Below are 108,043 nucleotides of genomic sequence, written 5' to 3' on the forward strand. Positions count from 1 at the left end.
GTGTGTGTGTGTGTGTGTGTGTGTGCATATGTGTGTACATACATATGTTGTGTGTGTGTGTGTGTGTGTGTGTGTGTGCAACCTGGTGTGTGTCCAAGTGTCTGCTGCAGTGACTCTTTGATGTGTTCCATGAACTTTGACCTCGCTCTTTATTTGAAAAATACACAAATCACACATAACACTTTTATGTCTACATATTCATATATCTATTGTGTACCAATAGGATCTCAAACAATAAGTCCCGTTATAGAATGTGGGACACATACTCATCTATTCTACATAATCATTCTTGAAATGCTGTAAGCCGTGATAATCTAGCATTGTATGTTTGGTGGCAAATGTTTATATTTACTACTAGGTCAAAAAGCAATTGCTCAAGTTGTTAAATAAACGACTTGTTGATAAAAAATATATCAGACAGTGTGTTTAGTACCTCTTTGCTCAGAGTGCTCAACCAACCTCAGCCATTAAGTAAGCAGAAAATCCTTCTAGCACCTGCTGATGATAAAAAATTAAACAGTTTGCTTTAACCTATACTCTTTTTACTGCATCGGGCCTATAAAGAGTCAAGAGAATTAAATAGAATTGAGAGTCTTAAAGAAGACGTTTCTCACACCTTTCAGGAAAAACGATTGGGGAAATGTGCGTCAAGCTGACATATTTGGACCTCCATCATGTTGGTGTAAGCCAACTGTCCATGTGTCCAACTAACACCTTCCACAGGCCATCGACGACCGGCAAAATGAGGGACTAAACAGTACTACTCTCAATATCGCTCTATTGATTAGGAGTAGCTGCAGTTCAATATTATAACTACATATATTCAAATTAGCATAACAAAGTATAATAATCGATTGTGATGCAAACAGTTCAGTTCAGATCAAATCAAGCCCAAAGGTAAATAGAAAAAAAATCAAAAGACTCTGAGGATAAGTAGAAGGTAGCAGTAAGGAAAAGTGAAACCCTTTATGACCACTAACATCATAGTTTCATCCAAGCAACAATATGGGTAAACGGAAAATACATTATCTGTCTGTCTCCGGTCGCCCAGGTCTTTCTAGAGAGCCTCTAAAGAGTCTAGCAGAGTCCAGCCACAGTCGATAAGTCCTGCAGGGCCCATTACCTTTCATCGTGTACATCAGGTCCCAGAGACTCACCCCACCACACAGACGCAAGGGGAAGAGGTAAGACAAACCGCTTTGGGAGGGATGAGTTCCCGGGAGCAGCTGAAGGGGAATTCCAACGCAACTGAAGCATTGAACTTCTTTATAGGCAAGGCTGTACCCTGAATTCCCCTTATGGGATGGAGGAATATCTTATTGATGTTTGGTTAATCATTCATATCTATTTATGATGAAGTTATTAAGATGCTTTAAATCCAAAGCAACTTCAACGTGAGTTCCTCGATGCCCACAGGAAAGGCTATTGACATCAGCGGATGGAACCCAGAACGTTCAGTTACAGTTCTCGCTTGTTACACAAAGAAATAACGGACATGAGAAAAGGTTGCTTCGGGGAAGGTGTACACTAGGACAGACTTCCAAACAGATGGATGAGTCAGTGACATCTGTAATTAATGTCTCGTGGAAATTTTGCAACGTTGGGTTAATTGCAGACATGTTCTTTTAAACACACTTTTTCTGGTGTCCTGTTGGAATATGGGAAGACATTTGTGAGATCTACGACCGGCATTGTATCTGACAGGCTTCCTAAATAGCATGAAGCCACCATCATCGCTGTTGCATACATTGTTATTCTGTTTACTTTTTTCCTAAATACACTCACCTGAGGAGAAGGTAGGTGTGTTTGTGCGTTACTATGTTGTAAAATAAGGAATTTATCAAATAAGACTGAACAGTGCATTCAGTCCATTGTCTACATGGTGATTGAGGTCACAAAAATAGACTGAACAAACTCTCACAATGTCTAAACGTCGGCCACTGTAAATGTTTTCTTTCCTTCTGTCTTCCTTTCCTTCCGTTTCCCACCCTATGTGATTCTGGACCCACCGCTCACCAGAATAGTCGCTCCTGGAGTAGCTCACAGCCACGTCGTCAGCCTGTGATTGTTGCAGCGGTTTGGAGTTGACCCTTAAAACAAGCCAGACTATGGAGACCTGAAGACATGTGTGTGTTATTTAACAGCAGGGGACACTGGCAGAATGGCTCCCTCTCTCCCACCCACCCCCAACCTCCCCCCCTCTTCCTTTCTATGACTAGGGTATACATGCATTTTCCCTGATCAATAGTTGAACACGCTAACAACCAATAATAGATAAGATACAAAACATCTGTCTTTTTTAATTTTATTTAAACCGTTCCCTCGACACATTTCTTATGCGAAACATTCATGTTTCAACCACATGAAGTATAAACAATTTGAAGAAACAAAATAAAAAAAAACAATTAGGCTCTCGCACTGAAAGGATGCTTTTGTCCTCATTCAACATATGGATTTGCAAAACAAACAATGTTAATACTTGGTTATTACATATGTAATCTGTTACATTACGGCGATTAATCAATGAATAATTAATCAGTTAACACCTATCTATGACTGTGAACTCGAAGCAAACGATATTTGGGGTGAAATGCTTTGTATATCAAAAGTCTTAACAGTTATACACATGTCAAGAGCTGGATAGGGATAGCAGTTATATTAAACTATTGTATACGTGTGTATCATAAATTTCCGGTTAAAAGGTTTCATAACCGTTTTTTCAAAACCAATTCCACGTAACACTATGAAGAGGTATGACAGTAGTATATTGTAGTTCTTTTCACCTGTCTTTCAAGAAAGTCTTGCATTTGACATGAGATTACCGTAACACAGGACTTAACTTTGCTATCCTCTATGCTGTTTGGAACAAATTAATCGGGACATAACTTCACATAGACTTTAGCTGAATTAGATATACTGGCCAGTCTGAAAGATATTACGCCCTATATAGTCATAACTGCTTTAAGACATGGAATAAATAAGTGTGTTGTGATGGTCTTTCTTAAAAATTCCACACCACTATAAACCACTGTTTATTCTTAAGACTTTTAGCAGATGCGTTTTTATCCGAAGCTACTTGGTGCCTTGAGATGCAGGTCATTTAGGAGCAGGTGGGGGGTTAGGGTAGACCAAAGGGTCTCAAGGATGTCAGTTAGGCTCCACACAGTGGGGATCAAACCCATTAACTTTAGACTGGGAGTCCAAACACCCTTATCATCACTACTCCCGACTATTCCTATGTTAGACCAGTGAGAAGGTTCTTACTCATCCTCGTGACTATGAATCTAGAACCACCATTTTGATCCTTCTCTTCCATCTATCGATTGTGTGTTCTTCCATATCGCTAGTAGGCCTACGTCTCATTTCTTCAGTTTCTTAGTCAGGAGAGGCCACTGATGACAATGTCCAACCAGTAAAACATCCAGTCTGACATGCCAGTGATACCGTGCCAATCGCCATGTCAACAAACTGTTTTAGGTTTCGATTATTTTTCCCTCTGCATATAGTTGGCGCTACAGGAGCGAGGATGGCTGGGGAAGAGGGTGGCCAGGCCAACAGGGGCTGGAGCAGAGCCTCTCTCTCTCTCTCTCTCTCTCTCTCTCTCTCTCTCTCTCTCTCTCTCTCTCTCTCTCTCTCTCTCTCTCTCTCTCTCTCTCTCTCTCTCTCTCTCTCTCTCTCTCTCTCTCTCTCTCTCTCTCTCTCTCTCTCTCTCTCTCTCTCTCTCTCTCTCTCTCTCTCTCTCCCCCCCCCTCCCTCTCTCTCCCAGGGAGAGGAACGTTGATTATCCTGCCAAGCTGCCTGAGAATCTTTAACAGAGCGCACCAAGACAAAGTCACGGAGGCCAGAGGGATAGGGAGGAAGAGGGGGAATTCAGGATGGGGATGAGCTGAAGACAAAGAAAAGGCAATGATAGAGACGGGCTAAAAAGACAACGTAAGGCGTAAGTGGTAAATAATATCAACTCAATCATTGAGAGGAGCAAACGAGAAAAATAAAGAAGTAGCCTATAGGCTACAATAATTTTTTTGTTAATTCAGAACAAAATGCTTCAGTGCTATAGTGGATAGTTGGATGACATGGGCCATAGGTTGGGGTAGCTCGCCATCGAGCTGTTAGGCCAGATCCCAGCAGCAACACAATCTCATTGAAACTACAGACCACTTGTTCATGTCCCGCTACTTTGACAGCTTCTACAGGAACACAGGACACATTGTGAACTTCACGTAAAACACAATGACTTCTGTAGCCGATACCATGAACCACACACAATTGTCGTAATCTCATCTCTTGCTTCTCACAACCTTTTGAATAGCTCAAAATAAGGTACCTTCAATCCAGAAAAGTGTTTGTACAAACAATATGTCAACCACACAACCATACAGCGAACCCCTTCGATACTAAGAACCAATGTCCATGACAAGCTCAAAACAAGCTCATCTTCCATGTTATGAATCATTCCCTCTGGGAATGCTGTTGGAGCGTCAGAGCTCAACTTAGTGTCGTGCCACTCCTGGCGCCGAGACGTTCCTAGATGCTACGTTCACTAGAGTTCAAATTTGCTCAACTTTCACGCTGACCCTTCATCAATAATCAATCACATTCGAATCCGACATTGTGTCCACCGGAAAAAATAATAGTTACATTTATGAACAATTCATAGATCTCCAATGCCCAGCCCAGACTAACGCCTACACAGCACGTCTCCAACGCCCAGCCTAGCGCCTACACTATTGAATAACAAATTAAATCCATCCTCAAATTCATGGGACAGACACCAGTACATGCAAAAAGTAAATGCAGACTAGTAAACACAATGGTACTTTTCCCAATACATTGAACTACGATGGTTTAAAGTAAACGAGAAAAGCCAAACTCACAATTTCTAATAATTTCTGTTTTATTTCCAAACATTTAAAAAGATTTGTTGCAAAAAAATCGTTGCCTCCCGTAGCTAATACCAAGAACTACACACACACACACACACACACACACTTTTTGGGGGGGTTGGAATAAGAAAACAATGCAGAGACAGGTCCTATTAACTGGCCTATTACCGCACCAGGTTTCCTTCCTGGGATTAGAGGTGAGCTCCGCGGAGAGATTACAGCGGAGGCTGGTTCTGTAGCTGGGTCTTTCCAGAAGGACTGCTCACTCAGCAGGACCTGGTCCCTGCTACAAACCCAACAGAGAGATGAGATGAGCTGGAGACGTCCAAACAGTTGGAAATGAGTCAGTAACATCTGTAATTAACTAAGTAATTTCGTAACTTTGGGATAATGTGGAGTTGCTGTTTTAAAGTACACTTTTTCTCATGTGTCTCATTGGAATATGGGGAGAAACCGAATAGCACTGAAGAAGAAAAGTGTTTTGCTTTTTGCTGGCAGTTGGAATCCCTTGCTCAACGACACTACAGCAGTGGTCGGTGAGAGCAAACTTTTCCCCTGATCCTATGCATCACAGGCATTGCCTAAAGCTCCACAGATGTTGGGCACATCATAACTACTTGAACTGTATGATATATTAAAACATTTTTAAAATCCTCAAAATCCTAGACTGCCATCCAAAACCCAAAAAATTAAATCATCCTCATTGCCAAGAACAGTTTGGTCGCAGGCAAGGGCTTGGACAGGCATTTCAAAACAACATACGATACCCCTTGGATCATAGATTTGTGACTCAAAAACAAATGATGATCTTAGTTTATACTTAAACATACGCACCCCCTCACGCACACACACGCACACGCACACACACACACACACACACACACACACACACACACACACACACACACACTGAATTGGCCTCCATTAAATTAACATGTTGATGTATTGACTTGCCAATATTTGGGTATGAAGGTATCGGACTGCCTGTTCTGTTCTCTGCAAATTGTTTACGCAGTAAATATCTATATATTCATATTTATACATATACATATATATATACCAAAGAAGATAACGTTCCTTTTGACTCAATTTACTTATTGTGTCTGCTGAGATGTTGTTTTAACTCATGGACCGCAGGACAACCCAATGGTAAGGAGGGAGATTCCAAAGATCCTTTTAGAGAAGGGGGTGGAGGGATGTACCAAATGGGGTTCAGTAAGGAAGGGTGAAGGTGTGCCAAAATTGCATTTATAAAAGGTTCAATTTAATATAAGTTCAATAAGTCATTTGCCAGCATTGTTCAGTCCACCCATCTGGGTGTGTAAATACCAACCCTAAATGGTAAAACCTGTTTCAGGTTCAAGTAATGAAGTGAAATTCACTTTGTGAACCTGGAAATGCTCAGCAGATTAGCGGAGGGAATATAGATCACTGTACCTACAGTTCGTAGGCCTGCTACTCAATGGAAACACTTTGTAACAGCTCAGGCTAATAGGAAACACCATTAGGTGACCAAATTGGATTCCTGTTTCACATCTCAAGAAAAAACACAGGCCGCTTCTGTTATTATTTGACATACATCAAAATATCAGTTTAAACACAGTTACACACTTAAGTCAAGGCAAGTCCATTCAATCTTTTTAGCTTAGCCCTTAATCACAATTAAAATCTCAATGGGCTGAGTAGGCCCTATATTACCGACATTCAAATGAAGATGTTATGAACAACGGCAAAATCTTTGTTAGAAAATATTATGTCTTCATCCATTCCTGGATGAAGACATAATATTTCCTGGACATTAAGGAGTCATGGGTCGCATATCCACTTTTCTTCACACACAACATTTGATCTCATAATCTGTCTTGCTTCCCCTCTGTGCCTTTTTGTTTTGCCAGCCTCTCTCCCACATCATTGATACCAAGTCATCTCCTCCAAGCTCTAAACGTTCTGTCCTTGTTACCTCTCTCTCTCTCTCTCTCTCTCTCTCTCTCTCTCTCTCTCTCTCTCTCTCTCTCTCTCTCTCTCTCCCCCTCTCCCCCTCTCTCTCTCTCTCTCTCTCTCTCCCCCCCTCTCTCTCTCTCTCTCTCTCTCCCCCTCTCTCTCTCTCTCTCTCTCCCCCTCCCCCTCTCTCTCTCTCTCTCTCTCTCTCTCTCTCTCTCTCTCTCTCTCTACCTGTCAGGGAAACAGAATCTCTTCTCATGATCTTGATCCTATTCGCTGTGTGGCTCCTTCCCCCCCCACCCACCCTGTCCCAACCAGAAGGAGCGCACGAGGGAGTGAGCGGAGAACTCTTTTCCATCTCACATCTCCAACCCATCAAGGCTCTGACCATGAAATGTGATTTTTCTTCCTCTCCTGGGGAAATGTGGTCTGTGTAGGATATATATTTCTCTCTCGCTCAATATGCTGAGATTGAGATGACAGGGGCCTGGACAACGAATTCGGGGGTGTATTGAATTAAAACCTTGTTTTTTGGACCGCTAGGGCGACGCCGCTGACGATAGCCTGGTGCTGGGACGATGGGAAACGCGTTTGTTAACCGTGTGTACCATTGTCATGTTTGAATCAAATTGAGGAAGTCGACAGCTGCCTTTGTGATTTCAAGGCCGTCCGAACGAGTAACGTTTCAGCACAGCGCTGATCAGGTTCAGACTCTAAACCACAATGTAACTACAATAATGTATTGACACGATTACATCTTCAATTGCCTTTCTTCTACACACTTTTGTTTCTTATTATTCATTCTTATTATCCATGATTTCGTCAAAAATCCCTGCCTATCCTCGTTAGAAGACTAATTAGGTTCAACTGTCCCAACAAGTTGGGTTCCCTTTGGGTTTCTCTGGTATTTCTACATCTCAGCCCCCAAACAACGATTTGTTTACTGTAAACGCACGTTGCCGTGGGGAGTCTCCATCTGCATCAATAATATATTTTGTGAGAAAGAATCCAGTCTTGGTTGTTGCAAAATATTCTGGCCTCCATGCCAACCCCAAACACACTGCATTCAGAGTATGAGTTTTAGTGTCTGCATTGTTTGCGTGTGTGCGTGTGTATTGTGTGTTAGCGTTTCTGTTGCTAAATCAGCCTTGGCTTTAGCTAAGGTTTTTGGGGTCATTAATAAAATGTAATTGCAGTCTTGCGTAGCTGTTTATCAGATTCTCGCCCTCCAAACAATAGCTGTGGTTTGAAACTTGAGATCCACTCTGGCCTGCAGGTTTGGCCAAATCACTAACCCCACTATGCCTTCTCTCTATTTTTAATCCTCCTCTAATGTCAGCACAACACACACCGTAAAACACAGACACAAAAAACACACACACACACACTCACACACACACACACACACACACACACACACACACACACACACACACACACACACACACACACACACACACACACACACACACAATACAGGCACTACAGTGATGAACATTTATTTGAGTTATTTGTTCTAATGCAAAAAGTTTTTCATTTGTTTTGATAATTTATAATTAGATATCATGTTTGACTGCAGAAGACACAATGTTAAAATCTAAATATCTGGTAAATAGTTGCCTGTATTGGTTTTCATGGTAATCGGGTTCAAAACATACAATTACAAAAATACACTAGTACACATTATTACCAGGCCAGTACTGTGTGTACTAGTGCAACACGAATATACAGTACACAATGATAAAGTATTCAAATGCATCCATAGTGGTTTGAAAAGCCACAAAGGGGAAAAGGGTTTTGGAGAGAACACACACAGTTGACCCAGTGGTAGGCTATAATAGACATCGCTCTGCCTCTGAGCTGGAGACATGATGACTGCGTGATGTCCAGGCCAGGGCGGAGGACTCCCATACACTTCCATCCTCACCTACTCACGACCGCAGTCTGGGCTGACTGTAAGACTCCCAAAGACCCAAAAGCTTCCCAGCACCGTATCACCCTCAGCCAATGGAAAAGAGAGAGAGAGAGAAAGAGAGGGGGAGACTATGATGGCTAGATAATCAATGATTCATAATGGGAATACGTTACAAGTGCGCAAACAAGGTAGAAATACGACAGAGTTAAGCCCCAAGAGTAAAAGTTAGGTGGTGTTAAAGGTTAACAGCGATGCTTTATATATACTATCAGTGAGCTACACTAGAGATATTTGGCTCTTCCGCAAGTGTTTTTATTACAGATTGTTTTTTTTCAAACAACTATTGTAACTTTTCCACATGAGAAAATACCAACCTATCGCACGGACACTGAAAACTATACAAGCTGTGCAAAGAAATCGGTTCAATTATCCACACAATGTATCAAAATCTTATATCACGTCATTCATTCATTAGGACTGTGATAGGCTGCTGTCCAACGTTTACGCGCACCATTTGCAGTCATCATTCGTCAAACTTGTGACCGGTTTATGCAAACATCCACTTAAAAAGCGCGCAGAAAAGAACAAGAGATATGCATTTGGGACTCAAGTGGACCTTAGAAATAATGGCTTGGTAGCGCAAGAGGTTTGCCAAATCAAATAGTAGGGAGCCCTTAGACTGGCAACCTCACTGAGCACATATGCAGACACAATCACAGAGCCAAAACCAACTAACACACATATATATAGACTCATACACAAACACATATAGGTAGAAACTAAGTCCCTCACACCCATACACAAACGTACACACACAGATACGTAGGTATAAACTTGCATACACATACCGGTGCACCCACACCCACACACACCCGCATGTACACAAACCAAACACATACAAACAAATTTGGAAGTTCACCTTTGAAAGGAAAACTATCATCTAATAGTCTATGGTTACCTTTTAAAGGGAAACATAGACTAATAATCTATTTCTTTTAATAATTTGGTTTACTGATATTTTCTAAATTTTTTTCAATGGTTGCAGTGGTTTCTTTTGATTTATAATGCCTTCTGCGTCCACATTGTTTCATGTGTCCGGTATGGAATGTTCTTTATTGATACATTTTGCCAGACTGACAGTGAACCAAATACGTAGCGCCATGAGCTATGATCACAGCTTCTGTCGCTTTCACTTCTATTTTTTTGTTTTGGTTTTTCTGTTCCCCTAAATCTTACGTCACATAAAAATGTCAGATCATAGTTACTGTATTATACTCGGGTCATATTCTAACATTAAGGAGGCTGAAAATTAGAGGATTGAGATACCGAGAGACAGAGAGAAAGAGAGAGAGAGAGAGTGAGAGCGAGAGAGCGAGAGAGAGAGAGAGAGAGAGAGTGAGAGCGAGAGCGAGAGAGAGAGAGCGAGAGAGAGATGGGAAAGGGACATTGACATTGAGCTATAGATTGAGGGAGTGAAGTAGAGAAAGCGACCTCGGCGGGAAGCGTAAACGTTTGTCAACAAAATATAAAAATGGGTGAGGGCTTCATCATTAAGGACCAATCAGCTGAACAGACAGCCAGCGATGGACCAATCAGACACGGCCGTCTTACAGACAGGCGCTGGGGCCGGGCATTAGATGAATGCTCGGTGGAGCCATTGGAGGCTGCTGGAGGAGAGCTCCGTCAGCTCCAATAGAGATGATCACACCCCGACGGGGTCCAACAGAGGAGCCCGGTCCAGGGGGCTTACCGGGCTGACTCCCACCTGAGCCCCCGAAATTAGATGCCGGTGAGGTGGACCCGGGCCAAGAAATGGAAATGAGAGCTGGTGTGTGTGAGTGTCTGTGTGTGTGCGAGTGTGTGTCCGGTGTGTGTTTCTGTGTGTGTGTCCAGTGTGTGTGTGTGTGTCCAGTGTGTGTGTGTGTGTCCAGTGTGTGTGTGTGTGTCCAGTGTGTGTGTGTGTGTGTGTGTGTGTGTGTGTGTGTGTGTGTGTGTGGGTGTGTGTGTGTGTCCGATGTGTGTTTCTGTGTGTGTGTCTAGTGTGTGTGTGTGTGTGTGTGTGTGTGTGTGTGTGTATGTGTGTGCGTGTGTGTGTGTGGTTTGAGTATGCTTGAGTCACTGAAGAAAAACGTTCAAGTAGCAAGCCACGACAATAAAACATGTCGAAGTCAAATTGATTGGAACTAAATTTAAGGGCTAGGTGGTTAACAGAGGAAGGAAGGGAGGAGAGAGGGGAAACAGTGATGTAGTCAGAAAGAGAAGGATTGAGAGAAAGTCAGAGGAAGGGGTGCAGTACTCACTGCAACACTTGGTATTGGTCAGGCAGAAAGAGAGTGTGTGAGAGAGAGAAAGAGTGAGAGAGATGAAGGGAGAAGAGAAGGGGAAGATGGAGAGAGGGAAAGAGATTGCGGGATGATGGACAAAGTGGATGCAGAAGAGGACAAGAGAGAGCGAGGAAAAAAAGCGACAAAATGAACGCACATCGGCTGTGAAAACACAGCTCGACTCCAGCATCCAAAGCAGTCGACGGACGGTAACCCAGAGTTATGGTCCATATACCTCCCCACTCACTCCTCCACGAACCTCCCAGGTGACACCACGTTCTCTTCTTTAACCTCTAACTCCAGCCTAACTCAGAGCGGGCGAAGGCCCTCATAACCGCCCCGTGCCTGCTCCCCCATTGGCCCAGAGCAGCGACCTCACCTTCAGACGCTACTTCATCTGGTAAATTGTTGCGGTTGAGATTAAACCCCTGATCCAGGCGAGGCCCACATTCCTTATTTTCCTTCCGTGTTCGGGCCTACTCGTAGAGAATGAACCTGCCCGGTCTCCCTTTACGCCTGGCTGTTTCTAATTAGGGACTTTTTGGTGTTTTTTTTTACTGTGAATATAGCAAAGCAAGGGAGATTTTAGCATGCGTTCCTGATTGAGGTCTGTGTGTGTGTGTGTGTGTGTGTGTGTGTGTGTGTGTGTGTGTGTGTGTGTGTGTGTGTGTGTGTGTGTGTGTGTGTGTGTGTGTGTGTGTGTGTGTCTGCGTGTGTGTGTGTTTGAGAGTGTGTCTGCATGTGTGTGTGTGTGTGTGTGTGAGAGAGAGTGTGTCTGCATGTGTGTGTGTTTGTGTTTGTGAGTATGTGTGTGTGTGTCACCCTTTCAGTGTGCACAGCCATAACAGCATGCTACCGACTCCCTCAGGAGTATAGGGCTGGATGAGTGAAGCATGCTGGTGAATGGATGAATAATAAAGTATGCGTTGGTATTGCATTGTTAATCGGTTAAAAAGAGAAACAGGTATAAATCGCGTATAACACTTAACACAGAAGGGTCTGTGTTTATGCTCTGTGTTTATGCTCTCTCTCTCTCTCTCTCTCTCTCTCTCTCTCTCTCTCTCTCTCTCTCTCTCTCTCTCTCTCTCTCTCTCTCTCTCTCTCTCTCTCTCTCTCTCTCTCTCTCTCTCTCTCTCTCTCTCTCTCTCTCTCTCTCTCTCTCTCTCTCTTTCAATCCTGTCCTTTATAGCAAACTTGATTTGACTATAGGTAACCATAAGTAGGATCCAGAAGACTGAGCAAAGATTACAAACCAGCATCTCTCATGGTGATATGGGGAAGAGATATCGGTTAGTTAAATGAGTTAGTCTGATGGGGAGGGACATGGGTTAATGCTATGGGTTAGTCATATGGGTTTGTAAAATTAGTTAGGGGTTAGTGGTATTGGTTAGTGATATGGGTTAGTGAAATGGGTAAGTGATACAGGTTAGCTATATAGTTTAGTGATATTGGTAAGTGTTATGGGTTAACAATATGGGTTAGTGATATGGGTTAGTGATATGGGTTACACATATGGGTTAGTGATATGGGTTACACATATGGGTTAGTGATATGGGTTACACATATGGGTTAGTGATATGGTTTAGTGATATGGGTAAGTGTTATGGGTTAACAATATGGGTTAGTGATATGGGTTACACATATGGGTTAGTGATATGGGTTAGTGATATGGGTTAACAATATGGGTTAGTGATATGGGTAAGTGTTATGGGTTAACAATATGGGTTAGTGATATGGGTTACACATATGGGTTAGTGATATGGGTTAGTGATATGGGTTAGTGATATGGGTTAGTGATATGCTTTACACATATGGGTTAGTGATATGGGTAAGTGTTATGGGTTAGTGATATGGGTTAGTGATATGGGTTAGTGATATGGGTTAGTGATATGGGTTAGTGATATGGGTTAGGTATGGTGTAGTGGCTAGTCTGCCAGCCATAAGGTACTTGGTTTGATCCACATCGTCCGATGCATATCCACAGGTCTCCTAGAGCTACGATGGCTCTGACACGTAGCTTCATCTACAACGTAACCTGATGAAGGTGTCAGCTAGATGAATATAACGGATAAACCGACTGCCATCGTCATTGAATGAACACCAGAAGAAATACACAGCAGCTGATGTGTACCCACAACGGCAGGTCTGGGAACAGCGCTCATGGAGACCCTCCATCGGACCAGACCACTCCCAGGCAAGGCCACACCGGGACATTTCAAACATGTCTCTCACAGACCTGGAGATGTCCATGACGTCTTTTGAGATGTTAAGAAAAAAGTTTGTCGACAAACACATTTTTTTCCCCAGAGTCTGTGTTTGGATACTGAACCACAAGGCCAGCAGATCTTCACAGTAGGTTGAGTTGAAACCATAACAACCCCCCCACCAACTTTTAATATGCTTACATATTAACAGATTGACATGCAAATTAAGGAAGACTCCCAACCAATACGGCCTCCCAGGCCGTATAGCTTTTCCTCAGGAATCTGATATACTACTCTATCGTCCCCATGCTTCCATCGGAATCCATTGGAATAATGAGTATTATCAATAGTCGTTAAAGGTTAATATTAGTAATAATGCAGGCCCATTGGTGTTATTAATATAAGTAATGTATTAGCAATAGCATTGGCAGAAATGTATTAATTTTAGTGTAATATAATTTTGTAGTTAATATTACTACGACTAAAGATTTAGGAGTTGCTGTGGACAAACCCACACAGGCGTGCACGCACGCACACACACACACACACACACACACACACACACACACACACACACACACACACACACACACACACACACACACACACACACACACACACACACACACACACACACACGCGCTCAATCCGGGCTGACTTCTAGACCTAGGCGGTATGGTTCCACTTTGACCAGTGATTGTATTCTTCTTCATTATTCAAACCGAGGGGGCAACTAATGCCAGTGCTTGTGGCAAATGCCTTCCAGGTGTGTTTGATTGGCGCAGTAAGAAGTATTTAACACAAGGTGAAGTCATTAACACATGCTAGATTGGCAGATGTGGAGACAGCTGCCTTTTAGTGTAGAAGTAGCCAGAGCTGCGGGTCAAATGTGTGATTAAATTGCACATTGTGCTGCTGCACATGTTCGTTACGAGGAGGATTTATGTTTTGTTTTTTTGTGAAACCCCTTCATTTCTATTTTCAATAAATGGTGTTGATTATCAAACTGTTAAGAATGTCGCTTGAACACATTTAAAGAAGAATCGTTGCGTTTTTAAAGATCAAACTGAGACTGCAGACCTAGTAGCTTAACTAATGGGATAAGACGCTTTTACATTTCTTGGTCAGTGTCGCCACCTGCTGGTAGAATCAGGATCGTGCTTCATCTACCGAACATCATGTTCTATATCATGTTCTACACACCACGTATTTGATTCTACTGCGATTTACACCAGAGGTAGGTTAGCTATAAGAGTTCATAAAACATAAGAGATATGAATGTAGGTGCGGTTCGGTGTGGTAAAATAAAAGTAGACCTCTTCTGATTATAGACCCAATCATCAACAGTAGGCTATAGGCCTATGTGAGGCAAAGCACAGGTTTACAATGGGAAATTATACTGCAAACATCGAAGTATTTTATCGTTATACATATTAAGAATCATTAAGTGCCTGCAATTTACTGTGAATCAAAACGGTCGATGCAGAAGAAGAACAACGGAGTGAGCGATTGCTCCTCAATGAGGGGATCATAATTTCCATTGTAATGGGCCCGCATTCTCCCCCATAACGAATATACTTAACAAATCAGGATTAGCCATTTCGTATTGATCAGCAGGGAAAGACCTTACGAATTTGATCCCTTTTGTCCTCGCTGATTGACCGGGAGATAATCCCTTGTCAGTTTTGACCCATGTGACTAAACGCATCATCCGTTTACCCCTCAACCCAACTCTGAGTCACTGTGCAAACGGCGGGTCCCCCTCGGGTGCCATGGATACCGAGGGCCCCTGACCTCCCCGACGACGTTTTTAGAGGGAGGGAGACACGCCGGACAAATACACGCTCGCGTGTGCAGCGCCCTTATGTGCGTCATAGGGCGGCTGTTGGTTTGCTTTCGTGGCTGCACAAGGGCCAACTGGCCCCACACTGATAAGGCGCTCATCTGATCTTTTTTTGACGGGGGTTAAATGGTCCAAAAAACCAACAACGTATGGGGGTGGGCGTTCATAATTCGCATGCGTCATCCGAGTGTTTTACGCGTTTATTTTGTGCACAACAAATGTTTTTTTTCAAATAGCCTTCGCCAAAGGGACATTGAAATTGTGGCAATTACCTAACAATGGATTTAAAAGGGGGGAAAATGTGTATTTACTTATTTATTTATTTTCGTTTCTCTGAGTTTTGGGTTATTAACACACCTTTGTCATGTAAACAAGCATACACGTTTGCAGCTCTTAACGCAGGCACTAATCCACCATCAATCACTGGCCCCCAGATCACCCTCATCCATTTGGTGTTAGCAGAATACAGGAACATCCTGTCATCAAAGCGGGGCTGCGCCTCTATTATATCAACCACCACCTTCCCAGGTAGGGAGCTCAGTTCGACCGCTCACCCCACACCACACAACACAAAACATGACAAAACGAGGTGTGCGCGTCTGGTTGCTCGTGGCTCTCCATCTCCATCTCAGGTGCGCGGTGGACGCGCTCGCATTTCCGCACGAAGGCCTGCAGAGACACTCTAAAGAGGGGAAACCCACCACCACGACGACCATATCGGCTCAGGAGAAATTCGACCGGATTTTCCACCTGAAGGAGACGCTCCAGAAGCCCCCCTCGCCGCCCCACAAGCAGGCGCCCCAGTTCATGGTGGATCTTTTCAACGCCGTGTCCAAGTCCGCGGGCACCCCGCTGTGCCAAAAGGATATCCTAAAAGGCAACATCGTGAGGAGCTTTGAGGATAAAGGTACGTTGTGAACGGGTTAGGAACGTGCGTGTGTTGAATATCAGGGTCATTACGCAGTTTTCTTTTATAATGAAACTGTTTTGGGAAGATTTGGGCAGCGCGCAAAGTGACCCAAAAATCAATCCCCAAACACCATCAACGACTTTACACACAAGAAAGCATTGAATTGTAAAGAAAACTAACATAGAACCCTACGAGTGGATTTTTATTTTTTTGATGAAAACTAAATCTGCCCCCCACCCCGCCCCACCACACCCACCCCTTCCCATGAAAACAGGTCATACGGGAGAGAGGTTTCACTTCTTCAACCTCTCGTCGTTCAGCAGAGACGAGCGGATGATCAAAGCGGAATTCCGATGGTTCAGGCAGAAACAGAAGCATTACTTCAAGTCCTTAGGGCCGCACGTATATAAGGTAAGGCTCGCACGACCACCCCCCCCCCCCCCCTAGACACACATATTTGTTTAATATTAATCTGATATATTAGTCAGTTCAGGATGTTTGGAAATAAGTTAATAATCTACTACTCCTGCTCAAGGTGGACGTGTACGAGGTTTTGGAGAGCCGGGTGAGGCCGTGGAGAGGGAACCTCATCACGACCCGGTTGGTGCCCCTCTACACCCAAGGGTGGGAGGTCTTCAACGTCACTCAAACGGTGAGTTTCAACAGCGTTGGCGTAGGCTAAAACATGGGAACGCAGTTGCGTTTCTGTATGGGTGTGTCTGTGCGCGAGCCCGTTTGTGTGTGCGCGCACGCGCATATCTGTGCGTATTTTGCCAGTGAATGCGCGTGCGTGTATTTGTGGGAGTGTATGTGTGCGCGCATGTTTATGTCAGTGCATGTGCGTGGACGAGTGCACGCGTGTGCGTGCGTGTTTTGTGAGCGTAGGTGTGCGTATGTTTTCTCTGTGTGTGTATGTGTTCGCGCACACGCATTTACGTGCAAGTCTGTGAGTGTTTTTTCAGTGCATGCGCGCGTGTGTATGTGTGGGTGGTCAATTGATCAGCTCAATCAATGTCAATACGAGTGTGTTGTGTCCTCGCAGGTGTCCAAGTGGATCGGGGACCGCCAGGAGAACAACGGTATCCTGGTGGTGACCACCCTTCCGTCAGGCGCCTGGCTGGAGGCCGCGGCCGAGCACCAACGCACCGACCGCAACGCCTACCTGGTGGTGTTCTCCGACGACGCGAGGACGGAGCTCACCGGCAACACATCCATCCATCACGGTAGAGGAATACGGCTTACTAGAAAACAAAAAAAATCTTTGTCAGGCCCTCCTAGTCTACTTTTCTCATGGACCACAAAATCAATAGTGTAGCCGCCTACAACATGTATTTTTTTAGCCTAGAAGTTATTACGACGATAATAATAATTTTCATTCATAACTTTATATCGATAGGTCATGGGAACGCCCCTCCGAGCAACGACCACCACGACAGGAAACGGAGAGCGATCCCCGCCTTCCTCCGCGGGCGCCCGCAGCCCTGCCAGAGGGTTCCCCTCTTCGTTGACTTCGAGGAAATTGGTTGGGCGGGCTGGATCATATCCCCGAGGGGCTACAACGCCAACCACTGCAAGGGCTCCTGCCCCTTCCCGCTTGGGGAGAGCCTGCGCGCCACCAACCACGCCACCGTGCAGTCCATCATGCACGCACTCAAGCTGTCCGACGACGTGGGCTCCCCCTGCTGCGTGCCGGACAAACTGCAGTCCATCAGCCTGCTGTACTTCGACGACGAGGAGAACGTGGTTCTGAAGCAGTATGATGATATGGTGGCGGTGAGCTGCGGGTGTCACTGAACCCCTGGCCCGCTGGGCTCTTTCTGGACTGTATGGTTGGTTGGCTGGATGGTGGATTCACATCTTTAAGCTAAATTATTGTTGGAAATAAAAAGAAAGCAATGTATTTTCGTCAAAACATGTCTAATATTGTCAAATTGTATTATTTTTAGAAATAAAAGATAGAAAAACGCATTTTATTTTTTAATGTGGGTCCATGGCTAAGCCTTGTCTTTATAGTGAATGACTGGTATAACCTTAATACAAAAGGGTGAAGCTTTAAAGGTTAGCAGTAAAGGCCAGAATGACCTGCAAATCAAGCCTAAAGATTGACGCATTAAATCCAACAAGACAGGATATTATTGATATAAACAAATGGTTGGTATCAATATTGTCAATCATTCAAATGGTTAAAAGTTTGATACACAGTGTGTATCAAACTTGTATCAATGTTCAATACATTAATAAACTTCACAGAATATTTGTGGAATATTAAAAATTATTTCGAAAAATATATGTTAGGAGGAGTACGGTCAGTAATATCTGTTGTTTTTATTGGAATGGATCACATAAACAGTAGTCTATCGATGAAATTCAAAATGAAACACCAAGGCAAAACGAAGTATCCCTTCAAAGTACTCTGCATGTATGATTTTTGGCAAAAGGCAACGGTATTTTACAGTTTATTCTATAAATGATTGCAAAATAACTTCTTCCTTTAAAATCGTTTTTAAAACTTCTGCATGCATAAACAGCCCTTTTTGTGCGATCCTTCACAGGATATAACCAGGATTAACTCAAAGAACTTATATTCAAGGAACTTTAATAGTGCTCTTTGTGACTGCAAACCTACGTGGAAAAATATGAAATTGAGGACCACCATTATAGTGCTCAACCAGAAATACATCCAAAACTCTTAAATTGCAATTGACTCGTCAACATTAGATTACAATTTCAAGATTTACATCCGTCACTCATCTTTCTTATCACATACAACGAACAATATATATATATTATACATCAATTTAAAGCACTATAAAAAAAATATGAAATTGCACATTGTAACACACAAGAAGTTCCTAACAGTCACATACACACACACACACACACACACACACACCCACACCCACACCCACACACACACAACAATCACCATCTTCCCTGCATTATTTGAACAATAGATTCACACGGTTGACTTCATTCCTGTTCAAAAAGCCATCTCCTTACAACAATGAATGGTGGGGACTTTTAGAACAAATGTGTCATTTATCAGAGTGAGCAATGTTTTTTAAGCATAAAAACATCACCAGAAATCCAAATGAAATAAAACCTGAAAGTTCCTAAGTCTATTTAAAAGCCCTTGCTCTATATCAGCTAGCACAATCCAGCTCCTCTACACCCAGAAAGTCTCCCAGCATGTGGTCGTGTTGACCATAAACTGGTTCTAAATAGGGACGGCCTTCGTTACTGTACACCTGCCGTGACCTCTCATTCTGCCTCCGTTCAAACTCGTCCTGCTCCATTTGGGAGGCCTGCACGACAGATTTATGGGATATGGATGTCATGGGCACCGGGACAAATCCGTGGTAGAGCACCATCGGGGTGTTTAACACCTCCATGGTGGGCGCCTGAGGTATGGCGCCCTCTGGTGGCTGGACAGGCAACTGCAAATAGTTCCCTGTTTCTGGATCATAGAAGGTTTTGGTCTTCACCTGGATGGGCATGTCTACGAAAAAGTACTGCCCTGAGTCGGGATCTTGGAGGAGTTTGCGCTGGGTCATGGGGATGGACTGAGTCACGATGGTGTGCTCCACGCTGGACTGACGCGACAGCTGTTGACCACTGTAGCTGGACTGGCGGGAGAGGTTGGCTGGGCGGGGCGCCTCGGTGGCATACGCGTCGATGCTGTGACTTCTCTTCACCGTGACGTCTCCTCCTCTGCCGGCTTTCTCCTTGGCCCGACCCCTCTGCTGTAGCTCCTCCATGATGGACTTCTCAATACGCTGGTTCCTCGTTTCAGTCATTTCCGACGTGTTGACCGACATATCCGCACTGGCTCGGCGCTCCGCGTGATCCCTCACATGCCTGTCCACACTCTGGGATCGTTTGGACTGCCTGTCTACTGCTGGCCGACTCTCGCTGACTTGGGCTTTGTATACGGGTACATTGCTGATCACCCTGTCACTGCTGTAGTTCCTACGTTCGGGTTTGTCGCGAGGATGATGATGCCGGTCACTGCTGCGGCCTTCCCGTTCTGTTAAAATGACGTCAGGAAGTCGATCAACGCTGCGGCCACTGCTCTCCTTCCTGTCCTGCGTTCCTGCCTTGTAGTCGGATCGGACCACTTGGCTGCGATCCAGTCGATCGCTGCCTTGGGCTCTCTGTGGATATTGGGCTTCCTCAGTCTTAGTCTTGGTGTGCCTGTGATGACGACTGCTCTCGTTGGGATGGTATCTTTCTTCAATATTTTGCGCGTGCTCCTTGTTGATGCTCTGGCTCCGCTTTTCAGTGTGTCTTCTGGAGGTGGTAGAGGGTTTGTCCTCGGTCTGTACATTTCCTGGGTTATCAGCGCTGTGTTTAACCGCCCTGGGCTTTCTGCTGCTGCTTGACGACTTCTGAGATGGCTTTTTCTGGCCCTCTTCTTTCTTAATCCTTCTGGTGGTCAACTTCATTGCTTTCATAAGGGCCTTCTCCGATTTAGGTAAAACCGGGGGAGGTTTGGAAGGCCCTGATTGGCTGCCGCTGGCACTGGACGGAGAGCCCGACCTCTCGCTGGGCATCTTGGAGACCTTTTCCCCATCTTCCGTCTCAGCAGTGAGGTCGTCCCTGGAGTCCGCTGCCCAGCTTTCGACCCCGTCTGACAACGGACTCACTCCAGAGTTTCTGTCCTCTTCTTGTGGAACCGTCAGAGTGGGGCCGAATTGGCTTCTCCTGAGATTAATATCGTTTGAAACACTTGAAGGAGACAAACTATTAAGTGGGGAGTTTTGCGGTGAGACTTCGCCAGGGGCGAAGCTTGTAATAATATTTTGAGAATGGTTGCTACTGGCCGATGGCAGTGTTGCTACCCGGTGGGAGATTCTTCTTTACGTGATTTATTGCACACAATTCCGAACCGTTGAGATGTTCTTTCGGCAACCAGAGATGCACTGGCTTTACTGGTTTGTTAGAGAATGTGTTATCTTTGACGATGAATAAGGCAGGGATGTCCAAAGATGGCGAAGAGAGAGTGCTTGCAGGAGACATGGGTGTTGAATTGATTGTCTTTTCCTTTGTCTGTTGGCTTATAAGACTCTCGATTCCTCCCTCTCCACCTTCCCCAGCTCTGTGCCTGCCAACCTCCCGGTCCGCTTCTTCTTTCTCTGTACCAGGAGTTTTTAATAACGGCTTGCAAACTTCTGTCTCCCGTTCCCATACAGAGACAAGCTCTGTTCCTGTCGATACTGAATCGTTATTGAGGTTTCCCAAGACATTAATAGGCTCTCCGTCATTTTCCTCCAACCCTGCAGTCAAATTCTCCAAAGAGTGATAAACGTCATTGTTTCTGTGTCCAGCACTCTCCACAGAGAAATAAGACGACTTTGATGAAAGACTAGCTTGATCAGGAGGGCTTTGGTTAATATTATAGCCATTTACTAACAGTAGAGGAGACACAATGTTTATAGGTATGTCAATGGCAGCCACCTGATCCGGTATCACTTCGGCTTTGGTTGTTTGATCAGCCTCGGCTGTTATCAGATTTGTAGTTCCTGTTTTTTCTGTTAGGACAATACTTTCTTGGTTCAAGGGCTCTACTGGGCATACATCATCCGGCCTTAGTGGGGCCTTGCGCTTAACCTTCCGCGGTGATCCAAGACTGCAAAGACTCTCTTGGCTGTATGTTATTTCTTTCCTTCTTTCCTCTCTTGGTGAGACAGAGACATTTTTGGTCCGCAGCTCAGAAGACGTAACACATTCAGGTAGGATTGGATGTCCCTCAACTGTTGAGTTTGTCTTCTCATTCTTTTTCCCAAGCTTATGATTGAAGGTTTCTCTATTTTGTTCTTCCCTTTCTGAGTCTGTATTAACATCCGTAATAGAGGGTCTTTTATCTTTAGGACCGTCTTTAATGGAGAAGTCCTCCTCAGTTCCATCCATAGCGCTTCCAGACTCTTTTATATTATCCTCCTCATCCTTTCTAGTAACTCCTTTTTTGCTCCTCGGTGGAACAGGTGGCACAGGAGGTACATCCTTCGTCTTCAGATTTTCTTTATTCTCTTTCAACAATTGTTTCCCGTTTTCCTCAGATGTTTTGGGTCTTACTAAATTGTTTTTCAGCTCTAAATCAGGGATGTGCCTTGCATCGTTGAGTTGTTCTATTCCATTGTTTAAATCGTTAGAGTTGCTCGCTAGCCGTTTTTTCAAGTCACCACTGACTGCATTTATACCTGGCAGAGGGACCATTCCGCACAACTGATGACCTGCACCGGGCCTAGTTTCAGTCTGTGACAGAATATGTTTGATTTGATTATGATCCCTCAGATCACCTAACCTCTCTTTGAGCTCCATATCTCTAAGTGCAAGCATACGGCCATTTTGATTTTCCTTTGCATCTGCCGTGAAATTTTGCAAAACCGTCTCACGTTGCTCTTGACTCTGTGCATAATCATGCTCAGCAGCAGTGTTTTCTGCTAACAACGGGTCTGTGTCCTTTTCCTTCAACGATTTATACTTTTGTCTTTCCGATATGACTTCCTCAAGTGCCATTTTTGCTCGGTCATAATTGTCATTTATAATTGCTTTGTTGAGAACAACATGGTTATCTAGCTTTGGGAAACCCTCCTGCTTGTTACGTTCTTGTTCTTTCTTTGTAAACATGTCCCTTTTGGCTTGTGTGTTACCCCTCATGGATAACATCCCCTTTTTGATATTTCTCAGCTCCCTGGAGATCAGGTCGTTCTTTGCCTTCGTCTCTTCATCTATGTTAATAGACCCTCGTCTTTCCCTTGCTTTATCGAGAACATCGCCTCGTCTCGCCCTTTCCAGCTCTTTTAAAGCATTCAAATCATTAATGATGTGCCCACTGTCTCTCATCATCTCTTCCTTCTTTCCCAAACCTATTCTCACTTTATTTTTACATTCGTTATGAACTTCTTCCTGCTCGTCCTCCCTCTCTGCGTGTCTTTGAGTTTTGATATAATTGTTCTGCCTCGCAGAAAATACATGTTTCTTTCTGGCATCCTTCCTTACAGAATCACTTACATATTTCGGTATATAATCATTTTTAGCATTGCACGGATCTCTCTCGATCAGGTATTCATCAGTTGGGCTTGGTAAGTCTGATAGTTTCTCAAGAGTAGGTATAATATCCGATTTAGTGAAATTTCGCTTTGGCACTGGTGGGGGATTTCTTTTGACAGTAGTATTTTCAGAAACGATGTCATTTAATCCACCCGTTTTATTTTGATGGAAGTGATGATCCATAGCGGACCTGTCTTCAATTATATCTTCTTTTGAGTTATCTGTGTTTCTCTTGGTCAGTTTTCTTTTGGGCTCTGAAATCATGTTTTTGATGTGACTCGAGTGACTCGCCTTGTTTTTTTCTGCATTTATTGCGTCCCTGGCTGCATTAATGACATCCATCGTACTTAGAGGATGGGAACTGGCATCTTTATCATTAACAGCTATGAACTGTGCAAAGTCTTTTGATTGGGTTTCCGAGCTACTGGTGTTTTCTGGTAGGTATTGTTTATAAGCCAAGCTCTCTTTCTCCTGTTTATAGGGAGATGGTACTTTAACATCTGCTGCTATTTTGGGTGACAGTCGTTGAACAATATTTGGTGAAAGCGCTGCGTTGACAGCTTCCCCCTTTGGTGCATCTGGCAAAGGTTCCTTTGTTTGCTTTAAAAGACGGCGTCTGTTATCGGGAGAGACACTTAATGCCTTCTGTGGGGCTTGCGGCGGACCAGGCCCAATATCAGCAGTGAAGGCCTTCTTGTACAAATTCAGGGACGGATAGTTTTTCTTGATTACCATTGGGCTCCTGTGGTTTTTCATCTGCATTACAGGTGCAAGATAATTCTCTTCACCTAGATTTCTGCTTCCCAAGGCCTCTCTTTTTGTCTGCAATAAATTTGTTATTAAATAGTCATCGGACAAGGGCGAACAGAAATCGTGTTTCCCAGCATCAACACATGGGGTGTTGGCTTGTTTTGAAACCGGACTGCAAGAAACCCACCCTTCTTTAAAGATGGCCGGTGTGTTTAAGCCTGAAGCAAGTCCCTCAGATCCCATGTTTGTATGGCCGCCGTTATCCACTCGTGGTGGCTGGGTGTCGCGATCAGGCATCTCTGATGATCTGAATTTAGGTGGGCTGTACCGACTCTTAACTCTTTTCCTGTTGTCTTTGAGGTTAAAGAGGATGCTCGAGGCTAGGGACTTGTAACCCTCTCGCCTGATGGGCGTTTCAGAGCCCAACCTGGCCTCTGAGTCCGGTCTGAGGGGCAGGTCGAGGGCTAATTGGAGAATCTCTGATGTTTCCGTCGGCTGTCTTGATGGAATAAGAGGAGTCATCAGCTGACAGATGCTAAACGGAGTGGAGGCCGCAGAGCAGCACTCCTCGATAGCTTGGACTTTAACACTTATAGCTTCCTGTTTCACCTGTACGACACTCTCAGCTCTCAAACTCTCCACTATTGTTTTGGAGATGCGACCTTGAGGAGGGGGGATCACGTTAGGCAGATTAACAGGAAGAGCGCTTCTTGACCTTGATTTGTTTTGCCTCCAGGGGGCAGCATTTGCTTCACTTGTGTTAGAGGAGCACCGCATTTCAGCCAGAAGGACTTTGGGCTTTGGTGGGACCTTTGGTGGAGGAGGTGGGGGGTGAGGTTTTGTAGCAGGGGTTGGAGGAGGTCCAGCCTCAACTCTCTGACACGGTTCCACCCCCTCTGCAGACATAGAGGGTTCTTTGGCAAGGGCTTTCAGACATGTTTGGGAATCCTCTGCATGGAAGATATCTATTCTATGGGCCTCTGCCAGCTCCCTGTAGAGTGGGGAATCATACCATTTGGGGATCTTGTCCGAGGGGATAGAAGTAACTATCTCCTCCCGCCCGAATGGGAACCGGTTGATGTCCCTCCACATCTGAAAAGGGCTAAATTCACTATGAAGGAAAAAGTTTTTAATATTCAGTTTTCTCAGTTGGATAGTGGACTTCCCATTCCTTACTTTTGAGGCGTCTTTTCCAGACTTCTTCGACGAGCCATCACCAGAGGGATTTCGGTGACGGCCGTTTTGCCCAAAATGTCCATCCGCAAGCGTGTCGTGATAATCCGAAGAAAAATCGGAGAGCTCCATCCGGATGCTACGAAGTGCCGATTTATCCCATGATTCTCCATTAGAGTCCTGCTCGACGCTATTGTCCAATATTCCCTTGCAGCCTTTCTCCGTGGCGCTCAATGCCTTCAGGAAAGACGACACCTGGGTCATACTCTGCTGCAAGTCTTTCCCGCCATTGCTGCCGTGATGCTGCGACTGCGCTTGCTTTTTAGACTCCTTCGACTTTGTTTTGCGAGGCGTCCCCACTAAAGGCTTGTGGCAGTTGAACGGTGAAAATCCGTAGGTGAACTCGTCGTTGTAAACGGCGTCGTCCCCCACGCAGAGACTCCGGAAGGCCCGGTCCGTCAGGGTGCTGACCTCCCGGTCGGCCTCATCCATGAGCAGCTCGGTGAAGCCGTTGGGGAAGCGATGGTGCAGCATGCTCCCCGCCCGCTGGCCCAGGTGACGCTTCTCCACACAGGTCATGGCGCGCTGTTTGTCTGACTGTCCCGACAGCGGCCTGGGTTTCCTGGGTGTGTGTCTGTCACGTCTCCCCTTTGATCTGACTGTGTGCAGTCCAACGGACCATCGGCTGACAGTCCATTCAGGTCCCCATGAGGACGAGTAGGTTGGGTATCACTGCTTCCTAAAAATAGAATCCGGTTTTAGACAAAGCATTGACGGCTTATCAAGGCACATATCGTTATAGGTGATAATTTATCAAGTGTGCGAGTGTGTGTCCAAGTTTCTGCATATGCTATAAATGGTTTGAACTTAGAGGGTGTGCAGTTGACCTTTGTGTACAAAGCATGTGCAGAAGTTGACTATGCGTTGCTATGTGCATGGTAGACAAGCACTCCAGAGCGCCAGCGCTATTTAAGTCAAGCAAGGTGCTTAAAGCTAAGGGTAAAGACTGGAGACTGGCATGATAAAGGGGCCCTGAATCCATATTTGAAAGTTTTTGTTCCAATTCCATTTTACCAGGATCCATGTCACAAACGTCTATGCACAATCCTTGTGCATATGTGTTAATGTTGGTCGTTCAATTGTTTACAAGTAAATCGCTAAGCAAATTGTTTTGACAATCATTTGTGCAAGTTAGTGTCAAGCACAGAGCCCTGGAAATCAACTCATCTCTTATAGTGTGCTTTAACAGCTGCTGCCCTAGCTTACTTTAGCTATCTGGCTGAGGGCCTGGAATAGCACATTAACCCATTTATATATCCTGACCGAGGATCCTACATTGACACTGAACTCTTTAAGTATTCCCACGCAAACAGGACACTCCAGGAAAGAAGATAGGTAACTAATTGGAACAAAGATGAACACAAACATTCTGAAATTGCTAACACTTGCAGTCCTAGGTCATTGGCTTAGTTTAAAATAAAATGTAACTGGTGAACTGGTTGAACTGGTTCATAGGGAAAGAAAAAAAAGTGAGGATTCATCCCCCCCCTGACTGCTTTATAACATTATTTTCAAATATATCCAGCTACATTTTACGAATGATATTAATACTTAATACATTTTTGTTCAACAAACACATTTTCTGTTGTTAGCTAGAATGAATGTTAAATCGATTAGGACCCCGAACCATAACAAAGCTACTTGTTGCTAGCTACAATATATTTTCCACATATTAGGATGTTTTTACTGTAACCAGCCCCCTTTTGTTAGCTCGATATCACAACATTACATTAGTGACATTACTGTATGCACCCCGAGGAATATAATGTTTTCCAGTATGACTTTGGCTGTATTTAGTTATTTTCCAGTGCTCAGAACCTGATACCAGTTCTGCACCAAGGTGCTTTCCCACCAGTCGCTGCTGGTGTATTTATACTCAATGACCTGGATCTGCACCCACCCACTGGTAACAGTGCTGTATTATATGTAATTACACGAACGCGGATATATCTATGGCTGCCTGATACATTAGCAATGATGAATTACTTCTGTAGAGTACCGTCACTCCTTTTATGGTCGTTGAAAGTGTGTCATTGATTGTTTGAGAAACTTCCTAAATGTATTGTTTGTTCACCTCAGAATAATAATAAAAAAGAAGCAATGTAATAAATAAAATAAAAAGCGTAAATAGCGCACAATACGCACACATGCTAATTCCATTCTACATGCCGCCTTGTTTTGGTTATGTCCATAGTAGGACAGCTATCCCATGGTAGCGCCAGTGAGCACGTACAGGCCGTTCTCTCAACCGTTCAACGGATATCTCACCTTCCAAATGTGTCTTCCATGTAAAGGTTGAGTGAATCCAAAAGGAAAAAACTGAAAGTCCGGTAATATCGATCCAAACAACCTGTTGAGCAAAAAAGTGCTGTCAATGATTCATTCTTTGGGATAAAAAAAACAACAACCTGCACACTTACAATCATTTTATTTTCAAAGTTCAAACAAAACAAACCAACCCGACAAAGACCCTTTACTCACTTAACTGACTGAAGCCCTCAGCTCCATGTTCTAAAGCACTGCAGGCAACCGTCTCACTGTCCGATACGGAGATACTGAAATAGACACACCCGTTGGTGTGGCCCAACTTGAGTATAGGAACTCTGGAGCTAGCTAGCTTGCCCACATTGGAACCTCAGAGCGGGTGTCGAGTGGCAGTTGCAATGGGAGGCAGTGAACGGCAGGGCCAGAAGTGAGGAGGATGAAATGGACACTGTCATTGGCTATTTTTGTTTCAGGGCTGTATTGGCTTAGAGAGTACCACATGGGCACTGCTGTTGAATGGGTGGTCGCTAAGCACCTTTTTTCTTTTTGAAAGATGACAAAGGTTGCTGGGTATGTGTTATTTGAGGTTTCCTCTGAGAAGGAGTGGCAGTGTGGGAGGGAGTTGTGGAATGGGAACGCAATCCTTCAGGATGAGCAACTGAAGTATGTGTATTGTTTTACATTTCTTAGAAGAAAAGTTAAACAACCCTCAAATTAACACAAAAAGACCCTAACAAAGCCTAAACAACAACATGCCCACAACTCATAGTGGAGAGAGATGGGCTTGGGAAACAGGCACTTAAGACATGATGACTAGTGTGTATGTGGGAGGGCCGATGTTGTCCATGTCGTTTCCCCAGCCCCCGGTTCAGGCTTTGTTTACATCATCCTGGGCTCTCAAAAGCTTCCCGTGACCCAGACGGCAGGTTAGAGCACCAGCCCTCCACAGTCCTCTATGCAGCTGTTGTTTCGGTTGAATGCGGCCATTTTGTTTTACTTCTTTTCTTGTTATTGTAGTGCTGTGAGTCAGAGGAAGAGAGAGGAGCTGAGGTCATGCTTAAAGGTTGACCCCTCGGTCATTCCCGAACTGGCGAAAGTAGTTCTACATGTGTTTATCCACAACAGAGTGCATGAAACGGGGTATCTATAGGTTTAGACACGGTTATAAAAACACAACACCTTATGAATAGCTTAAAATGCAATTGAACACCAATGTTGCAGACACATAAATAATCAACCATCCGTAAAGCTCCAACCATAGGTTTGGTTCCAACTGCCTATTAGGGAGCTGAATCTGCCTGTTGACCCAGCGCCTTGGTGCCACTGGAGACACCGCTCCCCGAAAGGCCGCCACAACACACAAACGCCACAAAAACATGACGTCATTATAAACACAAAAACGTATGACTAATTTATTATTTTTAATCTCCTTACAGCCCAACACACTGTGAGACCTATACAAATAAATTGTAAGATCGTAATTCCTTTTAGGCATTATATCTTACATTTGTGAATTCAAGACATTTTAAGACAGTACCTTGCGTGATCGTTGATTAAAAAAACACAATAGCACAACTGCTAACCTATACTTTGTACTAGTTTAATGATATCTAGTTTGGTTATAATTGTGCAGAAGCCAATTCAACTACCCCCTAATACAAAAAGCAGGATAGATTATTCGTTACCTTAACACAAGTCACTTTGGATTACGTTGATGACGTTCAGGACTGCCTCTGTGAGCCAGTCGGTTCAGAGTCTATGTGAGACACCAGATGGGAACCACTGCCGCCACCACCAAAACAACACTTCACACCCATACACAAACAGCAGCATGACGTTGACCCACAGGTCCACATATTTGCAAAAGCTGTTAACCAGGAATGTTAGTGGCTAGGTTTGAGCCTTTGTTTGTGAACTTTTTGATTGACAACCACACCTGGCTGACCAGAAGACGATGTGTTGGTCATTTTTGCTTTCCTTTTTAAAACAATCTTGTATTTGTCATTGTGATGCTCATGGTTTAACTAAGCCTGTGCTACCTTTGCTGCTGTTCCTAAGTATGCTCAATGGATCAAATTGGGATATTGTCATTGACTGTTTAAAAGGATGAGGGCTTTGTTGCAACTGGTTGGATTCTGAACTGAGGGAAAGGCTTTACTGTGCCAAACCTATTAAACACAATGATGTTCACCTCTGTTTACACAGGTCACTTCCATCTGTTCCAATTTGTGGGTTTATTCCTTACTTGTATTCATTTCTCAATTGAATTCATCCAGTCACACATGAATTAAATATTTGAATAATCCATTAATTTGTAAATTCATCCATTCATCCGTCGCTCACTATTTATTTTTGCTGATCGTTGTCGTTTGTGCAGAACGCACTGCACAGACAGAGCTTGAACTTAAGATACAGGAAGTGGTTTGTGAAGGGAAACAGCTTGGAGGAGCACTCAGAGAGAGAGAATGCATGGCATTCTAAGAAGACTTGATCATGGTCCATGCGCGAGGCTGCTTCTCTGCCGTTCTAATCATTGGTGAGTAGGCTACTATTGGAATATGGGACTATTTAAGGAGTAGATTTCCTTGCAGTGGCTTATGATTTGTTTTCTTTATCACACAGAATCTTTGCGATACACTGAAATACAGTTTATCAGTGTATCAGTACATGTTTTGTAATGTGTCTGAGTGTTTAATGTTTTTTTCAAGGAACTACATTACATTAATACATACACAAATACATTAATAATGAATAATGTTGCTAACGTCACAAAATAGTCGCTAATCCTCCAGCCTCTTTTGCCATTACTATTTGGACTTGATGTCTTATAACAGGTGTAGCCCAGGTCAGATCTGCCAGCAGAGACATAGGCGCACACATTTAAATGTACATAAGGTAACCATTAATAGACGGTGTGAACAAATAGATAAGAGGAACTATTATTTTTACAAAAATTCCATTTCTAGAAAAGTCTGTCATTTAGCAGATGAGTTGTGTTTATTTAAGACTGATCTTCTAAAGCCGAGAATAACTCCCATGATTATTCACATAACTGGTCCGAACAGGTATGCTGCGTGTTAGGTCTTAATCTCCAGTCAGCATAACACAAAAACATTCTAAGAAAAACATAATGGAATGACTGATACTAATGTTATGAATGACTGATACTAGTTATGATACAAATGACTCTTAGAAGGAAACCGGTGGATTGCTTACTCCGGGTAGGAAATGAGTCCTTAGCCCAAGTGAAGGAGTTCAAGTACCTCGGGGTCTTGTTCGCAAGTGAGGGTACTATGGAGCGTGAGATTGGCCGGAGAATCGGAGCAGCGGGGGCGGTATTGCGTTCGCTTTACCGCACCGTTGTTACGAAAAGAGAGCTGAGCCGCAAGGCAAAGCTCTTTATCTACCGGTCGATCTTCGTTCCTATCCTCACCTATGGTCATGAGGGTTGGGTGATGACCGAAAGGACGAGATCGCGGGTACAAGCGGCCGAGATGAGTTTTCTCAGTAGGGTGGCTGGCGTCTCCCTTAGGGACAGGGTGAGAAGCTCAGCCATCCGTGAGGAACTCGGATTAGAGCCGCTGCTCCTTTACTTAGAAAGGAGTCAGCTGAGGTTGTTCGGGCATCTGGTAGGGATGCCCACTGGGCGCCTCCCTTGGGAGGCGTTTCAGGCACGTCCAGTAGGAAGGAGGCCTCGGGGAAGACCCAGGACTAGGTGGAGAGATTATATCTCAACACTGGCCTGGGAACGCCCCGGGATCCCCCCGTCAGAGCTGGTCAATGTGGCCCGGGAAAGGGACGTCTGGGGCCCCCTGCTTGAGCTGTTCCCCCCGCGACCCGACCCCGGATAAGCGGACGAAGATGAGATGAGATGAGATGTTATGATACTTTGCTGTCTCTGCAGCCCTGTAGGCACAACTTGCTCACGAATACATTATTTACCCATTAATATTTCACTATGTAGTCATTTTGGAGACACTTCTTTCCAGAATGAGTAACAGGGACTTCAGATACAGGTCTTTAATGGAGAAATCCAGTGTAAAATGGATCTGGGATGTTTGGTATGATAACGAGTTGGAATGTTCGTATCGGAGCAAAAAAGCGCATATAGACGCATTCTAAAGTAGTCTGTTTTTAGCCGATTCTACCAAAACGCTATAAACTTGGAACGATAGGGGAATGTCTCATGGAAAAAACTAAATCGCTATTTTGAACCACTTACAAGGCTAGAAGTAGCCCGACACTTCTTTGGAAGTAAAATAAGGGTCTTAACATATAAAACGAGGCGTTGACAACTTTGTAAGTGTACAGATTGTTTATTTAAAAGGCCATTTTATACACAAAATACCATCAGTAGTTCACTCGTTTACGCCATCTTGTCTTTAAGACTCGATAGGTAGATTGGCGAAAACAGAGCTTCCGACATCCGTGAAGAACACGCAAACTCTGTGATCGCCAATCTACTTATCAAGTCTTAAAGACAAGATGGCGTCGATGGGTGAACTACTGAGGGTATTGTGTGTATAAAATGTTGTGTTTTTTTTTTTATCGGCTAAAACAGCCAACTTAAAATATATATGCGTTTCTTTGCCACCAAACAAACATTCCAACTCAATATCATACCAAATATTTCCCAGATCCATTGTACACCAGATTTCTCCTTTAAGGTCATTAGGCCTTCAGTTTGGACCGCGGACATTGGGAGATCGAAACCCTGAACATTTTGTCTGGGGGTCACCAGACTAGACAGTCCCCACAACCTCTCCCATCCCCTGAATCACATGCCCTGAAGTGTGCCCAGCTCCCATTTCAAGCTAAGGAATGGCTAAGTTGTTGATCAATGAGTGTTTACTACTCCGATCATGGTGTTATTGTTTGTATACTCCTACACTCTAATGTTCGCAAGTCAACTTTTGAAGCAGCAACGTGTTGTGTGTTTGTGACATGCATGTGTGATTGAGTACGTGTGTTTGTGTTGTATAGCGTTGTATCTGCCTTTTGCCTGTTCCCTGTGTGTGCGTGTGTGTGTGTGTGTGTGCGGGCGTGCGTGTGTGTGTATGTGTGTGAGTGTGCGTGTGTGTGTGTGACTGTGTGTTTGTATTTGTGTGTGTGTGAGACTTATGAAACCACATTACTGTTAGCACATGTCTTTAGGTCAGTGTGTTATCTATTTCCTTTTCCTGCTGTCTGAGGTATTGCTCTATTTCCTTGCATTGTAGTTGTTAATAATATCATAATCAACACTACACAATGCTTTTGCCTTTCTTTAGAACTTAAAAATGTATGTTTTTTGTTTCAAAAAGGTATTTTATTTTGATGTTGTTATATTTTGCCTGTAGTATTGTAGTTTTTCATAAAAATGAGAAGTAACACCAAAATGTAAACTATTTTGCTTTATTACCATTGAGCGTTGAAGCACTCTTACAATATATTTAACTTGTGGTATTGCTAATGTTAGAATACACACTGCTGATCGTTGTTGTAACCAAGGCCTGTCTTTCTTTTTAGACGTTCTGCTGAATGGTGTCAGAGGAGAGGATATGAGTGAGGAAGGAACAGGTTGGTAAAAAAGAGAAAGAACTGATCATCATTTCTCTCTATAAACCCTACTGTGGCAAATACACACACACACACACACACACACACACACACACACACACACACACACACACACACACACACACACACACACACACACACACACACACACACACACACACACACACACACACACACACACACACTTCATAACGCATATTGACTATCTGAGCTGTTCTTATTCTGACTTGTCTTAAACTCAGTTAAAAAATTGTAAATCGTATTGGTTTGAAATAACTAACATTGATGTAGCATGTCATCAGATCAGATATTTGCCGTATCTTTGAGTATAGTTGATCACTGTTTATTTGTACTTGAAAAAGGGAAAGCTGATTGAAATGCAAGGAATGTGGTTCAACCGTCTCTTCTGGGAACCAAAATATTGTGCTGGACATCTCCATCCCACGCAAAGAGAAAAACAGATTGTGAAAGCAAATCTCTCCTTACATTTCCCTTTGGCACATAGATGATTCTCACTTCCAAGGAATCAACGTGACATGACATGACATTTCCCTATACTTGTTTCACAACAGTGTATCAGTGGGCTAACCCTAACCACAACACAACACCACCCATGCAATCACATGCCCTTACCACCCCCTGCCCCACCTCTCTGTCAGACTTCAGGTTCGTTCTGCTTGGGGTAGGGATCGGGCTGCTCCTGGCTCTATGCCTCCTGGTCGTCAAGCTGTACATGATGGGGAAGTGCAAATGCACATGCACCGAGGCACACATGCACAGCGGGGGCTACAAACTGCCCTCATTCACAACACCTCAGGTACATTTATGGGCCATGAGTGAGGAGACCCTGTGCGTGTCAGGGGAAACAGCTAAGGAAGCGTGTTATGGTTTTCAAATTGTGTAATTATTTTCTTATTCTATTAACAGTCATCCACAAGACCAAGCCTTGAAGGTGAGATGTCATTAATCTATATCATACTATTTTTTATTGTTTGCACTAGTTTTAATTTTTAGAAATTTTTGCACTGGAATATTTTTACATGAATGTGAATGACAGTAAACTGGAATTGATCCAATTCCTAATAACCAACACAAAGAATGCATCAGGTCGTCATCATCATATTGATTAGAGGCTTAAGAACTCATTAATTTACATATTTTACGTTATTTTCTGTCGCTATCTCAGACTGCATTACAATACCTACTGCAATGCAGAAACTTACATACAAATATGCGACAAGCTTTTCAGTGAACCTGGCACCACAAGACTATGCACATGGCTATGTTTATGGACAAGTCCATGTGCGTGTCTTAAATGGCAGGCGGTGTGAAGGGTCAGCTGAAGTCTTGTGTAAGTGCTGCATGGGGGTGTGCTGTAAACGAGTGAGAGCCAGAAACTGCCCTTCCCGTTTAGTTCCACTAGAGGTCACTGTCCGCGATATTACCATATCCAGCAATGCCACTACGGTTGGCTTTTATATTTACCAGAGTTTTCGCGCACACGCATCGCCCGATCATCTTCTAGTTTTATTAAACCCATAGCAATAATGTGGAAACACCAGTCGATAATGTAACAAATTTCTGATCGCATAATATAATAACATTTTGCCTATAATGTTACAACGTATAACATTCGTTCACCACAAATGACCCTTTAAAGCGGTGCCAACATTTAAATATTTTTTAATCATTCAGCGAACAAAAGGCAACAGGTTGATTATCATTTGGGGGGCCACTCAATGACAGGCAGAAGCGTCATCAACCCACCCACTGAAGTAATGAGAAATACCGACTCATTCACATATAAGGTAATTTACATTTCCTACGGAGAAAATACTACCTCAGGGGTGGTATTATTCAGGAGATTTTCAGGGTACAAATTTCAGGATATATTGTTGACACATATGGCCCATCGGGAGAATATCAGGACTTACACGTGTGACTTAAAGCAGCTAGTGTGTGAGCATTTGATTACATTATTTATTTATTTATTTTTTCAATTTATGGTAACAGGGGAATTGTTCAATGGAAAGTGTAGTATACTATGCATGCAAATCAATTATTAAATAGCTTTTACTGATATTCAGGCCTGAAAAGTGCATTGACATTCAAAAATGCAAGGCCACTACTATTGGTTAGGTGGAAAATAATAATCATCATTGCGATGAAAAATCTCTATCAGTGTCCTGGCCAAGACAGGCAGCAGTAGCCTACAGTCACACATAGCATACACACAAAACATTAGATACTAAAACAACTAAAACAGTCCGAAGGGGGGAAGGGTGATATCAATATCGCAAGACACAACGGGAGGCACAAGGACGAGTGTAATATTAAGTTTGAGCAAAAAAGTGTAAAGACATTTCGGGAGGCTCAAGGAGAGTAATATTACATTCGAGCAACAAAGTGTAGTCTTGTGGACTCAATAGACATAATTCACCATACTGTGTTATTGACATGTTTTCATTGCGTTAGAGGGACACGTGTGTTTGCCGGTCAGGGCGATGATTGAATTTACCGTTTTTTATGACAAAATGAACGTTTGGCGTTGCTTGTCGAGGTGAGATATTGTCTCTTCCCTTCTTTTATCGCAATTTCTACAGTCTATAGACAGAACATCATACCTGGGAGAGTTTGTCGACGGCGGAGCCGTTATGTTTAAAAACATAATGTCTTACTTGTGCGAGTATCACTGCCGGCAATTTATGTTCGCCCTGCACAAGGGTCTGGAGAAGAGCAATACATTTCTTTCTGCTTCCGATACGTTTTTGCGGGAGCCAATCACCGAGCTGGCTTTTTACCTTGGCGCGCTATTGGCTGGTTTAACACAATGATGACAGGGAAGCGACGGCAAGCAGCCAATCGCGTACAGAGTCATTTGAACTAGGCCCGTTGATCCCGACTCTTCCCGAAAATGGCAGAAGCTTCCCCAGACCAACATGCAATCTACGATTGAGGTTGGTCTGGCAATAGCCAGGCTAGAGCCGTTTTGAGTGTCGCTGCGGTGTGTGCGCGTGCGTGTATGTTCTTACGTGCACGTGTGTCGATGGCGGAGCCGTTATGTTTAAAAACATAACGTCTTACCTCGGCGAGTGTGACTGCCTTCGTCTTGACGTGCGCTGTGTGTGTGTGGACGTGCGCGTGTGTATGTACGCTTCCCTGCATGTGTCGCTGCCTTTGTCTTGAAGTGAAGTGTGTGCGCGACGTGCACGTGTGTGCGCGCGTTTGTGCGTTTCTGTGTTTATTCGTGCGCATGTGCGTGTTTGTGCGATGTGTGTTTGTGCGTGCTTTTGTTTTCTTTATTTTTTACATTTATTTTTGGTTTACTAAATCCACCATTGCATATAGACAAATAATCTAATCGGACCAACTTACTGTACGTTTAAGGATCATTGGACCTTCATTTACTTCTCGCACTTCTCCCTTCTCCCCACAGGGGGGCTGTGTACACAACACAGCACCATTCACATCTAGAGGAGACGGGAAACCCGGCAGACGTGCACTTACATCAGCAGTGTTTACTTCACAAGTATAACACGGCTAAGGAACATCGACTGAGGTCTTTCATCAGCATGCATGGATTGATGTCAATGAGTCTGTCAATTAAATGAAAGCAGTGAGATGAAGCGTCCAACCATTGCAGTTTATATTCCATTTCCTTATGTTGTGTCCTAAATGACTGCTTTCAAGGTAGGCCTTGGTAACAGACTACTCATGTTGTCTTACCCGTGGATGTATTACAAAAAACGTTTAACTTGGGGTCACCATTTGTATATTTAGCTGGGGGGGGGGGGGCGTTTCATTTGTGTTTTTTAATTTTTAAGTGTTTCAGACATTATACTTACAATGTTTATACATCATCAAAGTGGGCTACTCTGGTGGGAACAATGTTTGAAGAAGTGACAAAGTTGATACAATTATTATCTCAGGAAATATATTCAAATGTACTGCATACCGGTTTTCATGGTTATCACGTGACAAACATCTGGAGCAGATTGGTCTTGCCTTTTTGCCTATGTATGCAGTAATGTGGCACCCGAATCATCACTCCCACATCCTTCATGAGCTATAGGAGCCCAGGCCCGACTGCTACCAGCCCAAACCCATAGGTCTTATTACCCTAAAATGTGAGCAGCTTGGACTAGAATGAACCAATCAAGAACACACAAATCAAAGGCTCCATACAATATACCAAACAACATTTGCATATATTGCAAATATATGCAATATATTTGTCCCAAAACCCAGTATATAACTCATTGTTTAAAAGACACGATAGCTGTACTCCATTTTAAAAGTTTGTTGTTTTCATTGCCATGTACATTCTTGCTGCGTTGCTGTTCCAAGTTCCGCAAGTATAACAGCACTCGACTAGGTTTGGTGTTCCAACAAAGTCTTGAATAATTATTGGTTTGGTTTCCCTTTGCAACCAGACTGCTTCGTCACCAATGTGATAAAATGTTTGCCATGAAGATTCTCTAAATGTTTGCCATGAAGACACCAGTATCACGGAGGATGAAGTATCTCACCGTATACTAGAATCTGCGTTAAGTTAAGTAGTTCCATCTTGAAGACATGATAATGCCTTTCCTGTTGAACTGTATCGAAGCTTCTCCTTCATATTCATTATGTGTGAAATAAATACGGCTTCTGTCTCAAGGGAGCCTGTTTAACTGCCAGACCAGTGTCCCAGACACACACAGCTCTAAGTCTTGCTGGGCAGAGATTCACTGTTGGGTCTGGTTTAGACAGAAACTGATGAAAAACAGACATACACACAAACACACACACACACACACACACTCACAGACAAACACTGAATCTGTCATTTACTGTCTCACAAACACACACAATAGAAGAAAAGAGAAAAATCGGACACACACACACGTACACACTTAATCTGTCATTTACTGCCTCACAAACAATATAAGAAAATCACACACACACACACACACACACACACACACACACACACACACACACACACACACACACACACACACACACACACACACACACACACACACACACACACACACACACACACACACACACACACACACACACACGCAGGCAGCCCCCCAGCCTTACCCAGTGTGTGTCTACTCTGGGCAGCAAATAAAGGCCTGATGGGAGGGGGGTCTGTTTGCTTGCCATCCCCCACAGCTGGAAGTGTGATTTGCCTGGCGTCAATCTCTCAGACAAACTTCCTGTTTCCTACCCCCTCGCACTTACTATTATTCCTTCTCTCCGCCCCTAGTCCTTTCTCCCACTCTCTTCCTCGATCTCACTATCCCCCTATTAATCATCATTTCCCCTCTCATCGTTTCATCTTCCTTTGTCTCTCTCAGCCTCTCTCTCTCCCTTACTCTCACCCATTCCATCTCTCACTCTGTCTCCTCTAAGCGGAAAAAAACATTTCCCACCCATTTGCCAAAAGTCAAAGCAGTAAATGCACATGTGTGTGTGAATGAATGTCAATGTGTGTATCCTTGACTGTGTTCAGAAATCTGTCTCTCAATGTGTGTGTGTGTGTGTGTGTGTGTGTGTGTGTGTGTGTGTGTGTGTGTGTGTGTGTGTGTGTGTGTGTGTGTGTGTGTGTGTGTGTGTGTGTGTGTGTGTGTGTGTGTGTGTGTGTGTGTGTGTGCACCTCTTGCACACGTCTCGTGGCAATGTATGTTTTCACTAAGAGTGCCACAAAGGAGGAGTCGGGGACGGGGAGGTGCACGTCCCAGGGCTAGCTGTGGACCCGCCCCTCGGTGTCAGATTACACCCGGCTGTCAGCAGAGGGCCAGGAGCGGAGGAGCCGTGGAGGAACCTCCAGACTGCTTCTCCTCCTCTCAGTGGATCAATCTCGCTGGATGTTTATGGAGGCTTCAGCCGTGGAAAATGAAGATCTCCCCAGTGGTCTTTGCTCTCCTGATTAGGGGGTTCTTCGAGGGAGGTAGGGTCACTGGCGCCGCTGGTATGAGATATACTTTGGTTGGAGGTGTTTGGTATTGAAGTCCTAGAGGGATTCTAGCAAAGTTGAAAGATGCGTGCGTGGATACTGAGTGAAGGGTGGGCAGGATCGTGGTAAACCAAACAATGTGGTATGTGCCTTTGTGTTCTATATATTTCTGTGTCTTCCGCTTCACTTTGTCTTAATGGTGGTGGTGGGTTGGCATTGGTTTATGTCTGTCTTTTTATGGCTATGGTAATGTGTTGTAATCTGTGAGCTCCCATGATGTAGGGCAGATGATGTGGTTGCTACAATGAAAGGGAGGGAGTGAGTTTGTCAAGAGGTGCAGTTAAAACAAGGGCGATAAATTGAGAGGGAATACAGTAATAGAGAGCTATGTAGAGCATTACTGAGAGGGAGAGAGAAAGAGAAAGATAAATATGAAAATAATCGAAAATGTTACAAATTAAAAGAAAGAATGGAATGTCCTCAAATGTGGGTCTGATTGAATGGGTTATCCTGCTTACTCTGTGTGGAGTTGGGGTGTTGTGAAATGGTCATGGATGGAAAAAGCAGTTAAGGGACGTGCAGCACCTCAGAGCTCCCTCCTCCCACACTAGTCCTCCCATAGTGTTTTACTACTCTGTTTTGTAATGGAAGTTGGCTGGAGGCTCCTAGTTTCCTCTAAATATTGTGGAAGTCCCTGACCATAAAGCTATAGTGCAATTATGCAATGGATAGTGTTGTTTTGTCTTGGCCCAAATTTGGGACAAAATATCAAAGGGTCAAATCTTCAACTTCCAGCCACCGTCCTTTGTTTTTGAATTGTCTGTTGCAGAGATAATACAGCGTAAATATGTTTGCCTCAAGTAAGTTGTCCCAAGTTTAAAATTGAGCTCACCATAAGAGGTGGAGTGTAGATTTGGGTTTCGCACTTCCAGCATTTAACAGTTGACTCGAGTCCACATGGCACCAGCTGGAAATCCTCAACGCCTGTTGACCCTTGACCAAAACCCATCTTCAAAATATAACAAACATCATCTTCCGTTTCCCTTTCCTTGCAGATGTTTGCCACTCCATCAACGTCACCGTCACGCCCGCCCCCTTCACCGTGGCCCAGGAGGGCGAGAACGTGACGCTGTCCTGCGTCGTGTCCCAGCGGCGCCGAAACACCGCCCTGCCCGTGGTCAAATGGACCTTCCTGCCCGCCGCCGCCGAGCGACCGGAAGACGAGGTCCTCGTCGCCCGCGTCAACATGAGGAAGGCGCGTTTCTATGGCAACTACACCAAGAGCTTCCCCTGGCCCAAGCTGAAGCTGACGGTGGTGAAGCAGGGCAAGATCTTCGACCTGCTGGTGCTGAACGTTTCCGAAAGGGACCGGGGGCTCTACATGTGCCGGGTGCAGGAGTTTAGGAAGCACCAGGAGCGCTGGAAGGCCTTCAGCAACAGCACCGCAGCCACTGAGCTGAGAGGTTGGTGGGAGTTTGGCCCTTCTTCCAGTCCATTTTGTCTGGAGACATTTTCCCTGGATTTATTGTGTATTGATGTATGATTGAAGCTTTCGGCGTTGAGACTCCACACAGGAACACAAACAGTAGTTGGTGGGGCCTCAGAATGGGGAAATGGAGGTAACCACGGATCAAATTTTCCGACACTGGATCAATATGAGAAGTAGTGTAGTAGTCCCTCTCTTAGTTTGTATTGTGTCTTTAGCTTTGTTACTACATTCCTGTGATCCTACCTTTCCAGATTTGGTCATTATTGGGCCATATTATCAATATGAATAATAGGTTTCAAATGTTATGGCCCTGGTGACAATAGAATATGTGGAAATTATCTGACAGGAAAAGCTTACCACCACAAAATGTTGGTTTCGTGTAAACTGAGCGGAGGTATTACTACTAGACCACTACTCTGTAACAAGACTCCTGGGGGTCAACAAAAGCAATGGCAAATCTCGATGCAGGAATTTAATTGAATGACCGTGAAACACATCTAACCCATATTTTGTCCATCCCCAAGTGGATGGTCCAAACCAACAAGTGTTTCATCCATACACTGTAGTATTGGATTTAAATTACAGTGGAATTACAATACTAATCAAACATCAAACACAACAATCAAGGACACACATATGCTATTCTTCTGGCGCAAAAGCCTCAAGTCTCTGGAAGCAGACCATACCCAAGTTTCTCCATCCCACCACTGCATGACTTAATTCATCCATCTCACAGTGACACTAAGTAGCCGATGATGCTGGTTTTCATTAAGGAAGGAAGAGGAGGAGGTTGTGGGCTGTTGGTGAGGGAGCTAGAGTAATGCTGTCATTGGTTAGGAACATACCGAAAGATAAAAGAGGCCTCCGTCGCAGTACGTCATGCTTCTTCTAAAGAGTCGTCTTAGAGAAAGTGCAGGAACGCGTTAGTGGTATTCGATGGTAATGATTGGGCCTATTGGATGACTGGGCATTCACCAGTGTGCTAGATACTCCAGCCAAGCCTTGGTTTTGTTGGTATAATAGCGAAGGACACTTAGAGAATGATTTTGTTTCTCGCTCCTTCTTCTTTCTCCTCCATGGTGATCCACTTACATGTGCTGGAATATGATGTGCTTGGTGATCTTCATCATGATTCATGGGGGTATATTTGGATTAGGGATAGAGTATATCGACACTAAGGGATGTCTGAACGGTCTCCAGCCATTTGGTTTGATTGACAACACAACTGCCCAACCTCCCGCCTGACTATGCCAACCCCAAATTGAAAGAATGTCCTTGAAACACATAAAGACCGAGCCTAGCTAGAGTGGTCTTTCTTCGCCTCCCTACACCCCCTCTTCCTCTGTGAATATTAGGGGGGCCTCTACTATTGCACTTTGAACTGCGTTGAGACGAAGCTCACCAGATGGAACTTGTTCCATGGAAAAAAGCCTCCTTGACTGGGTGACATCCAGGGATGACAGCCAAGTCTGAGTCGACAGCCCCGGTAGACACATCGGTCTCCTTCTATAAAAACTGTTGACGTTGGCGGCGACCAGAAGTTTCCCTTCCCCCCCAAAAAAGTAGAACACAAATTCAGGGTCTAGTGTAGAAAGTCTGGAATAGGACAGGAGATATTTGTGTGAATCGCGGTGGAGTCAGATCATGTTTTTTTTTCTTTTCTTCTGGGATGACATCTTGAGTGGCACAGCTCGCCAGGGTGTGAGTCTTGACCTTATATGGACCTGATGGGGGAGGCACTGGTGCTTTTCAAATGTTCTTTTTATGTGTGGCTTATTTAACATTCTGAAACGGTTCCTTGGGGAATGAGAATTTTAAAGCTTGAATTCCAAATGACAATGTTCCACTATTTTAACATTGATATGTAAAAGTAACTATTGGTATTCTTGTGTCGTTTAAGCTTCCAATTTGGTTGCCACGTATGAGAGATATACTTGATGTGCTACTTGGAGAAAGAATGGTTTTCTTGGAAAAAAGAAATTGCCTACTTGATAGTCATTTTAAAATCTCAAGGGCAGGACTTAATCTCTTGCTAACATACGATACCTCCAACAGTGTTTACTTTATTATAGTTGAGACACCAAATGTGTGTGGGAGAGAGGGATTGTGTGTTTGAGAGAGAGAGAGATTGTGTGTTTGAGAGAGAGAGAGATTGTGTGTTTGAGAGAGAGAGAGATTGTGTGTTTGAGAGAGATTGTGTGTTTGAGAGAGATTGTGTGTTTGAGAGCGATTGTGTGTTTGAGAGAGATTGTGTGTTTGAGAGAGAGAGAGAGAGAGAGAGAGAGAGAGAGAGAGAGAGAGAGAGAGAGAGAGAGAGAGAGAGAGAGAGAGAGAGAGAGAGAGAGAGAGAGAGAGAGAGAGAGAGAGAGAGAGAGAGAGAGAGAGAGAGAGAGAGAGAGAGAGAGAGAGAGAGAGAGAGAGAGAGAGAGAGAGAGAGAGAGAGAGAGAGAGAGAGAATGTCTGTGTCTGTGTGCGTGAAAGAGAGACATCAGACAAATGGCTTTCCTGTGGTCAGACCATCAGGTGGCCAGGTGTTTCCACAGTCCAATGTGACCACACAGACACACCGGCCAACTCACACGGCCTCCGTTATATACATCCCGGGTCAAATAGCAGAACTGGGTGGACAGGGGTGCTGCCCGACATGAACAATAATAATGTGGGATGGCTTAGACACGTGTGGGCTGGCAGAAATAGCTATTTTATAAGAAGGAACATGGGTAGGAAACGGATGCGGCGTGTGTCTTAAGAATAGAGCTGGTGACACACTGGCTTCCCTTTTCAAACGATGAGTCTAGTGAAAAATGTTAGGAAGAAATAATAGCATTTGCTGACTCTGGTATTGCTCGATTATAAATACATTGCTATATTTAGAAAATAAGTCATTTGCTTTTGTGCATCTAATCAAGGAGCAGCTCATGTTTCTAATTTTGGATTAAATGTTATGAAAATGTATCTACAATTTGACCATATGTAAAATAATAAATAAGCTTGACGATAGCATTTAAAAAAAATGAAAAAACAAGTCGCAGAAGTTAAAATAAGTCATAATTGTGATAAAGGGAGGTCAGTAGAGGGAAGATATGAAGAGAAAAGTTAAACATGTGTTTCAGTCAATGCTTTGACTGAAAGGAGTTCCCCTCTGTTTTTCGGCACTCTGTACCAAAAAACTGGACTGTATGCAGAAGAAAAGCTGGCTCAGTAACAGACGGAACTGACACAGAGCGCAATTCAAGCCCAGTGCAATTTAATCTATTTATATTTACAGCACTATAGTATCAGGCTTGTTGGAAGCAACTGTCACAGCATATTCAAAAGCATCTCTTTGAGCCCAGTGAACAAGGGCCAATTTGTGTCGGCCTGTACTGTTGTCATCCCTTCATAGTTCATTCCGATCAGTTCAGGGTATTTGGTGGCTGGGGAGACAGAGCTTGTTTTATAGGCAACAGTTAGTTACTGTTTGATCTCGGGTGTCATTATTCCTGTGTGTGCAGCTGCCCCCTATTTGACAACTGCTTTTATATTGTAGCATCCCCTGCAGTTAATGCTAACACATGCTAGTACATGACACATGACAGGCTTTTTAATGTAGCGTCAGCTGCTGTTCATGCTAACATCCCTTTGTCTCCATGATGGCGCTTTAATTCTTCTTGAGGTTTTCTTAACAATTGTCTAGCCCATTTTTCAAACTTTGGGATCATAAGGAATGCATGGACGAAGCACTGGTATGGCAGTTACTAGTGCTCATATTATAAAATATTCAAGACTTCTGTGTACTTTGCCCATTAGCAGATGATGGATGGATCCCAGAGGATACCGGAAACAGAAGTGGGGGCTTGCCTTGCTTGATAGGCCTTGAGCCGTGTGGCATTAAAGGCCTCATGGGGCTACCAGCAGATGCAAAAGATTAAAACGTTTCGATGAGCGTCTTGTTCCGATGATTTAACTAAACATATCGGAAAGGGAACATTAATGGAGACCGCATGTGTCCAAACAAAAACAGATTACCGTTTCTGCTTGTGCGTTGGGATTTGGTTTATGTAGGAACCCAGAGGTGGAATCTCTAGCAGTAGTTTTACGAGGAGCAGTTTTTTCTGTTGCCTGTTGGTTGTGAAATTCACATCCTTTTCAGACCAAAGCAGACGAGGTAGACAGCAAAGTATGGCAAAGTATCTAAAAAGTTGCTTGGATTTCTGTAATAAAGTCTGCTATATCAAGAGGAGAACTGAAGTGATAATGCCTTGTAACACAACAGCATTAGCGATATCAATGCAGCATGACATTTGGTTGAGGACATATACCTAAACTGGCCCATGATTCACAATGAAAACACAAGGGATATCGGACCAGATCCAGTGCAAAGCTTGGATCTGGTTCAATGGTCATGGCTGCCAAGCTGCCAGGGAAGGCCTGGCAAGGCTGTCTGCATGTGGGATTTAGGGAGGGGCTTGTGCCTGTGGGGCTAGCCTTAGAGTCATCTTCTGAAAGTGGTTTTGGGTTGCAGGGTGGCGGGGGGGAGGGGTGGTAGTTCAAGGCTTTCTCGATGGGTGTCACCCGCCTCTCTAACAAGTCCCCAGCTATGCCAGAAAGGACAGTGTTAACATTTGTGTGGTTTGCATTAGCTAGGGCGTAGAATTGTTTGGGAAGTGTGCCCTTGTGCATGCTTTCGTGTGTGCATGTAAGAAGGGGTCTATGGAACTCGGAAACCCGTTTTTGTTTTCAATAACCACCTCATAATTCTCAAGTTCATATAGTGCGAGATGACATTATATATTATAGCAAAACTGTCATATTTTGTGAAACTGACTTCATGTTAGCTTGCATTTACTGTAGTTAATCACAGAATGCAGAGGAGTAAAGCATACAACTTGAGAGCCCAAATAGAGAAAAGATGTACCATCCATTCATATGACTCGTTAATCAAAGCCTAATTTCTTCCAGATAAATATCACGTCATCTTGCTCAAGGGTTCGAACCCACAACTTTACCACTTCAATATCCTACACCCAAGACGTGATAACCGTCACAAACGGACAGAAGATTGTCATGCCCAGCCAGTAACATCTGTTTTTTATCGAGTTCAAGGTTAGGGGTCACAAACTGTTGCCGGCCAGTCAGTTAACCCAGAAAAACTTAGTTTTACGTCCACCTACAATTAGCTTTATTTAACCTCCGTACAGCGTGTAATCAAGAAGCCACAGTGATGAACTCTCTCCCTTTCCCTCCCTCTAGTGCACGTAGTCCCACCCACCAAGCCCAAAGAGAGCCTCCTGAGCTTGTTTCAAGGTATGACATGCTTTTCTTGGTCTTTTCTTCACTGCATAGCCTTGTTGACTTGTTCATGTGTCTGCGTGTTTGTTGTCCTTGTTTTACAAAAATACCCGCCCTAAGCCACAGAACCTTAAATAGACAGGGAAGAGTCAGTGACTCTGAGCTTGCACTGCACTTACTGCTGTGTTTTAGTGTGTGTTTTTATGTGTGTGTGTGTGTGTGTGTGTGAATTTTCATTTGTGTGTTTTGATGTTATGTGTTTGTGTGTATTTTCGTGTCTGTGTTTTGTTGTTCAATCTGAGCTTGACACTGCACTTACTGCTTTGTTTTCGTGTGTGTTTTGTAATGTGTGTTAATGAATGTTTTCGTGTGTGTGTGCGTGTGTGTTTTGTTGTTGTTGACTCTGAGCTTGACACTGCCCACACTGCTGTGTTTTTGTGTGTTTTGTTGTTATGTGTGTGCGTGTGTGTTTCAGATGTGTACCTCTGCGCCGTGCTGATCTGCTCGGTGGGCCTGCTGTGCATGTGTTTGTTCACCGTGACGGTGACCTGCCAGTACATACACAGAAAGCAGAGGTTAAAAGGTTAGCATCATCCTCAGCATCCTAAAGCCAAATGCTCTCTGACCTCTATACACAGTTGGCTTGTTTTCCCCTCAATTCCTCCTTAAATCGCTCCATTGTATTTTTCTGTCTATCTTTTCATGCTCAAATTTCCCACCCCAAGTCATTAGTTGCTAATCTCCTGCTCACTCTCCATCTTTCCATCCAGTCTTTTCCCTCGTTCCTCATCCAGCATAAACATTACCAAATGCAGTGACATCTGAATTCACTTTGGAGGATTTCATGAATCGTTGGGTTAACGTTGCATTGTGTCAGAACTACAAAGTGTTTTATTACATATCACAGAAATACTTTTATTTATTATGCATAATTTCTCTGCAGATAATTACCTACTGGTCAAAAGCCCACAGTACAGGTATGTTCAAACAGCGAGAATTGATGTTGAAATAATGGTGGGTATAATAACATTATAAATGGTGTTCAATAACAAGTATTGAACAATAGTAAGTAATCAAATGTATTTTTTACAATCGCTTGCATTGCATACATATTGCATTGTTTTATTTCTCAAAGTTTTAAATACACGAATAAACACAAGTTACAGATACAAACAAAAGCGTCCCATGATCCTATAACCTTCTCGTAAACTGGTTTGCTCCCAGCTCAGGAGAGACGGTCACCAGTGTGATTAGTGGGTCTCCAGCTCTCCCCAAGAAACAGAGGAGATACAGAAAGAAGAGGAGCAGAGGCCCACAAGAGGACATACCCCCAGAAATACCTGCTAAGGGTAAAGCTATTTGTCTCTATGCAATGCTAAACACATGCTGCCACACGACAGGCTTATGTTGCAGCATCGACTGTAGTTTCTGCAAACACATGTGCCACACGACAACCTTATGTTGTAGCATCAGCTGCTGTTAATGTAACATATGACAGGCCTATTTTTATAGCACTAGTTGCAATCAGTAAGCAAACATTTGACATCTTGACAGATGGCAAGACATATGTTGATTTGCTGGCATCACAAGGATATCTTGCAACAACTATTGTCACCAAGTCCTAAAATATTTTTTTCCCTGTATGTGTGAAAGGTTCTGCAGGCAACATGTGTGTGGTCTTATAGCCCCATGATAGTGTGGGTAGACTAAACGGTGATAAACCTCATTCAATAAAACATTTGTTGAGTCACTCACTTTAGCGTTCGGACGCTTCATTCATTCAATTAGGATAATTGGCATCCAATTTCACCAAAGATTGTGTCATTATATTAATCATTCGTGATGAGGTAAGACAGAATAAAAAAAACTTTCTATAATAAAAAGTGGTTTACACCACCCAATAAACTCTAGAGTGCACATTTAGCGCCTAGCGGTCACTTATGTTGCACATCCACCAAAGATCCCATATGGACTCTAGGTCCACTTGAAGCCACTGACTTGTTTTTGATATTGTATTCTGTAGCTCCAATCAGAGATAAAGTGCGGATAACCAAACTTCTAAAGCCGCAACCGAGGAAACTGGTTCTGGTAAGTCTGCTCCCACCCCCCACCCATACCCCTGTCCCAGATCAAATCTCAGTGTCCACAAAGGAGGCTTGAGTTTCAGCCAGCCAGCTATTTGATTGGTGAAAGATGTGCCGTCTTCTTCTAGTAATATGTTGTGTTATTTTTTTCATCAGTTTGATCATACTGGAGCTTGATTAGTTTCACCAAAAGAGGACCTTGTGTTCCGAGTTTATTTGGTGAAATAACAACCGTTTACAACCGCACAAAATACTTTATGACCAAACCTTCTAATTTCTCTGCTTTTGAAGCACAGTGTGAAAATATAGAATCCTTCTAACCTTAACCTCCTGCCTTTCCCACCCATCCCCTGACTGCAACGGGTCCCTCTTGGTCTTCAACTCCTCTCTTCCCATTCCCATCTCATCCCATCTCATCCCATCTCATCCCATCTCATCCCATCTCATCCCATCTCATCCCATCTCATTTCCTCTCTCTCTCTCTCTCTCTCTCTCTCTCTCTCTCTCTCTCTCTCTCTCTCTCTCTCTCTCTCTCTCTCTCTCTCTCTCTCTCTCTCTCTCTCTCTCTCTCTCTCTCTCTCTCTCTCTCTCTCTCTCTCTCTCTCTCCCTCTCCCTCTCCCTTTGTTCTGTTCATATGTTGTTATCATTTCCCTTACTCGTCCACCCCACTCCGATACTCCTCCCTTCCTTTCCCCATGGATCCCTCCATCTCTCATTTCCTTTGCTCCGCGCTCTTTACTCCCACTCTTACTGTCCCTGGTGATCCTCTCTTCTCCCCCTCTTTCCTGATCTTCTCTCTCCCCTTTTCAATGTCATCTTCTCTCTTCCCCTCTTCTCTATCTCTCCCTCTCATGTCTTTGTTCCTCCCTTCCTCCCCCTCTCTCTCTCTTCTCCCCCCTCTCCATTCTTATTTTCTCTCTACCCTTTTCAATGTCATCTTCTCTCTTCCCCTCTTCTCTATCTCTCCCTCTCTTGTCTTTGTTCCTCACGCCCTCTCTCCCTCTCTCCCCCTCTCCCCCTCTCCAGCCGAAGATACTGGAGGAGAGTCTGACGTATGCAGAGCTGGAGCTGGTGAAGCCCATACCTGAGACCAAGTCCTCCAGCACGGGCACCGTGTACGCCCAGATAATGTTCACAGAGAGGAGACTTTGAAGGGACATTGTCGCGCCACTTAATACCTGTGTTTTTATCTCAAATATATAAAAGACTGTCTATTTATAGTGTGCATCATTGTTTGTAGATGCAATTATATATTGAGTATGTAACAGAATGATGTCATGATTGTACGTACGTATTCGGGCCTTTTTGGCATCCTGGGATCAGACTTTACGGTTTTGAGTTTTAACTGCGGACTCAAAACTCATGTTCTAGGCTGAAGTTGTGTAGGGGAGTGGATCTCAGTCCCGGGACCCCTCGTGTTTAGCTGCAGTTTGGCTGTTTCTTATCCGTTTCATCACATCTCAGCCCAGTATGTGTTTCAGGCTTGTTTAAAAGGATCGCAGATGTGGGAGGCTGACATTAAAGGCCGTAATTAGTCTCAACTCCCTCGCGAGATATCGCAAACCCTCGATCTAGGGCTAACATCAACCGGCTGCTAGTGAGACACACACACACAGCATGTACATAGCCTCAATGGGTTTATATATACGTTTCTTTATGCACACCAGGGTGTGTTGGTGATTACTTAAGATAACAAATGAAAAGACTACAAAGCTGTGTCTTTAGTGGTTGAGTATATGGTCACATTATTACTGAGGTTTACACCTTTTAATTCAATGGAGACAACGACCTCTGCTAAAATGCTAGAATATGTTCATCAATCAATCGCGCAGGAATTGGGTAGGGATCTCCCATTTTTAAAATTCTTCTTAACGCCTGTCTGAAAATGTGTAAGTTTCCTAATGATCAGGAAAACCACATTATTACAAAGAAAAGATGGGGGCTCCCTTGCTATCTTATCCTTTCGCCCAGCAACCCAGACAAGAGTGCACCATGTCAGTCCCCTTCCCCTTGGCGGGACTATCTGGTACACGGATAAAATCGATGTACAGCTTAAATGTATTTACTTGTCCCCAATTGTACTCCTTTTGGCTGCATACAATTAGGGATTCATTCTGAAAAGTTTAATTTTCTTTTTTAAAACTGTGCTGTATTTTCATTTAGTTTTCTTCAGTTATCTACCACATTTTAGATGCAAAGATGACTGAAGGATAAAAAAAGTACCAGTTTTACAACCCCCCACCTTTCGCTCATAATGGCTGTGAACCCGAGGTCTGAATCACGTGCCTTGTTTTCTGCATCCATACACTACAGGGGAGAGCAGAAAAAGTCCACAAACTGTGAAATGTGGAGAGGCCTACAAACCACATTGTTCTTAATGGGAGGCCTCTAACTAGATCCATGTGTGTGAAGCTCTACTCTTTTTCCTCCATATCTTCCCCTCTCAATCTATCTCACCCTCCTGCTCTCTGTAAACGAAGAGCAACAACAACATTCTGCCTTTGTACTGGAACTCTTTCTGTCATTTATTTTGTAGAAATTTCTGTCTGGGAAAGTGTGTATTGAAGTGTAAATTAAATGGTAAAAAAAAAGGTAAACATGAGTCAATGTTGTCTCAAATGGATTATATCTATACAGAGCTACTGTTGTGGCTTTCTTGTTTGAAATATGTCAAAATTAGAAAAGCAGGACTTTTGCTGCGTTTGGCTATCTCTATGGGCTGGGGGGGGGCTGTATTTCAGAGAAGGAATCATGGTTTGTTGCTAGAGTGCTATATAACAATAAAACAATAACTATAACTATTACCGTTTGCGGACCAAATCCATTGTTTGACAATGAACTTCCCCATCTGCTTCCATTTATCACCTGTTGCTTTGTTCTATGAAGGATTCTGTGGCCGCCAGCAAACTAGCCAACTAGTAGACTGCCAGGTAGGCTACTTCCAACATCTTGAACGTTTCAGTTCAATCACCGAGAAACCGCTGGCGCCACACGCAAAATAAACAACGTGGCGTCATTTCGGTTTCTTGCTCGTTATAGCGATACCCCATGGCATTACAAGTATGTGACTAGTAGTTAAACGTGGCTTACTCTGCCAATGGGTATTCCTCTGGTTGCTGATAGGAAGCAGGCTTCGCACACCTCGCAGTCGGGGCTAATGCGTGGTTCCCCCGGAGGGTACGGAGCCGTGGGGAGCCGTGGAGAGGGAGAGTCGGGGCTGGGGAGCCGGGGAGATGGGGAGCCGGTGAGATTGGTGTCAGCTGCTGTTGTGACCGCGGGTGAGCCACTGTAATGAGAGAGAAATGAGCTTTCAATTTCTGCTTCTGCGTTGGTTACTTTTCTTTTTACACATAGTTAGGTGTGTTGTAGACGTGTAAACATGGAAAAACCCTGTTTGGGAATGTGAAAGCAACATAACTAAGAGAAAACATAAATAGTAGCCTAACAGCAAAATTGTACCTCATTTTGAAGAGATCAAAAGTATATGTTGACGTCATATGGGAAGAAAGAAACAGGAAACGTGTATGGAGAAGCTGTTAAATTGAGTAGCCTATGAGAGCCGGTTTATAAATCATCATGAGATAATCCTAAATGTTTCATTAGAACCTACTTATTATATTTCTGTGTCAAGGATAAACCAACCCTGACGCTATCTTATCTCATAAAAAAGGTATGTATAGGCTAATGTAGGCCTAGAAAACCATCAAAATACATTCAAATGTCCCAACAACATCCATTTGAAACCCAACAGTCCCACTCATCTGAAAGATGACCAACACAAAAAGCCCTGATTATCATTAATCATCAATCATCAATCATCAATCAAGCATTCATCTGGTGGAACGTGGAAAACTGTTTACAAAATAAGCAGAGCACCCCTGGACTATTTGACAAGCCTGTTCTTCAGACGGAGCAAAATGAAGCCACATGCAGTCCAGAGCTCACGTAAACACAAGGTGAAAGCCTGGTTCGCTGTACTTTTCCAAAACATGTCCAAGAGGCTATCGGTCATCCAGCAGCTAAGGGCGCCGTTAACCTCCCTCTGAATTACAAGGCCTTCCAAACACCAGTCTGTGCGCATAGAGAGATACACCCCATCCATAAATAGAGGAGCCAAAGTCCTCAACACAACCAAAGATAGGTTGTCTACGCCATTTATTTACTTACCTCTTTTTTTTATTCATTAAATTGTTAGCTTTTTTTACAGCCTACAATGTAGGCAATAACAAAGCCATCATACAAAAGCACAAGTTGTTGTAGGCTAATGTTATGCAAGCCGACAGCTCCCCCTAGTGGGCTTGTGTGTGTATGGACTCGGGCAGTCAACACGTGCCAGTCTTGTTATGTGACAACGCGTTCAATACATGCCTAAGAGACTCAGCCTGACTCCGTGTATTCTTCCATGCAAATACACTTGCAACATGGTGTCAGAAGTTGTTTTGGAACCCAGGGAACATCCTAAGTTGCCTGTTAATGTTACAGAGTGCGTTTAATGGTTTTGCTAGACGTAGGCCTAGTTAGAAGTTTCAGTTAGCCTGTTAGCGTTAGCGCCGCGTGGGGAAGATGGCTTCAAACATTCCGCCACCGGAGCCCATGAAGATGACTGGGGATCTTCACTGCCACTGGGCTAGCTTTCGTTCAGAGTTTGAGGATTATCTGCTTGCAACCGGGATCGACAAGGCAGAGAAGCCGGTGCAGGCAGCAACGCTCAGGAGGCTGATGGGGAAGGATTGCCACCATGTTTACAAGCACAATCTGGGACTCACGGAGGAAGAGCAGAAAGACGCAGGTGCGATACTCGACAAACTAGGGCAATACTTCACACCCAGCAAAAATGTGATCTTTGAGAGGTATGTTTTTGGAAACCTTAAACAAGAGGATGGGGAGTCAGTGGATGCTTTTGTCACAAGACTGAGAGAGAAAGCTGCCACATGTGAATATGGAGCTTTAAGAGATGAGCTCATAAGGGACAGGCTTGTTCTGGGAATAACTGATGAAGGCGCCAGACGACGCATGCTAAGAGAAAAGGACCTTAAGTTGGAGGGGGCTATTGACATTGTCCGTGCAGTGGAGGTGTTGGACAATAAGTTAAAATCCATGTCACTTAGCAGCTCTGTGCCTGGGGAGAGCATCAATGTAGCATATGGACAGCGACCAGGACGGAGGCCTACAGGCAGGCCATCCGAGTCCGCCAGCACGTCAGCACAGCCACAGAGAGGCACAGGTGGATGCAAGTACTGTGGCACACCACACAGACGGGGGCGAGACCTGTGCCCCGCATTTGGAAAGACATGTCGCTTGTGCGGCACTGCTAATCACTTTGCCAAAGTATGCATGAAAGGAGGCCAGCAAGCACGTCAGTTGAACGCTGTGGATGACCCGCCGCTGGGGGACCCGGAGGACTACGGCCGCGATGAGAGAGATGTGTACACGGCGGAGAGCTTGGGGGCTGTGAACACTCAAAGGAAAAAGTGGTTTGTAAACCTGCCACTCCACAGAGGGGTCCAGAGGTGCCAGCTTGACTCTGGAGCCACCTGCAACGTGATGAGCATGAAAGACAAGATGAGACTGGCACCTAAAGCTCCTCTTCAGAAAAGTCTTGCCAGACTGAGGCTTTACAACAGTGAGTGGATGAGCTCAATTGGCGTGTACAGCACACAGTGTGTCATCAGGGGCAAGACACACAGACTGGATTTTGAGGTTGTGTGTACCAGCCAGAAGCCTTTGCTTTCAGGGGAGACATGCGAGAGACTTGGCCTGATGCGTTTCACCATTCCCGAAGAGCTGAACAAAGTGGAGCACTGCAAGGCAGGTGAGCTGACCAGAGACTGTCTTATTAACACTTACAATGACGTGTTCACCAGCCCAGTCGAGTCACTGCCGGGTGATATTCACTTCGTGTTGGACAGCACTGTTGTGCCCGTACAGTGCGCACCAAGGAATGTCCCGGTGGCCCTCAAGGCGGCTGTTAAGGCGCAGCTGGACCAGTACGAAAAGGATGGACACTTAACCACAGTCACTGAGCCCACAGACTGGATAAGCAATCTAGTCATAGTGAAGAAGCCAGACAAATTGAGGCTTTGCATCGACCCTAAGCCCCTTAACCGAGCCCTGAAGAGGTCCCATTACCTCATGCCCACTTTAGATGACGTGCTATACAAGCTGCCAAAGGCACGCGTCTTCACCCTGGTGGATGCGCGCGACGCATTCCTGCAGTGTCGCCTGGATGAGGAGAGCAGCCTGATGACAACGTTCTGGACGCCGTGGGGTAGAAAGCGATGGCTGAAGCTCCCTTTCGGTGTGTCAGTCGCACCGGAGCTATATCAGAGGAAACAACATGAGCTGCTGGCCGGTTTGAAAGGGATTGAGCCTATAGCGGATGACATCCTTGTGGTCGGCTGTGGGGTCACAGAGGAGGAGGCTGTACAGGACCACGACGCAAACCTCATTGCTCTCATGGAAAGATGCAGGGAAGTGAAGCTGAGGCTGAGCATAAAGAAGCTGCAGTTTCGTGTGAGGGAGGTCCGCTTCCACGGCCACGTACTGTCGGCGGAGGGCCTCAAAGCTGACCCCGAGAAGGTCAGGGCGGTCCTCGACATGCCAAACCCCACGGATGCAAAGGGCGTTCAGCGGTGTGTCGGCTTCGTCAACTACTTATCGAGGTTCATGCCCCGCTTATCAGAGGTGTGTGAACCGCTGAGAAGGTTGCTGGACAAAGACGTGCCGTGGCACTGGTTGCCCAAACATGATGCTGCTATGAAGGAGATCAAGACGCTGGTCACGGCGGTGCCAGTACTACGTTATTACGATGTCAGCAAGCCAGTCACCATACAGAGTGACTCCAGTCAGACCGGGTTGGGCTGCTGCCTGCTTCAAGGGGGGCAGCCGGTCGCGTTCGCCTCCCGAGCGCTAAACCAGACGGAGCAAAACTATGCACAGATTGAGAAGGAGTGCTTGAGCATCGTATTCGCTTGTCAACGCTTCCACTACTACCTATATGGGAGGGGCGATGTGACTGCAGAGACCGACCACCGCCCGCTAGTGTCAATCTTCTCTAAGCCCCTTCTCAGTGCACCAAAGCGCCTGCAGAGCATGCTCCTCACACTTCAGAACTACTGCCTCACAGTGGTGTACAAGCCAGGCCCTGAAATGTACATAAGTGACACACTCAGCAGGGCTCCCACCCCCCACAGCCAGCAGCTCACGAAGAACGGCCACCTGAGCAGCCTGTGGACGCGGGTGCAGCTGACGGGGGCCATGCAGGTGGGGGCAATGCAGAGGAAGTCGTCAGCAGCCCTGCGACGTCTCCAAGGTTATCAGCCCTGAGGTCACCGCCATCTCCCTCACGGGCTGTGTCCACACCATGCCGTGCGTTACAGGGCCGGGCCTGCTCCCGGAGCGGGAGGCATATTAAGCCTCCAGACAGACTTGACCTTTAGGTCATACACTGAGCTGAGACTGACACACACACACAGACACACACACATGCGGGACAGTGGTTTATTGTTTTAAAAAAAAAAAGAAAAAAAAAAAATGGTTACTTTGAATGTTCTTATTCGGTTGTTTTGTGCATGCTTTGATACTGCTATTTTGTGGTTATAGTTCTGCAAAGGTCCTGGTTCATATTGACTTACTGTCTCGTCTTTATACACTATTTCTATTGCACTATTTTGATATGTGGATATGAGCACTAATGTTCTAATGACTGATACTATCCATGTTATTGTTATGTATTTTGTTATACTAAAGAAAGGGAGATGTTGTAGGCTAATGTTATGCAAGCCGACAGCTCCCCCTAGTGGGCTTGTGTGTGTATGGACTCGGGCAGTCAACACGTGCCAGTCTTGTTATGTGACAACGCGTTCAATACATGCCTAAGAGACTCAGCCTGACTCCGTGTATTCTTCCATGCAAATACACTTGCAACACAAGTCCCTATATCTTGACAATACCCCTACCTGTGAGATGGAGTGTCTATCCGTCCGTCCATCCATCCATCCATCCATCCATCCATCTAAATAACCATATGTTGGCCTAAGTCGGCCAATTATAATTGCTATTGACGGTCCAACACTGCGTGGTATAACAAAGGCACATTGCTTGTTTCTTTGCCACTATAGACTAGAGCAAAAGTAAATGAACATGGAAACGAGATGAGGTGACAAAACTGGCTAACAGACGCCGCCATCAGCAGCAACAAAGGGGAGGGAAGCAAGATAGTGAGAGATGCAGGAAGAGGCATCTCAACAAGGTGTTTGAGGCTGTGTTGTGAACGTGTAGGCAGTAGTCGGAGGGCTATATTTGAGAGGTTTTGTCTCTTCATTTGGTTTTATTTTTTTCTCATTGGTTGTGTGTTTTCTTTGTTTTCTTTTCTAGTCTTCACTTCCACCCTCTCCATTTTTGTAGAAACTTTTTGGTGCAAACATAAGCACGCATGAACGCACGCACGCACGCACACATACACACACTCATAGTATTACAAATAAACAGATAATCTGAATTTAAACTGCTGTGTTGAGTAGGCCCTACTTTAACCTGAATAAGGTCAAAAAGGTAACTTCGTCCTGTTCTAATTTTCAACTGAAATCTATTGCTCCTTCATGACATAACATAAATTCACAAAGCTCTAAAAAGGAACTCTGCTATTCATGTGTGACCTCACAATAAGTCATCAAATCGCAAAATAGAATTGAATTGCCTAAATGGCGGCAGGACCTACCAAGGTCAAGGAGGCAAATTTCAACGTTGGCTTGGATGAATTAACGCGAACTAAAGGTCAATATTATTTAAACACATAACCTACATATATTACCACAGTGCCCTCTCCTGGCGTATTTGAGTTACTGCCTTATATGAGTACGGTAATCTCATTGCAGTCGCGCCTCCATCGAACAATATCTATGGTTTGGAACAAGCAATTGGATATTACAAAAATTAGTGACAGAATTTGCTACGCGTAGAGGTATCCTGATATCTTACACAGTAGGCCTATTCTCAAACCTTGGAAATAGGTTTAGACAGGATACTATTTACAACTTAATCAAGTATTTAACTTTCTGGTTGTCAACGTATTATAGTTTAATTGTAGTTTAACACTTTGTAACAGTTGTTTCTATGATTATTCAATATAATTACAGAAAAATACTCGAATAATATTCTACCTACAGATTATAACTATATATTATTTATTTATTGAAAGATGTAAACACAAAACAATTTTTATTTGCTCCACCGGCCTCTTGCTAAATAAGTACAGGTCTAACTACAAATACCATTTACATTTGCAATTCATGAATACCTTTAAGGCTTACCATTGATCCGAACATTGTACATGTTTTGCTTCAAAATCGTCATTAGTGTTTGCTGATTAACACTGGCTATTTATTCCCCAAATGGCCTGTGTAACCCCTCAGGAAAGAGGGCAGGACCTATCCCTAGCTATCCCAGAGACAGGCCTCTGCCACACTCGTAAAAAAAAGAAAAAAAAAACTCTTGGCACATAAAGCAGTTGCCTAGAAACAAAGCTAAACAATTCCATTGGCAGAGTCCCTGCGTGCTCAAAGCAAAAGCCACCAGAGAACAGGTCTAATCTTTCCTTCAAGTGACACAAATCTGCCGTACACTTCCTGGTTTTTACTTACGAGGATCCTGAGTGTCGTCTTTTGTGAATTATTGAAGGCCCTGGGAGATGAAGATACCTGAGTTGACCCACTAGTGGTGGAGATTGGAGAGAGAGAGAGTGAACAGTGTCAGTCCCGGCTTTCTTCAGTTTTCTCAGGCTCTGAGGAAGATAGAGCTGTTGCTGGCCTGGTAAGGATTCTGCTCTATTTAGACTATTTAGTAAAAAGTCTCAAATATAGTTGATAGTACAATTTTGTGTTTGGTAGAGTAACATGTAACTTGGAAGTCCAGTGGTTTAGTCTTAGTATAAGTTCCTTCAAATACTACACAAGTACATAAATAAATGCTGTCCCAATAAATCTAATCTAACAGGCCTTCTTGCACAGATTAAAAATAAACAAAGTAAATGATCAGTTGAGTGATCATCTAAATTTGACTTTGTATTTTCACTCTCAAATCTCCTTGTTACGTGGTTTGTCATTGTCCAAGATCCGGGAACACATTCAAACTGGACATTGGTTAACCAGTAACTTTTTACATGCTTGCTTGCCTGTGTGTGTGTGTGTGTGTGTGTGTGTGTGTGTGTGTGTGTGTGTGTGTGTGTGTGTGTGTGTGTGTGTGTGTGTGTGTGTGTGTGTGTGTGTGTGTGTGTGTACGTCTGTTTGCGTGTGTGTACACCACTACTAGCCTTCCAGAAACATGGCCAAGGGAAAGAAGAAAAAGAGTAGCAGTGAACCCAAAGGTAAGAAGATCACCCTGGCCATGGCCACGAACTGCCTGAAGATGACGGTGGACGGCAAGCGGCGCCTAGACCTGAGCAACCAGGGCCTGGCCAGCGTGCCCCGGAGCCTGTTGGGCCTCTGTGATGTGGAGGAGCTGGACCTCAGCCGCAACCTACTCACCAAGCTCCCGGATTTCATCGACAAGTTCCTCAACCTGCGCTTCCTCGACTTGCACAGTAACTATGTGAGTGATACCGCTGAGGGTATGGTTGACATGGTAATGTGTGGCCAGGTTATGTTATTATTATAAGAGATGGGACCTCAGACCGTTACTTTGTGAGTTGGACTGGTGGGGTTATGGTTGACATGGTAATGTGTGGCCAGGTTATGATTTAATTATTGTAAGAGATGGGACCTCAGACAGAAACTGTGAGTGGCACCGTCCGGGACATGGTCATGTGACCAGTTGGTGTTATTAGATTGTTAAAAGTGGGAACTCAGATTTAGTAGGAACGTCCAAAAAGTTGGCTGAAACTCTTGGCTGGAAACATTGTATAGAAAACCTTGACTATGGTTGAGGCTATGACTGGTAGATGGTTATGACTAGACGAGGTGTATTGATGCATAAATCATCGCGTAGATAAAATGCGATAACAAAATGGGATAGGATGTACAGACACACAAATACTTAAATTATCAGTCACTGGCACAGGCCCTAACAGCAGAGTCTGAGCCTGGCTTACTCTTTTAGTTGGATGCCAGGGGAACTAAACAGAATGGCCACTAGGATTCTCTGAAGCCTGATAGCTTAAGTTTTTCACACCGGTATGTTTAGCAATTCAAATTCTAGACTTCGTTGAAATGTACCATTTCTGATGTAACTTTTATAAACTAATCACTATAAATAAATAACAAATACATTCTGCTAACTCCATCCTTCTGAATACTACTCTGCACCCTCTCCAATTGTTTTGACGCAGTCTAAATGCATGAGGAGGTGTGAATAAAGGGGCAGGTTAAAAACCCTCAACAGCCATCTCCCTCCTCCCAGCTGGAACAAATCCCCCCCTCGATCGGGCGGCTGCAGAACCTGCTGACTCTGAACCTGTCCAACAACCGTCTGACCAGTGGCTCCCTGCCCAGCGAGCTGGGCCTGCTGGCCAAGCTCCACAAGCTCAACCTGGGCCTCAACCGGCTGGACAGCGTTCCCCGGTGCCTGGCCGCCCTCAAAGAGCTGCGCGACGTGGGCCTCTTCGACAACCGGCTCACCGCCTACCCGGACTGCCTGCGGCCGCTCAAGAAGCTGGAGAAGGTGAACCTGGACTCCAATCCGTTCCCCCCCGAGGTGGACGACCTGGACCCCATCCGGAGGCAGGAGGCGCTGTACCTGGTGGACGCAGAGGCCTGCCTGTGCGGCGGCTGCCTGGACAAGTGCCGGTCGCAGAGGAGGAAGGTGGAGGGGCGGGCCGAGCTGGAGATCAAGGTGAAGCCCCGGCGGATGTTCGCAGGCTTGTTGACGCCCAACTCGGTGGCCCAGGTGGACCAGGAGACGTGGAGATGAAACGGGCGGGGACAGATGGATTGGAGTGGCGCTACGATCCACAATGTTGGATTGTAATATTTCCTTGCTTATTTCATTTATTCATTCGAAATATATATTTTTTAAATGAAATAAAAGCATTGGTTTTGGATGAAATGCTCCAACGGATGTTTTTTCATCATTTACACACTACTCACATTTGAGGTGCAGCGTTTTAGGAAAATGTCTGTTTGTTGTCTCTAGTTGAGAATTATAGGGCTGTGTTGAAACTCTTGACATTTATCCCGGGAAGTCGGGGGAACTGCATGGAGTCATCTCTCTTCAGCCCTGGAGAGAGCTTTGAACCTCAAACTGCAGGGAGAGGATTAAGGTTAAACTCAACATTTTGCAGATGATTGCACAGACTTTCAGGTGAGGCCTGAAAGCATTCAATCAATCTTGGAGCAACTACAAAAACTCCAGCAAGACCTAAAACCTATAGAAATTAAGATTTGTTTTAACAGGTTGAGGCCAGGTGCATATGAGATTTGGCATCTAGTAATGTTCTAACAAAGTACACAATTCAGTAGAAATATTCCCCAAAAAATGTGTTGAATGAAGATTGGGAAGGACTTGGCGTATTTGGCATAGGCCTACCTGCTGAAGATGGACTAATATTCACCACAGGGTCACCTGGTTCTCTGCTCCATGCCGCCCCGCCTGCTGTGGGTCCATCCGCTCTGCATCTTCATCTGAACAGAAGGAGAAAGACTGATCTTTCGTAGACGTGATACCCAGCCAGAAGAGGCAGAATATAGGGTAAATCTAGAACCGATCTGTAGCCTACATGGTTAGAAATTGCCTCGCGACAGCATCAGTTGATCTGAAAGTAGGTGGAGGAGCTCAAGCCATCCAGAGAACCTGCCACCTGCATAGCATCCGTCACTCTCTCAGTGCTCCCCGTCCATAGAGATATGAAAGTATACACAAAATGTTCAACTTCAGATTTTGATATTTGATTCCACCAATGCAACCGCAAATTCAAAGAAAATGTTAATTTAGTTCATTTTATTCCATTACTCTCCTCAAACCAATAGACAGCTGTTCACTAACAGAGGAGAAAAAGACAGCATTTCAGCATCTTACCATACAGTTGCTTGGTGCTCCTGTCCTGGGGTTCAAATAAACCCTAACCATTGACATGGAGCTGTATAGTCATCTTCACGTTCCAGGAGTGGGGCTGGGCTTTAATGGAGTAGTCTTCATCATCATCATCAGGACCAACATGTAATCCAGGTGACACTCATCAATGACCCATCATCGAGTTAAAACAGACTCAACGAGTCGCAAAATAACCTACTGAAGATTGAGCGTTTGAGAATTGAAGTCTTGCGAAGATACTGCATCTATGAATCACACACAGAGCTGAAGTGAGTAATTATTTATTTTGACTCAACAAAACAAAAACTCAATGATCACTGTTTTCCTATGACTAATAGGAAAACAGTGATCATCATTGACGATACCTGGAATTTGACCACATAATAATCACCTTACAAATAGGATGCATTGAAAACTGCTCGAGATATCTAGATGGAAATATTCTTCATTCATCTCCAACCAAACATTGAAAGGAAAGATATTGTATGGGAGTGCCGTGGAGAATAAACCCAACTCAGAATGCAGTTCTGTGTTATATATTGTTGAAAGAAGGCGCAAAAGCGTGCGCCGCCCGGGAATCGAACCCGGGTCGCAAGAATGGGAATCTTGCATGATACCACTACACCAGCGGCGCCCATAACGATACTCAGCAAAGAAGGGTTTAAGTTTAGTACAAATATAAAAATATATTAATATTTGCGTATTTTTATATTTTTGATTGCAAGATCTGACACATTATGACTGCAGTCCATCAGCCATTTTTCAGGTTTAAGTTTAAACAAACCAACGTTTTCATTTGAATTCCAAACAACCCGGAAGTGATAGCGACACGTTACGCGCCTTTGTTTGGCAGATGAAGGTTTTACTTCTGGGTTCAGATTTAGACCGTTTCTGTGAGGTGTATATTCCATAGAAGAAATGCATAATCTGGCTACGTCGTTAGACATGATAACAGTCAGGTCTATGTTCCTAACTTAAGGAACAATGACCACGAGCAACCCGGACTAGCGGATAAAATAAGGACAGCAGCACTGTATAAATAACATTGACTGTACCAGCCTTGCTAGCCAGTGGGCTAGCCGTATGAGTATGCATTTAGCCTGTGCTAACGGGCTACCTTCAACTACCAGGACTGAGATCTGATCCCCAACGTGAGTCCAGTGCATTCATCTGACCTTACAGATTCAGAATAACTTCATTACATCTTAAGAAAACAAGGGTTAAAGTATTAGGCTTGGTTACTAAACAGCCACACAGCAGCAACAATACAAGATAAACTAAATAAGCGAAGTAAAAATAAGTAGCAGAAGTGGCAGTGGTACCATCCACGGCGGATTTCTAGTGCAGAAATGCAAAATAAAGAAATGTGTTTTTGAATTATGAGGACAGGAGGAACGCCAGGCCTCGTAACGCCGTACCGCAGTCCTCCTGCTGATATCATACACTGGTTCTTGAATTATAAACCGCAACGCGGTAGTTTGGCAGCCCCGACAAGACATGATTTCTGCATTAAAAAAAAAAGGGGATGTATTTACATTCAGCCTATTCTTATCATGTTAATGTAGTAGCGTTACTGTTTTAGTTTGGGAGGAAGGCCTGCGTGGCTACTGGTTTGCTTTGAGTTTTAAGCTTTGGTACCCCGGTGAAAAGAAATCGATTCAAAATGGTGGGCTACTCATGTTCACCCAAATTTACAACAATAAGAATAACGGGCATATGTTTGTTTGTTTACTACCAGACTAGCCATGTCGGACAAAGGGGAGGTGATGGAGTGGGTGGAAACCACAGAGGAAGTCATTATTGAGGAATGTGTACTGCCCAATGGTAACTCATCCACGGGTAAGGCATTCACTATCCTTTACTGTTAATGAATCCATCTCATCTTTATCATTGGTCGTCATCAGATTTTCCCTTACGATTTGTTTTCTTAATTATATCAGTGCTTCAAGTATCAGAACCAACAGAGACCCCCATGCAGAAGTTGCTGGACACAGTCGTGCAAGGAGAAGATGCTGAATTGGACGATGGCTTTTGTAAGCAATTACCTATTTTTCATAACATAATCCATATACCTATTACTAAGACACTGACTCAGTTCAGTTGCATTGCTTACTTTTTCTTTGCTTTCCAACTATTTTTCTACAGATTGTGTCGAATGTCGGTCTCTGTTCGAAGAGCAGAGCAATGTGGGCCTCACCAGCCCGTCCTTCGTCCTGGACTCGCCCACCAGCATGGCCGTGCCCCAGAGAGCACTGCTGACGCTTCCCCACGGCCTGATGATAGGAAGGTCCAGCATTCCCAACACAGGCCTGGGGGTCATGAACCAGGGGCCAGCGATGACGCCCGGAATGCATTTTGGGCCCTACGAGGGGGAAGTGACCTCCAGGGAGGCTGCAGTGGCGAGCCGATTCTCCTGGGAGGTGAGATGGACCATTGGCAGGAAAAACAAACAAACTTATTTCCGTAACATGGAGGATATTAAGGGTAGGACATGATAGATGAGGGAGGGGAGGGATGAGATCATTTAGGGACGATTACCCATAGTTGGGGTCCCGGAGAGCACCATCCAAACACAGACTGCAGCTCTGTGGTATCTATTGTTGAAAGATGGAGCAAAAGCGCATCGAACCCGGGTCGCAAGAATGGGAATCTGGCATGATACCACTACACCAGCGGCACCCATACCAAATTACATCAAAGAAGGAACCAAGTTAGAAAGCCGATAGTTTTAGGAAGTTAGCCAGCAAGAATTATGTGTTTTAAAAGTGATTCTACCCGTGTTTGGAATGCATGTTGTTGGGTGACTTTATTACTTAACACTGTTTGGGTTTCTCTAGATACACAAAGTAAATGACGAATACGACTACATTGATGCAGCGAGAGAAACGCATTCAAACTGGATGAGGTTAGTACTGTACACATTCTGTAAAAAAAATTTAAATGTTGGCACTGCTTTTAAGAGTCATTTGTGGTGAACGAATGTTATACGTTGTAAAATGATAGGCAAAATGTTATTGCCGTATTTTCTGCATTATAAGGCGCACTTAAAATACCTTTCATCTTCTCAAAACGACAGTGCGCCTTATAATCCGGAGCGCCTTATATGGCGAACACACAAACACTTAGAAGGCGAACACACGTTCACCAAGACGGGGAGACTGCGCCGGGCGACTTGCGCCACTATCTGCCAATGGATCGTGGATGATATATCAGTCTCAACTCTGGTCCGAGCTTTCACAAAGGCAGGAATGATCACTGAACTGCCAGGTAAAAGCAGCGACACTGACTCGGATAATGACGAGAGGGAGCCTTACGCGTTATACGTAACTGAACAATGTTGAGTTATGCACTAACGTTTGAATTAGCGTATCAGACTGTTTCTTTTACGTGTTTACAACTGAACAAGGCTGGGAGATATTGTGAATATGCACATTAACGTTTGAACAACGTTGAGTTATTGTGAATGCACTACGTATAAAACGTATGTTTTATACGCAAGTTGTATTAATATTGTTAATATTGTGAATGCACTAACGTTTGATTTAATGGTATTGGACTGTTTCTTTTACTACGTGTTTACTGAATCAGGGAAAAGTTCCCCTCCACGTTTGGGAGAAGAGTGAATAAGGGTGGGAGATATTGTTAATATGCACATTAACGTTTTAATATTGTTACCATGGGAGTGAACAGAGTTGTCAGAACGCTTAATAAAGTTTGACTTTATCTGACTGTTTTGTTGACATTCCCTTTAGCACAGCTCGGTCTAGTGGATGCATAACGCAACCCCAGTCAAACGTTTGACTGCAGTATCTTCTATTCTATGCGCCTTTATAATCCGGTGTGCCCTATACATGAAAACAGTTCTAAAATAGGCCATTCATTGAAGGTGCGCCTTATAATCCGGTGCGCCTTATAGTGCGGAAAATACAGTATATTATGCGCTCAGAAAATTGTTACATCATCGACTGGTGTTTCCACATTATTGCTATGGGTTTAATTACAACATAGGTTGGGAGAACTATTAAAAACAAAAGATTTCTTGTAGACAATCTGCTAGCATTGCATTTCATTTTTTAGACAGATTTTTAACATATTTACAACGACAAACTTAAAATAAGGTCAGCCTTGGTAGAAAAAGAGTAAGCAACGGGGTGGTTGGGACACAATGAGCAGACAGACTCCCCTCACTGCTCTTCGTCAGTACCCTGAGCTCCCTGCATCCTTTCACCCAACAGGTATGTGAACTGTGCCCGCAACCAAGAGGAGACCAACCTGCTGGCGGTGCAGTACAAGGGCAGCATTCTGTTCCACTGCTGCCGCACCATCCAGCCAGGAGACGAGCTGGTGTGGTGGCCAAGCGCCGGGCTGGTGAGCCGGCTCAGTGAGGCCTGGAGCCACATGTGGCTCAGGAAGCTTTGTCCCACAGGTGAGGGGGGCTCTTATTGGGGCAAAACTTATTTACTTGTTGTGACATACACCCCAAAGTCCAAAGAGGATGTTTTGACACGGAAAAGGGACTTGGTTCTCTCATCTTACTATGACGATTTTCAAGATGCCCATGGTTAACTTTCGTTTGGTTTCTATCCAGAGAGTGACCCGAGTATCACGTTCCAGATGTTCCTCTGTGCCCACTGCCCGCTGTCCTTCACCACGGAGACGTACCGCCAGCGCCACGTCGACCACTTCCACACGCAGCCCAAGAGGGAGTGTTCCTCGCCCGACACGGAGGCCGCCGAAGACTTTCCCCCCTCCACCTCCACCAATCCCAGCCCCCTCGACGCGTTGGACGCCCTGGAGGCCAAGACGTGCCGGGAGTGCGGCAAGGTGTTCAAACACGTGCATCACCTCAAGCGGCACGCGCTGTCGGTGCACTCCAACAAGCGGCCCTACTGCTGCCCCCAGTGCCGACGCAGCTTCAGCCAGGCCTCGGGCCTGCTCCGGCACCAGCTGGTGCACAACAAGCAGGCGCCGTCGGTCCAGAGCTGCCGCCAGGAGACCAAGACGGAAACCGAGACGGGAGGTGCCGAGGCGGACGAGCTCGCCTCTGAAGAACCGCCGGACCCCGAAGAAGCGGCCGTCGGCGGGCACACGCCCGGGCAAGAGGGTCGCCCTCTAGAGGACGCGGAAGGAATGGCGCCGGAGGAGAAACGGAACACGTGCGTCCAGTGCGACAAGAGCTTCTCGAACGCGCGCTACCTCAACAAGCACCAGACGCGCGTCCACGGCAACCTGCGGCCCTACGTGTGCACGCTGTGCAGGAAGACCTTCAGCCAGCACAACGACCTGGGCCGGCACCTCGAGTCTCACCAGGCCAAGGGGGAGGACCTGAGGCCCACGCCGTGCAAGATGGCACTCGCGGAGGAAGAGGGGGAGAGTTCAGAGGCGTCCGCGGACGACGGCCAAGACCCGGAGGACCTGGACTACACCGAAGTGCCCCCCTCGGTGCCGCAGTCACCAGAGACTCCCAAAGAGCCGGCGTACCAGAGGCCGCAGCGCCTCGGGGTTCGCTCCAAGATCTTCACCATCACAAAGCTCATCGCCCCCAAGCGCAGGACTCCGGCGCCGAAGAAGACGCCGCCGTGCCTGGCCCGGGCCGTTCCGGAGAGCGTGGAGGAGTCGGACGTCGGCGCGTCCGCTCAGGAGGGCCAGGCCCACAGCTGCGTCCACTGCAAACAGAAATACGAATCGGACGCGGCGCTGAAGGGGCACGCCTGCGCCGCCTCCGCGCAGCACAGGTGCACCCGCTGCGGCGCCACCTTCAAGAAGGCGGGCTTCCTCAAGCGGCACGAGAGGACGGCGCACGCGGAGAGCAAGCCGCACGCGTGCCACGTGTGCGGCAAGGGCTTCAACAAACTGTTCAACCTGAAGCAGCACCAGAAGATCAAGAGCTGCGACAAGCACCACTGCACCTCCGAGATCTTCCCCTGCTCCTACTGCCCCTTCTCCTTCACCATCCGCAGCTACCTGCGCAAGCACGTGCGCCGACACCACCCCCAGGAGTTGGAGTGGCTGCCCGAGTCGGAGAAAGCGGCGGAAGACCAGGGGGGCGAGGAGGCGGCGGGGGACGTGGCGCGCGTTTGCACCGAGTGCGGGAAGACGTACGGCACGGCGAAGAAGTACCGGGCGCACCGCTGCTTCCAGCAGGTGGTGCTGTACCTGTGCACGGACTGCGGCAAGGACTTCACCAACCACTACAGCCTAAAGCAGCACCAGCGGGTGCACACGGGCGTGCGGCCCCACGGCTGCCCGCACTGCCTCAAGACCTTCGTGCACATGGGCCAGCTGAACGTGCACCTGCGCACGCACACGGGCGAGAAGCCCTACCTGTGCACACACTGCGGCGACAGCTTCCGGCAGTCGGGGGACCTGAAGAGGCACGAGCGCAAGCACACGGGCGTGCGGCCGCACAGCTGCCCCGAGTGCTTCAAGAGCTTCAGCCGCCCGCAGAGCCTGCGTGCACACCTGCTGCTGCACCTGGGCCAGAGGATGTTCAAGTGCGAAGAGTGCGGGAAGAGCTTCTCGCGGAACTACCACCTCCGGAGGCACCAGCAGAAAATGCACTCGTGATTCTGGGGTTCAAACCCGTTGCCGGATAAAATTTCATTTGGAGACAATTGTTAAAGAATTGTTTCTTTTGGGGGGGACTGGGGGGGGGGGCAGAGTCATGAATTTCGTCGGTGGGCCACCAGAGTCATGAATTTCGTCGGTGGGCCACCAGAGTCATGAATTTCGTCGGTGGACCGGCATTAAGAGGGATTGAGAAATGCTTTCATGTTGTAATGCATTTAATGAGGGCTGCTTGAAATTCTCGTCCTCATGCTTGTTTTAAAGCGCTTTACATTGAAGTTGATCAGGATACACAGTTGCATACATTTCTGTATCCCCTTTAACATTCTCACTCAATCAGAAACATCAATGCGTTTTAGCAGATAAAATGTTGCCAAGTACTACGTGGAAATAAAAGAACCCCCAAGCTCAACATCACTGTTCATTTATTCCACAAAACATACAATGCAAAGCATGTGCCCTGTACAAGCCTTAATATTATGAAAATACTCATGCCGATTATTATTTTTAACTCCCGTTATCCTAACACTTTTGCGGTTACCCAGATATAATTCTCACAACATACTGTATATCTTTTTCCGTCGTTCACTGCATTGCTTTTTGTTCCTTTTTTTTTTAATCTCCATCGCCGTTGTATACGTCTTTCACTACATCTCAAACATTAAGCGCCGTTTAAAATATTCCAGTTTTTATCTGGACTATACAAACATACCTGTATGACGGTTGACACAAGTAAGACCCAATTCACTTTAAAGTGTGTGTGCGGATTGAAACAGGGGCGACCCTGGCAGTGTTCCATGTGCTACACACAGAGGGGTTATGGGAGAGGGGTTATGGGTGGGGGGTTATGGGCGGGGAGTTATGGGCGGTGGGGGGGGGGGTAGGGTTAGGGATACAGGGGTGTCGTGTGCAGCTGCTGGTTTGTTACACTACATATTCAAATCTAAAAATCTACTGCTGGTACGGGCGTCTAAAACCACCCAAGTCCCAGTTGTGTTTCGTTTCTATATATATATTATATATATGTATTTGTATATCAGTAGTCCTAGCTAATAATACCGGTTACAACAACCCTTGGCAACATCCATCTTGAAGAGAAAAATCACAAAAAGAACAACTTGTAATCCGTTTTCATCCGTTTCTAAGTGTGGCACAGCAGTTCAGGAGTCTGGTCCATGTTAGGAAAGTAGTAGAGCGTTTGACGACGACGAGAGTGGAAACCAGCGATTGTTTGATCGTCGAAGTACGGGAGAGTCTTTGTTACGTTAAAGAAAATGTTAAAAAAAACAGAAACCGCTTTGAAAAGTAGGCAGCAGGTGGTTTTTCTTGAAAAGAAGCGAGGAGGAAACCATTCTGAAGGAGGTCAGGGTATTGGTGTACATGTTTTGGAGTCACTCCGGGCTCCGTGCCGTTCCAGTGATGCCGATATCCCTCTCAAGTGCAATAGCCTTTCAAAACCAACACGCCTGTCTCGATCACATAAATTACACACGCTGATCCACAATCTCGTTAGTTTCTATAATGTTAAATGTTTTACACATTAATAAAAATATATACACGGCCCCCACAACTCTGTGCGATGCACCACATACAGCAGTAACGCCGTCTGTACAATTCAGAACATTTCACAAAAATGAGGCAAAGGAATAGTAGGAATGTGTTTGGCAATTAAAAGCAAAAGCAAAAAAAGAAATAAATGGGGAATGGTTAAATACTGAACTCTCAAAAAACTAAACGACACGAATACTGCGACAGAAAATGTTATCCTTTGTGAAGAGAAAACTACCTTTCCAAATGTAATCAGAAAAAGAAAAGTTAAAAAGGGTTTAAATAAACTGGGGTTAAAGCCGAAGGGTACATACACAGTACGTTTGGAGACCAAAGATACCCTGCGTTTCACTGCGAGTACAATAACGCCACCATCATCGTCGCCGACGTCTCCTTAAATCTCGCCAAGTTCAGCTTCCATTGATAAACGCCATGAGGAAGAAGGCTTCTATTTGTTCCCTATAAAGGATCTGATTTCAGCTCCTCGACCCTGGATTCCAGGTCAGCCACCTGAAGACAAGGATTGAAAGAAAAGACGGTTATAGTTTTAATAGATCAATGTCAAAGCATTCAGAGGCATTCAGTGATGGTTCTGCATGACTCGATGAGCCAAGATGTATGTTATTATTCTGAGACAAACTATGACTGTCACAGCAGAAACCAGTAATATGAATTGACTAATGGTAACCCTGCATTTGAGGAGGTGTGCAAAGGACTGTCATGACGGCTGCATGAACATGAAAGAGTCTTAATGAAGCAAGTTTCCGCCAGCATGTTTGGTGAAATGTAGATTTTGTAGTGTTCTTGAAAACGTGTTGCTGAGTTGGTGTACAGGTGGCTGGATCCAGGAGCCTGCTCAGCCTTCACTGATCACTGTGTAGCCTTCTTGAGGCGTACTGGACCAAACTCTGCCCACTTGATGAGTTCAACGACACGTCTACTCTCGGAAAAGTACGGCTGAAAGATGTGCGGTTTTCTTTGAAAATTCTGCTAATATATTTCCAAGATTGATAGAATATCCATGCTACATTTCTTATTTTGCTTGTCTTTTGAGGACCAATTTTAAAAGTATCATCCTCTTAACAACTATTCATCATGTTATTAAAAGTCTGTATTTATGAAAGACTTCTGGAAGCTTCTGTTTCAGGGCATATGTATATATTTTTTAGGGAACATTGGTTTTGCAAAAATAATAACTGTTTAGATGCTCGTCTATCGCTTTTGTTAAGGTGTTTACAAGCATTTGACAGTGCACCTCTGTAGTCGAGGTCAAATAAACTATTCATGACACAATTATAATAGTCTCATGACAGCCAATGTTGAAACCAACCACATGACAGTTTAACGTAATGTTAACACAAAGTAGTTAAAGTTTTGTAATAAGGGCCAGCTATGGCATGTTCATGTTGTTTTGGTGAATCCCAAGTTGTCATAACAAAGACATTGACAGGTTATGTTGTCTTGTTGAACGTCAAGTAGTTACAACAATGACATCTCACACATCCTTTGCGGATTGGCACCTAAATGAGTCATATAGACTTCCTGTTCAGAAAAGCTGTCAGTCAGTCCGTCTTATTCACACCCCTTCAAATAAAGTGCAACCAAAGATTCAATAACATAGGATACTGTGACTCCAGGGCTCCACTATAGTGCTGCGTCACCATCAGAGTAAAGGCTCCCCAGGCAGCCACACAAACCCTTTCTTTGTACATTAAAACAATCAAAAGAATGTAAAATAATGCCATCATCATTGTCTGAGTGAAAGTGGGGATTGGATGCTAGGTTGAGGCCACCATCCAGAATGGAAGCTTGGCATTCATTTTATTGTGGTTACGGAGTACTGTCATGGATTATCACGGCCGCCAGATTAAAATGCTTTTGGATATGAGGAGTAACAAGATCAAACCCTGCTGTTAATAAAACCCAGTGGTCCTCCTAGGTCACACCTGCATCCAACGAAAACGCACATCCACCTCATAACAATACAAGGACACAGACTTCATTGACTGCTCTTTTAGCAGCTAATGTTAATCGTAAATTAAAGCGGCAAATAAATAAATTAATTCTCACCCAAAAAATAACCCCCCCCAAAAAAAAAAGTTCGATCAGGTTCTATTAGCCGACCTTTACCAAATTATGTCTTTGTTATATCAAACAAATATATCACAACAGCTAGCTTGTAGCGTGTCCTCACAACCTAAGCTCAGACCAGGCGCCCCCTGGTAGGACTGGGTGCCATCCGGGAGCCCACAGAGCAGTCAACACGACGACGGGGGGGGGGGGGGGGGGTTCACCGTTACCTGCTCCTCAAGCTGCCCAGACTCCTCTTGGAGCTCCGAGGCCTCGGCTCCATCTTGTGCACACCGCTGGGTCTCCTTCTTCAGGTACTCTATCTCCCTGAGCACCACAACAACAACAGAGTCATCCCAAAACGTGGAGCAGGAGCTACTGGTTTTGTAACACAATGCTAACGAAGTTGTTATCGTTTTTTAATTTTAACGAAGAATTTTAGCTCAGAGGGTAGAGGGGGGTTGACTTGTAACCGGAAGGTTGCGGGTTTGATCCCCGGCTCCTAGCAGAGTGTCGAGCTTTCCCTTAGCAAGTCTAACCCCAACTGCTATTGACGAGCTGGCTGTCGCCTTGAGTGGTGGACTCCGCTGTCGGAGTGTGTATGAATGGTTGTAAGTAGCTTTGGATAAAAGCGTCCGCTAAATGTAGCCTGTTGTATAATTATATCAAGTCATAAATATATGGCCCTAGAGACTGTACCTGTGATTAGGGGCGTTACGAATAAAGGTGAATTGAATAGTAGAATCAGCCCATAGTGGCACATATTAATAACGGATAAACGTGAAGTCGGTGGATCCCTTGTACTAATCTACTCCTAAAAAGTAGCGATCTCTAAGCCCCTAACAAACAAGCAGACAGCAGCGGGCCTCACTTCTGCTGGTACTCCTTGATGAGCCGCTTGGCCTTGCTGTACTTGCGCTCCAGCGCCTGGTACTGGGCCTGCGTCTCCTTCAGGTGCTCGTCCACCGCCTGACACAGGCTCTGGGCCTCCATCCAGTAGCCCTCCAGCTTCTCCATGCGCTCCTTGTTCTCCTGCAGCGTCTGCTCCAGCTGGGCCTTGTCCATGCGCCACCGCTGCTTATCCTGCTCGGCGTGGTGCAGCTGGGGAGGGACGGCCGCGCCGCGTTCAGAACAGACCGGAGACGTCATGGAGGTGGGACAGTGAGACGGGGATTGAGCGCTTTTTGTTGCGGAAATAAGTATGCCCTTTACGTGAGGTCGCTTTGCCGCATATATTGTTTATTGATTAATTATCTAGTGGGGTAATGTAGTGCAGGACTAATGTACTTAATATTACTACATATTTAACAAGATGATAATAATATGTAGTAAATGTTCTGCAGACTAATTTACTAATATTAACTACATATTTACAGGATAACATTAATATGTACTAATGTTCAGCAGGACTAATGTACCAAATACAAATATTAAAAAGGGCCCTGTGAAATGTTATTGTTACACGACTAGAATGTGCCTGTAAAAGGGAAAATAATGAATGAACAAATTCGAACTAACTCAAGCGGTTCGTTCGCTTATGCGTGTGGGGCAAAATACAATCGACAAATGTACTATTTGTAACCTGCTCGTCTGTCGGGTACTTGAGGAGTGACATACCTTTCTTTTCAGTTGTTGGATCTCAGCCTGCGTGACGGCATGTTTTATGTGGAGCTACGGAACAAAATACATCACATATCGTCAGGCAGAGTGTCTTTGACCTGTACCAAGACAAGGGTCACACCCAAAACCCAAAAGGAGCAGAGGTAGCAAACAAATACATGGACATAGGGCGAACAAAGGGTTCGCCACTTCAATGTATGTTCACAAGAGGTCACGTACCCCACTGCGGCTGGGTTTTCAGAGTGTGCCTGTGCACGAGGTGTTATGTAACACGTAACATCGCCGCCTACGTGTGATACAAGGTGTGATCGTGAGGATCTCTTCCTCTTTTCCGTTTCACTCAGGGCTCACCTCTTTGTACTTGTGGGCGAGCTTTTCGGGATCCGTCTCCAGGGGCGACATGTCCTCGTTCTCCACCAGGTCGAACACCTCGATCGCCCCGCGGTAGGAGGGGCTCATCTCGTCCTCGTCCTCTTCCTCGTCGGTAGCGTATTCACCCCCCTGCCGCCACAACGGAGATGAATGGATGAATAAATAACAAAAAACACAAAGCCCTGACAACAATCTGTTGCTTATTATTTGGGCCCATAGCACTCTAACCTGTGGCCCCCTCAAAGCGCTTCACAATAAGTTTCTCATAATCACTCATTCTTTCACCCATTCATGTACCCATTTAAACACAGAGGGCGTTGTCAGCCATGCGAGGCGGAAAAAGGGAGCAGTTAGGGTTAGGCGTCTTGCTCAGGGACACCTCAACACCGCTGGTTCAATCACAGCTGGTGATTGAACCAGCATGCCTCCAGTTGCCAGGCAACCCTCTCTACCTCCTGAGCCAATGCTGCCCCAATTTACACAGACTATATGGATAGGGGTGCTTAAACAGAGGCAGGATAACGGTCAGGGGGTTGGACTCCCAGGGGAAGGGTTCTGGGTTTTAACCCCGATATCCAGTCTACCCGTTGCCATCCTCGAGCAAGATGCCTAACCCTAACAATCTCATTAATGACACCTCATCCTTGAACAAGAGGCCTCACCATTAATGGCCCTAACTCTCTTTGCAAGTCTACAAATGCCTCAATAGTAATAGTAAAACGGCTCAAATCAAATGTGGACAGCGTGCACGCATTCTGTTGCCACGACTTTCTAGCAGCAGCTCTCAGGCACGGCGCGCTCATTCAATGGGACATTGTTTGCATGAAGGCACGACGGACAGAGAATAACTCAGGGGGAGATTGCAATCTTCATATCTGGAGATGACTACTGCAGTGAGGGTGGCACGCCCCGGCCCCAGAATTGGATTCTTCCCATGTCTTCCTGCTCTGCCTGAACCGGCCTTTCAATCACTTTGATTGTGCTGATTATGTAGTCTGCATGAAAACACAGAGACTGCAGCGTAGAACCCCTCCCCCTTATCTCCGTCACATTCTGCATTAATGTCAATCATGGTCTATGTGCGTAGGGGATGGGGGGAGACTGTGGACAATCCGACATGGCTCTGGACTCTGGAGGGCCCTTATGTATTCTGTACAGGCAATGACACGCAATCAGCGAATGCATGGGGGGCATTGTATTTACACAGGCATCTATTATACTAGATATACTAGTATTTAAGTGACTGTGTATTTACTGTATAGTGTTACGTTTTTCGGGGTCGTTATCTTCCTGTCGGTTTTACCATTTCAATATCGTCATTATGGTTTCTTACCATTGCATACTTGAAAGTGTAGCATTGAATTTAGGTTCACATGTGCCCTATATTTGTATTGTTATCGCTATCCTTACGACCAAACCAGGCCGACTCGGAGCCTCTTAGGGCGGCGTGCGCTGACCTCCTGGTCGTCCATGTACTGGCTGTAGCGCTGCTCCATCACCTCCCTCTGCCAGCGCTCCTGCTCCAGGGTCTGCTGGATGAGCTGGGCCACCTCGCTCTGCTCCCCGGGCTTCTCCCGGCCAATCAGGAACCTGCAGCCGACGGAGAGAGCACACACCCGCACTCAGAGCGTGGAAACGGTCGAAAACAAGCTCGTGGAGGACGTCGAGTACAACGGCGAACTATACGTAGGAAGTTGTGGTTTGAAAAGGGGTGTTATTTAACCGCCAGGTGTGATGCTGGAGATCTAGCAAACTAGGAGGTCACTCCCATTTGTGATGTCACTACAATGAAGATTTTGAAATGGCTTGTAATGGCTAATCAGCATGCCACCTGGTGGTAAAATAGGAGGCGCCCTTTAAGGACGTTGTTAATAATTTACAATTACTAGTCATTGAGGAGTACTCTACTTTCAGACAGCGGTCATTACAGGGGTAGTGCAAATCATCACACACTAGGAATAGTTCATAAAGAAGGGCAATGTTTAAAATGAGTTTAGGGTTAATGTAAGCATTAACCTATATGCGCTGGCACCATGCAGCAGAAAACAAGTCTTTATATATGTATACGCAGCGTTTGAGCTGGGGTACAGTAGTGCACTGTGCGCATTATGGAATGTGCTGGGCTCTCCAGCGGCTGAAATCTGCTTCCTGCTCGGAGCTGAACAAAAGGCTCTAGTCTCTGGGGTAGAGGCTCTTCTGTGATTAAAATCAAAGCCCTTCCAAAGCCTGTCGTGGACTCTCTCTCTCTCTCTCTCGCTCTCTGTCACTCGCTTCCTCTCGCTCTCTCCCCCTCCCTCTCTCTTTTTTCACTCACGTGCCCACAACAGTGCATTGAGTAGAATTGTAAACAGTTACGTGGCCAGGGTCAGTTAAGACTACCCACAGGGACCTTTCAATTCCCCTTCCACTTGCCGACGGGTAATGAAGTGTTCATAAACACACGTCCCGATCTGTATCCATGTCTGAGTCCGATTTCTGTATACCTCTACTGAAGATCTATAATGTATGCGTTATCTCATGAAAAGAGATAACGCATGTACACGCGTCCCTTAATGCAAAATGCTCTAAATTATGCAAGAGCCTAGTGGAGCAATGAAGTGCCCTGAACGGTTAACCTCCCCTAAACAAACCACGGCGCAGCATAGCTAGCAAAGAGGCTTCTTAATAAAAGAAACACTACTTTCCAGCCAACTATGTCAACTGCCGATGTTTACTGTGGTTGAAACCGTCTGTTCTAAATCCAGCCGGGTCTCTCAAGGGGGAGGACTGCGATCATAAAAGGGTGTAATCATCATCACAGTGGTGTTTAGCGGCGTCGCGGCGCAAGGGCCTCAATCTCGGCAGCCAATCGTAATGGCCCAGGATGTGGTCGGAGAAGCCTCGCATGACCGAACTGGCTACGGGGGCAGAACAGAATATATAGGAAGCGATCTATTCCAGCGAGACTCTTGAGTGTCAGATGTCAGGAGGACGCGCTGGGTCGCAGGGACGATGACAAGGCAGTCGTTGTTGTTGCTCTCTTCTCGGCGCTTGCCGTCGCCCATGTTGTTGGGGGCAACGTTGTACGCAAGGAAGGATTGGAGTGACTACTACAAGTGTGAGGGTGGGATAATGTAGAGGATAGCGTGTCCAAAAATATCCTGGGTTCAACTCCCATGCCTCGTCTACCTTGTCGGCCGCTCACGTCTCACTTCACAATTAGCTTTTGGTACTCCATGTGCTGCACAACTGAGTCTCACCAGTTGTGCAGCACACGGCCGTCCAATGGGCCTCACTCACCCACAGCGACCGTCTTGGTTCTAAACCAAAACATTTATTCAATTCCATTTAATTTGTATAGCCCTTAATTACCGGTACAGACTCAAAGGGCCTAACATGCCATATATATCTATAAAAAAAGCTCCCTTAATTAGCAAGGAAGAAATCCAGAATCCAAGATTGCCGCCTGGTCAGTAGTGAAGGAGTCTCTTACTTGACGGTTCCTGAGGTGTTCCTTAAGACCGTGGCGGCGAAGCTCTGCGTGACGCCCACCAGGCTGGTGCCGTCCACCTCCACGATCAGGTCGTTCACCTGGATCCTGAACACAAACCAGCGGGGTCAGGCTCACCCCCCTGTGTGTGTGTGTGTCTGTGTGTGTGGGGTGTTTAATTTCCTTCAATTTACAGTTAATCGCTAAATTATTCTGATGAATTATTTATGGATCCATGGAGGGCCATTCATCAAATAACACAGGGAATCCCCAAAGCCAGTTAGGTTTCTATGATTATGAAACTATGTTTTAACTATGTTAAAAAAAAGATAGTCCGTTTTTCAAAAAAGGCTGAAACACCCTTGGCTGTACAACCAAGGTAATTGTCATAAGTTGATAAATATCATTACTTCACAGGATACAAACCAGAGTCTCCCCATATGGCTTCATTGGATCATTTCCAATTGAATGTTGGAGAACCGGAATCTAGGTTAACAGTGCATCACTACAAAATCGAAGTATTGATCGCATTTAAGCACATTAAACATCCCCCCCAAAAAAATAATCATTCGGCTCGAGTTGACCCTCCCATGCTAAACAGGTCAGGAGTGGCCCGGTGTCGGACGTTCAGGGCCCCTACCTGGTGTCTCTGTGGGCGGCCCCTGCATCAGTCACGGTCTTCACGAAGATGCCCAGTTTCTCCAGGCCCATGTCGGCCCCGGCCCCCATGCCGATGATGCTGATGCCCAGACCGTCGCCGTCTAACACAGAGAGCACAGGACACGGTTAGTGGCCGTACGCTCCATGATGTCAGCACGCCTGGTTGGGTCCATGTCCCCTTTGCTCATGGATATGTACGGGCCGAGTGATTAAGCAGAGGTGTGCAATGGGTCTGTTTTGGTATTAATGTGCAATGTTTGGTTGTGTGGCTGATAAGAGACATATTTTACTCTAGTGAGAACGTTCCAGATGTAGTGTTTTGTTTTTGTTATTTAAAGGAAAGTACATGCAAAAACGAATGAGTTTGGGTTGGTAGATGCCACAAATAATGCATTCCCTAAAATGTACATTACAAAACACGCACCGATTATACAGTCGTCCCACTATAATACCAGCCGGTATGGCTTGCTTTGCGTTCTCTCCCTCATTGATCTTTAACCATGTCCTTATACACTATGCTATATTTAGATATGTATAACTATATTAACGTGCGATATTGTTAAAGGGACGCGAGGTAGCCGAGGGAAAGGCGTCTAATGTTGCAGTACATTTGCCCTGTGGACACCATGCTTTCTGTATGATGCGGGGGCATGTAGAAATAGGAAGCAGCCTAAACCTCGTTTAACATCAGTAAATATTTGCAGGCTGCAGACCCCAAACTGGGACGTTTCTATATGCTAATTGTGTTCACAGTTGCTCCATTTCCCTTTGAAGTATGCCGTGAAAAATGTGAAATGGTGGTTTGTTGGTTAAATCTCAGAACCCGCAGTCCTACTAGGCCTGCGTCATAGCAGAGCTTCAAGGGGGGCGTCACAGAGCTTGGTCCAGAAACAAGAACTGCAACCGAAGGGGCTACGCCTCGTATCCTGTTTTATAACAGAACATACTCTATCAGAGAAAACAACTGGTGTGACTGGATGAAGCTTTCAGAAGGGGATTTTTAAACAGTGGTCACTGTCTACATGGTGGTTGGTTTAAAACCTTTAGACACTTATTTGACAGTTAACTTTTACTTCTGCGGGCCGAGTTTGTGTACGCCAATTACCTGCTTGCAGATCCCCTCCTCCAGCGACATGATTGGTCGAAAAAAAAAACATTAAGCGAGAGAAAGTGATAAGGACTGTTCACCCGGATTTGAACTGGTCTGCCATCAGGCTTCAGATATTGATCTACACCGCCAGTAGGCCTTTCACACACACACTGAAAGCCGGACAGTCGGATAATGCCCGTTGGGGCTGTGTGTGTGTGAACAAAAACGTCGGGATCCGCCCCTCTGGAGTGTAACCTACCAGGCCTCTCGTCTAAAGTCTGGATGATCAAAGTGTCGGATAATTCACAGCGAGCGAGTGGGCGTGTTGCTAACGTGAGGATGACATTTCACATCATGCGAATGACGCAAAACCAAGTGCAGCGCCTTCGCCCGTTTCTCTTGTTGCCTGCCTTTTGTGTTCCAACTTCTTTCCGCCCTCCACTCTTGTGTGGATATTACGGATACATCTAAATATATGCAGTACTGATATCACCGCAAAAAAGGGTCAACATTACGGATTTGGAAGCCTCACCCGCCATCTCCGATGTGTTGTAAACAAACCAATGTGACTTCTACTGCACACTCTTTGCGTCACGCCCTGCCTCTTAACGCCGTCTACCCAGGGGCCACACCTCGCCTGATGGATATGGCGTATCTCCAATACGTCTGAGGCAGCTTACCTCCTGTGGCGTGTGTGAGAAAGACCTGATCCATCTCCTGACCCGATTCTCCGGAGTTCACCCGGGGCGCGTGTGCGAAAGGCAAACGAGGTGGAGTTCGGAGTTAACCTGTCCTTACGCCTCAACAAACAAGACCGTTATAAGAGGCGCATACGCGGCACTTTTCCCCAGACTATCTGGTAACCCAAGGCGAATAAACGCTTCCCTTTCCCTGAACACGTCGTCATTTGAAGCCGGGTGGTTGCTATCTGGATGGGCGGGTGGGGGCGGGTGGGGGTTTAAATAGGCCGTGGGTGGGAGGTGGGCGTGTACCTTTCTCCAGCTCGACGGGGAACAGGTCCAGCCGCTCCACTCTCTTCTCCAGCTCGTACTCCGCCGAGGCCGCCATGGGGTCCACGTCCTCGTTCCGCCGGTCATAGTCCTCGTTGGGATAGGTGGCGAACACCTGGGGGAGACAAAACAGGGCTGGTTGGAAAACTCATCGCTGTGGAAACCCCCACGCGTCACAGAGACTACAATGTTTTGATCAAAACGCCTGGAGGGGACAAGCAGGCAGGCAGGTAGGAAACAGACCATTGTGGAAACCTAGCCTAGACTACGATGTGTTCCGAAATATATTTCGTTCATGTTTCATGTTTGTCTTTCCACTACAGGCTTGTTCATATTTTTTAGCACTTCTCTCCACCCGAGTCCAAAGCAGACAGCGATTGTCTGCCCTGCGAACAGCTGCTGGCTACATCAGGGTTGTTTTGCTCTGTGATGCTAGCTGTTTTGGTCAAAGATGGATCAGAGCCATGAGAGTCTACAGTAGTCTGCCGGCTGGGGTGTAATAGTAGCGTTATAGAGTCACACCACAAGTGTGTGTAATAGTGGCACACCACAAACTCAAGTCGAGGTTAACCAAGCCAGCCCGATGAGGAAAATCAGCTAAGGTAAGCCACCGAGAAGCTAGACCAAGCAGAGGCCAAGTTTCAGGACATTTTCCCATCGCACATCCACTCTTGTGGGCCTGGTTTACGTAAGCGCACCCAGCATGCTAATGGAACTCTTCTGCAGCTGCTACTTAGGAGGCCACACACACACACTCAAATGGATTCTCTTAAACACACACACACACACACACACACACACACACACACACACACACACACACACACACACACACACACACACACACACACACACACACACACACACACACACACACACACACACACACACACACACACACACACACACACACACACACACAATGTTAAAAGCATCACCCTTGGTCTTTGGAAAGTGATTATGCATGCAACACCTCATACCCCATCGGCCCGGCAACCAAGCCATCGCTGGACCTTCTTGTGTACATTCCCTTTGATTTCGTTCACATCCTTCCCCCACTCTACATAATGATTAGCTTCTTCGTATACAGCTCCAAACCTCGTACTCAATTTGATGAGATGTTTTCACTTTTTTACACAAATGTCTTCTCGCTCTCTTTCATCTGTCATTCTCTCTCTCCTTTACTCACTCTCAATGTCCCTACCTCCTTCCCTCCTTCCCTCTCTTTCCTTCCTTCCCTCTCCCTCCCTCTCTCTTAGCTTCTTTCTCTCTCCCTCTTACTCTCTTCCCCTTTCTCCCATAGCTTAGTTTCAGTCTTATTTGTGCCATCTTGTTGCTGCAGTGCTGGCTGCCATTCAGTCACATCCCCCCCCCCCCCCCCCCCCCCCAATCTCCCTGGTTACCCCAATCCGTCACCGTGGTTACCCCCACACTAAATGGCCGGTGAGTTTTGACAGATCCCGTAACATTCCAGCCCCCCCCCACACACCTCCTCTAACACATACGGTCTCCTCGTATCTCCAGCTCACCCATGATCAAACATCGTATGTACACGGACACACTTCACTGCACTGCGGATCCTGGAATTCTGAATGTAATGACCACTTTTAAGTGCACTTTGAGTCTCATATTACCCTATAACAATTTCATACATTTTGACGTGGAAGAATAAACCTGAAGTTTCAACAAGAGTTATTTTTGAAGAAGCATAAATTAATGCATATGGATATATACATTAATTATTTGCAGGAATAAAAAAAATGGCAGTTAAATGTTGAATTTTGCATTAAGTCCTTCCAGTGAACCGGCTGACCTAATGCCGTGGACGGCCAGCATGGGATAGAAGAGAGACTGGAAAGAGGCTTCCGATTTAGGTTACCTTTGTATTTAGACGGATTAACAGAATGTGGATTACAGACAGCCACACACGCATACACACACCCACGGAAAAACACTGTGTGGCCTACTGCCTCCAATGGCTTCCAAAGTGGGATGGATAAATAAACAACAGAGCAACTCATCGCAAGCTAGCTTCTCTGCGATATTTAAGTTCTCAACAGGCAACTTGTCTTGGCCTTAAAGATGGAGGCTACAGCCGTTGGCTCTTGGATATCATTGCCTTTAAAAGAATGCTTTCACTACTCCAGAAGATGCACAAAAAACAAACAATAGCAACGCAAGGTCCTTGTGTGGCTTTTGGATATTGAAAGCATTTTATTTCGAGACCACCCTCACTAAAGTTCAAACATACATAAGCCATGGGGAAGCAGAACCAGCCCAGAGTGCATTAAAGAAGGCTGCAGTCACACTGTCTTTGACATGGCATCGACTTTTATTTCTTCATCGGATGATCGCACACAAGACAACGACAACACGCATTAGGATTCCCTCAGGGCCCTGGCAGCTCGCACCCTCCCCAGCACCCCCACCGACACCTTGTCGGCCCTAGCCAAGAAGAACCAGAGCGCACTGAGCATGCTCAGAACAAGGTGGGGGGACCCTCACTGTTGAGGGGAAACACCCACACGCGTCCGTGACAGGGAGTGACAGAGTGTGCGGGTTGAGCGCCTTGAGGAGACAAACATGGGGATTAAAAGCAGGGGTGGGGCACATGGGTGGGGGGGACTGGGCAGGGTGCAGGGCTCTAGGAGGGATGGCTGCTCCAGTTGTGGCCGATAGTAGGTCACAGTGGATAACAGATGGCCAGGAAACTCCCAGCCCGCCCTCCCTCCCTGGGGTGTCCTACAAAAGGGCTCTGTGGGCACCCGGCTACCATAACCGACCCATCCCACCAGGTTGTTTTGTTTGCGTGCTCGCGTGCATTGCAGCGAGCCTCGTGTTGACAACCACCATTTTGTTTCGTGACTTGTTGGATCACGCTAAATGAGAAGGCTTCTGCCTCTCTGCGGGCCTGGGTTCTATTACCGTCTGCTTCCAGCGTGGTGGGGTTGTCTAGCTACCGTGTGGTTACGCTAACGCCAGGGGAGCACCGTTTGTTTTTTTGTAGCTTGTTGCAACGACACTCACATCTCTGGGCGGACTCCAGATGCTGCCCCTCACATGCACGGTTCCTTTGGAGCCTGACTAGGGCTAAAACAGAAAATCAAGAATCGTCTAATTTTGGATTGGGCCAAAGGATGTGTGGAGTAGGAAGCGGTTGTATTCTCTTACACCACACAGTATTTCCTGCAGAGCACCCTACAACGCAGTATGGTCATCGTTATCATCATCATCTTCATCTTCATAGTGCTCGTCACAGTGGCCTGGTTTTTCGTGTCAGGTTTTTTTTCAGGTTAAGTGGCTTGTGTTGCCAGTGAGTTTCTTATCTCACAGTCGTTTCTCATTCTCCTTGATAAGGTCTGGAGTTGGATTTAGGTCACTTCCCCTTCCTGTGTCACCAAACTCGATTCCAGCTACGAGTCAAGTTTTTGTGATTTATCGCTGGCGTGTAAAACTGGCAGGATGTTGAGGTGAGATAGAGCTTCTGTCTAGTCGAGGGAGAGCTGCGATTTGACGCCTGATAACTGGCACGCCAAACGGTTCTGTAGAACACATGCGGAACCAAAGCTCCAGCCCAGAAGGAATTAAATGGAAAACGAGGCAACCAAACAATTTCCCATGGCCGTACCAATTCAAAAGAAAAAAAAAAGAAACTTTCCTTCAGCAACCCTCGCACTCGGGCTAAACCAATCAGCGTAAGCGAAGGATTTTGAGGCTGCGGTTGTCATAATTGGTTCCAAATGGTGCTAACCCTGGTAATGAATGCTCTTGACCCCAGATGTGCCACGAAATCAACCTGGACCCCGTCGCCATGCGACTCTCTACTGGCCGTTACGGATGTGTTTCGCCATGGTTACGGTTGCATAGCACCAGAAAGTTTTTCTATTTGGCAGGCTGGCATGATTGGTCAGGAGCGAATTTAGGCTTAAGTGCTGACCCCGGGGCCGGCCACAGCAGCGCATGTTTAAAGAGGGGGCTGGGGGAAGCTTTAAAACATGTTTGTCCCTGTGCCACAGTGCTCCGTCGGGCCAGACGAGACAAGGAAAACGACCCTGGCCCGAAGGAGGACGCCAAGACCTATCAGCAGCCGCCGACTGACAATCCTCGACGGAACACCCAGAGGAGTGTTGTCTTCAATTCAGCGCTCCGAGTTGATTGGTGCGCTGGTGACAGACAGATGTTATAATCGCACTGTTGCATGCAGGACGTTACGTAACATGGTTTTGTCGCAGTAACCTGAACGCATAGGCTGACGGGGGGCTAGGGGGGGGGGGCATCACATGTACGGCTCTGCTGCTGGAGGGGCGGGGTAGGTGGGGGTGGGTTGGTAGGAGAAGCGGGACAGTGTGACCTTGCTCGATAATCTGTCTGGTATCCCGCCATATCTCACTGGATAATGAAATACAGGACGCCGGACACATGGGGGGCTGGTCGGGACTGCTGACACGCTGACTTGCGATATTGTCGAGTGTGTAAGGAAGGAGTGTCTCTCCTGTTTGCTGAGGTGTGGGCAACCTCTAGCCACAGTCCACTGGACGAGCTGCCCTGTGCTTTTTCCCCCAGATGTTGCCTAAAAGACACGCGTTTCTGCACGAGGTGTTGACTCCGTCCAATAGACTGTACATTATGACACCGGTGTGGTTGGTAAGGGAATAAACATCATAGGCTTTCTGAGGTCGCCGTTTGCGTGTGTGTATGTGTGAGACAGAGCTGTGTGGAGGCAGGAGAATACAGACAGACGTGGGAGGCGATTGAAGAGTAGCCTGCCCCATGCTTCAACCATGATTTTATGCAGGGGCAGGGAGCTGGTTTGACTGCTTGCTCGAGGATACCTACTACTGGTCTCCTGGCAGTGAGGGGATTCCAAGCCGGTACCACTCATCTGCTTGCTCAACACCCCAGCCACTACACTTTATTTGTTATATCTCTTATCCACCAAAGATATACATCAAATATTTAAATAATGGAAAGCAGTATACTGAAAAAATATCATTTACATTCTGCACAATCAAATAAGATATGATGTGTGACATGACTTCTGTCTTCCATCCGTCCAGCCGTGGAAATGCATGGGAAGGGGGCTGTCTGAAACAACCATACTGCCAGACTATTTTTACTAACAGTAGGAGAATGGTAGCAAACAAGAGGAGGGTGAGAGAGAGGACACACAGAGGGACAGAATGAGCGAACGAGGGTGTTGAACAAAGCGGCTAGTGTGAATTCTGTCTCAGCCTTGGGTTGCACTGGCTGTTTTCAGTCAGTCAGTTAAGAGAGAGAGTGTGTGTGTGTGTGTGTGTGTGTGTGTGTGTGTGTGTGTGTGTGTGTGTGTGTGTGTGTGTGTGTGTGTGTGTGTGTGTGTGTGTGTGTGTGTGTGTGTGTGTGTGTGTGTGTGTGTGTGTGTGTGTGTGTGTGTGTGTGTCAACATCAAACTACAGATTGATGTCCTCCTGAGACCATAACACAAGTAAAGATATGCACTAAAAATGGCATTTCCTGTTAGTGTGGGTGGAGAACGTCGGCTTCAGCTTGACGCAAGAGCTTTGAGCATTTCTATTTTTTGGTTTTACAGCGGCCTGATATTTAACCTCAATGACGACGGGTCAGCTCTGGTTGACATCACGCCCCCCGCCTTGCATGATCACATCATCCCCCCGGAACAAAAGACTCCCTGATGTGCCGCTGCAAAGCACTGCGTGCGATGACATTCTCTGATTTTTAATAACCAAAACAACACCAACTCCATTCACACACAGCCTACGCGGTTTGTGTTTGTACTACCCAAACATGGCTGCTCTTCAGGCGCCTTGATGAGGGGGCCACCACCACTTCCTCGCGATCCACCTGACAGCCACAAGCACTGCAGTCTGATACATAAAGCATTCAGTAGGGGGTCACTGTCACATATTGTCCAACGACACACAAGCTTCAACTTTACATACAACTTTACACAACAGGGGTGCTGTACAGTGATGCGGCATTACGGCTCCTCAGCCGGCGTCTCTGTAGCGGGTTGAGACCCGCCTCTGACCCTGCCCTTCAGCAACTTGCAACAGCAAGGAGGCAGCTTGAGCCCCCACCACTGATGCAAGCCATGGAGCCTCCGTCTGGGCTTTGAGCGCGAGGAAGGGGAAGTGTGCGAGCACGTGTGATGCAGAGAGCCGGGGCACCACTGGAGAGAGTCCCCGTCGGTCTCTGTGGACCGGAGCCCGAGGCACAGTCGGATTAACACAAGGCCGAGCCTTGGGAGTCTGACGCTCGTCCCTGGATCATTACCGCCGGGCCCCGGCTCGGAGAAGAGGCTTCCTGCATCCGCTCTAACCATTACTGTCTCTTTCGTTTCAGTCCATAAAGGCATAACAACACATGGGCCCCCCTCGGCATAGCTTGACCTTTTGGCTTTCTCACACTGTGTGTCCGTGTCTGCTACTAAAAAAATAAAGCATTCTCACTTCTCTATCACTCATGTGTCTCTTTCTCCCAGTAGCCGTCTAAATGTTATCCAAAGCTATGCATCAATTGGCTGACTGCAGGCCGGTTGCATTTCTCACAAAACGGAATGAACGCCTTTTCTTGTTTCTCTCTTCGCAATTATCTACGGACAGAGCAGCTCCCACTGCATTTTTGGATAAGTATCGGAGGAGACACAGAAACGTTTTCAGGGCCCCAGTGATAGGCACGGGGGGAATGCAGGCTGTTAGCAGCTAGCTAGCTAGGATCACACCGACTGTGGATGGGGGAGCCTGCGCCATTATGATGTAGTGTAGACACTCTCACAACTGTGACGGCGTCAGAGTGCAGCCGTGGAAAGAAGCGTGGAGGGTGCTAATTAATGAACAAAAGTGTGTTAAAATAGCCTATAGTGCACACCTCCAAGTGTCTCCAGCTCTTATGGTTGCTCGTATGAGAAGAGTCAACACTGCATACAAATGATGTGTGACACATTATATACAATACAAAGAACACAGAGGCCTTTCTCTGCAAGAGGAATAAAGTGGGCTATATCCAACTTCTGGTGGCCCTGTGGAAGTATGTCTGCACATTGAGAATAAATTAAAACAACTGTTTCGTAACATTGCTATAATTCCTCTGTGGGTTTTAATTTTCATGAACCACAGGGAATCCCCAAGTCTAACTTTAGATGGACATGGAATTAGCATTCAGAGTGAGTGAGTGAGTGAGTGAGTGAGTGAGTGAGTGAGTGAGTGAGTGAGTGAGTGAGTGAGTGAGTGAGTGAGTGAGTGAGTGAGTGAGTGAGTGAGTGAGTGAATGATCACCTTAATCGGGTCGACACTGAAGCGGATCTTCCGAGAGGCCGGCGGGTCCTCCTCCTCAGGCAGCCCAGTGACCTCCACGCAGCTGGACTCGGGTTCGTAGCTGTCATCCTCCTCTTCTTCCTCCTCTTCTTCCTCCTCGTCTTCCTCCTCGTCCCTCTCCCCTTCCTCCTCGTCCACCTGGCTATCGTACTCCTCCCCACAGAGCTGTAGGTGCCGACGTCCCCCGACCGGCGGCCCGACTGCGGCTCCTCATCCCCGGTTCTCCCTTCACCCTCTGCCCCCTCGCCGTCCACCTGTGGCCCTCCATCCTGGCCCGTGCCCCCCTTCGGAGAGCTTTGACGCGGCTGCCGGCCGGTGGCGTCCCCGTTCCCCACGGAGGCGTGGGTGTCCCCGCTGGAGAGGGTGCTGCCGGGGTCCTGACCCTGGTTAAACTTGCTGGGCTTCACGTCCCCACTCTTCGCCTCGACCCCCGCATCCGAGACCGACTTTTGGTTCTTCTGGTCGTTTGGTTCCGCTGCATGGTGGTGGTGATGGTGGCGGCCGGAGGAGAGTTCAGCACCGTTTTGGCCCCCGTTGAGGCTGTCAGATGTGGGGGGCGACCGTGTGCTGGTGGTGGTCCTTCCCCTGGGGCTCCTGGGCGGGCCCCCTTCCTGGTCCTTCTGACCGCGGGCCCCCCTCATCCTCGTGGTTGCTGACCGGCAGCGCCCTGGCCCTCTTGGGGATGAGTTTTGAGTGCAGCACACCCACTTTGGTGCACACCCCGCGGGAGGGTAGGGGCGGCGTGGAGGACAGGCGATGCAGGTTGCTCCGGAGCTCGGCGGCGCGCTCGAACACCGCGCTCAGCTGGCTGACCGTGGGGGACACGGCCTCGCTGGTGTCTAGGCTGTCCAGGGACTCTGTGCTGCCGTTGAAGCGGCCGACGTCTAGCCGGCATCCTGGAAGCTCGAGGCCTTGTCTGTCTTCAGCAACACCCGCGTGGTCGCCAGCTTCTCCTGCTGCCGCTCCTGCTGCTGCTCAAATATCCGCCGCGTCTCCTGCAGCTTGGAGTAGCTGGGCGACGACGCTCTCTGCGGCTGCTGCCCGTTCTCCGCCTTGGGGTCTAGTTTACCAACGCGGTCGGAGACCGTAGATCCAGTTTCAAAAGCGCACTATGGTCCACGTTCTCGTTCAAGCTCCCTGCTCGGGGTAGGGACAGACGGACCGATGTGTCGGCGTTGTCTGTGTCCTCCATCTCGCCGCCCTCGCCATCGCCCTCTTCGGCGCCGTCGGCGCAGGGCGATGTGGTGGTCATCTGCTGGAACATGTTCTTAATACGGTGGACGTTGGAGCCGTACCTGCGTCCCCGCGGGCCTTCCTGCAGGTCTCCGTTCGCGGCATTGTTCTCCTTCACGGGCTTGAGGGCCTGCATCCCGGCTTCGTACGCGTTACGGTGCGGGGATGGGCTCCTCAGCGAGGATCCAGAGCCAGTGCTCTTGGATGTGGGCTCCGTCTTCATCATGGTCGGTCAGGCGTCGCAACGGATGCTCGCCAGCAGCATGTCTCTCCCTTCTCCTCCCCACCAGGGCAAACACAAATTTTGCTGATCTCGAAATCCGCCGATCAATCCTGGAGAGGTTGGTTAGCGGCAGATGGGGGAGAGAGAGAAATACAAAACAAGAGATGGTTTAAAGGCCAAGCTAGCATCCAACGCGACTGTATTTCAGTGTAATTGAGAATGGGAGCACGATGCATCTGTCATTAGCCCCGCTTGCAATTATAATGCAAAAAAATCCCTATCCCTTTAAACAAAGCTTGACATATCAGCACCACGCATAAACACACTGCTGCAGAAACTAGAACAGTAAGTCATAAGCTTCGGACTTAACACTGACGACAGATTGCTTACGTTTAATCCCTTTTTAAAGGAAGCATCATTTTGATCTCTTCATTCTGTGAACTGCAGATTTCTGGTCCTCGTAGAGACAGAGAGACTGCTGCATGGACCAGGATCCCACTGGGTCCTAAAGCCAGTCTCGTTACCTGGTATTTCCCATCTGGAGGCACATTTGATATATTTCCCTTTACTTATATAAACACATTGGACATTACAATTTACTGCACTGAGATAAAAAACGTAATAACCTAACCATTAACTAAATAGGTTGGCAATATGTTTGCTTCATCATAGACACATATAAACGGTGTCAGTAACCGAGGTAGTATTCCTAAATAATTTAGTTGGACAGTAGCCTGCTTGAGCATACGTGTTTTACCAAAGTTTAAATATGTTTAACTACTGCGTCGTAATAATGAAATATAAATGAATAAAGTGTAAAGAAACCGGTTAGCTAACAGCGTTAGGACCCAGAGGATAAAAGCGAGGACACGTCAAATCTCTCTGTCACTTCCGCTATTGTGTGTCCGTGGTTTCCGGCAGGCTCTGGTTGCTGTTTGGCAGGCAATAATATTTCCCAATTAAATCACAATTCTTGATATTTGGCCCCGTTTGTTCTATGCTTAATTTACCTCTGTTACCCGCATAATATTTATATTTATTTGCTCTAATTGTGTCTGTGCATAAAGACACACGCATCGACCATATATCCTATGTATCATCAATTTAACAATTTATTTCCCTATGGGAATATTATTTACGTCCTGCAATATAAATAGGCTAAAGAGTAAGTGATACAATTGGAAATAATGCAGAAGTTTCTAAATAGTGATATTATAACAAATCAACAAAAAAAACATGTATTATTCAACCCAATCAGTCAATGTCTCAATCACACCACAAAGCATCCCACAATATAGCCATCGTTGAATTAATAGAGAGGCCTAATTAGCATGATGGTAATGACAATTGAAAAGTTACCCTCCAATTTAATGGGGAACATAATTACACACACACACACACACACACACACACACACACACACACACACACACACACACACGCATGCACGTGTACACACACACACACGCATGCACGTGTACACACACACACGCATGCACATGTACACACACACACACACACACACACACACACACACACACACACACACACTACTCGTTGTTTGGAGACTGTAGGGATAAAGATAGCCCTGGACTGTCTGGGGTTGTGGGTCTGGGTCTGTCCACTGCTGCTGTCAATCAGAGGTGAAAACAAAATGGCAATGAAGCGGAGCTGGGTCTTCTTCCTAGCAGGCAAGTGAATATGCTCTTTATGTATATTTTTTGTTGAATGACTGTAGCCACGGCTCCCTTTGAAGTTTACACTTGGCATAGTAGGCCTTGCTCTGAAGTTGAATTGTTGGTTTCATAGAAATATTAACTCATACCTTTGCTCACCTCAAGTCCTCAAGCTATTGTGTGTGGGTGAGCGTGTGTGTGTGTGTGTGTGTGTGTGTGTGTGTGTGTGTGTGTGTGTGTGTGTGTGATTAATATAACTGACTTATTATTATTACTAACTATTCATATTTTCATATTTTTACTCTATCTTTTGTTTCTACAGTATGTGCCATCTGTTTCTTTGGGGGCCGATGCGGATATCAAATTCAACATTCCCGTGGGGAAGTTATTCACATTCGAGCTGATGAGGGAAACGTTCCAAAATGACTTTCAGCCCTTGTCAGTCCTCAGTAAGAACCTCCCTTCTACATTCCTCCCATGACTGTCCATTATGAGACAATTACACACCGTTATGCTCCCACATAACATGATACCTGAACCGTGAGTTCCCCCTCTTTGGTCTCTTCCTGAACCCCACTCAGCTGGCATCCTGTATAATGACCCCATGGTGTTCAAGTGCAACCTGCAGTACTCCCCCGACCTGCCTGAATGGCTGCGCCTCACCCAGAGACACCCCTACGACAACGCTTCCTCTACGGGACCCCCACGTCTGCGGGAAGAGCATCATCGAGGTATCCATGCACAGCTTCGTCTGTCAGCTGATTAAAAAGATGTCAGAGGCGTGTGTTGTGTTTACGTACATTCATTTTTCTCAGTGACATCATTTGTTGTTATGGCTGTCTGTGAATCTGTAAATCATTAAAAAAAATAATGTAAACATGTTTATTATACTGTGAAAAGAAATACATTCATTTAGTCGCAATGAGTGATGATATTTGTATAGCTTACTAAACTGTATTTCACGTTGCTTACAAATGATATTTTTTATAATTGTTTTACAGATTTATGCCATTAATAAACGGACTTATGAAACAACCAAGGAGAAACTCATCATACAAGCCTTTGCGGGTAGGCCTATGCATCATCAATTATCTCTATGGTACAGTGCTTGTTTTTAATTGGAGAGATGGCTTAGGTGAAAAGGGACAAGAGGTAGGCTGCTAGACATCCTCCTCATGCCAAAACCGACACGAGATGTTTATTTTGGTCCTCGTTTTTTCCACGGTGTATTGTCCCTAGAAAACATGCTGCCCTACCAAGCAGAATTCTTCCTCAAGCTGAGAGAGATAGAGAAGGTGCTGCCCTCTAGCGTTCAGAATGAGATAAAGCAAGACTTGCAGAAGCTTTGGAAGACAACGGAGTTGCAGATAGTCAACATCACCAACGCACTCGACCGTGGAGGCAGAGTCCCCCTTCCGCTGGCAGCCACTACGAGGGGTAGGTCGTGATGGCATGGCAATTATTTAGGGTATTCCCTTTTTTTTGCAGTCATATGGTACAATTGTTCAAGTGTTGCATTTTATATTATATATATATATTATATATATATTATATATAGATATATATAGTGCATACGTATCACATATGCAAGTGCCGATTGTGATAAAATCCTACCCATACACATGAATGTGTAGACGCTCTGGGGTGCATGTCTCAAAGGTGTATGTGTTAACAGGAGTTGGGCTCATAGCTTACTAGGTACTTAAAATCGTCAGAGTGTCTGCTAAGGTGACCTGACCGCCTGACCAGCAGAGGCAGTGCCAGGCGGGGCCAGGGTGAAGATCCCCGGGGGGTGCAACTACTGCAACATCCCCGGCAACTGCATCACCTGGTGCAAGACCCAGCTGGTGAGAGCTCACCACTTTATTAACCCAGTCACTTTATTAGCATTAACATAGTTATACTGCATCACCTGGTGCAAGACCCAGCTGGTGAGAGCTCACCACTTATTAACCCAATCACCTATTATATTAAAGGTGACATATTATACCACCAGTGTGAGTGTGATTAGCCGTTAGGAAAATCTGGCCTCTTCTGACATCACAAGTGGGCGTGTCAACCTAGATGTGTGCTGGATAGATTCGACCGCCTACCCACTGGCTAAGTAAACGGTTCTCATCTATCCATCATACTTTTAGTTGCAGGCCCACTTGTGTGGTCCGAAGAGGCAGATTTCCAACGCTTGTAAAGGCTAATTCACATCACACTGGTGGTATAATCTGGTCACTTTACACAGTGTAACTCTGTTCACACGCGTTAACCCTTCACTTTATAAGCATTCTAACACAGTGTAACTGCAGTCCCCTGGTGCAAGACCAAGCGGTGAGAGCCCCACCATTGAACCAGCGTCACTTTATTGGCATTAACACAGTGTTTTGGCCTGAACCCATTTTTACACATTTGAAAATTATTTTGCAAGGCCGCGGTCTAACTGTGTCGCACACAAAAGTGTAACCTCCTATCATACCAAAGTTTAAATGTGATGAGTCAAAACATCATTGTTCGTTTAAATCTATAGCCATTTCCAGTTGATACAGCCAACACGGCTGTAAACTCATTGATATTATGATGCAATGATAACTTTTTGAGAATGTTCCTGGTCGTATAAGTAGAAGGCTGTGCTTTGAAGGGGACCCTAGTGCCAAACTAAAACCCTTCCCTTCTATCACTATTCAACCCTTGATCTCCTCTTCTTCTCTTTGTACTTTGAAGACTATATTTTGAAACTTACATAACTTTTAACTTTCAACTAAAGCTTCTCCACACAATCCTTTTGTTCTGCACCTCCCATGCACTCATCTTCGTTTCCTGTTTCTTCTTTTTTTCACACCTTGTTTGACTTCTCGAGCCGGAGCCCCAGCGCCCCTCCCCCACCATGGCCCCCGGATTCCTGAGGCGGGGGGGGTGTTTGACCCCACCGAGGGCCCCCCCCAGCAGGACTCTCCCGGACTACCTGGTGAAGTGATCGTGCCCCTGGTGTGGGCCTCATCCTGCTGGCGCTGCTGGCCTACCGTCATGTGCTCCGGCGGGAGGGAGTGTACGTATTTTAGATCCTTGGGGCTTTTACTTTTCTCATTTGAAACTAATTTGTCGTCGAAATGGACGATACATTTTTGTGTGTGGTGTGCGTGTGTCACACTACACTTCTAAAACAATGTGTGATATTTTGTGTTTGAATGGTATGTCCCCCCCATGCATGTGAAGCCAGTCTGTAGTTTAGTCGATGTTTCCACTTCTTCACTCATTAAAGGGTGTGATTAAAGGGGGCCCTATATCACCAAGGGGATCTATCCATCAAACATCTCGGTGAAACATCCACACGTGTGACTTCACCTGATGGATAGATTTAGGCTCAGCATGCTTATCAGCATCCCTCCTGTGCTAAATTTAGGGACCCTTTATTAGAGACATGGACGACATACTTTAGTTAGAAAGACGCTACACTGGAAAGAGTTGTTGGTGATTCTGTTTTTGTGGTTCAGGGGCGGTTTGGTTTTGTGATTAGGGAGTGTTTTGTTCTTGTGATTCAGGGGGCGTTGTTTTTGTGATCGGGGGGGCGGTTTGTTATTGTGGTGTTGGCGTTGGATGTATGTTTTGGTTTGTTTGAATATTTAGAATTTTCTCTTGATGTATTACTTTTCTTTCAGAAGCTTAGCTTATGTGTTTGTTCTTCAAATGCTAATATGTTATTATTTTCTCACAGGGAGAAGAGGAACATAAAGACTTCAGAGTAAGTCTGTCATCCCGTTTGGATTTGAATTGTTCACCTTTCTTCATCCCCATAGATTACATTTTAGTACCTCCCACAAACCTTTAAACTCCACATTTCCATGTGCATCAATAACGTCTCTACTCTCCTAAGGGCGCAGTGAGCGATGTCTTTTTTTTGGGTAACTTCCTGTCAGTTTTGCAGTTGGTCTTACGTGACTCCTGTCTGTTTCCTGGCAACGGTCTCTTCTTTCTTTTCTTTAGCCGTTCCTCGCTTGGCGTGTGAGGTTGTGTAATCCGTTCCCCAGGGGGCGCAGGAATCAGTAGCTTGGCCCGTATCCTCCATTGTCAGTCAACACTGAAACACTGCAGCCCACCACTGGTCGAGCAGAGAGGAACACCACTTTGCAGATTTCTGTCTCCTGATTGGATAGAATGGGAACAGGATAGTAGAAAATGCGATGGGACTGGGAGCCACGCCGACCAAACACTATCAATGGTGGCTGTCAGAACAAAGAGTGATTACAACTTTTAACAAATACATATCGCAGACATACATATTGGCAGATTTCTCTCTCCTGATTGAATACAGTGGGAACAGGATACTCTAAAATAAAGAGCGGGAATGGGAGCCACACAGACAAACACTGTCAGTGATGGCTGTCGGAAACAAAGAGCGATTTAACAATTATTATAATTAATTAGTTTAACGTCTATGCATTTCCATAATAAGCCAACAGCCACCAACCTAGTCCTCTATAAAGCCTCACCCCGTCTCCACCAGCACCATAGTCCTCTATAAAGCCTCACCTCGTCTCCACCACCACCATAGTCCTCTATAAAGCCTCCCTCTGTCGCCCCCTGCAGGATCCAGATGTATCACCACCACACCATCCACGGGAACAGGGACGAGCTGAGGAGCATGGCGGAGGGCCGCCGCGTGGCTCCCCTCTCCACCCTGCCCATGTTTAACTTCCGCACCGGGGAAGGTTTGCCCCCCTGCAGTCAGACAGCCCCAGCATCCCCCTCATCATGGCCCAACAGTAAGGCGCGTGTAATGACAGTATCTGGGTTTGATCCCCGATGTCAGAATGCATCTGTATCTGAGTTCACTGTAGGTTGCCTTGGGTTGGCTCAATGACTATACACATGTTGCTGACTTGACTTGCACTCTGATTAAATTGATAATACTGGAGCTTACTCATTTGTTCGAATTTCCATAGATCAACCCATAAGCTTTAAGTGAGCGAAAGGCTCTGTGGTGTCCATTCCGATTGACTGCACAGTGCACACCTGACTGCATGAGATGTTAGATCTGACCAATCAGGGGGGATTTTCTCAGATTGGTTCAGGGAATCCATTTAGCCTGTCAATCACATTTTCGGGTTTGCGGCTTTTTACAAATCTCGCTCTTCATTATATTTTTCTTGTTCACAGTGAACCCTCCGTTGACTCGATGCCAAGGTAAAGCCCACCTGGTCTACCTTCGATGTTGGAGAGGAACATGCATGACAAACGTATGTTTATTTGTTTTTAAAATGGGGGCTGGCGAATTTCCCCCCCCCTATATATAGAAATCACACGCTGGATGTTTACTTATGTTTTTCGTGCTTCAAAAATATTAGTTATACATTATATCCACTGAAAATATGATAAATTGTCTTTCACGGTTTTATTATTAACATGTATTTACTTAGCCATGACAGTAGAGGGCGATGTTGGATAGTGTTATTTCTAACGTTTCTGAAAAAATAAAGAAATAAAGAAACAAAGCTATGCTTCCAATACATATCAGTCTTGTGTGTCAATACACTTCTACACAGTATAGTTTATCTAGCCTAATTTTTTAATTAGTTCTAACAAGTCTAATCTAAGAAGACACATACTATAATGGATCTATATTTGGATCTTTCAAAAACAATTAATCTCACTCTATTCATTCCAAAGGTTAAAACGTTTCTACTGTAGGATTGTAGTCATGCCACTTCTTAGAAAAGGCACTAAAATCGACCACAAGGTCCAGCTGCTGCTTCTATGGGGAGAATGGAACATGAATCAACTCGCAGCAGACTGCAGTCTCAGCATCTACTCTCTCACTCCAACTAGGGAAACGCATTACCAAATGAAATACATTAACACAGCCACAGGTAAAGATTACCAGCTTTTTCTTTTATTGAAAAATATAGCTGTTATTTCAAAGAACAGAGTGGTAGATATATATTATTCATATACGTACAGTAAAACGAGGGAGGAGAAACGGTAAAGAAATAGTATACTTTATTAGATTACAGCCACCCAGTAAAAAACAACTAAAACAAGACGTTTTACCGGCCACGCTTTCGCCAACCTCCCCTCACAATCGTTTTTTATCCCAACCAACCACAGATGGTTCATTTATTTTTAGCAGTCAAACAATCTCCCAGATGATTTGATGTAAAAAGTTATCATTTGGAGCTATTAAGGTGGATTTTTATCACCAACCTTCATGTGTTTTTCCACATATAAGCTCCACTTTGTTTTTTATTGCTGAAATTAAATCTAATTGCATTAAAGGATGGCACAATGTGTAGGCTGTTATGTTCAGTTTTCGGATTAGAGCAGCGACAGCGCAGCGTTCTGTGGAAATATTCTTTCCTAGTGTCCGTTAGTGTGAAAAACAAAACTTGGTGAACATGAGGAATTTCAGCTCCCCCAAACAATCCCAAAAAAGGACTTAACCAATCAAGTCAAGTGAAACCAAAACAAAATGCAACACAACCCAGATTTATGGCCCGTCGAGTTTCTGCGAGGGAACTTGGTGGTTTGAAAACATACTGCAGCGAGCGTACATAGAATCATTCAATCACAAAAAACACAATGACGAGATATATACACACACACACTTGGTAAATACAATTTCCTTCCAAATCACTCAGCTGGTCCTTCTTAGGGGCCATGAACACGCAGCGAACATGACTCTCTCCCACTCGTGACTAGTACCACAAAGAACAAAACACAAACAAACCAGAGACGGAATGAAACACTCAAAATAACTAAGCCATGCGTATGTAAGTGTCCGTGTTCCAGAGGGACTAAGGCGGCCGCGCCCCAATCGGATCCATTGCGCCCCATGTAGTGCACTATTTGGGGCGTCGCCATTTTGTACTGTCCGAAATGTTACCGTACAAATCTAGTTACTGCATGATTAGTGTCCGAACGCCCCCCCGATTCCCTGCCTTGCGTGTTCCCTAAATACAGGACTCAAGTTTTCCATGTACTATGTAGGGATTAGGGAATGAGGGAACAAGTGGACCAATCGGAACAGGTCTGAGGAGAGGGAGAGGCCAAGAAGCCTCAGCAGGGGTGCAGGAATCATGTAGGGATGCTATCCACAAGATGTAGTAGTCTCATGGAGCCCTGCTTAACCAAGCATCTGACCTCTTCCGGTCCTGCCTCGGCCAATCACAGCGCAGATGTGGTTGCTTAGAGACATCTAAGCCGGAACTCACCGAGGATTGGTATTTTTTTTTTTTTCTGAATCGTTTTCAATGAGTCCACCATCCTAACGTGGAGGTTAACACACTTGTCTAGGTTGTGGCTTCGATGCCGGGCGAGCAGGCCTTTCGTTTTGTTGTACAACTCCTGATTAACTTACAAACATCCCTCTATTCCCTGCTCACCTACCTCAAGCACTCACCTGTGGTGTGGAGTGAAAACACCAAAGCAACAAGCCACGTCTCCCTTGACAACCACATTTTAGACTCCAAAGTCCGGTCGGTTTAATTACATCGATCAAGAAAAGGACAACAAGGAACAAAATATACCCATGTACCAAAGGCCTCCGTTTTGCAATAATTCACATTTGTGTCTTTTAACATTTCAACAAAAGTGGGCATAAGCATACAACATTGAGTGCCAGTGTAAAAGTCATCGTCAGCCATTACAGCCACATTGGGACATCGCCAGCAGAGCTGACATGACCTTACGTTTAGTGTTGTGTCGTGTAACGGTTCGACAACAAAGTCATGCATACCGACAGCCGATTCACCAAGCCCTCCGCGGCCCCAGCTGGCTCATTGAAGGCGACCAAAACTAAGGAAAGCCACAAATCCAAAAAACCCAACCGCAATAAAAAATAAACCTGCAATGAAAAGCTCTGCGTGGCACAAAAGACTCACAAAATCCAAGCGTGACCCTGACAAGAAACCGAAACAATGCGTTGAATGGTGGACAAAAAAAAACGGTAAGAAAAAGGAAAATACTGTAGGCCTGCTAGAGTTAGGAAACAAGCGAAACGTTAAAGATACCGATGATATAATAATGGGCCGTAGAACACCAACTACTCAATAATGTATGTACACAAAGGAAAACGAATAGGAGCAATCCCCCTCAACAAGCAGAAACGGTCTAAGTGATAGCGATTTAATTTCAGTTTTAGTGTCGGTGCCACTAACACACATTGTCACTGGTGAATAGAGCACTATGGCTGCTTCACTACCACTACTACCATCACGGCCACACACACTTTACGATTCAATCCCTCCCATCCCCCCATTCATTTTGCTCACCCCTGTGTGTCCTTTCTCTCAACCGTAGACGTCATACTCTCAATGCACTTCCATGTTACTTTTTTGAAATCATGTTGAAATCATGACTCCCGAGTCCCGCCTGCTGCCTTTGTCTTTAAAGAGAACCACCGCTGAAGACGGGTGGCTTGTCCTCGTCACAGGGCAGGGCAGGTCACTTGGAACCGGATGAATGTTTCAAAATGGGCCTTTGAATGTTCCAAACATGGAGAATGTTCAGCGCATTGATTCACTGGAATGCGACCCTAGAAATGATAGTTTCAAAAGTATAAGACTGTAGCGTTTTGGCATTATCCACTACTCTATGAAAAAACGGATGCGAGGGGGACTGTGCTTTCACTGTTTCACTTCCATTTGAATTTCCATTTAATCTCCCGTTCGTGTGAGAGAAGTCCGCTTATGTATGGCCACAATAAAGGCGTTTAAGGCTTAATAACAACAACAGGATTTATTTATTCTTGCCGCAAGTATAGTCGGACAAAGTGCAGAGAGATTAAGACCCAAATATGCCCAAATACAGCGCAGTCATGTGCTGGCTTTTCCCATTTCCGCCGCCCACTCCATACCCCCCCCTCCCCCCTCCCCCCTCCCCCCCCGTCCTCAGTCTTTTAGCGACAGCCTTCTGGATCCTCAGCGTGGCGCGTCCCCGAACATACCGTCCCCGATCAGCAGCTTCCCCCCCCCCCCACCGGGGCGCTTAAACGCGGATCTCGTCGTCGTCGTCGTCGTCCATGAAGGAGAACTCGCGGTCGTCGTCCCCGTGGGGCGAGCTGTACTTGGCGCTGTCCGTGTCGCCCTCGGGCGCGGCGCCGTGCGTCTTGTCGTCCGGGCCGGCCGAGCCCGAGCTGGACAGGGAGCAGCTGTCGAGGCGCTGGTTCCTCCGGTCCGGGGCTCCGGCGTGTACGGCTCCCCGGCGGCCGCGAGGGGCGTGCTGCGGGGGGGCCTGGCGGGCACGCGCTTGGCCTCCTGGGGCTGGGCGGGCGCGCAGAAGGAGGGCGAGCCGCCGCCCTCGCTGCCCTTGCCCTCCTCGTAGCCCAGGTCGTCGTCCTCCCAGCCCTTCTTCTCCATGACGCTCAGGATGTCCATCATGGACGGGCCCAGGTCGATGTTGAACGACATGATGGAGTCGGCGTGCTTCATGCCGCCGCCACCGCGGGGCATCGACGGCGGCAGGTCCGTGAGCTCCCCGAAGTTCAGCTCGTCAAAGTCGGGGTCCAGGGTCGCCATGGCAACCGCCCCGCTGCCGCCGCCGTTGGCCGGCCAGGCGTCGGACCCGGGCGACCGCTTCATGGGGCTGGACGACACGCTCTTGGGCAGCTGCCGGCCGAAGTGGGCGTCGTCCTCGTTCAGGTAGGCAGGGAGATGGCGTTCTTCACGTAGGCCGACGAGCCACCGGAGGGCGCCACTCCGGCGTCGTAGCGGTCCCCGCGGTTGATGGACTGCGAGCGCTTGCTGCTGCGGAAGGTCCGGACAGCAGGCCCGGCTTGGGGCCCGGCGACTCGCCCGGGCTCGGGCTCCCGGGGGCCTCCCCGGACCGCGTGCTGAGGAACGACGTGTCCCCGAAGGCGTCGCCGCCGCGGCCCACGTGCATGGTGTGGCGGAAGTCCCCGAGCGGGGCGCTGATCATCTCGGGCGTCAGGTCGGCCCGCGACCGCCGCTTGGCCTGATTGGAGTGGGACACCAGCTGCTTGAGATGGGCATGATGCAGCCGCTCGCTAGAACCCCCTGGGTCTGAGCGGAGCCGCGGGCGGGACAGGGGCAGACGGGTGCGGAGGGGCCTCAGACGAGGGCTTGTGGGTTCAGTGCGGGGAACGGGCAGGGGGTGGTGTCAGAGCAAGAGGAGTCTGTGTGTGTCGCCATTACAATGCCCCTGAGGCGCGATGCTTGTCCACGTTTCGTCTCACTTGCTGGATCGACCTGAGAAGGAGAAGGGGAAGAGAGAATTAGGGCACTGTAATGTAAACTATACTCTACCACTTGGCAGCGCCGCTGGAAACCGATCATAAATAACATCAGAGGCAGATTTTATATTGCCCTAAACTTTTCCTACGAGGACCTAACGTAGCATTTAAATGCCAATCTAGTGAGCTACTGCCATTTTGAAGCCCGTCGCTTCGTCGCCTTCCCTCCGGTTTGATCCGCATCCAGCGTGGAAACTTTGCTCCGACGTGTCTGGGAAACAAAGCCGGGCTTCAGTGTTTTCAGACTCCAGCAACAGCCAGAGCTCTGTGAACGCTCGATGTAATGGGGCAGAGCAGCACCTTGGAGTCAACTTCACACCTCCTTCACTCTTCAATTGAATTGCACACTAATGAGCACCCAGACAAAGACTGGGACTTACTACCTGGTTATTGTTGAAACATAAATTATAATATAACTACGTTGCTGATTTTGGCAAGGGGGCCTGCGTTCACTGCTTTGTTCAGGTTCCCATTCGGGGCCCCTTACGATTACAGTGTTTCCCACACATTGACGAGACTATGGCGGCCCGCCATAGTCTAATTTCGGCCGCCATAGTCTCTGCGTGCACATGAATTATTATTATTAATAAAAAAAAAAAAAAAAAATTTCTTTTTTTCTTTTTGCTCAGACGAAGTTTGAAGACATACACCCCCCCCCCCCCCCCCCCCCCCCCCCCTCAACAATCGCTCCATACCCTTCCCCCCCCCCCCCCCCCCCCCCCGTCAACAATCGTTCCATACCCCCCCCCCCCCCCCCCCCCCCGTCAACAATCGCTCCATACCCCCCCCCCCCCCCCCCCCCCCCCCGGTCAACAATCGCTCCATACCCCCCGTACCCCGTCAACAATCAACAATCGCCCCCTACCAGCCCCCTTCCCCCCCCCCCCCATAGTCTCCAAAATTTCTGTGGGAAACACTGGATTACATAACCAGCAAGACACCGGATACTGGGCGACGCGGAGAACCAAAGTGAACCAGGGGCGAGCGAGAAAGGAGACGGGAGAGGGAGAATGCGGGGGAGCAGCATTTCTTCAGCTTGAATCAACCCATGAATCCAGACGGGCGGCATTCTGTTTAAAAGCTTCCATCACCACCAGATCACATATCTTATTTAGTTAGCCAACACTCGTGGTACTCGGTTCCTCTCCGTCTATTTGATTTGAAGGGGAGTTGAAAGAGAATAGCGGGCTGCCTAATCAAAGCCACTCTGGGATCGGGGATTTTTCCCAACCAGGAAGGACGCAGTGCGCGTCGAGTATAGCGGAGCGCTCCAGATTACGGACATTTAAAATGTGTGATTGAGGAGATGGGCTGTGATAGCTTAGAGGCCTGGTGTGCAGACTGCTCGTCTCCATTGCAGGAGTAGGCCTTCTTGAGATCCCTCTTAGCCTTGTCAACTACCCGTCCCTCAGCTCAACGCGCCCATGATGGGGGGCGGTGTTGGCTTACTGCGGCCGAGCTGTCCTTCGGTCCTCAGGGACGCCCGGCGAGCAGGCGGCAAAGTGGGCGACCAGCTTTGTCTGCTCTAAGTCGGGGGGGGGTGTTTGAGGTGCCCATGTCTTTAAACACACAGGAGGGCGGACTGTTAATGTCAGACAGCCTTACCGTCCTACCATTTATGTTGGATTGTTTACTCCTTTGCTGTAGGCCTCACGTGTGAGCGTGTGTCAAAACCTCTATGTTGGTCTGCAGTTGGCTTTACAGTTCAATGGAGACTTCCTTTCTTTATTTATTTGTTTGAGATGCAAATGGTTTCAAGTGTGTGTGAGATGCCTCTCAGGAATAATGCTTTGTTTCACGGCTTGTTTCACGCCTGACACACACACACACGCACACACTTCTTCGGCATCATTCTCACGCAGCCATAATCAATCAGAGGCGATACGTGCGTTAACCATCTCACCTGGGAGAGAATCCTGCTCAAACTGCATTCAAAGTGTAGAAAATGAAGACTAGAAGTGATCGTGTGCTGCTGCCGTAGCATGGGGACGGGTTGTGTGAAGCACTTAACACATTTCTAAATGCCATCAGATGAGGAGAGGCCCAGCTGAGGGCAAACACCGCCAGTCATTGTGCACTCAAACCCAACCTCTGATGCAAGCGTTTTTGCGCTGCAGGATAATCTATAATTTGATCAGATTAGTTTAGGTCAACAGGGACATCTCTTTAAAGGCCATACTGTAGTAAGGATCAGAGGAGTCCTTGTTTTTCACTGTAGGGTTAAAGTGAAAGTAGATCCGGAACCAAAAGCCATGCTATTTGCGTACTGATGTTATACAACAAGAAAGAAAAGGCACCATTTCAGCCCTCCATCCATGAACCAGTGCAGTGCAGTGATTGGCAGAGGGATCCAGAGTCCCCATGCATGCATGCACAGATTCCTCACATCCTTCCCTGGTGAGCTGCAACATCAGACCGCATCACTGACTGCCCAGCGAGCATCCTGTCCCTCTAAGCCAGAGACAAAGGACAAGAGAGGGAGAGGGAGAAAGTGTCTTTCATGGCAACCGGAGTGAGATCACCTCATTCAGATGGATTAGCCCTGCGAGCGGGCCCTTCCTGGAGGTGAAGGGAGCCGCACCACAATGCCACAGCGGCAGAGGAATGCTTTTGATGTGAGGCTTTCTCAAAAGTATCAAAACATTCAAAACCCCTGCATAAAAAATGACCTCCTGGGTGGATATCAAAAGGTTGGAGGGCCCTCACACCTTGAGCCGTTGAAGGAAATGGTCCGTTGGGGCCCTGTTGAGGGGGGGGGGGGGGGGGGGGGGGAGATCTGTCGGGACCCTGCGGTGTATGATGAGAGAGGACCCCCCCCCCCCCCCCCCCCCCTGCTTGCTTTCAATTATCAAGAGTCCATTACTGCCGCCAGGACAAAGGGAGGGCAGCCCTCAAGGCAGCGCCGTCATATTCGGTTACGGGCTTTTCAGCAGCGCTTCACCCCTGTGAAGATGTAAATCACCCACACACGGCGCTGGGAAAGGTTCAGGGGAACATCACACCCTAAGGCCGGTGTCCTTAGCCCGTCCTGCTCCATGGTGCTGCCAAGACGCATAAAAAAACAATGGGGGTTTTAAACACGAACACCGTTTATGTTTAAGCACGCCTTGCTGCTTCAGGGCCCATCCAGACAGCTAGAATAACAGATAATCAAAGCCTTGGCCATTAGGCTTCACTCAAACGCTGGGTCAACACTGGCCACTGGGGATTCAGTCAACTCCCACAACCGGCAGATTGTCTGCAGGCCAGATTCCCCATTTAACCCAACACTTTTAAAATCACAAATTCGGTCGAGATGGACAGAGATGCAGACAGGTCTCGCAGCAATTCTGGGATCGCGATAAGCATTCCGTCAGGGGCCTGCGAGGTCCGATTACGGAGAAACCCACGGAGAGGAATACATTTGTGTGTTCAGAGTCCGACGGGGAGAAGTGGTGTTGTTATTGAGACCGTTTGGAGCGCGATGGACGTGCCAGCTGGAGACGGCAACGCTTTAAGTAACCGGGCACTCCCCGAGTACCACGACCCCAGCTCCATCGCAGAGCGGTGGTGACAGGGCTATGAACGATTGACAACATCTTGCAGCGCTCTGCCTCCCCCTCCCCCGATGTGATGTCACGGTGTCCGGCAAACAACGCGGTCATCACCGCCCAACTCTTGCCTAGCGTAATCCCATGACTCACCCTTACAACCCCCCCTAGTAACACACAGGAATCTCCCTCCGTCTCTCACACGCACGCACACGCGCACACACACGGCTTTAGGGATGTCTCTGCCAATTGAATTCTTTATTCATGAGTTAAGAAAAAAAGAGTAGTACTGATTCACAAGATTAAATGTTTAAAGCCTGGTGGTTAATAGTTTAGGAATAGAACCGCGGAGAATGTGCCCACAGTCTGGCTGTCCACGGAGACACTCGGGCATGTCGAATGTTTCTTTAAAAAGAGTTATGGAGAAAAGTTTTGTTTTTGTCATCCAGCTCCAATCCAAGTTTGTCTGAGCGTCTGAGAACCTCCCTAACCTTGAACCGGTGCCAATCCCCTTCCACTTTACCGAGGGGCCCCACAATAGGAGGGGCAGCCGTTGTGCGGACACATTGAGGTGCAAATGAAACCGGTGAGCTGCGCTGTCAATACAATCACCAATTAATCAGCAGGGCCGCATGACAATGGCCGGTTGTCCAGCACGTCTTAACAAAAGGAGCTCAACGGACTTCCAGCCGCTGGGTCGAAAGGTCTGGTTCCCACGGTGGGGGCCAACTGCCCTTGACCACAACCGTCTAACAATGGAGAAACCACAAACAAGTCCATCAACAACAAGCTCTGATACAAGCACCTCCACCTTGTAAGTTAAACTTGATGCGCTGAATTGATTTTGGCCTCTATAAAATAAAATGAGGACAACAACTATCAGTCTGTGCCGTCCCCCAGATTGGACCCCCGGTCGACTTCAATGGGCCGACCCAGCAGCCAGACACAGCGGCGGGCTTTACATTTCAAATGGACGGGGTTATATTTACATGGGTAACAGGCGTCGAGTTGTAAAGCAAACCAATTCCCCGGTCTTACTCCAAGCAGGCGCAATACGGCACAGACTGGAGAGAAATCAAAGCAGACAAATATCCTGCAACATGCAACAGTTGCTTCGGTGTAACCCCATTAAATCACGAAAACCCAGTCCTTATTAATAAAAAGCCTCAACACCTCCACCTAAATGTTACCCTGAATACCAAGCAGGCAGACTACTTTGGTCAGGTATTAAGTAGCCTGAGGCCAATACATTTACATAGATGACAACTTCCTAGAGAAGTACAACTTTATTCAAAGCAAAGGCTCCGACTTTAACTGCAACACCTAATCATGGCTTCCGTTATCAACGACGTGAGTGTGACCCATTACATGTCGTCAGTCTTGACAAACGGAACTGATGACACCACATAGTGCTGCCTATTGTCTTATAATTAGCACTTGATAATAAAGAGCTGACCAGTTTTTCCTGTTAAACCACATATCCTTCAGAAATCTATTTGGCCAAATTAGAAACGGCTAACTACCATTAGAAACGGCCGACTCCCATTAGAAACGACTAACTCCCAATAAAAACGGCTAACTCCCATTAGAAACGGCTATCTCCCATTAGAAACGGCCGACTCCCATTAGAAACGACTAACTCCCATTAGAAACGGCTATCTCCCATTAGAAACGGCTATCTCCCATTAGAAACGGCTATCTCCCATTAGAAACGGCTATCTCCCATTAGAAAAGTGACCAACAAACACGAAGCGTCTCGTAGATGCATTCAAAAGATGAGGCTAAACATTGGGATCTGGGTGAAGGGTGAAGCCTTCCTATGGGAGTCCTCCAGAAGAATGGGATTGGCAGGGAGAAGAGGAACCGTCAATACAATTTACATTTGGAAATTGGCAGAGCCAGATGGTGCATAACGTGATTAGTGGTAATGTCTGCCGTTCCCCCTGAGAGACACCAGTGTGTGTTGTCAGGTCAAACTAATGGAGAGAAGAACAATACAATGCATAGAGGTGCAAACCCTACAACACACCTGGGAGGGAAATACTGGGAAGTAACACACCTTGAACAAATTGAGTGACAACCATCCAAACCAAAGTGTCATAGGTCAACTAGCCTAATGGTATGCAAACATAACCCAAGACCTAGTCTGGTCTCAGAGGGGAAAGACACTGACAAAGCAACGTTAATGCTTATCAAATTAAAAAAAGATTTAGAAGACAAGCTCGGACAGATAAGCCAGGGAGAAAAAAAGGCTTTGCGTTCAGCACAAAACCCCTGGCCCAGCCTCACAGCAGGTCCTCTGTAGTGTGTGTGTGTGTGTGTGTGTGTGTGTGTGTGTGTGTGTGGTGTGTGTGTGTGTGTGTGTGTGTGTGTGTGTGTGTGTGTGTGTGTGTGTGTGTGTGTGTGTGTGTGTGTGTAACATGAAGCCAGCACCTGAGCTCAGCTCAGGTCCAGCGAGCCGCCTCCTCCTCCTCCTCCTCCTCCTCCTCCTCCTCCTCCTCTAAATAACCCTCTCCCTCACAGAACCACCACCCAACCTTGTTCTTCACCAGTCTTATTTCTCCCATCCTATTTCCCCCCCGTCATGGCCCAAATCCACCCTCTATTCAAAACATGCTCTCACTTGTTCGGCTGTTGTTGTTGTAAGCCCGGCTAAATATTAGCCGTGGCCCCATTTTCGGCCTTTTCTTGACAGAAACCGACGTGTGGAGTGATGTTTGTTTGTTTGGGAAAGGTTTTCCCATATATCGCCTGTGGCGGAGGGCTTCCAACGGCTCTCCATCAGGCCTCCTATATGGAGCAGTAACTCCGGGATGGCAGAACACCAAGGCCTGGAGCCGGCTGAGCTAGCCCCCTGGACTATCATGCTAAGCTGCGTGAGATGCCTGGGTGGAACCTGACTTGTGGGGGCATCTTTATTACATGCCAATGTTGCCTTTTGAGAATTTCTATAGCGGGGGGGGGGGGGGCGACACAAAAACATTTGCATGGTAGGTATTCAAATCTCAATTCAATATCCAGTGCTTCAGTGTTTTAGACTGTCCTGTCTGAGAACGCTTCACATGAGGTGACGGTGGTCGTCATCCTCAGAAATGGCAAATAATGGGCAGACAGAGTTATCATACAATACTTCCATTTTGTATTTGGGTATTGGAACATTATTTGATTACTTCGGTAGCCCTCTGACACCTCCCGCCCAGTGTGAAAGTCAGAGAAATGTAAACACTGTGGAGATTAAATGAAGAACGATAAGTTGGCTAAAACTCGATTTTGTAGCAGTGGTCACCGCCTGGATGTGATTCACGCGGGGAAAAGATAGGCACTGTGTACACACACACCACACACACACACACACCACACACACACACACACACACCACACACACACACACACACACACCACACACACACACACCACACACACACACACACCACACACACACACACACACACACACACACACACACCAGGGCTGGTCCGTTCTGGAGCAGCATGGGCCAAGGGGATACTGCAATAAGGTATGTCTTTAGACATGCTTTCTTCATGCCAATGCCGAATAGGTTATAACTTCACAGACCCGCGCCAAATCCAGGAAAAATGTGGGTGTGTGTGTTCGTCCAGTCGATCTCCAAAGTGGTCACAGCTTCCAATAGGGTTTTGTATGCTCGCATGCACAGCATATGGAGCCAAGAGGTGCAAAAGTCAGCCGAAAGGATATTTCTTACTTCTGGAGATCAATGCAATGGAAAACAAAGAGAGAGCCTGGACAAAAAAGCCCCATTAAAGAAAGATGGCAGCATGGCCAGTATCCCAGTTAGTTTCTACTTCCAGTTAATAGGCCGCGGCGACATTAAGACAATGCACTACACTGGGCCAGCAGCAGGTGAGCCATGGACCAACGATTATGACGGTCATTGAAAAATAAGTTGGGAGGCCATTTACCGACGTGTGCCTCTGTTCATCCCTTTTGTAAACGCAGCGAGCAGGATTGTAGTAGTTCAGTGAACCAAACGCTGTGACTGGGCGGGAAAAAAATGTGCCAAATCACCAGAAAGATAAGCTTCAGCAGATACCAGGGCGGCGAACAGGAGCGCGGACGCAGCAGTTCGTCGGAACAAACACATGTGTGCGCAACTGCGCACACACACGTACGCAACAACGGTGCTTCATGAGCATGCACACAGACGGGATGGGATTTACAGGATGTTATTAAGTCATATTCCACCCGGTTTTTAAGGGCTCTGGTTCTGATTGCACACACACACACACACACACACACACACACACACACACACACACACACACACACACACACACACCACACACCACACACACCACACACACACACACACACACACACACACACACACACACACACACAGCGTTTGGCCAACTGCGAGTGTGTTTCAACAGCATGTCAACCTCTCAACAGGCCTTTTTATCAGTTGCCTCCCACAGAATTCAAACACAGAGGCTCCAGAGAGGCCATAAAGGCCTGGGGCATGGGGGCTCACAAGAAGAGATAATAGAGCCGGCGGGCCTTAACAACAGCAAAAGGCACTCCACAAACACACCCACTGAGTAAAATGCCCCCCTAACCAGACAAAGACCACAGGGGCCAACAAACATGGCCACTTCAGCCCCATAACGCACCGTAATTTACCCCAGCTGACGCGCCAAGCAACTTCACTGGCGGACGCACGCAGGGCTATGATAGAGAAAGGGCAA

The 108,043-nt window shown here is 46.2% G+C and overlaps 6 protein-coding genes, 1 non-coding gene and 2 pseudogenes across 11 annotated transcripts; 5 read left to right on the forward strand and 4 right to left on the reverse strand.

The window, feature by feature from the left end:
* Positions 1–4,963: 4,963 nt before the first annotated feature.
* Positions 4,964–50,889, reverse strand: LOC130370862 (uncharacterized protein C2orf16). Of its 4 annotated transcripts, none has more exons than XR_008893118.1 (4): positions 27,541–28,001; positions 27,328–27,409; positions 17,186–25,738; positions 4,964–5,172 (listed from the first exon to the last, which is right to left on the reverse strand). XR_008893118.1 is itself a non-coding variant. In XM_056576376.1 (4 exons), the coding sequence occupies exon 4, from the start codon at positions 25,576–25,578 to the stop codon at positions 20,839–20,841; it is 4,740 nt and encodes a 1,579-aa protein (XP_056432351.1). In that variant the 5' UTR covers positions 25,579–25,738; positions 27,328–27,409; positions 46,077–46,141; positions 50,769–50,889; the 3' UTR covers positions 20,576–20,838. The 4 variants fall into 4 exon arrangements, 3 of the variants coding, with proteins under 3 accessions (XP_056432352.1, XP_056432351.1, XP_056432350.1); XM_056576376.1 differs by lacking the exons at positions 4,964–5,172; positions 27,541–28,001 and adding exons at positions 46,077–46,141; positions 50,769–50,889 and having other exon boundaries at positions 20,576–25,738; XM_056576377.1 differs by lacking the exon at positions 4,964–5,172 and having other exon boundaries at positions 16,512–25,738.
* Positions 15,367–17,984, forward strand: LOC130370863 (bone morphogenetic protein 2-like). Its single transcript, XM_056576378.1, has 5 exons — positions 15,367–16,020; positions 16,298–16,434; positions 16,559–16,675; positions 17,066–17,246; positions 17,420–17,984. Exons 1-5 carry the CDS (start codon positions 15,690–15,692, stop codon positions 17,815–17,817), a joined length of 1,164 nt encoding a protein of 387 aa, XP_056432353.1. The 5' UTR covers positions 15,367–15,689; the 3' UTR covers positions 17,818–17,984.
* Positions 38,570–50,009, forward strand: vstm4b (V-set and transmembrane domain containing 4b). The gene is made up of 8 exons (XM_056576379.1): positions 38,570–38,827; positions 39,889–40,296; positions 45,555–45,608; positions 46,069–46,176; positions 46,537–46,570; positions 46,818–46,942; positions 47,617–47,681; positions 48,705–50,009. Exons 1-8 carry the CDS (start codon positions 38,773–38,775, stop codon positions 48,828–48,830), a joined length of 975 nt encoding a protein of 324 aa, XP_056432354.1. The 5' UTR covers positions 38,570–38,772; the 3' UTR covers positions 48,831–50,009.
* Positions 50,890–57,163: 6,274 nt separating the features above from the next.
* lrrc18b (leucine rich repeat containing 18b) lies at positions 57,164–59,706 on the forward strand. Of its 2 annotated transcripts, XM_056576381.1 has the most exons (4): positions 57,164–57,261; positions 57,357–57,488; positions 57,987–58,265; positions 59,073–59,706. In XM_056576381.1, the coding sequence occupies exons 3-4, from the start codon at positions 57,999–58,001 to the stop codon at positions 59,580–59,582; spliced, it is 777 nt and encodes a 258-aa protein (XP_056432356.1). In that variant the 5' UTR covers positions 57,164–57,261; positions 57,357–57,488; positions 57,987–57,998; the 3' UTR covers positions 59,583–59,706. The 2 variants fall into 2 exon arrangements, with proteins under 2 accessions (XP_056432356.1, XP_056432355.1); XM_056576380.1 differs by having other exon boundaries at positions 57,165–57,488.
* Positions 59,707–61,264: 1,558 nt separating this feature from the next.
* Positions 61,265–61,335, reverse strand: trnag-ccc (transfer RNA glycine (anticodon CCC)). The gene has a single exon. It is a non-coding gene; the product is annotated as a tRNA-Gly (tRNA).
* Positions 61,336–61,551: 216 nt separating this feature from the next.
* Positions 61,552–68,048, forward strand: LOC130371937 (histone-lysine N-methyltransferase PRDM9-like). Its single transcript, XM_056577818.1, has 7 exons — positions 61,552–61,852; positions 62,440–62,540; positions 62,642–62,734; positions 62,847–63,121; positions 63,539–63,606; positions 64,937–65,127; positions 65,290–68,048. The coding sequence occupies exons 2-7, from the start codon at positions 62,447–62,449 to the stop codon at positions 67,266–67,268; spliced, it is 2,700 nt and encodes an 899-aa protein (XP_056433793.1). The 5' UTR covers positions 61,552–61,852; positions 62,440–62,446; the 3' UTR covers positions 67,269–68,048.
* A 66-nt stretch (positions 68,049–68,114) lies between these two features.
* On the reverse strand, positions 68,115–88,642 carry LOC130371938 (neurabin-2-like). The gene is given in 15 exon segments (XM_056577819.1): positions 68,115–69,326; positions 71,117–71,213; positions 71,758–71,987; positions 72,504–72,557; positions 72,858–73,007; positions 74,336–74,468; positions 76,351–76,455; positions 76,988–77,108; positions 79,090–79,222; positions 86,382–86,555; positions 86,558–87,050; positions 87,052–87,313; positions 87,316–87,516; positions 87,519–87,986; positions 88,267–88,642. Coding segments are annotated over 14 exon segments (2,565 nt in total). The 5' UTR covers positions 87,880–87,986; positions 88,267–88,642; the 3' UTR covers positions 68,115–69,275.
* Positions 88,643–89,207: 565 nt separating this feature from the next.
* Positions 89,208–95,044, forward strand: LOC130371846 (alpha-sarcoglycan-like; annotated as a pseudogene).
* Positions 95,045–98,488: 3,444 nt separating this feature from the next.
* Positions 98,489–99,653, reverse strand: LOC130371847 (cdc42 effector protein 4-like; annotated as a pseudogene).
* Positions 99,654–108,043: the final 8,390 nt, after the last annotated feature.

Source organism: Gadus chalcogrammus, chromosome 18, assembly GCF_026213295.1.
Source record: "Gadus chalcogrammus isolate NIFS_2021 chromosome 18, NIFS_Gcha_1.0, whole genome shotgun sequence".
In the NCBI taxonomy this organism is placed as follows: domain Eukaryota; kingdom Metazoa; phylum Chordata; class Actinopteri; order Gadiformes; family Gadidae; genus Gadus; species Gadus chalcogrammus.

Bases quoted from the DNA above. Each gene is read 5' to 3' on its own strand.
- LOC130371937 (XM_056577818.1), top strand. From the start codon at position 62,447: ATGTCGGACAAAGGGGAGGTGATGGAGTGGGTGGAAACCACAGAGGAA. The intron at 62,735-62,846 runs GTAAGCAATTAC...ATTTTTCTACAG, and splicing joins TGAATTGGACGATGGCTTTT to ATTGTGTCGAATGTCGGTCT. The intron at 63,607-64,936 runs GTTAGTACTGTA...TTCACCCAACAG, and splicing joins ACGCATTCAAACTGGATGAG to GTATGTGAACTGTGCCCGCA.
- vstm4b (XM_056576379.1), top strand. From the start codon at position 38,773: ATGAAGATCTCCCCAGTGGTCTTTGCTCTCCTGATTAGGGGGTTCTTC. The intron at 40,297-45,554 runs GTTGGTGGGAGT...CCCTCCCTCTAG, and splicing joins CGCAGCCACTGAGCTGAGAG to TGCACGTAGTCCCACCCACC. The intron at 46,943-47,616 runs GTAAAGCTATTT...TGTATTCTGTAG, and splicing joins CCCAGAAATACCTGCTAAGG to CTCCAATCAGAGATAAAGTG.
- LOC130370863 (XM_056576378.1), top strand. From the start codon at position 15,690: ATGACAAAACGAGGTGTGCGCGTCTGGTTGCTCGTGGCTCTCCATCTC. The intron at 16,676-17,065 runs GTGAGTTTCAAC...GTGTCCTCGCAG, and splicing joins TCTTCAACGTCACTCAAACG to GTGTCCAAGTGGATCGGGGA. The intron at 17,247-17,419 runs GTAGAGGAATAC...TTATATCGATAG, and splicing joins CAACACATCCATCCATCACG to GTCATGGGAACGCCCCTCCG.
- lrrc18b (XM_056576381.1), top strand. From the start codon at position 57,999: ATGGCCAAGGGAAAGAAGAAAAAGAGTAGCAGTGAACCCAAAGGTAAG. The intron at 58,266-59,072 runs GTGAGTGATACC...CCCTCCTCCCAG, and splicing joins TCGACTTGCACAGTAACTAT to CTGGAACAAATCCCCCCCTC.
- LOC130370862 (XM_056576376.1), bottom strand. From the start codon at position 25,578: ATGACCTGTGTGGAGAAGCGTCACCTGGGCCAGCGGGCGGGGAGCATG.